At 40.9% G+C, this 144179-nt stretch overlaps 1 protein-coding gene and 1 non-coding gene across 2 annotated transcripts; both read left to right on the forward strand.

Annotated features, from left to right (window-relative positions):
- Window positions 1–15420: 15420 nt before the first annotated feature.
- Window positions 15421–64033, forward strand: LOC126485026 (uncharacterized). Its single transcript, XM_050108631.1, has 5 exons — window positions 15421–15822; window positions 15911–15961; window positions 16142–16246; window positions 42269–42424; window positions 63905–64033. The coding sequence occupies exons 1-5, from the start codon at window positions 15421–15423 to the stop codon at window positions 64031–64033; spliced, it is 843 nt and encodes a 280-aa protein (XP_049964588.1).
- A 13941-nt stretch (window positions 64034–77974) lies between these two features.
- Trnat-ugu (transfer RNA threonine (anticodon UGU)) lies at window positions 77975–78049 on the forward strand. Its single transcript has one exon. It is a non-coding gene; the product is annotated as a tRNA-Thr (tRNA).
- Window positions 78050–144179: the final 66130 nt, after the last annotated feature.

Genomic DNA, 144179 nt, shown 5'->3' on the forward strand with positions numbered 1-144179 from the left:
GTTCGGATAATCCAAAGCATCTGTAACACGTCTAGTGTCACGCCTCGATTGTCAGCGGCAATAGATTCCTAACCAGAGAGGAGGTCCTTATGATGTATCATGCAGCGTAACTTGCTGTGACAGTGCGAGAGAGAGAGACAAAGATATTGTTTATTACTCTGTGGCGGACAGCGCTCACATAATTATTCTTAGGAGATAGTTTTTGTTTGTTCTAGTTAAGAGTAATTTTTAGTAGAGGAGAGCCATTCTTGTGATGTAAAAAAATCGACGCCATTGCGAGTTTTTGATTCACATTGTAAAATATAAGTGCATATGGAAGGAAATCAGTTAATAGAACAATAAAATATTGTTCATTTCAAGAAGGTACGTCTTATTATACACCCAGCGATGTACTGCTATTGTGATTTACTAATAAACACCAGTTGAGAACAGTTCCGACGGGAGCGTTCAGTTCTAGTGAAATAGTTCGATGTTTTCTTCGGAAAAGAAGTCATTTCATGGATCGTTCAAATCCACAATAGTAACTGGACATTTCTCAGAACTGAAAGCAATCTGATTGCTATGCAACAGAGCCCCGAAGAATATTTCTCCGTATTTTGGTTACCACTTTCAGCTCAACACGGTATCTGCAGAATCTGGAGCAGATTTCTACAACAGCGGAAGCGTGTAATCGCCATCAGTTTCACACACCGCCCTGTGTACGCTGTATGTATTTACCCACAACAGTGAACATACAGTTACTCACACAAATAGAAAGACAATACTAGGTGGTGTGGGGAAACATTTCAGTATAATGGCCCTGTAGAGCTAAACAGTAATTAGCCTAGTAAGAAATGGAGTCGTTATAAATGTCTACCGTTAGACAGGACACGATCCTGATACAACACTCATAGTGAACCTGCAATATAAATATGTTAGTAATTTAGTAAGTAATGTTTCATTGTGTGTATATATGTCTAGTCTTATAGAGTAACTACATTATGGTCCTTTTGTATGTTTCATGCTAACGCCAACGTGCGGGAGTATCTTGTGAAGAGAACGAGTGCGCCTTCCCAGCAGCCGAGCAGAAACTTCAAAAAGGCCAGAACATTTAAATTACTAGCTTTCTTGAGCATTTATGCACTGTAGTGACCCCTCATGTAGAAATTTTCTAAGTATAAATAGAGTTGCTATATTACTTTTACTAGAATTCCAGTATTTCAGTAGATATAGTAAGACAACATTTTATGCGTTATCTATGCACTGTTTTTGTGTCACATTGTAAAGTGTACATTAACAGCATTAGGACATTAACGTTTTTGCGTGTGTAAAAGTTTAATAGTCACTTTTGTAGGACTTACTTAGAGGAGAAACGGTCAATTGCTCATTTACATGGTGATAACGAGATCTATGTTCAAAGCCAATAAGCAAGCACGCATCACAATGCCACAAAATGAATTAAATAGTGTGAATGCATCGTCAACTAGTGCCACAGAATTTAATACCGCCGTAGTTAGCGATATGTCGATTACGGCTGAGCAACCAGAAATAATTAATGCGCTCATGCCGTCGACACAAACGGTTGCTAGTTCCGACATTCATATGTCGAAAGAAGTCCAGAGAAATATGCAGCAACCAATAAACAACATGAATTTCATCTCTGACACAGACGCGTGCGAAAACGAAATGACTGTACCGAAAATTGTGTCGGTACAATCCTCATTAAGCCCAGTGCAATCGCCAATTGCTGATAATACCGATTTGTTATCCCAGCTGATGTCAAGTTTGACTGTCATAACACAAGGGATTAAGGCATTGGAAACATCGCAATCTAATCTTGCAACGGCACAATCCACGTTTGCAAACGACATGAATCGTAGATTCCAGGCATTGGAGAGTGCGCAATTTAATTTGGCTCAGGAGCAATCTAATAAACTAAAAGAAATAAATGATAAGATTACTGAAAAATTCCAGAGTTTGGAAACAAAGCAGAGTCACTTGATTACCAGTCAGGCACAACTCATAGTTACACAAGAACAACAGTATCAGGAATTAACAAACAAATACAAAGACATCTTATGTCGTCAAGATACACTAAATCATCAAGTGCAAGAAGTTATTCATGTACAGAACACTATTGCGCAAGACGTGAATACAATTAAGCACGATAACGAGCAAGCTGTCATTGAGCTTACTCGGAGGATAGACACTCTCAGTCTCGAAGGCGAGAAACACATAGAGAAACTTTTCAGTGAACATAAGATCGCTTTTTCTAAGGACATTGAAGATTGGGCGAAAGAGCAAACCGAGACAGTGCGAAATTATGTTGACAAAACTTTGAAAGAAACGGTTTCTAACGTGCAAGTTAACAACGAAGCTGCACAAGAACAACTTAAGGCAGAAGTTAAAGAGATTAAGGAGAATATAGGAGATGAATTTCCTGCTTGGAAAGCAAAGATAGAAAATACATTAAAAGCATGCCAGCAGGGTCTAGTTAATACTAGAGGGGCACATACTACTTGCAGTTTATCAAAAGCAGACATTATTCCTGATGAAACCAGTGAAACCGAATCCATGCAACAATATCCATGTATTGGTGCATATTTACGTAATCAACCAGAAACAAATTATCGAGATTATCATTCAACGCGTAGTAGCCACCAGAATACACCTGTGACTATGAATGAAGAAAAAATGCTTAAATATCGTCAATTCCAGATATTTATTCCCGAAAGGAAGTCGATCAATCCCGTGGTATTTATCAAGCAATTTAAAGGGATATTGCCGCGAATGTGGACTGAGCAACAAAAAATTATGTACGTTGCAGGATTCATACATGGAGATGGATCGATGTGGGCGTCAGAAGCATCCGATTGGTGTCAAGATTATGACCAATTTGAACGCGCTTTCTTGCACAAATACTGGAATAAAGGTGTACAAGAAAGACTACGTAAGGAAGTTTTTGACCCACAACCTTTTTCTTTCAAAAATGGATCTTTAAGAAAGTATTTCGAGAAGTATATAAATAAAAGTAAATACTGGAATGAACCACTCCCGACGCAGGATATCATTCGAATATTAAAGGGCAAACTTCCACTTGAAGTTAAGGAAAAACTTCTACATGTGCCTGAACAACATGTAGAAGATTTTCTAGCCACATTGGATTCAATAGACATTCTGTTCGAAGAATCTCGTATGCGCTATAACCAACCAAGTTACCAACCTAACAAATACAATAGTAACAACAAACAGTATGGAAACAAACCTTTTGCACACAATTCACCAAACCCACAGGTGAATTATTTCCAGAAAAACGTGAAATTTGGTAACGAAAATCCCGACAAGTGTAATCATGACCAACAATGTGAACAAACATATAAACGGAAATGGAGGAAGAATAATAAGAAGAGGAAAGGATACTATCAAGAAGGGAATTATCAGCAAAAACGCCGATATCAGCAACCAACCCATGAATATCACAACCAACCACAAACTTCAGGTTGGGTACCAAATGATAATGCAAATGAATGGAGAAATCAACCACCAATAATAACCGACGTAACGGAGCAGACATCTACTAATAATGGACAATCGTCAAACTAAACTCGACTGTCAGAAGCCCCGACGGTGCAGTCGAGGAAGTTTTCAGTTGCGAAAATTCAAGCGTCAATTTCTTTCGGTACAATGATGGCAAATTATTAATAGAAGAACTTCAGCAGGATATGATGCCTTGTCAAGAGGAACATATCACTGTACCTGTTGCGAAAATTCAGGCGGCGATTGAAGGCATTACTGTGCAAGTTACTTTAGATACAGGAGCAGCAGTAAATGTCATTTCTGAGAAGTTATTTCAAAGAATACTTCAGAAAGCAGATCCACCGATTTTTCCTGTTCAATGTTGTAGAATTGTGGGTCCTACTGGTCATAAGTCTTCTCAGGTTAAAGTGCAGACTCAACTCCAGTTAGATATAGGAAATGTAGCTATAAATTGCACGTTCCTTGTAATAAAAAAATTGGTTGAGGACTGTATCCTGGGTATAGATGAATTTAGAGAGAGAAATTGGCATATCGATTTTTCTCTAGGCCGTGCCAGTTTTACAATAATGGATCAGAAACATCAAGTGAATCTTCTCAGGGAATATAGTACCCATGGAAAGTATTGTCAGGGACGAAAGCTGCAAATAAAGTGGATACATAGCAAACCTGTAAGGTATTACAAAATTAATTATTTGCAACCAGTTTTAAACCCTAAAGATATGGTATATGAAAAGGTACAAGAACCTGAATATTTGCAACAACATCAAAGAAAGCAATTATATGATCTTCTACAGGAATATCATGAAGTCTTTCAAGAAAGACCTGGTGTAATCAAGGGATACACATGCCATTTAGATGTGATACCACACCAAGTTTTCTGCCGTATTTTTTATCCAGTACCGTGGCACCAACGAAAGGCAGTTGATGCGGAAATCCACCAGATGCTTGAATGGGATCTGATCGAACCTTCGACGAGTCCATACTGTAGTCCGCTTCATGTTGTCTCGAAAAAGGGAGGAAAAGTTCGTCTCGTGCTAGACGCACGGCAGATAAATAAGATTATCATGCCCGTGCGAACTCACCCGGAAAACATCGATGAGCTAATTCAAAGGTTCGAGGGGATGAAATACTTAACAAATATTGATTTGAGAAGTTCATTTTGGCAGGTGGCTCTAGACGAACCATCAAAAAAGTACACCGCATTTGTACATGCAGGTAGAAGCTATCAATTTAAGGTTTTACCTTTCGGGCTAAACGTGAGCTCAGGAGTTTTTATAAATGCTCTAGATCATGCATTGGGACCTGCACTTCGAAGCAATTTAACTTTATTTGTGGACGACATGCTCATAGCTACGAGCACATGGGAGGAGCACGTTGATTTATTGAGAAGAGTGTTAGAACGTTTCAAGGAAGCAGGCATAACCGCAAATCTGCAAAAGTCCCATTTTGCTCGAGATAAAATCAAATTTTTGGGTCATCTTATAAATGAAAAAGGCATCTTACCGGACTCCGAGAAACTAAAGGCAATCAAAAACTTTGCAGTTCCAACAACAAAAAGACAGTTAAAGGGCTTCCTCGGAGTTGTCTCTTTTTTCAGGCGTTTCATTCACGACCACTCTATTAATGCAGAACCGTTGTACAGCTTGTTGCGCAAAAATACTCCGTGGGTGTGGACGCAACAATGTCAGAATGCATTTGAAGCAATAAAACATGCCTTAGTCAATTCACAAATATTATATCATCCGGATATGAGCCAAGAATTCGGTTTAATGGCAGATGCTTCGGAAATTGGAATAGGTTCATGCCTCTTCCAAGTAAAGATGATAGATAGGAAATCAACTTTCTGTCCAATAGCTTTTGCTAGCCGACTCTTAACTGCTTGTGAAAGAACATATACGACTACCGAAAGGGAAGCATTGGCCGTAGTCTGGTCATTTAAGAAATTTTACTATTACTTATATGGAGCGAAGACAACAGTATACTGTGACCACAAAGCGTTAAGTTTTTTGCAAACATGTAAATTATTACATCCAAGATTAGCAAGATGGACGCTCTCACTCCAAGAGTTTCAATTTGAAATTAAATACCTAAGCGGACAGGATAATTTCATTGCTGATGCACTGTCTAGAATGCCAGATGGAGATTTGTCAACTATCAACATCACCGGCAATCCGTCCGAATTTAATGTTCTTATAATGACTGATAGAATATATAGGAAACATTTTCTTGACATGTGTAAGAACATGGAAAAACTACAGAATGAAGATCCTCGTTGGCATTCAATAAAGGAAACTTTAGCAAAGCCTGGAAACGATGATCTGAAGAGACTGTACAAAGTTGAGGACGATGTCTTATTTTTCAAAGGGCATCTTGATTCAGATAATTGGAAGGTGTGTATTCCCGAGAAGAATGAGAATGACTTAATTTTGCACACGCACATCACTTGGGGACATTTTGGAGTATTAAAGTGTGCTCGGAAGATTCAAGCATATTGCTACTTCCCAAACATTCGCAGGAAAGTGCACAGACAGTTAAGGAAATGTAAAATTTGTCAGCTAGCTAAACCAGGAAATTTTTGTGTGAAAGATTTCCTACATCCTATTATACCCACTAAACCGCTGTCAATCATTTCGGTCGACGTCTGTGGTCCTCTACCATCATCAAGGGGAGGATGCAAATATATTGTAGCTTTTCTTGATATATTCACTAAGTATGTCAAACTTTATCCATTAAAATCAGCTACTGCTGCATCCATAGCCAAGAAGCTGGTCAAAGATTATATAGTCAAAATAGGCAAACCAGAGGCTATTCTTTCTGACAATGGGTCAATGTTCACTGGATTTCGTTGGAGGCAAACATTAGCCAGTTGTGGTATAAAACAAATTCTAACATCTGTGTACCACCCTTCGGCGAATCCCGTGGAACGAATTTTTCGTGAATTAAACCGGTTCATGAGAACATATTGCCACAACCAGCAACCCAAATGGATCGATTATCTTCACGATTTTCAGGAAATTGTAAACAATATGCCACATACTACGACAGAATACACCCCATACGAACTGATGTTTGGAAAACAGGAACAGAATGACTGGATTCGACCAATTCCTAAAGTAGCTATTAACAAAATAGACCTACAAAATAAAGTACTACAATCCTTACTCAATATAATGGACAAGGCAAGAAAAAGGAAAATATATTTTGACAATCGACTTGGAAAAATAAAAACATATAAAGTGAAAGACCAAGTTTTAGTAAAAACTCATCCTAAGGCTTCACTTTTACAGAGGAAGAACACAAAATGGCAATTATTGTATCAAGGACCATTTGTGATTACCAAAATACCCCATCCAGGAACTTATGTTTTGAAGGATGTGAAGAATGGAAAGGTGAAAGGAATGTATCCTCATCACTTGTTAAAGCAATTTCATGATGACTGAAGATTCTGAAGATTGAAAATACTATTCTTATCAAATAATATTGATTAGAGAATTTTCATTAAACCTATGAATCATACTTAGAATAGTTTCTTTTTTTTTGTAATTTAGTAGTTAGTTTTTCTTTTCAGGCATACTGTACGAGAGATATGCAGACATTATGTATAGGTTTTCCACTGTAAGGATAAGTTTTCTTTTCAGTATGCAGAGAATTTAGCTATAGTATGAATGATTTCTTTTAAAAAAAATTTTATTTAGTAGATAGTAATTTCAATCAGGTTTCACAATGCATAATGACCATGGGTTAGTGACTCAAATGAATCTGGTCTATGGCAAGATATTTTTTCTTATGTCAATTTAACAATCTCAGTGTATGTTTGTATTTGCTTTTTTACTCGCTGAGCTGAAGTCATGCTGTTCGGAAGGGGTAACACGTTCTCAGTTTTAAAAGGACGCCTATTACTTTGTTTCAATCTTTTGTGATGAACATTGTCTTTAGAATTGTACTATTGTTGTAACATACCTGTGTATGTAAATTATGTTATGTCAATTGTTGCTCGCGAAGTTACCAACTGAGCGAATGCCTTTCAGTTATAAGCCCATCAACAAGTGTTAAAGTCCATCTGAAAGATGACGAGCATAAGTTGACACGGCAGCTCCAGTTGGATTTGTGTATAGTGCATTCTAGGGTTGTTGATAAAAATGAAGAACACCTTACGACTTCCGAATATTTCGAATTCAGGACAGAGAATTAGAAAGAACTTTAGATTAGATTCTATTTCAGCTCAGCATAGATCAAACACCTTTTCCACGGAACTTACACTGACTCTTATTTTCATGTTAACCATATGCGGAAAACCATAATACCCACGAGGAGACGGTGAAATGGGAATAGAATTCAATCAGTTACCCGGAGACGACTGATAGAAGGGAATCGTAGATGGACGTAAACCAACGCGTCGACGGTTCACCTCAAGACACAGAAAATTAACAGTGTTGTGTTTCTTTTGTGAACAGTGTTTAAATTCATTCAACAAAAAAAAATCCATATTGTAAATATTTTTTTTTTATTTTCCATTGTAATTCAATTAATTTTCTTTGCAAATGAGAAATACGAGGATGGTAAATCTACCCCGAGGTTTTCCTTGGTTTTCCTTTGTGGGGCTTGGCCGAATGGCTAGATTATCCGTTTGAGACATCCCAAGGCGAGTGACAGAAGCTTTGAATGATGATAAAAAAGGTTTCTGATCACATCTCATGCCATCCTCGACAAATGAATAAAAGCAAGCATGTAAGCTATGCATATATGCTGCATCAGGAATTCAGCACAGCCTTTGTCAGCAGTATATGCACCCAAATCTATAATTTACATTTAGATAGTCATTCACTAATACCAAAATATCATAAGAAATACAGTGGACATTAATACTCTAGTGGACTTTAATACAGCGTCATAAACAATCACCGATATAGTGTTGTGTGAACGCTCGTGTTTGTTTTTGCCCAAAAACGTTCGTCCACAAGAGGGGCATATATGATGTATCATGCAGCGTAACTTGCTGTGACAGTGCGAGAGAGAGAGACAAAGATATTGTTTATTACTCTGTGGCGGACAGCGCTCACATAATTATTCTTAGGAGATAGTTTTTGTTTGTTCTAGTTAAGAGTAATTTTTAGTAGAGGAGAGCCATTCTTGTGATGTAAAAAAATCGACGCCATTGCGAGTTTTTGATTCACATTGTAAAATATAAGTGCATATGGAAGGAAATCAGTTAATAGAACAATAAAATATTGTTCATTTCAAGAAGGTACGTCTTATTATACACCCAGCGATGTACTGCTATTGTGATTTACTAATAAACACCAGTTGAGAACAGTTCCGACGGGAGCGTTCAGTTCTAGTGAAATAGTTCGATGTTTTCTTCGGAAAAGAAGTCATTTCATGGATCGTTCAAATCCACAATAGTAACTGGACATTTCTCAGAACTGAAAGCAATCTGATTGCTATGCAACAGAGCCCCGAAGAATATTTCTCCGTATTTTGGTTACCACTTTCAGCTCAACACGGTATCTGCAGAATCTGGAGCAGATTTCTACAACAGCGGAAGCGTGTAATCGCCATCAGTTTCACACACCGCCCTGTGTACGCTGTATGTATTTACCCACAACAGTGAACATACAGTTACTCACACAAATAGAAAGACAATACTAGGTGGTGTGGGGAAACATTTCAGTATAATGGCCCTGTAGAGCTAAACAGTAATTAGCCTAGTAATAAGAGGAGTCGTTATATCCTGCTGTCAGCGAATGCAAAAACATCTCAGATTTCTAGCACCACTGCATGCGGTGGACATTCGAAATCAACTCCCTTACAACACATCGCTGCTTACAACTGCACAGAAATTTGACAGTTACTTACAGGAGACGCGTATTGCGTCCCGGTCTGTTATGGTTAGGCCTGTTTTCAAATGATGCAAGGCATCCAGTTGCAACAAGGCAAAATTAGGCGTATAGCCCGTACTGTGTGTAGTGTGTGCAGGATATAGATCAGGCTGGACGTGGATTTATCCTGCTTTGTGGATGACTTTTACAACATACGAGGTTTGAATGAAAAGTAATGCTTCCAACTCCGTTAATTGAGTTTGGATGGGAATATTTTAATAAATCAAAAACAGAAATAATCCTTAGAATGTGATCTTTAATTACTAATATTAACTTTTCACACATTAACACAAGCCAACTGGATACATTTCTGCCAACGATGAACAAGTATTCTGAAGCCGTCACGGAAGAATTTGACACTCTGTTTCCGCAACCACAGTCTCACAGTTCTCTCAACGTCTTCGCCAGAAGCATAATTATGTCCCCGCAGATCGTCTTCCACTTTCGGGAACAGATGGAAGTCAGACGGTGCTAAATCTGGACTGTATGGAGGATGCCATACGGTGGTGAGATTCAATCTCTGCCATGGTGGCACTTGAAATGTGTGGTTTGGCATTGTCATGCTGCAGGAAAACATTTCCCTTTTCCATTTGGAGTCTTGTTAGCTGTCGTTTCAGAGATCGCAATGTTGTGATGTAACGCTCTGAACTTATTGTTGTTCCACGATCAAGAAAATCGACTTGGATAACACCATCTGAGTCCTGGAACACTGTGGCCTTGATTTTTCGAGCTGACGCCTGCATCTTGATTTTCTTTTTATGGGGCGAGTCTTGGTGTCGATATTCCACAGACCGATGTTTCGTCTCTGGTTCGTAATGGTGTACCAACGTTGTGTCTTCTGTCACAGTTGAATGGAGTAAGGCATCACCTTCGATATCGTAACGAGAAAGAAGTTCCTGGCAAATTTCAATTCTGAGAGCTATCATTTCAGGAGTCAGCATCCGGGGTACCCATCGTGCAGAGATCTTTCGTTAGCCAACCAAAGCAATAATGTGACCCGCACGGTCTTGAAAAATGCCTATCGTGCTTGCTGTTTCTCTCTGAGTGATACGACGATCGTCCTGTATCAGTCTGTCAACATTTTGCTTGTGAAACTCGGTGGTCACTGACATAGAAAGTCCTACTCTTTGTCACACAGGTCAGATGTTCCAGCCTCAACATCTTTAAACTTACTCGCGCAATGACGCACAGTACTCACATCAACGCAATCACCATTAACAGCTTTCATTCTCTGATGAATGACCTTTAGGGTGACATCTTCTGCCGTCAAGCATTCAATGACAGCACGCTGCTTAACTTGCACTGACCGACCATCTGCGCTGGGTTCCCTACTTTACAACAAAAACGCAAACGTCCAACACGGTAAATGATAACAGCCAAACAGTTGCAACTGTTTGGCTGTTATCATTTACCGTGAAGATTTTCAACAGTTACTGCTTCAGCCACGTTTAAAATTTTGACAAACGCTCAATGCTAAGGCTTCTCGCCAACTGCAGCTGTAGAAAGGAGGCTCCGGAAGAAGCCAGTACCTGCCGCATACCAATGCTGCCAACTGTTGAAGAGCTACGAAGGTGGAGAAATTACTTTTCAGTCAACCCTCGTAACTTGGGTCCAATTTTTCCTGTTATCCGTGTTTCGCTTTTGTAGATACTTATGTCATAAACTCTTTCAAAAAAATGTCCACAATTTTAAGCCACAAAAATTTGCCATCGGCTATAATACTTATTACATTTCCCACAATCGCAATTAAGAACTTGCGTCATTTTAAGCTTTCAAAACTCTTCAATTCCATTCGTTACGTATCGATGTTATATCTAACGAATGCTGACACAAGCCTTGGAGGCACGTATCACTTACATTTATTTTATTAATTTTTACAAGTACTGCGTTTTCATTGTCTTGATTGGTTTGATGAGGCAGGCCACGAATTCCTCTCCAATGCCAACCTCTTCATCTCAAAGCAACTTACGTCGTCATTCGCTGGATATATTCCGATCTCCATTTTCCTCTATAGTCTTTAACCTCTACACGTCTCTCTAGCACCACAGAAGTTATTTCGTGATTTCTTAACGGCTGTTTTAAAACCGTGTTTTGCGTATATTCCTTTCCTCGCCGGTTATGCGGAGGAGCTCCTCGTTTCTTACCTTATTAGCACTTGAAAATAACCGAAGTTCGAAATTGCAAATCGTGGAAGTTTTAATAAATAGTACAGTCGATGGCGAATATGAGGTCACACCAAAATTCTACAAGACTGTGAGCCCATGAAAAAAATGCAGTTACTTTTCGTCAGTTCCTTTCGACTTACCATCCAAGTTCTTTTCAGTCAGCGTCAACAGAAAACCATAAACGTCTTGTTTACTTCTCCTGAACGTTAATTCTCTTTTCAAATTTCTACTTAGTTTCCTTTACTACACTGAGATGACAAAAATCATCGGATAGCGATATGCTTGTATAAATGTGGTGTCACCGCCAGACACCACACTTGCTAGGTGGTAGTTTTAAATCGGCCGCGGTCCATTAGTACATGTCGGACCCGCGTGTCGCCACTGTGTGATCGCAGACCGAGCACCACCACAAGGCAGGTCTCGAGATACGGACTAGCACTCGCCCCTGTTGTACGGACGACGTAGCTAGCGATGCACACTGACGGAGCCTCGCTCATTTGCAGAGCAGATAGTTAGAATAGCCTTCAGCGAAGTCAATGGCTACGACCTAGCAAGGCGCCAGTAGCCTTACATAGCAATTGATACTTATCGTATAAAGCATGTCTCATCAAGAACGATGTATACAACAAGGATGGATTAAAGTTAAGTATTCCAAAAGCTACGTACTTTTCTTTATAGCATTCATTACGTATCCTGTTTCAGACCTCACGCCATCCTTCGTGTGTTTATAGCGTGCATTGCGGTCCCCTCAAATCACACTGTGTCGGCACTTCTGTCGACACATCAATAAAGATGGCGGCAGCACCCGTGCGCAAGGCATAAAAGGATAGTGCATTCATGTGAGATGACTTTCGACGTGATTATCGCTGCAGGACACGATTTAACTGACTCCGAACGCAGAATGGTAGTTGGAGCTAGACGCGTGGGACATTCCATTTAGAAAGTTATTAGGGAATTCAGTATCCCAAGATCCAGAGTGTCAACATTTTGCAGAGAGTAGCACGTTTCTGGTATTACCTCTCACCACGGACAGCACAGACGTCGACAGTCTTCGCTTAAAGACCGAGAGTTGCAGTGTTTGCGAAGGCTTATCAGTGTTGACAGACAAGCAACACTGCTTGAAATACCCGCACAAATCTATGTGACAGGTATGAAGAACGTATCCGTTAAGACAATGCGCCGAAATGTACCATTACTGAGCTATGACAACAGACCACGGAAAAGAGCGCCTTTGCCAACAGAACGATATCGCCTACAGCTCCCCTCCAGGCCTAGTGACCATATTGGTTGCATCGAGGTGACTGGAAATCGGTGACCTGGTCAGAAGACCCCACATTTCAGATGGTGAGAGCTGATGGTAGGGTTGAAGTGTGGTTGACGAAGCCGTGGACCGAATTGGGCAAAAAGGCACTGTGCAAGCTGGTGGTGGGCCAGTAATGGTGTGGGCTGTGTTTACGTTGTATGGACTAGGTCTCGTGGTCCAACTTAACCTACCATTAACTAAAAGTGGATACATCCGGCAACTTGGACACCATTTGCAGCCATTCATGGAGTTCATGTTCCAAAATAGGTCACCTTGCCAGAATTGCTCGCGATTGATTTGGCAACCAACATCACCCGACATTAATCCCACCGGAAATTTATGGTATACAATTCATAAGTCAGTTCGAGCACAAAATCCTGCACCGGCAATACTTTCGCATTTATGGACGGCTTTGGAGGCAGTATGGCTCAATATTTCTGCAGGGGACTTTAAACGACATGCTGAGTCCATGATACCTCAAGATGCTGAGGTACGCCGGGTGGAAGGAGTTCCGACACGCTATTAGAAAGCTTGCCATCACTTTCGTCACCTGAGTGCATGTTCAATGTGCGGAAAGCAAGACACCCATATTGACCTCAAGCATGTATCATATGCTTCTCCATTATTGCTCTCTTGTATGTTGTTCGGTTCTTGTACTCCATTCTGGCTTCTGTACTAATTGTAGAAAACATTTTGCTTCCTAAATTTTATCCCAGCTTCCTTCAGAATTTCATAGATTCTATTCCACTCAACACTGACAAAAGTTTTGTCCAAACCTACAAACGCTATAAATGTGGACTGTCATTATTTCACTGTGCCTTCGAAGATAAGTCACAGAGTCAGTGGGGCTCATGTGTTATATATTTCTCCAGAATCCGAATTGATCTTCCCCGAGGACGGTCTGTACCAGTCAGTGTCTCCTCTCTATATACGATTCCTGTTAATATATGGCAACCATGACCTAATGAACTAACGTTTCGGTAATAATCCCACTTGTCGGCATCTAGTTCCTTGGCACTCGGTTTATGAAATTCATCTTGAAGCTTGAGGTATTTCACATGTCTCATTAACCCTGCATTCCGGTTGGAGCAGTTTTCTTAAGAATCTTTTCTCCATAAGAGGTTAATTGTTCGGATGTGGAGGTTGTTGTGACAACAGATGTCTTGATTAGACTGGCTTACATGTGTTACATGAAGCGTAAACTGCGAGAAAGCTTTGTTTCAAGTGGGTACCACTTAGGCTGACTGCTGTCGAAAAGCAGATGGCTGCTGTCGAAAAGCAGATACTACTGTGAAGGGCTTTCCAGTTTTCTGACATTTCAAATTAGTTTGTCGCCCCTTTGGTACTGCTGATGAAATGTAGGCCCTTCACATTGCACCAGCATATAAGTAGATCTTGCAGCGGTTGTTGTTGTAAGAAGATGGCTCTCAAGGTGGTTCTTAAGAAATCAGTGTAGTCAGAAGTTGTACTGACATTTTCTTCTTGACTGCAAAATATTTCTTGTTAGTTATTACCTTAAAAAGGTTATATGCCAAAACTCAGACCTCAATGATAGTGCATGATATCTAGAAAGACATCTGGTTTGCTAAATAATATATAGCGTTTCCTCTGGATGACATATTGCCTGTTGGTTTCTATCTCGGGTTCTTCAGCTGATGTTTGTTTTTCGATTTTCCTGGCATTTCGTCATTACAAATGGCTAGCTTTCTCGAAGTTTCACCCTTTTTTGCTGATTGGTTTTCTTAACCCTATCTCCGTAGAGTCGGTTTTACCTCGCTTGTTCCATCCGTACATATTTCTCGTTAGTATGTATCCACCGTAACTCCTTCTGCTAATGGATCCGTAATGTTCGCACCTATCCTCTTTGGAACTGGAACAAAAGCTTTCTAATCGATGTCTAAGGTTATTTAATCTGTCTCACATGTCTTCAATATGAGGTGGAATTGTTTTGTCACGGATGGCTCTTCCAAGAATTCTGTAAATTTTGATTTAATGATATCTTCAATTTTCCCATTGGCAGCCTCCTTCCTTTAGGCATTCATGCATTCATATGTTATGTACGTCTGCATTTAGTTTTCTTTCTCATTCATTTACCGTATTTTCATATTTCCTCAACTCGTCTCTTATATTTATTATTTGGTGGAACAAGACTTTGCACACGGCCTTGTCTTCGTGTGTTTGTGTTGGGATAACTGAAATGAGATGCAGAATCTTTCACTCAAGGCCTGTGTGGCCCGGAAGTCTGTTTATTATCATACGTTCGCAGATATGCTAAGTTGCCCTAGCGTTACAGTACGAGACCTTCTCTCAAAAGTTCAAAACGATCTTGGAATACAGGATACTCAGTTGCAACTCTCCTTTTCCCAGGCGAAAAAGAAAAAATAATCTGTTCTTGCTAGATGTTGACTGTTGAGAGATCGTTATCAGAGTAGAGTGTGAAGGATAGTGCGCTGTGACATTCATGTGGAAATGTTTCCTCCGCACGTGCCTAGCTTTTGTGGAACTTCCTAAACGTTTACACCTCGTTCACAGGCTCGCCAGATCGATAACACTCGTCATGCTGGTATTCGGCGTCGCTTCTTCTACAGGCTGGGTCTTAAATCCGTTGCTTCTTGGAGGAGACGCCACAAACAAGCAACTGCCACTAGTGGCGTGGTACGGGTTGGATACGAGCGACAGTCCTATTTACGAGATGCTGTACGTGTCGCAATGCCTCGTTATCTTCTACTGCTTCCTCGCCAGCTGGGGACTAGATCTGTTTCTTGCCTCTGTTATGATACACATTGCAGCTCTGCTGAAGATCGTTTGTATTCGTTTTTCTCTCGTGACTGCTACAACAAATTACAGCAACCCTAGCACTCAGGTGTACCAGCGAAACAAAACACCTGCAGCTCCAGAAGATAACCACGAGATGATTATGATGGACGTTGCTAGGACTGAATACATGCATCAGCACTGTGTAAATTGTATTCAGGACCACCAGCGTGTCATAGCGTACGCATTTAACTCAGGTTACTGTCATAAATCTGATTACATTTTTACTGCAGATTATTAACACTGGATGTCTTTTCAGATTTGTGACAGATCTGGAGGATATAGTGAGTCCTCTAATACTCACACAGTTCCTAGCAGGTATCGTTGTCATATGCGTGAACTTATACCATACAACCACAGTAAGTGTTTTCTTCTCAGGTTCACCTGAAGTAACGAATATTTTGAATTGGCCAGAGTACATATAATGAGTTACAGTGTTATAATGATTTACTTTTTTTCTGCAGGACACCAACGGTCTGCTATGGGCCTCAAAATTTGCCACTTACCTGCTTATGCTTGTTTTCCAAATATTTATTTACTGCTGGTGCGTGCACGATATCATGGAACAGGTAAATACTACAGTAATGGTTTTCAAATTATGTTTCGTAATTGAACACCTTTAATTATGAAGTTGTTGTTGCATAGTTATTAGAGTAGTGCTTAATTTTCTGATAAGCCCCGTGTGTCATTATATATTATGAGGGGCTATGGTATTCAAATACGATTATCAGCGGGTTATTAGAAATGAGCTGAGTGAGCGAAATATTAATGAAGGGCGCGTTAGTGTTCGCAACATTTATAGAGATCCGTGCAGATCAATAGCCCTTCGGTAATCTGTCCGTTCTTTGATATATTCTCCTGTCTGATTTCAGGAAACACGATAATTAGCAGAACCTACCATATTCATTTGTATATTAAAATATGGTGCTTCTCAAAATATATGCCAACTAAAACTCTGAACAGAATTTTTTTCACTAAATTGCTGTTATTTATACAGTCACTTTGCTTTGACTACATTCTCTTCCAATTAGATCCTCATGAGCTCGTTTTTAGTGTATTCCATCCATTTCTTGAAACGTGATGGCAGTTTCTGAATGAAATATCAACACATCAACTTTATTCTTTCTACCTCTGATATTTAGGGCTAGTGTGAACTTCAGTATATCATGATGTTTATGACTCTACGACCTCATCCATGGACCATGGAACTGGCCGTTGTGCTGTGGCTTTCACGCCTCAATGATGCAAATAGACGTGCCGTAGGTGCAACCACAATGGAGGAGTGTCTGTGAATAGACTAGATTAAACCGTGGTTCCTGAAAAGGGGTAGCACCCTTTCAGTAGCAGCAGGGTCACCATATAACACATCTGTCAGCTACAGCTATACCATAACCTCCAAGCTGGAGGCAGGATGTGAAATAAAACTATCTTATTAAAGCAATTATGGTATAACGTAAGAGAACAGTGTTACCCTCTGAGAGGAATGTTGCTAGGTTGACCATGTTGTACCTAACGGAAATGGCTTATCAGGAATGAAAGTCAGAATTACGTAAACATTCGAACAGTAGCAAACCATATTTTTGCATAGCTATACTGTTAACAGAATAAGGAAAACGGTCGCCAGGCTAATTAGGCAAGAGAAAGATTAACGTTCTCGTTTAAGAAAGCAGGTATGAGTAACTTTAACGGACAAACACAAACTATACTTGGCCACACGCGAGTGCAATGAACTCCGACACATACATATGTTTACGGTACGATTGAAGCTAACAGCTAGAGCAACACAAACTATTTGCAAAAATATAACAGACACAGAAACACACTATTACTTTCAGGGCTTGTTCAAACTGAATGGTCTTTATAACATTACTATTAACATACACTGCAGAATCATTAATTGGACATAGGTTCAGTATTATTGTTCAAACATTTTCCTAGCTGGCATGAAATTATAAATGTGGTTCACTGCAAAATTACGAACTGGTCACAGGTTAAGTATCCCTCAACTAAATACTATTCTGTTTAGAATGAAAGTTAAATAGAATTCACTAACAAGTTACTTCTCAATGTCTTTTGAATAAAGAAATTATTGTTTTCATAAATAGTGGTAAAGGATAAACTGTGGATTTTATTACACTATTAATATGCACTTTCAATACCAAAAAGAAACAAGTGCTTATCAAGCATAAGTGTATAACTTTCCATAAATGCAGTTCACGACTTTTACTACAGTGAGACACAATGTTGACAAAGTTACAAGAAACTGACTCATCTTTTAAAATTTACTACAGGCAGCACTATGATCATTAACTAAGCAACACTTTATAAGCCTCATTTTTAAGAGCTTTTAATTTTTAAAAGAAACTGCAAATTGTCTTTATTACCACAATCTTCTACTTTCAATTAAATGATTTAATTAGAGACATTGAAACTCCACAAAACTTTAAATTAGATTGTTTCCATACCTGGGAGGCTTTCAAAAGACTACATTTACTACCTCCCACAATTTCTCTAAATCCACAGTAAATTTGAACACTCCCTTCTTACCAAAGATCAAACAACATTATTTAATGTGCTGAGGCTTTTATTTCTTCCATAAACTAGGACATTTGGTAATCATAGTTTAAATGGAGAGGAACCTGAAAGGTGTTGTGATGGGGAAAAATTCAAGGTAGGTACATAAATTCAGTTATAAGTTACCTTATATTTGAGCACTCTAACACATCCAATAAGCTGATCCTTCACTGCACATCATCATAGTACTCCGTTACAGTGATTGCGCAATGTGGTGGCAACTGCATGTTGGAAGGTGGATTTGCAGGCAGAATTGCTGAACTCTGTCTCTTCTTGGTGGCGATGATGGAGACCAATTCTAGAATCTTTTCAGCTATTTATCCATCCATCCGAGGCATTTGTAAGAGGCAGGATAAGTCTGTCTCGGAACCAGCACAATATACAACTTTTACATGGCAGTGCACGGTTTGGTAGCTCGTCCCCGACTGACTCTTGTTTCCACCTTTTGTACCTAGCCAACGACAATTTGCGCGCACTACACAGTTCCGTTCCCGAGGGGAACCACACAACCTCTTATACACAGAATAACTAAGAACCCTAAGCGAGGATCAGCAGTTTACATAACAGTAACCAAATACATTAAATAAAACAGAACATTTGCACATATAGATAGTTCTAAACAAAATTATATAAACAAATTCCAAATGCGTGCAGTAAGTTTTGTCTCCCTCCAATTGAGACAAAGAATTTAAATGACAGATATACTACATTGCATAGAATCAAACCGTGACATCAAAGTTTTTACAAAGAAAGGAGTATACGGTTTTGTGTTATCGATGCAATCTAACAACATTTACAGAATCTCAACGATGTAACATTAAACCAAAGCAAAAAAGCAAAATAAATCCGTAATGCATTAGAGCTATAGTGTTACAACCAGTCTGGATGAAAAGTTAAACTAGCCTTGTAACAATAGTGAACATGGCCTCTAAATGTTGAAAGAAATGGTACGTGGCTCCACTGTATCATTCAGTGTTGCTGCCACTCTCTTAGACGAAATGTCACCTATTCGAATCTCCAGGTGGATGCTGTATCATGAGAAAGAGAAATGACGTTCTACGTGTCGCAGTGTGAAATATTTTAGCAATTAACCGGTAGGGAGTCGAGAGAAGTTAAAAAAGCGAAATTTGTAAGTTAGACACAATGAAAGACAGTGAAATATTTTGGCAAGAAGACTTTTGATCAGGAGAGGACTGGGCTATAGATACAAAATCAGATAGCAAAGCTGCTGGCATCGATAACATCAAAGTACAAGAGATCAAGAAGTTCGGCCGTACCACTCTGCAATGGCTGCTTAGAATGTTTAATGAATGTGTATCAAGGTTCCATACTCCCAGGCTCTGGAGGGTAGCTCGTGTGGTTGCACTACTTAAGCCCGGTAAGGGACCAAACGACCCTAAAAACTTTCGGCCAGTATCACTGTTATGCCACTGTTTCAAGGTCTTCGAGCTTCCTATCCTTAACCGAATGAAAGACATCCGCGAAGAAAAGCTTATCCCTCAAGAAGCTGGCTCTCGACCTGTAAAGTCGTGCTGCAGTCAGATACTGACCCTCACTCAACACATCGAAGATGGTTTACAACAGGGTAAGCTAACAGGAGTGACCTTTGTCGACCTAACAGCTGCATATGAAGTTTCTGAGGAAAATTTACCAACTCACCAAGAATTACCAACTAACATCCCTTATAGGTACTCTCCTGCAGAACAGAATATTCCAAGTCTCTCTCCATGGTAAGAAGAGCAGATGGCGCATACATAACAATATCTTACCTCAAGGCAGAGAGCTCGCCCCTGTGCTCTTCAATGTTTACACTAATGACCAGACTATGACTGAAAATTCCAGGCTGTTCATCTATGCAGACTATACTGCAGTGGCTGCTCAAGGAAAGGCGTTTGAAGAAGTGGAGGAAGAGTTGACATCTGCGCTAGATACGCTTGGCTCCTACTACGAAGCTGATCATCTAAAGCCAAAAACCCACAAGACTCAGGTGTGTGCATTTCACATGCAGAATAGAGAAGCTCGGCGGGAACTAGACGTTACATGGCAAGGCAAACCAGTGGAGCATTGTTCAAATGCAGTGTATCAGTGTGTTACCCTTGATGGAACTCTGTCCTTCAAGAAACATAGCCGTAACACCAGGCTGAAAGTTAGTTCACGGAATAATATCTTGAGGAAGCTCACAACCACCGGCTGGGGAGCAAGTCCTCCCGTCCTGACAATTTGCTGTGTGTATGGCCGCTGCAGAGTATGCTTCACCTGTGTGGAGTGCATCCTCTCACACCAAACAGGTTGATATTGCAATCAATGAGACAGTCCGAATCTTGTCGGAATGTATCAAGCCAACACCAGTCGACACACTCTACCTGATGGTTGGAATAGCTTCCACCACCCCCCCCCCCCTCCCACTATTAGGAGGGCTGCTGCTGCAGATGTAGAGAGGGCTAAGCAAACTTTTGATCCCCGACATCCACCGCATGATCATCAGGCTGTAGTCCGTTGACTGAAGTCGAGAAAGAGCTTCATCGACAGGACTCAGCCACTAATCACCAGAGTCTAACCGCAGCACCCGGTGGAAGAGCCAACTACCACCTGATATCCCTATGAAGGAACAGCTAGCTCCAGGAGATGACTTGCCCTACCGTATTTGGAGATCGCTCAGTCTTCTTAGGGTGGGCTTTCCTCTTTGCAAGTCTAACATGCGAAAATGGGGAATTCTTCCAGCTGATGGAGATACATCCTGCGAGTGCAGAACGGCACACGACCCGGCCCACGTGCTAAATTTTCCTCAACTTGAACAACCCTGCACAACACAGGACCTGACAGAGGGAAATAACAAGGCCATCGGAGTTGCTACCTTCTGAAAATGCTGACCGGACACGGATATGAATGAATGAATGAATGTAAGTGTAAGTCAAACTAAGGATAAGAAAATAGTAATGTAGAAAAGCTTCTATGGACGAAAGAGGCAACACACTATCGTAGCCATGACAGATACCTAGAGACACCCTGCACGTTAGTAAGATTGTCTGGCAGCTCGTTACGCTGATGATGAAGAAACTGAAAGAATCAATGATGAGACAAAAAAATTTAGATTGTTAAGGGAGATGAAAATGTCTTTGTGATGGGGTATCGGAATTCGGTAGTAGGAAGCGGAAGAGACGGAGAAATAGCTGCTTGATAGAATTTTCCACACAACATAATTCAATCAGTGCTAACAAAGTTTAAGAATTTTGAAAGAAATTAGTGTAAGGCAGAGAGACTTGGGGACAGTGAGGGTTTCAGATTAATTATTTATTGGGAAGAGAGAGATTTCTAAAATTATATTTTAAAATGTACGAGGGTAATCTCAAAAGTAAGGTCCCCCATTTTTTGTAAGTACATAACTCTGTCTGTGGGGCAGCTGGTCACACTAATGAAGAGTGCTTCACGCGCTGTGCGTAAACATGCGCACCCCGCGTTCAGGCGCTCAGTCTTGGCTTAGCAGCCGATGAGAATGGAGCTCCCGTTGGATGTTACTCCCAAGTGCGCATTGTGCGCAGTTATTCGGTTTTTGAACCCAAAGGGCACTGCGCCGATAGAAATCCATCACCAATCGACGGAAGTGTATGGTGAGTCGCGCAAAGAAGTCAAAAATGTTCGTAAGTGATGTAGAGAGTTTGCAGCTGGTCGGACCGAAGTTCACGACGAACAAAGTAGCAGGGGACCGTAAATTTCTGAGGAGACAGTGTTGAAGGTTGAGCAAAGCATGCATGGAGATCGGCGGATAACCCTGGATGATCTCTGCGCGTTGGTTCCTGAGGTTTCCCGAAGCACCGCTCATAGAATTTTAACGGAAACGTTGAACTACCGGAAGATGTGCGCAAAATGTGTGCCACGCATGCTGACTGAAGACCACATGCGGCCACGAGTTGATGCTTCCTGCGCATTTCTTCACCACCTTGCAACATAACAGGACAGCTTTCTGGACTAGTTAAAAGAACATTTCGCCGGAAAGCGACTCAGTTCTGACGACCAGGTTAAAGAAGAGGTTCACAACTTTCTGAAAGCATGGCGGTGAGCTAGTTTGACATGGGCTTACAAAAACTGCCACAGCGTCTACAAAAATGCATAGACTGAAACGGTGATTATGTCGAAAAATAGCTAAATGTTCAAGCTGTAAACTAATGTAAACCATTGTAGAAATAAAAAGGTCTACGTGCTTGTAAAAAAAGTAGGAGACCTTAATTTTCGGATTACCCTCGTAAAATATTTGCCGAGGCAGGTTTGACTTCTGACAGAAATTGGCGATTATGAAATACAGATGAAACTGAAGAAATTGCAAGATAGTAGGAAATAAAAGGTAAGGGAATTGGATAAACTGAAGGAATGTGAGCTTGTTGAGAGGTGCAGAGGAAACATTACGGAACGATTGAGTGAAACTGTTGGGGCGTAGTGGGGGGCGGGGGATATTCAATAGAATGCAAGTGGCTCGCTTTGAGAGAAGACATTTTGAAGACAAACATCTGATGAGATAGGAAAAACATAAGGACTAATAGGAATGCCTGCATTTTGATGTAAATGACGAATGAAGAGAATGTAAAAATTTTGGAGAGGAGGGATGGCTACGGAATACAGATGGACAGAACGCGCAAAATGGCAGAGTTCTAATGGCAGAAGGACAATTGCAAGGCTGTAATAGCACGTAGTATTGGACTGAAGATTGATGAGGCCTATCGGAAAATTAAAGACACGTTTGGTGAAAAGAAAAGAGCTGAGGGTAAGGGGATATATATGGTGTCTGTATGACGGATACAAACTCGAGGACACTATTGTACAATGAGAAGAGTAAGTAGTAGATGATGAAATGGGAGAAGAATTTGAGAGAGCTACGAGACCGAAGTGAAAATAAAATTCCTGGAATAGACGTCATTCCCCCAGACTTACTGATGTCCTTGGGAGAGCAAGTCATGATTAGATAATTCCACTTGGTGTGCAAGATATATGACGCAATCTAAATACTCTTAGACTTCGGGAAGAATATACTAATACCAATTCCAAATAAAGCATTGCTGTCAGGTTCAAATACTAGTGAAACATTTGTATAATGAATCATGTTGCCAAAATACTGACACGTATTATTTACTGAAGAATGGAAACTATGGCAGGAGCCGGCGTCAGGTAAGATATGTTTTGCTTTTGGTGAAATACAGGAACATGCGATGCTATACTTACCCCACAGGTAATAGATGAATGGCGGAACAAAAGTAGACCTACGTCTGCATAAATATGAAATTGAGAAAAAGCTTTTGAAAATATTGAGTTGAGTACATTACTTAATACTTTGAAAGAAGTGGGGATAAAATACATTGGACAAAGATAGAATTCAGTTATAACTCTCGAAGGACAACACATCCAAACAGTTGTTGAGAAGGGAATAAGACATGCTTCAAAAAATGGCTCTGAGCACAATGGGACCTAACATCTGAGGTCATCAGTCCCCTAGAACTTAGAACTACTTACACCTAACTAACCTAAGGACGACACACACATCCATACCCGAGGCAGGATTCGAACCACCGAACGTAGCGGTCGCGCCGTTCCAGCCTGAAGCGCCTAGAACCGCTCGGCCACTCCGGCCGACTAAGACATGGTTGTAGCGTGTCTGTACACTGAGCAAGCTGTGAGTGAAACAAACAAGGAATTAGGAAAGGGAATAGAGGTTCATGGAGAAGAACTAAACAGTTTAAATGTTGCAGGATACATTGTACTGCCTACATAGACAGCAAAGGACTTGGAACAGTTAAGGAATGAAATTGATACTTTCCTCAATATGGATTATAAGATGAACATCAACAAAAGTAAATTATGGGTAAGTACTAAGATTTTGCCAACTATATTTGAACTACCGACTTCCTTAAATTCGTTTACGTACTAGATCACCAGCAAGGTTGGTAAATTGCATTCGAAGCTACATGTCATTCACCACGGAATATTGGAACAAGTAGTTGGCATATTTCACTATATCTAACTACAAACTGACGTTTTCTTATAAGATATAAATTACGGATATGGAATGCGAAAATATTAAATACAGGGTGTTACGAAAAGGTACTATCAAACTTTCAGGAAACATTCCTCACAGACAAAGAAAGAAAATATGTTATGTGGACATGTGTCCGGAAACGCTTACTTTCCATATTAGAGTTCATTTTATTACTTCTCTTCAAATCACATTAATCATGGAATGGAAACATACAGCAACAGAATGTACCAGCGTGACTTCAAACACTTTGTTACAGGAAATATTCAAAATGCCCTCCTTTAGCGAGGATACATGCATCCACCCTCCGTCGCATGGGACCCTGATGCGCTGATGCAGCTCTGGAGAATGGCGTATTGTATCGCAGTCGTCCACAATACGAGCACGAAGACTGTCTACATTTGGTACCGGGGTTGCTTAGACAAGAGCTTTCAAATGCCCCCATAAATGAAAGTCAAAAGGTTGACGTCAGCAGAACGTGGAAGCCACGGAATTGGTCCGCCTCTACCAATCCATCGGTCACCGAATCTGTTGTTGAGAAGCGTACGAACACTTCGACTGAAATGTGCAGGAGCTCCATCGTGCATGAACCACATGTTGTGTCGTACTTGTAAAGGCACATGTTCTAGCAGCACTGGTAGAGTGTCCTTCATGAAATCATGATAACGTGCTCCATTGAGCGTAGGTGGAAGAACATGGGGCCCAATCAAGACATCACTAACAATGCCAGCCCAAACGTTCACTGAAAATCTGTGTTGATGACGTGATTGCACAATTGTGTGCGGATTCTTGTCTGCCCACACATGTTGATTGTGAAAATTTACAATTTGATCACGTTGGAATGAAGCCTCATCCGTATAGAGAACATTTGCACTGAAATGAGGATTGACACATTGTTGGATGAACCATTCGTAGGCGTGTACCCGTGGAGGCCAATCAGCTGCTGATAGTGCCTGCACACGCTGTACATGGTACGGAAACAACTGGTTCTCCCGTAGCACTCTCCATACAGTGACGTGGTCAACGTTACCCCGTACAGCAGCAACTTCTCTGACGCTGACATTAGGGTTATCGTCAACTGCACGAAGAATTGCCTCATCTATTGCAGGTGTCCTCGTCGTTCTAGGTCTTCCCCAGTCGCGAGTCATAGGCTGGAATTTCCCGTGCTTCTTAAGACGCCGATCAATTACTTCGAACGTCTTCCTATCGGGACACCTTCGTTCTGGAAAGCTGTCTCGATACAAACGTACCGCGCCACGGCTATTGCCCCGTGCTAATCCATACATCAAATGGGCATCTGCCAACTCCGCATTTGTAAACATTGCACTGACTGCAAAACCACGTTCGTGATGAACACTAACCTGTTGATACTACGTACTGATGTGCTTGATGCTTGTACTGTAGAGCAATGAGTCACATGTCAACACAAGCACCGAAGTCAACATTACCTTCCTTCAAGTGGGCCAACTGGCGGTGAATCGAGGAAGTACAGTACATACTGACGAAACTAAAATGAGCTCTAACATGGAAATCAATCGTTTCCGGACATAGGTCCACATAACATCTTTTCTTTATTTGTGTGTGAGGAATGTTTCCTGAAAGTTTGGCCGTACCTTTTTGTAACGTCCTGTATAAAGTTTAAGCTACATACTATCCAACAAATCCCGAAAACGGGAAATAAAATCGAGTTCTGTTTCACATAGTAGTTGCTTATTGTCACACGAAGATGGCCACACTGCTCTGATACGAGATTGGTTCAAACTTTGTACATAGTTTCTTACTGACAAGGATGCCAGCATTGTAGAAAATATCCCTTGCTCGTTTGTTGCACCATGAGATTCCTACTGTCGTTAACAGATTGCTACAGTGTAGAGAACGGTGTATCCACTGTTAAAAACGATAACTATTCACTCTATTTAGAACGCGTGGTTTAAGCCGCAATAGAGTCGTAAATCATGATTGTCAGGTATCATAATACTTTAAAATGTCAGCAAAAGTACGTCTGCAAAGTAAAGAAAGATCAAATGCTGTAATGTTAATTTCCACATATATACATAGTCACCATACTAGTGTACAAAGTTATAAAATAGGCCTAATAAGTTTCATTTTAGAAGATAGACTTGAGAAATGAATGGCGTGAAGTTAATCTGATCAGCCTAATTAATTTAGAAGATTATTACGCTACTTGCAATCGAAAGTTGCAAATGTTTGCTCCCAGAACCAAACATATCAAAAATGTTTACATCACCACGGTTCCGAGAATTCCGGAACCTGTATAAAAATCTGGAGTAGAGATCAACATAAACAACAGTCCCACTCTTTATATTGCTCATGAAAACCACACACTGCATGTTGTACCACCATACAGCGAGACCTTCAGAGGTGGTGGTCCAGAATGCTACACACCATGGTACCTCTAATACCCAGTAGCACGTCCTCTTGCATTGATGTATGCCTGTATTCATCGTGGCACACTATTCACACGTTCATCAAGACACTGTTGGTACAGATTATCCCACTGCTCAACAACGATTCGGCATTGATCGCTGAGAGTGTTTGGTGGGTGACGTAATCCATACACACCCCTTTTCAGACTATCCCACGCATGTGCGGTAGGGTTCGCTCTGGAGGACATGCTGGTCACTGTATTCGAGCGATGTCGTTATCCTGAAGGAAATCAATCACAACATGTGCACGATGGCGGGGCGAATTCTCCTCCATGAAGACGAATGCTTCGCCAGTCTGCTGCCGATATTGTGGCACTATTGGTCGGAGGATCAGATACACGTATCGTTCAGCCTTTACCGAGCCTTCTTTGACCACCAGCGGCGTTCGTCGGCCCCACATAATGCCATCCCAAAACAGCAGGGAACCTCCAAGTTGCTGCACTTGCGGATAGTGTGCCTATGGCATTCAGAATGATTGGTTGCCTCCAACCACGTCTCCGAGGATGGTCTGGTTGATGGCATATGCGACACTCATTGGTGAAGAGTACGTGATACCAATCCTGAGCGGTTGTCGGGCCCATCCGTACCGCGCTGCTTGGTGGCGTGCCAAGATGGACCTCATCATGGACGTCGGAAGTGAAGTTGGGCAGCCTATTGCGCACAATTTGAACCGTAACACGACGTTCTGGCGCTGCACGAAAAGCATTTTTCAACACGGTGGCATTGCTGTCAGGGACCTTCTGAGCCATAATCCGTAGGTAGTGGTCATCCACTGCGGTAGTAGCTCTTAGGCAGCCTGACCGAGGCATGTCGTCGACAGTTCCTATATTGTTGAGAGACCCTCCTGGCATAAAGTAACAACTAGGACGCAATCGAACCGCGATATTGACCGTCTAGGCGTGGTTGAACTGCAGGCATCACGAGCCGTGTATCTCCTTCCTGGTGGAATGACTGGAACTGACCAGCTGTCGGACCTCCCTCCGTCAAATAGAAGCAACTCAAGCAAGGCTGTTTACATCTTTGTGCGGGTTTAGTGGCATATCTGAACAGTCAAAGGAACTGTGTCTGTGATACAACTTCCACAGTCAATGTCGATGTTCAGGAGTTCAGGGAACTCTTTTTTTCATGTGCGGATGATGCCAAGGCTCTTTAAAGCTTTGTTGACTGTATTTCCTATATTTTTTCCGCGTTTATGGTGTCACAATATTTTAAATTGTGTAAAAAGTAAACAAACAATGTAAACAAAGCTAGGCTTACTTGGATTAGGTAGGGCCTAGTTGAGTTTAAGTACAAGATAAAAACGCTGTAAAAGTCAGATCAATTATGATATGACCCCTATAACGTCACTTTTTAAACTTTGTGGTCTGACGCACGGCAGGTCTTGTCATCTGGGACCCTCGTCAGAGAGTTCCACCGCATGAGCGTCTTGGGAAGTGATTCCAGTGCTGGTTTCCCGTTGCCTTCCACTGATGATAATGAAATGATAATGAGGACAACACAAGAAGCAGTCACTGTGCGGAGAAAATCTTCTACCCCGCCAGGAATCGAACCCGGGCCCCTTGGCGTGACATACCACAATGCTGTCCACTCTGTTATTGGGGCGGATTATAACTTCACAATATTCTACAATACTACTGCATCGTAAGCATTACATGTTTGAAAGTTTATTCAATCCATGCTGCTGAATTTTTGGAAACGATGTCTCGTCAAAATAATACCCATTATCACATTATCAGTTACATCAACCACCATATAGACACACTCACTCACACGTATAATCACACACACACATACGAATGTCCTATTAGGTGAGGAAGGAATAGGGCATTGTGTTTGAGGGCAGAAAAAGATGTTTTATTAGGATTTTATATCACTTGTAACTTCAAAAGTACATGACCAGTTTCAAGACATACACCCACGAGACAGATGACCAAACGCGATAACAGTGAGCGATGTGACCTATCCAAAGGAAATGGCAGAGTTGATATAGCGAAAATTAAAGAAATTACATTCCATTTATTGTGAAACATCTCACACCGTACAAGCACAAAGAAGGCCCAAAAATAAAGCATTGGCGCATCTATACTGCGTGTATTACTTATTAAAATGCGTGGTTATTGTAATATAAAAGACGTCCACGATAATAAGGGAAAAAATGAGGATCCATTGTATGTGAGACTTCGCACACATTCTAAGCACAATGATGCATTAAGTACACATAATGAAGAACACCTAACGACTAACGCAAGGCATTTTCTGCTAGTATATCATTGTATGACCAAAATCCATTGCTATAAATGCTAAACCAAAGCCACAACACGTATTGAAGTGATGATATTCTCTGCAATGTCCACATACGTACATGTCGATGAAGAAGTAGTTGTGTTCCAAATTTAGTGTTTCTCAGCTGGAAAAGACGCCACAGATTCCACCAACCATTGATGCTAGTATACCTTAACTACACGGATAAAATTACTTCTTTAACCACATCTTTCATGTTTGGATGCCCAGTAGCCAAAACTTTAGCAAACTGGCTATATGTTTTACAAGTTATGGTACTTCAACACTGCTGTGTGAGAGTTTGTGTGTGTGTGTGTGTGTGTGTGTGTGTGTGTGTGTGTGTGTGTGTGTGTGTGCGTGTGTGTGTGTGTGTGTGAGAGAGAGAGTGTGTGTGTGTGTGTGTATGTGTGTGTGTGTGTGTGTGTGTGTTTGTGTTTGTGTGTGTCTTTGCGAGAGTGCAGCGAAATGACGTTGCCGATTTGCAGAGACGATGGTATCGACGTTGTAAAACATAAAACACAATCGAATTAACGTTATGACAGTAGTGATAGTGGTGGGTGGTCAACAAAATGTGTCAAAGTAATGTATTAATATTCCTTACCAGATTAATTGAAAACAAAATTGCAAGTCATCGTGTACATACCCAAAAAAGTCTTCCATTGTGTTCAAACAAAAGACCCATTCTCTAGCCGTATATTGTGGTCTGCAGCCTGATAATGCCATGTTCTTCAGCCAAGGAAGACGTAAAAATTTCCCATAGTAGCATGCCTGGCCTTTTTCCGAAATGTGTAAGGTGATTACCAATAACATACCTCACTTCTGGGCTAGTGATTTGAAGTAAAAATATATTTATTAGGTTTCCTCCACATTTGGAGTTCATTCACTGTGCACAATAAACCCACACTCTTTTATCGTATAGTACGTCCCTAGGTGTCGTTTTACATGTGAAGTTTCATCCCTAACCGAACATATTTCCCCACCTAGGAAACGTTATAGAACTGTATGACAACGCAGAAGTATAGAGATCATCCGATATCCATTAATGTAGATTTCTATTGTAGTTTAGTGAGTCAAAAAAGTATCTGAATTTCATGTGCAGTGTTCATATGTTATTGATTTCGTAGCTTATTTTGAAAAAAAAAATTGCAGCACATAATAACGTAAGGGAATGATTTATTGGTAATGTTTCTGGTTTGTATGTGAGACTGGGGCAAATCAGAATGGACACACTGTGCTGCTGGCAGTGTTGTGGAGATCTATGTTTCCCTGTTCTAACAGATCAGTAAGCAACTGTCAGTGAAACAAACTTTATTCTGCATGGGGACTATGGGACTTAACTGCTGAGGTCATCAGTCCCCTAGAATTTAGAACTACTCAAACCTAACTAAGCTAAAGACATCACCTACGTACATGCCATAAGGAGGATTCGAACCTGCGACCATAGCGGTCATTATTAGTGTTTGTGGGATGGTACTAAAATAAAGTTCGTCAGCAGCAAGTACTTATTCTCAATGCCTTATTTATATTTTACAAACAAACAAAGGTTTTCAATTATTTATAGAGAAATATGCTATCTACTTGTTAAATAATTCCATACCAAATAATATATAGATTCAGGTGTATTTACCAATGTGACTGGTGAGGCACTCCTTAAGTGAATTTCTGGAAGTCAGTAATGTAAACATAACTGAGAAAATTTAGTCGATTTTAGTCAGTTCAGGTACTTTATTGTATTTGATGATTATTTTCGCCCTATATATTAAACTATTCCCGTGGTGTCATCATATCTAGCTTGTGTACAGCGTCTTGTTTCCTGGTGTATGTAGCTAGATGCGATTCCCGAAATGACCTTGGTACTAATGAAGTGCTGATGCTGACATCAGGATTCCACAATGACCTTCGAGATAAGGATGTGCTCATGCTGATTTCAGCAAAATATTACATCTACTATTTTATGAGCAAGATAGGGATCCCAGTTTGATATAAAAGTGCTGGTGCTGCCATCAGCAAAACAGATACAACACCGACATTAGTGAGATGAGACTTTAGACTCGAAGTGCCTTTCTGGCTCAGATTTCAAGTTTGCAATCAGAGAATTCATTTTCTTGTTTATCCAAACAAAAAATATCGTTCCCCCACCCCCAAATTTAAAAAAAATTCTTTTGGCCCTCTTGAATAAATAAAAACCGAATTCCACATAAATACCAAATAGAAAAGAATATTGTGGACAAAGTTGAGCTGTTTAACAGCTTAGAAATTCATAGTAAAGAAAATTTTAATTTTTAATTAGAAGAGAAAAAGTAAAAAACTTCATTCAAAATTGATAACATGAACTGTCTAATTTACGTTTTGTTTTTACATCGATAGGTAAATTTCAGTATATCAGTATACTCTAATTTATCTTCATCTTAAAAAATTATTTTAGTCTAAAGATCAGGAAGAGTACTTTTAAGTTTTTCATCAAAGAGTAATAAAAATTTTTCCTCAAAATTTTTATCAAAATTATGGCTTTTTAAATAACATAAGGTTTATATTTTCTAATGTCCTAAAATTTTGTAAGAACTTCCAAGCGACCATGACTAATTTGTTAAGTTCATATAACAGGTTTTCAGTGCTACCATTCATCGATATTTTTATTTATGTAGAAAAGAATTCAAAAATTTAGGAAATGGTAAAATGAAGAAGGAAGACCCTTAAAAAACCAAGAACGAAAAAAAATTGAATTGATCCCCTAATCCTTGTGTTTGAAGAGCGTTTTCATTTTTTAAAAAATCAAGTTTTCAGTTTACAAATTTTCAGTAAGTATTCCATGATGTGAATCATAAGTAAAATTCCTTTTACCACAAATTTTAACATAACCTATTTCATAATTTGGAATATTTTCATTAAAGAATGAACATCATTTCACTGTTATCTTTTAAGTAGTTACAAAATTCAATCTCATAGTCATATTAATCACTTAAATCGGATAATTCTGAATAAATTTAATGGACTCAGATTAATATAATTATTTAATTGAGCCATTCTTTTAAAATCTCTAAAAGAATCACAAGCTTAAAGAAGTTACTTGGTGGATGAAGATTCCACATTTCTTTTGGAAAACCTCCATTTCTTCAATTTTGATATAGATATTTTTACATGATCGAACAAAGAAGGATCAACCAATTGATTATTTTTTCGATTAGTTTGGAGAACCATAAAAATAAAATAAGGCATGTCAAGTTCAGTGGAATTTCGTTTTCCCTGTAAGCCAGCAAATTCGACTGTTTCGAGTTCGATTAAAGAATAAGAATTTCTGGATTTTTAGTCTTTCTTGTTCTAATTCCAGTCAATATTGTGCTTCATAACTAACAAAAGAACACGAATTTCTATCGATTTTACATGAATTTATCCTTCTTTTGGATGTGTTGTCATATCTTCAACTCCAGTATCATTTTTATCATCCTATGGAAAAAGTGAATCTTCAGAACTTGAACTCCAACTAAAAATTATAGTTAAATGACCTTCAAACATAGTTCCTTTATAAACTTTTAAAAATCCACCAAATCATTATACAGGATAAAGAACTTCTATTTTCTAACTTTTTACCTATCCATTGATAAGATTACACCTTTAATAACCAATTCATTTGAAAGACAAGAAGTTAAGTGAAATCAGGACTGAAGAAAAATATAAGGATATTTAATTGGAATTGAATATTATTTCCTTTCTTAGAATAATAATATTGAACAGTTTTGCTACATATTTATTGATTAACTATTATTGGATTTTCCATTACAAGTTGGATAATCTGTTCCATCATATCAAATAATACTGAAGTTCAAATATAACTGAGCATGATTACGATGAACCCAGCCATCGCCAATATCAATTGTAAATTCTATATTGGAAGATTTGAAATATTTTTTGTTTTCTCATTAACAGGAATCAAGTAAAATTGGTAACTCTTGTTTTGATCCAAGATACATTAAGACAAAAATTCATTAATTCATTTTTATTATTATTCTTAGAAAATCACTATTGAAGTAAGTCAAATTATCATTTTCATCAGTTATAGTTATTTCAAAATTTTGGATAGTATCTAAAATTGGATTTTTTATTGAATTATAGGACCTTCATATTCAGAATTTGGTTTCAATGAAGCTATAATGTTAGTTTCTCAATGCAAATAAGCATTATGTTTAACAAGCATTCCATCAGCCAAATTAAAATGTTTGCTTATTAATTCTAATTCATGGTTTTAGGAATACTATTAGCAAAAGTTTTTTGATTTGGCTCAATAACCTTATTATTAAAACCCAAAACTTGATAATGAAATCTTCATTATCCGTATTTATTTTTTATCACTTTTGATAACAATTCTATTTAATATTTCATCTGCTTCAGTGAAAATACTTGGATTTTTTATTGTCAGATTTTAATATTCTTTTCAAACTGAATTGGCCAGTATAAATTTTTATAATTTCTCCATTGCAATATAATTTATTATTTTCTATATTATTTTTAGTTTTAAAACAGTTGAATAAAAGCCAACCCATGAAACAGTTTTAAAATATCTTACTGGAACAGTTAATCGTTGCTTCAGAACATAAGATTCATCCCTCAATTGAAATAATCTACTCATCTACACTCCTGGAAATGGAAAAAAGAACACATTGACACCGGTGTGTCAGACCCACCATACTTGCTCCGGACACTGCCAGAGGGCTGTACAAGCAATGATCACACGCACGGCACAGCTGACACACCAGGAACCGCGGTGTTGGCCGTCGAATGGCGCTAGCTGCGCAGCATTTGTGCACCGCCGCCGTCAGTGTCAGCCAGTTTGCCGTGGCATACGGAGCTCCATCGCAGTCTTTAACACTGGTAGCATGCCGCGACAGCGTGGACGTGAACCGTATGTGCAGTTGACGGACTTTGAGCGAGGGTGTATAGTGGGCATGCGGGAGGCCGGGTGGACGTACCGCCGAATTGCTCAACACGTGGGGCGTGAGGTCTCCACAGTACATCGATGTTGTCGCCAGTGGTCGGCGGAAGGTGCACGTGCCCGTCGACCTGGGGCCGGACCGCAGCGACGCACGGATGCATGCCAAGACCGTAGGATCCTACGCAGTGCCGTAGGGGACCGCACCGCCACTTCCCAGCAAATTAGGGACACTGTTGCTCCTGGGGTATCGGCGAGGACCATTCGCAACCGTCTCCATGAAGCTGGGCTACAGTCCCGCACACCGTTAGGCCGTCTTCCGCTCACGCCCCAACATCGTGCAGCCCGCCTCCAGTGGTGTCGCGACAGGCGTGAATGGAGGGACGAATGGAGACGTGCCGTCTTCAGCGATGAGAGTCGCTTCTGCCTTGGTGCCAATGATGGTCGTATGCGTGTTTGGCGCCGTGCAGGTGAGCGCCACAATCAGGACTGCATACGACCGAGGCACACAGGGCCAACACCCGGCATCATGGTGTGGGGAGCGATCTCCTACACTGGCCGTACACCACTGGTGATCGTCGAGGGGAGACTGAGTAGTGCAAGGTACATCCAAACCGTCATCGAACCCATCGTTCTACCATTCCTAGACCGGCAAGGGAACTTGCTGTTTCAACAGGACAATGCACGTCCGCATGTATCCCGTGCCACCCAACGTGCTCTGGAAGATGTAAGTCAACTACCCTTGCCAGCAAGCTCTCCGGATCTGTCCCCCATTGAGCATGTTTGGGACTGGATGAAGCGTCGTCTCACGCGGTCTGCACGTCCAGCACGAACGCTGGGCCAACTGAGGCGCCAGGTGGAAATGGCATGGCAAGCCATTCCACGGGACTACATCCAGCATCTCTACGATCTTCTCCATGGGAGAATAGCAGCCTGCATTGCAGCGAAAGGTGGATATACACTGTACTAGTGCCGACGTTGTGCATGCTCTGTTGCCTGTGTCTATGTGCCTGTGGTTCTGTCAGTGTGATCATGTGATGTATCTGACCCCAGGAATGTGTCAATAAAGTTTCCCCTTCCTGGGACAATGAATTCACGGTGTTCTTATTTCAATTTCCAGGAGTGTATATTCATAAAAATTCTGTAAATAAATGACAGACTGGGGTCAATGGTAAGAATTCCTGAAAAGAATTAAAAATCAAACATGGTAAACTTCATCTAAATTCTGTTCAACATGCAATAATTGGACAGAGTGGATGTGGAAAAACTACATTAATGACTGATAATTATATTCTAACTCTTGGATAGTTGAACTTGAATACAATTAATCATTTGTATGTTTTTCTAAAAGTTAAAGTCAACCAAAATATCAATAATTTATCAAAAGATGCTACAAATTGTGGATACAATTATGAAAAAAATTGTTAATTTTATTGAAAATAAGAATGAAATTGTTCTATTGGATGAGTGTGAAGGTAATTCAGTAATTTTTATGACTTCTCTCTCAAAAATGAAGAAATCATTAGAGAATATTTTACAAGGGGTGACATTAAGGAATCGAATGATTTATGTAAGTAAAACATATTCAGAATTACCAAAACAATTAGTTAGAGATAATCTAAATTTTCTAAATATTTCAGACAAGATGACACAAATTTTAATCATATTTATCATGAGTTAACTGCAAGAGATTTAAAATTTGATGATTTAAAGTATTATGTAATAAATGTTGGAATTAACATTAATTTGGTTTTGGAACAATCGATGTGCTAAGAAAAATTGATGAAGGTAAATATAGAGAAAAAATTAAGAATTTTTAATGTGAATCATAAATGTTGAATGTTAACATGTATGTTGAACTTAAATGTTGTTTATGGCTTCAAGTAATGTTAATGACAATGTGTGGCTGGCTGCCCTTTATGACTCCATACATACCACTGGACGAAATTCATGTACTCCATGTTTCTGTGTATTGAGTGAAACACATATGAATATGAGAGTACCTTTGTGAAGGAGGCGGTTCGTTGGTATCAGTCTGGTATTTACCTAGCTGACTGTGTGATACCGTGTAATAAGTACATCCAAGTTTGTAGGTAAGCAGGAATCTATATGGGGCCTACAAGACTCCCCAAATACTGGAATCGCGTGTTAACGCTTTACGTTATCCTTTTTGGTAAAACTTTTACTATCAGCAAACGTCTGCGACTGTTCGACACAGAAACCTTTGCTACAGAGTGTTTGCATCTGTCCGACCAGGTCCATGCCTGCCAGTTATTCATTGGCCAGTATCGTCCTATTAATAACCTCGTACCATTAGCTGCGGATTTCCGATGATAAAAAAGGAAAAAAAAAATGAGACGCAGGGACATTTTGCTGTACGATGTTCCTCCAGTATTGCGTAAATGTTGACTCAGTTGTACTCCTGAGTGAACTGTGAGTGACTTCGTCATACATTTTATATGCAGCATTCTCTTTTTGACAGAGGGCACCTCCTGTCATATAGTTCTTCTGCATAAAGTACTGTCACAGGTAGCTTTGTGTAATTGGAATCTATGGGGGTTTCATTGATGCAGTTTCGGCCTCCTAGTCTACATTCGTCGAAAAAGACAGCAGTCGGAGAAGTCTGATTGTCTTCTATTTTGAATCTCCTTCACATCAGCAGAGCGAACATTTCGATAGAAAATCGATTAGGCTGAGGCATCCTTGTTCTGGCTTTAGCGGGTGTGTTGTGTGTACCAACTTGAATGAGATTAAATTGCTAGGTTGGTCTCAAGCTTCCATCCAGTCACTCATGTACCAGTCTGGCGTGATAGTTGAAAAGAGCAAAACGAAAGCCAAAATTTAATTGTAACGTTTAAGAAATCGTTCATGCAGGAAAATCGATCAACATTCCGTCGTATGAACAACGAACAGAAATCCATATGGGTGAGTAGTAATATGTATTCCAGCGTAGGAAAGCAACTGAGAGGTTGAGAACAAATAAGTCTCCAGGTCCGGATGGAATTCCAATTTGGTTTCACAAAGAGCAGTTTATGACATCGACCACTTACTCAGCTCGTATTTATCGCGGATCTCTCACCGTGCGAAAAGTGCATAGTGACCGGAAGAAAATGCATGTGACTCTCGGATATTAGAAGGGTAAAAGAACGGATTCGCTGAATTACAGACCAATATCCTTAACATCGGTTTGCTGCGAAAGTAGTATTGAACATATCCTGGGTTTCAATATAATAAATTTCATTGAAATCGAAAACGTTTTGTCTCCGAGTTTGCACTGATAGAGAAAACATCGCTTGCATAAAACTCAGCTTGCCTCTTCTCACTTAATACACTGCGAAACATGGATGAAAAGCAACAGACAGTTTCCATAATTTCGGGTCAACGGAAGCGTCCGTTTCTACCAGTCCGCTTTGACCCATGCCGTAAGGTTGTTGTGGTGTGTAACGTAATTACGGCACGTAGATTATGAGTTGGTTGTCAGAATGAGATTTTCACTCTGCAGCGGAGTGTGCGCTGATATGAAACTTCCTGGCAGATTAAAACTGTGTGCCCGACCGGGAGTCGAACTCGGGACCTATTGCCTTTCGCGGGCAAGTGCTCTACCAACTGAGCTACCGAAGCACGACTCACGCCCGGTACTCACAGCTTTACTTCTGCCAGTACCTCGTCTCCTACCTTCCAAACTTTACAGAAGCTCTCCTGCGAACCTTGCAGAACTAGCACTCCTGAAAGAAAGGATATTGCGGAAGCATTGCTTAGCCACAGCCTGGGGGAAGTTTCCAGAATGAGATTTTCACTCTGCAGCGGAGTGTGCGCTGATATGAAACTTCCTGGCAGATTAAAACTGTGTGCCCGACCGAGACTCGAACTCGGGAACTTTGCCTTTCGCGGGCAAGTGCTCTACCAACTGAGCTACCCAAGCACGACTCACATACCGTCCTCACAGCTTTACTTCTGCCAGTACCTCGTCTCCTACCTTCCAAACTTTACAGAAGCTCTTCTGCGAAGAGTCGTGCTTGGGTAACTCAGTTGGTAGAGCACTTTCCCGCGAAAGGCAAAGGTCCCGAGTTCGAGTCTCGGTCGGGCACACAGTTTAAATCTGCCAGGAAGTTTCATATCAGCGCACACTCCGCTGCAGAGTGAAATTCTCATTCTGGAAACATCCCCCAGGCTGTGGCTAAGCCGTGTCTCCGCTATATCCTTTCTTTCAGGAGTGCTAGTTCTGCAAGTTTCGCAGGAGAACTTCTGTAAAGTTTGGAAGGTAGGAGACGAGGTACTGGCAGAAGTAAAGCTGTGAGTACCGGGCGTGAGTCATGCTTCGGTAGCTCAGTTGGTAGAGCACTTGCCCGCGAAAGGCATAGGTCCCGAGTTCGAGTCTCGGTCGGGCACACAGTTTTAATCTGCCAGGAAGTTTCATGAGTTGGTTGTGTTTGCAGATGTTGTGTTTGATTACACCTTGAGTATAAGGAAGTGTGTGATTCCTGTAGATTTTGTAATTTTTTTTTTCTTCGACATTTTGTGTGTTTTAGGATCGTGGGTGTCTTTTTTTAATGTTATATTTATTTCTTCCCTTCATAAAATCCCCAATTTCCCGCGGCTGAACCGATAGTCTGATTGTATTGTTGAAGGGTGATGTTATTGTCTTGTTGATATGTATTTTCGTGTTTGATCCTGAGTGTCTGTAATGACATCATAGGCGACATATTGGAGACTGTTAGAATGGCCATTTCCGCCATATTGATAAGTCCTGGATCAAAGCGGAGGGGTGGAATCGGACACTTCCGTAATCCCCGTATTTCTAGATTTCCGGAAAGCATTTGACTCGCTGACCCACAGCAGAATGTTAATGAATGTGTTATCATATGGAATAGGTTCCCAGATATGTGAGTGGGTTGAAGACTTCTTAATTAATAGAATCAAGTACGTTATCCCTAACGGCGAGTGTTCGTCAGAGACAAGGCTACCATCTGAAGTGCCGGAGGGAAGCGTGACAGGATCCCTATTAATTTCTAAATAAGTAAATGATTTGGTAGACAGGGCAGGCATCAATCTGGAGTTGTTTGCAGATGATGCTGTGGTGTAAGGGAAGTTGTCGAAGTTGAGTGAAAGAGGATACAAAATCTAGACAGATTTCCGGTTGGTATGATTAATGACAGCTGGCTCCAAACATAGAAAATGTAAGTTATTGCGGCTGAATATGACGTAATGTTCCATTACAGCGTTAGTGGTGTCCTGCTTGACACAGATATGTCTTTTAAATACTTGGGCGTCGCGTTGCAAAACGATGTCAAATGAAAAGAATATGTAAAGATTGTGGTACGGAAGGCTAATGCCCGACTTTAATTTATTGGGAAAATTTACGGAAAGTGCAATTGATCTGTAAAGTAGACAGCGAATATGATGTGACATATCCATGAGAACTGCTAGAGTGTTTGGCATCTGCTCCAGGTCAGATTAAGGGTACATATCGAAGCAGTTCGGAGGCGGGCTGCTACATTTGTTACCGGTAGGTTCATAAAACTTGCAAGTCTTGCAGAGATGCTTTGGAATGTCACAGTGGAATCCCTGGAGGAAAGGCGACGTTCTGTTCGAGGAATACTATTGAGAAATATTATGTAAACTGAAGTTGGACGGGGGGAGAAAGGAAAGGAAAGGAAATAATGACATGAGCTGCATTGAGAATTATTGCGGAATCAGTGGCGACAAGCGAAAATTTGTGCCAGAACGTGCCTGTTGTTTACTAAGCATTTTAGTTAACCACTGCACCACCCACACACAGAGTTTACCACAAATGCGCGTACTGTCTCTACACGCTCCCAGGCTGACACCCTCCCACCCAGCGTCACCTATTCGCTGTCCACATATCCACAGTCCACATATCGGCAGTCCCTGTCTTTGTCCTCCATGCTCGCTAATTTGAAATTCCACTGGGGGTAGAAAGTAAATGCGCATCAAAATCGGAGGCTGTTGGGTCACTGATCATCGACGTTAATCGATTACATGAATGTGTGGTGTCTTTTCTTCTGGACATGTCCACAAGGGCAGACATCTTGCACAATCCGCAGCTGTGGCACATATTACGTAAACTGAATGTGGGTGGGGGAGCGGGGGAGAAGGAAAAAGGTAGGAAAGAACTAATGACATCACTTGCATTCATTTCCGAAACAACAGACATGACGCGTTCATATTATTCTGAAAATTTAGAGACTCGGAATTTGAAACTGACTGCAGAATGATTCCACTGCTGCCAACATACATTTCACGTAAGGACCACGAACATAAGTTAAGAGAAATTAGTGAAAGTACGAAAGTATACAGACAATCGGTTTTCCCCCGCTCTATATGCAAGTGGAGCACCCTCTACCACTCACCGTACAGCGGCTTGCGTAGTATGTACACTGAAACACCAAAGAGACTACTATAGGCATCCATATTCAAATACAGCCAGAATTCGCTGCTGCGGTTGACAAGTTCTTGGATCAGTTATTGCTGCTACAATGACAGGTTATCAAGATTTATGTGAGTCTGAACGTAGTGTTGTAGTCCGCACTCCGAGGTAGCGATGAAGTCGGGATTCTCCCGTACGACCATTCCCTCAGTGTACGCTGAACATCAGGAATCGGGTAAAATGACAAATCTACGACCTCGCTGCGGCCGGAGGAAGATCCTACAAGAACGAAACCAAATACGAATGAAAAGAATCGTTCGCCGTGACAGAAGTGCTACCCTTCCACAAATTGCTGCAGATTTCAATACTGAGTCATGAACAAGTTTCAGCGTACGAACCATTCAACGAAACATCATCGATATGGGCTTTCGGAGCAGGAGGCCCACTCGTGTATCCTTGATTACTACACGATATAAAACTTCACGCCTCACCTGGGCCCGTCAACACCGACATTGGGCTGTTGATGATTGGAAACATGTTGCGTGGTAGGAAGAGCTTTGATTCAGATTATGTGGAGCGGATTGATTTGTACGCCTGTGGAGACAACCTCATGAACCAATGGACCCTGCATGTCAGCAGGGGACTATTCAAGCTGGCGAAGGCTCTATAATGGTGTGGGGTGTGTTGAGGTGGAGTGATACGGGACCCCTGATCCGTCTAGGAACGATTCTGATGGGTGACACGTACGTAAGCAACCTGTATGATCACCTACATCCATTCATGTCCATTGTGCATTCCGACGGACTTTGTCAATTCCAGCAAGACAAAGCGACACCCACACGTCCAAAATTGCTACAGGGTGGCTCCAGGAACACTCTTATAAGTTTAAACACTTTCGCTAACCACCAAACTCCCTAGACACGAACACTATTGCGCATACATGGGATGCCTTGCAACGTGGTGTTCAGAAGAGGTCCACCACGTCGAACTCTTAGGCATTTACGGCCAGCCCTGCAGAATTGATAGTGTCAGTTCCCTCCAGCACTACTTCAGACATTAGTCGAGTCCAGGCCACGTTGTGTTGTGGCACTTCTACGTGATCGCGGTGGCCCTACACGCTATTAGGCAGGTGTATCAGTTTCCTTGTCTCTTCAGTGTATATCGGCCCACTTTTTTGGGCAGATTTATAATTCGGACCATAAACAACGATTTTTATTGTAAATATATGTGTTTATTAATTTCACCTTCTCTGTAAATGTCAGGTTTCTTGTTGCGTGGCTGTAGCTGGTTCTCAAGTAGAATAAAATATTGTTCGGCTATGTCTGTACTATGCTTTTGTCTTTGGAATGTGAGAACTGACTGCTTCATTTTTGTCCATACCATTTCTCCAGGATCTCTGCGTAGGTGAATTCGGGGTATATTTTGAAACTAACTGGTCCCTGTCATTCATTGTCCTTATTGACAAGCCGGCCGAAGTGGCCGTGCGGTTAAAGGCGCTGCAGTCTGGAACCGCAAGACCGCTACGGTCGCAGGTTCGAATCCTGCCTCGGGCATGGATGTTTGTGTTGTCCTTAGGTTAGTTAGGTTTAACTAGTTCTAAGTTCTAGGGGACTAATGACCTCAGCAGTTGAGTCCCATAGTGCTCAGAGCCATTTGAACCATTTGAACCTTATTGACAGTTCCCATGCCGTTTAAATAGGTTGAAAACAAAACTGATAATGACCAGATTTTGGGTTTGCGATGAGCGGCGTCTACCTAGTGGCACAGAAGCCGCAGTGTTTGAACAGTTTGTTTGTCCTTCAATTTGCCGATCCGCTGGCCAGTCCTCGCAGCGCCAACAGCCAATTTCGCGCGTGGCGGGTTGCCGGCCCGCGCCACGCTGCTGCTACTGTGCTGTGGCACGGACGGTGCAGTGCGTTGTGAGTGACGAGTGTGTGTGAGTGTGCGCACGCATTGCAGGGCCAGCTGGTGGCGGACGCGGCGCTGTCTGCGGGCTGGCCGGACGCTCCGCCCACCGTGCAGAGGGCGCTGCTGTTCGTGGCGGTGCGCGCCCAGAGGCGGCTGGCCATCACCGCCGGCCGGCTGCAGCCCGTCACCAGGGACTCCTTCCTGGCGGTGAGCGCCTTCTCCCACTGCTTACTACACGGTACTATTCACCATCTGCCCCATGGTCGTCGCGCCGAATATAGAATAAATTTCCTTTACTTTACATATATATTAAAAAACTTGTTTGTTATCAGACTACCGGTTTCGGTCTATAAAGACCATCTTCGGATCTCTTTTATAATAACATGTCCTAATATACTGGAGCCATAGTAGCACTTTTTATAAAAAAAGATCTGAAGATGGTCATTATAAACCGAAACGGGTAGTCTGATGACAAAAAAATTTGTGACAACAGACGTGAGGTAAAGGAAATCTGCACTTATCATACGGCTGCACGCCATCGTCAAAACTGCAGCAACAATTACGAAAGAGATAATAAAATATTGTAATTACCACCCTGAATAACCCTTCTATGGTACACTGGGATTTAGCACACCCATGGCCAAGTTTTCGTTGATTTTAGGTATGTCAACATAAGAAAATTGGGTTTTTAGAGACATCTGTTATGAATTCTTTAGTATTACTACCACTAAAGCCAGTGGTATCGCACTAAAAGCGTCGATAAGTCTACGGTAGCCATCCAGGGTCGTCAAGTAAAGTCGAGTATGTGAAATTGAAGCACAGTTTATATCAAGTACATTTTGGCGTCAGAGTCAAAAATAAAGTGAGTTTATGATACTTATCACGTCTAATGTTTTTTGTACGATATATATTACTTTATTCAAATAATTGGTTGGCATGTAATGTAAGAACTCAACGTATATATCAGGAGTTCCTTGAAGACAACGATATTCATGACTCATTTGTTAAACAAAGTGACGAGGAGAATATTCCTAGTAGAAAGGCGATCGAACGAACACTACACGAGAGGAAGAATGCACTGATAACGATGTTGTAACAAAGGGTACTAGTTGCAATGAACGCCTCGAAACTTTTCGTGTTCGGGGACATCTGTTATGTTTAATTAAAGAAAAACCTTCTTGATTTTGATTGTAACGGACCTTTTAGTTTAGCACTTTCTCCATATTCACCAACTGTAGCATTACGTAATGAAATAACTAGCAGTCACTTGAATGTACGAAATTTAATTTCTTGGCCTGTTTCAGATAGTTAGGCCTATCGAATTATTTGCGAGTATCAATAGTAAAGTACATAAAGCACAACGCCATGATCCTATACATATATACAGGAGTAATAAGCAATACTTATTACTGATACTCGAAAATAATGCGACAGGCATAACCTTTTGCAGAAGGGCACTATGTGTCGAAATCGACCAAGAAGGTAAATTTATTGTATGCAGCTGATTGCTTATCAATTCATTATAGATTTTCTAGTCTTACACTATATTCCTACCTTTAATTTTCCATAGTAAATATCAGTTTATGTACATAAGTAATCTTAGTCTTTCGTTCATGTAATGCTATATCTTGAGCAAACTCCGTACAGCATTTGCTCTTCCTATAACAACATAAAAATTATGATATTTCTACAAACTTCCATGAGCACCAGCGGTGTACGTCGGCCTCACATAAAGCCATCCCAAAACAGCAGAGAAACTCCACCTTTCTGCACTAAATGGACAGTGGGTCTAAGGCGTTCAGCCTGACCGGGTTGCTTCAAAACACGTCTTCGACGATTGTCTGGTTTATGGCATATGCGACACTCATCGGTAAATAGAACGCGATACCGATCCTGAGCGTATATCAACTGTCCCGCAGTGAATAGATTTATCTTGCCGTGGACGTCGGGAGTGAAGTTGCTCGTCATGTAGCGTCTTGTACACAGTTGGATTCGTAACGTGACGTCCTGTGGCTTCACGAAAAGCATTATTCAACAGGGCGTTGCTGTCAGGGCTCCTCTGAGCCATAATCCATAGGTAGCGGTCATCCACCGCAGTAGTAGCCTCTGGGTGGCCTGAGCGAGTCACATAATCGACAGTTCCTGTGTCTCTGTATCTCCTCCATGTCCGAACAACGTCACTTTGGTTAATTCCGAGACGCCTGGACACTTCTCTTGTTGAGAGCCCTTCCTGCCGCAAAGTAACAATGTGGACGCGATCTAATGGCGGTATTGGCCGCCTAGGCATGGTTGAACTACAGACAACACGAGCCGTTTACCTCCTTCATGGTGGAACGACTGGAACTGATCAGCTGCCGGACTCCCTCCGTCTAATAGGCGCTGCTCATATATGGTTGTTTACATCTATGGGCGGGTTTAGTTACATCTCTGAAAAGTCAAAGGAACTGTGTCTGTGATAAAATATCCATCTGTCTTCAGGAGTTCTGGGAACCGGGGAGATGGAAAACTTTTTTTAATGTGTGTATTTAAGCCGTTTGGGGTTGTAAGAACGATCCTTTTCTGTAGGCTTGGGAGACCAAAACCTAATAACCGTACTGGATTTTGAGATTTTAGGGGAAGGAATACAAAGAAAGTTCATGGAAGAATATGATCCTGACAATAGGAATGAAAGAGGACGAGGTGAATTGAGATCTGAAATTAATTTCATATGGTAACAGCAAACTCTCTGATCAAGAATCCACTCTGTTCAAGAATCACAAGACGAGGAGCCATACTCGCAGAGGACCCAGAAATACGGGAAGATTCCAGCTGGATTAAATCTTGGTCTGAATGAGATTCCGAAATCAGATGTTGAACTGTGAGGCGTACCGAGGTGTACATATAGACTCCAGTCACAATTCAGTAATAATGAAGACTACACTCAGGTTTAAGTGAATCTTCCGGAAGTATGAGTGTGGAAGGACGTGGACAATTAAAGTGCTGAGGAATAATAAAATGTAATTTAAGTTTGCTAATGATGTGGCTACTGAAAAAATACCTGAGTAGGCCGTACAGTTGAAAAGATGAGGACCATTCTAAATATGACACCCACAGACGTTGGACAGTGTAATATAGGTAAAAGGAAAGTAACTCCGAAGAAACCTTGCGTATAAGAAGACACATTTCAAGTGATCGATGGAAGAAGGAAGTGAAAAAATGTTCAGGGAAAGAGCAACATAACAATATATATCTCTTAGCACTCTTGCACATTTCAGTCTGTACATCGAAGAAGCACCCAGGGGAAAAGTGACAGGTTGAAGAGGTGGACCAAAATTAGATGTGGAAGGATTTAAATGGTAAGAACGCTAATTACATATCTATTCTTAGTAGATGTGAAGAAAATTTACGGTCTCTATTAAACGGAATGAAGCTTCTAATGAGAGCACAATATAGACTGTGAGTAAACTCGAAGAAGGCAAAGGTACTGAGAAGAAGCAGAAACGAAAATTATCAGAAAGTTCACATCAAAGTTTATGGTCACGATGTAGACGGAGTTAGGAAATTCTATTACCTTGTAAGCAAACTGATGGACGAAGCAAGGATTACATAAAAAGCAGACAACAACAGTCAAGAGGGCAATTCTGCCAAGAGAAGAAATTTCTGAGAATGTTCGTTTAGAGCATGGCAATGTGTAGAACAGTATCATGGAACATAAGAGAATCGAAGCGTTTGAGTTGTGGTGCTACACAAGAATGATGAAAATCGGGTGGACTGATACGGAATGAGGAAAGGAACCCATCAAAATCTGACAAAAAGTGATTGGAGCATTACAGTAATTTGTGATATGCCTCATCAAACCAGTAAAAAAAAAAACAGGAAGTAACACTAAAGGGACATACAAATTACATCCAATACTTAAAACATGAGTCTGGAAGAACCTGCATTACAAAATATACATGATTACCTTTTACAGTACATATATTCGAAGGCCATGTATGTAATTTTGCATTAACGGCATACAAAATATTTAAATATCATAAGTGGTGGCAACCTTAATGAAAATAGTGCAAATTCACATTTGCAGCTGGAAGATAATCCCTTGGCTTTTACTAAAACAAATGCAGTAAACGATACTGTTCTAATAACACATTGTTTTATTCTAGAAGGAAACCGTATACCAGACAACCCAATGACTGAACCGTGGGAGCCACAAGGGCAACGCATTGAAAAAACTACATGTCTGTCTAATAACGTAGTCCGAATTTCGATCGGTCACACTTTAACCTACAAGCCACACTACACTGCTGACTCACAGCAGTAACGGGAGAACCACGCTTAGTAGCAATAACTGTTGTGCACTACGGAGTGACAAACTCGCCTTCGTCGATACCCTGCAGGCTATCATCCACAAGCTGACAATAACGCTAGGACGTTACAGCCACTTCCACATCGAGCCCTATCGCAATATCAGAAGCATAGTTTGTAACAGTATGCAGTCATATGTTGACTGTCTACGGGTCTTCGCCCGCAGTGCTAACAGGTCGTACCTCCGTCACTGTCATGCACTGACTGACCGCTCGCGCAGTGCACACTCTGGAATCTGCATCCATATCCTCCTTGGTCAAACAGAATCATCATACCACTTTGCAGCGACAGTATATGGAGTCCAGAGCCATAGTCGTTGCTAGAAAGGTTCAAAAGATGACGTCGGCTCTCGGGAAGTTTCGAGGGTATCAACAGAAGTGAACGATCAAAGCACACACACTTTCCTTCTAGTTTACGCCACCGTAGGGTCTTTGCAAGTAACGCGAAATCCACGCCGCCAATGGTACGGACGCGCAACCAAAGCGAGTGTGTTCATATCGATCCCTATGGCCGAGTCCAGCATGGATACTAGGGCAAGAATCCCCTTGTCGTCATTCTGAAGAGCAATCCACACTACAGTTTCTTGAAGGGGAAACGAACACTGCCTGCCACATCAGGAGGGTCAGCATGTGTGACAAACGTTTTTATGTTTTTTGCCTAATGTCAGGCTTTCTGCGTGGTAACAACGCAGCAAACTCTAGCAATAAAAACGGATTGTCTTAAGAAAATCCCAGTCTGATTCGAAATGAAAACTATGATTTTTAAAAGTGTATCAGCCCGCAGTACGCCATACCTGTATCATACTGGTAAATCAGGCAATGCTTCGTTCCTGAATACTTGTGGGAACTGTATATACGTTCTGACATAGGGTATGCCTCAGAATTGTGCCTGGACGAGAAATGCAGATCCTGTTTGCGAACATCGTCCACCTAGAAGGTACAGATCTTGAAATGACAAGAAGCGGATATAACGTGAATGAAAATGGTGTCGAAAAGTTCTCGGCCGATTTTATTAGATAGGCTACTCTTATGAAAATTCGGATGCTTTTTTCAGAAAAAACAACAACGTACAAATTTTCTGTTAAAACAGATTGCGAGAAAGAAAAAGCTTTGGCTTGCTGTACTGTGAAAATGTGTGCTTTATTTTCTTTCTCGAAGTTGGTTTTACCTTAGGTTTCTGGGCATGTAAAACAGTAGACAGATTGTCCCTCCGACATGTAACGGATTGAATAAAATGCAACACTCACATGGACAAGGTCATATTTTTTTTTTTACAAGTGAACTGACAGGTAGTTTCAGGCGAAACATATCAATAGTCTGAAACGATCATAGAGATCGCGAATGCCAGTCTGCGACAGACTGCCCCAACCATCTTGCGCACTTCGTTGCATTTCGGTAATGGTTCTTGCAGACCCTAGACGATGAGCAGGTTCCAGCTTCATCACGTCTATACGTGTTCAGTTGGCGACAGAACTAGCAAACTTGCCGCCCAGGGTATTAGTAGTACACCACGAAGAGCACATAGCGGCGCAGCAGCCCTGCGTGGTCCTGCGTTGTCCTGCTGAAAAAATACATCAGGCTCTCATCAAAGAATTGACAGAAGCAGGCTGGTAGCGACCAGCGAAATGTAGTGAGCTCCGGTTACTCTATCCTGCAAAAATGTCTAATTTGACCGATATTTATAATGGCCACCCATTCTATGGAATTTTGGTTATGACTTCAGCGTTCTGGGTCAAATTACTTCGGAACACGCACCTCACCAGTTCTATCCCATACATGTGTACATCCATCAGTTTTATGCAGACGAAACCTACTCTCATCACTGAAGTCAACAGGGGGCCTATCCGCTCTCCAGCAATTCCTTCGCGACACCACAGTAGCGATGCATGGTGAAATCCAAGTGTTAGTGGTATCCTGGCCAGAGGCACGTGTGATCTCAATCCTACTACAAGCAGACTGTTCCCGATTGTCCTTAGTGACATACCAGCTGTTATGTGCGCAGATTTCGTCCGTGGATGATGTTTGGTCGGCCATCGCTGCCCGCATAACGCATCGGTTTTGGCGTGCGCCAGTATCACACGGACATCCAGAATGTTGGAAATATTCCACAGACCACAATTGAAAGCAGCGACACATCTTAGATATATTGTGCACGACATGAGCATAGATCCATATTTACATCTATTCAGCTTCCTGCTATCCCACAATGCAACGATCTTATTCATGTAGCTCAGTATGTTCGACAGTAACTATCTGCAGACTCAAAACGTGTACAGACTGGCCTGCTGAACACCATCCGTTCACGATGACCGTGACGAATGAATCACCAACACTAAAATCCCCCGGAATGCACATACGAGGGTTGTCCAGAAAGTAAGTTCCGATAGGTTGCGAAATGGAAACCACAGTGAAAACCAGAAACGATTTATTTGCAACAGTTAGGTACACCTTCCACCTACTTCTCTACATACACGCCGCTCCAACGTCGAGTGTTGTCGTAGTGTCGTATCAACTTTCCAATATCCTCGTCATAGAAAGCAGCCGCCTGTGCTTTCGGCCATTTATCTGCACTGGTCTGCAGCTCGTTGTCTGTGGAAAAATTTTGTGTTCATAGCCAGCGGTTCTTGTGAGCAGAGATGAGACTCAGGGGAGCCAATTACAGACTGTCTTGTGGGTCAAACACTTGTCGTCGGAAACGCTGCAGGAGCGTCTTCATTGCCCCTGCAGTGTGCGGCCGAGAATTAGCGTGAAGAAGGAAATCCTCGACAGTGGTGTTATGTGGGCTGCATGACACAGGCGAAATTTCTAACCAGACCCTCATATTTGGCGGGAGACGCTATTCCCTACGCATTTTTACGTGCTCACTGTTCACTCAAAACTGAAAAGAGCGACTCGACATGATCGATATTAGAGACACTGCAAAACACACCTGTGCAAAGCTTTACCAGGTTTTCTCAGTGGTTTCCATTTCGCGACCGATCGGAACTTACTTTCTGGACAACCCTCGTATTATATCCTGGTGTCACTGAAAACAGTTCTTTATGGGTTTGCAACTTTTTCTGGTATTGTTAATTTTAAATAAAAATTATATACATGATAATTTGATGTTATGTTATCTTCTTCGAATCCGGTTTTAACAGAAAATGTTTATATTAGGAAATTTGTATTTATACTACATTGTTTTATGAGTATGATACAGCTACGTAATCTCAATCTTCCGTAACTTTGCCCTTTCACAAATTACAACTACAAAGTAATGTGACTGAAGCTGATATCTTCATATATCTAGCTGCTGTGGTGGTCTCTTGCATACGTTACCAATTAATTTACCAAATGAATGGAAGCTGCCGTAGTTAAAATCATCTCCGAGAAAGACGCTGAAACTCCATATTTTCACATCACGACGTAGTACAGCATTTCTTTTCTCTCAGTCTATTTTAAAAGAAGACCTGTACATTGTTGTTTACGAGTATCGTGCAAAAATCTGAAGACTATTTGGGATATCGGTAACAAGGTTTCTGTTTTATATTGTGTTATATTTATTTATATTCATTCGCCCAGGGGACTTCAGGTAGAAGTAGGTAGAAGTACGAGGGTGGAGTCCGCGGGTTGAGTCTGACGTTGCTTCAGGCTCCTTCTTTCTGCTTCCCTGTCGGCCTCCCCTGGCCAACTCTTGCTTTCTACCCCAACGTTATAAGGTTTCGAGGCCCGAGAGTATCTTTGCAGTGTCGAAAGTTCCATGCGGCTTTTCACGGATGATGCTGTAGTATATAGAGAAGTTGCAGCATTAGAAAATTGTAGCGAAACGCAGGAAGATCTGCAGCGGATAGGCACTTGGTGCAGAGAGTGGCAACTGTCCCTTAACATAGACAAATGTAATGTATTGCGAATACGTAGAAAGAAGGATCCTTTATTGTATGATTATATGATAGCGGAACAAACACTGGTAGCAGTTACTTCTGTAAAATATCTGGGAGTATGCGTGCGGAACGATTTGAAGTGGAATGATCATATAAAATTAATTGTTGGTAAGGCGGGTACCAGGTTGAGATTCATTGAGAGAGTGCTTAGAAAATGTAGTCCATCAACAAAGGAGGTGGCCTACAAAACACTCGTTCGACCTATACTTGAGTATTGCTCATCAGTGTGGGATCCGTACCAGATCGGTTTGACGGAGGAGATAGAGAAGATCCAAAGAAGAGCGGCGCGTTTCGTCACAGGGTTATTTGGTAACCGTGATAGCGTTACGGAGATGTTTAATAAACTCAAATGGCAGACTCTGCAAGAGAGGCGCTCTGCATCGCGGTGTAGATTGCTCGCCAGGTTTCGAGAGGGTGCGTTTCTGGATGAGGTATCGAATATATTGCTTCCCCCTACTTATACCCCCCGAGGTGATCACGAATGTAAAATTAGAGAGATTAGAGCGCGCACGGAGGCTTTCAGACAGTCGTTCTTCCCGCGAACCATACGCGACTGGAACAGGAAAGGGAGGTAATGACAGTGGCACGTAAAGTGCCCTCCGCCACACACCGTTGGGTGGCTTGCGGAGTATAAATGTAGATGTAGATGTAGAATTTACTTATTCCTATCTACAACCCAACTCTTGAGGGGAGTCCACTCCTTAAGAAAAGCAGCAATCCTGTAAGCTGTGAGGGTAGCACCGCAGATTGGACGAGAGTCCAGCACCCTCTGTTCGTAATAAAGTTAAACATGCTTTCAAGACTAAAAGTAAGCCTCCGAACATTACTGATAAAACTAGACGACGTCAGTGGTAAAGAAAGGGTATACGATTTGGAATGTGGAATGTAAGGAGTCACTACAAGACAGGACCTGCAATCAGTGTTGTCAAAGAAATTCAGAGGTACGAACTAGACCTAGTTGCAGTGCAAGAAATCCGGTGGGAGGATGCTGGCAGCGTAGATGTTGAAAAAATGTACTATTTTTTATGGAGCCTGTGAACAAGGTCATCAGCAAGGCACTGGTTTTTCCGTCAGTAAGACTTTGGCCACTAATGTTTCAGAGTTCCCGTCAGTCAATTCAAGAATATCTGTTCTAACAGTGGACGTAAAGCATATTAACGTGGCTTTTTGAACTGTCATGCTCCCACAAAAGAGAGCCAAAGTGAAGTGAAAGACGAGTTCTATGCACAGCTCGAGGCAGTGATGGACGCTATACCAAATGGACATCTGAGGATCCTCCTTGGTGATATGCATGCCAAGGTTGGGAAAGAACAAATAATCGAAGACACAACAGGAAGGCTCAGTCTACAGGATGTAATGGACTGAGGTTCATCAGCTTCGCTAAATCATCAGGGTTGTCCATCTGCAGCACAAACTTCCAGCGGAAAAACATACGTAAGTTAACCTGGGTGTCACCAAATGCGAGAACTATAGATCAAATTGACCATGTTGTCATTGGTCTAACAGCCAAGAGATCACATGTTAAGAAAGCACGGGGTGCCGAAGGTGAGAGTGATCATTTCCTGCTCAGAAGCAAAAAAAAAAAAAAAGGGTGTGAAACCTTATAGGGCTTAACTGCTAAAATCATCAGTCCCTAAGCTTACACACTACTTACCCTAAACTATCCTAAGGACAAACGCACACACCCATGCCCGAGGGAGGACTCGAACATCCACCGGGACTAGCCGCACAGTCCATGACTGCAGTGCCCGAGACCGCTCGGCTAATGCCGCGCGGCTGGTCAGAAGCCTTTTTAACGTACAATGTAGATGAAGAACGGGGCCTTAGTTAAAAACAGTTGGAAGGTACCATGTGGAGAATCTAAAATATGAAGCAGAGAAGACCGAATACCATGTGCAACTTAGTAGCCACTTTGAAGCAGTCAGTGAAATGGAGGCGAATCATGACCTTGAACTAATGTCGGGAGATATACAGAGCTCAGTTAGGGATACGGTAAAGGAAACATAGTGGGCAAGAAGATCTGGTTTTGAAAGGAATGTGCAGATGCCCGGAAAGGAGGAAGGAAGCCAGGAGTAAGTGGCTGAAGGGGTAAAATCTGGCACAGGGGAAAGCACCATTTTAGAAGCTCCCAAAGACTATACAGGCAACTTTGAGAAGAAGAAAGAGGAAATATATAAGGGATCTCATCAATGGAACGGAAAGAGACTTCAGAGGAGAAAAGACCAGGGAGATGTTTCTGAAGGTGAAGTACATCTGCAAAAGTCACCAGGCCAAGTAGAAATTTGTCAAAGACTTCCATGATAAGATCCTGACAAACCATAGCGATATACATGAGAGATGTAAAGAGTACTTTCGACAGCTGCTAAATCCGAACTGCAATATGATTTCCAGTACCCAACTACAGCCGATGCAGATTATCCCCCACCTACCCTGGATGAGACAAAGAAACCAGAATCGGAGTCCCGGCGAAGATGGAATACAGGCTGAAATGATTCTGGCAGGAGTTGAGAAACTTGCAGAAAGAATACATCGACTCATACGTTTAATATGGACCAAAGAAGAACTATCGGCAGCATGGAAAACAGCTCCGATTTGTATAATACATTAGAAGGGCGGCAAACAGAATCCAATTGCCTCATACAAAGAATTCAGCCAGTTGCAGAATCAGTGAGATTTCCGCCCATGGCGGTCAACAGTAAATAACATCTTCAATCTCGCGCAGCTCAGTTAGAAACTGGGTGAAAATGGTAAACATTTGCATATTTTATTCGTTGATTTTAAGAAGGCCTATATTGTATACATCACAAGAGCCTGCTCAGTTGTTTAAGGGAGTCTCGCATGGCAGAGAAACTCATGAATCTGATAAAGACTTGTCTCAGTAAAACACCTGCCAAGGTGAAGATGGGAAATCGCGTAACTAATGAATTTGAAGTAGTGACAGGACTCCTATTCAACTTTGCCCTCAAGAAGATCGTATGTGAGGCCTTCCAAGAGAACGAAGGAATTGAAATCGAAGAAGAGAGACTGGCATACTTAGCCTATGCAGACGACATCTGTTTATTCTCTAGGTTTGAAGAGGAGTTGGAGCAACTGACCAGAGCACTAAAGGAGGCTGCCAGCAAATTTGGGCTAAGCATAAACGAAGCCAAGACAGAGTACCTTGTTATGACACGTGGTCAAAGTCAGACTGCTGGTTATCTACAATCGTTGCAGGGGGGGGGGGGGGGGGGGGATTCCAGTCCTACAACAGAGTGCATGAATTTAAATACCTAGGGGCACTTTTCACTGAGATCAATGCACGAATAGAAGCAAAAAAAAAAAAAAAAGGATCTTACCACAGCCTACCACAACTGCTTCGGTTCAGATATCTCTCCACACATTCAAGATTCGACTATACAAAACCCTAATCTAGCCAGTTGTAAGACATGAGAGTATCCAAAAACAAGACTTCCATAAGCTCTTCGTTCTTGAGAGAAAAATGCTTCGGAAGATCTTCAGTCCTGTCCTGGATGCAGACACAGGGGAAAGGAGGATCCGAAACAACCAAGAGCTTGGGCAACTATACCAGCAGCCCCACATAGCAGAAAATGTCAAAGACAAACGAATGCAAGGGGTCGGCCATGTGGCCCGAATGGATCACAGATGGCCTCGGAAGCTCCTGGATTTCACATCTACAGGAAAGAAGCCCCCAGGGAGGCCCTAAAAGGTTTGGAGGGATAGTCTCCATGATGATTTAAACCAAGGGTCAACAGATGTGGACGGATGGCGGACAGCAGCAATTGACAGAATAAAATACTGTAGAAAACTTATAGCAGCGTGTGGTCCACTGGGCCTGATCACGTTGTAGAAGAAGAAGATTTTATATTCATACACTTTACCTGTGTATTTCATGCAATTTCATATATAGCTTACATCCGTCCAATTATTTACTAGAATGTTGTGTGAAAAATTGAGGTAAATGGGTCACGATCTATTCCAGAATGTTTCTTATATATTAGTACAGATATCTCAAATTTCATGAATATAATTGTTTTGGTGATCAAAGTCATCCATGGCAGTTATAGTGCTAAAGATGCTACCTGCATTGCCGTATACGCATCTGCGTTACTCAGGAGCTATCACAGTTTGTCGGTTTCCTTGAATGTACGTGACGGAGGAAGTTAAACAAGAATTTAATGAAGGAATATTATTTCTTTCATTTCATAATCTGGATTTTATGACTACCCCTTTACATACGTACCGCGCACAACGATTTCTGGGGGAAGGGGAGAGTTGTGTGTGTATTTTGCTACCTAGAAACTAATTTCTTAACCTAAGATGCTGAGAAATGTTTTCTGCTGTATTTAGATATGTGTGGACGTTAATGTCAATGAAACTTGTGTTTCAACTTATGGAAGTTCCAGGTAAATAAAAAAATATGATTTCGCTGGATACTTATGTATTTCCTTGAAGATTAGTCAGTGGTTGTAATCATAGTGATACAACATGTCGTATATACGACGCACATACTACCACTCATAATTGTAGATGTAAACGTATTCACATTAAATGGCGATGTCTAAACCGGCGTGATTAATAGTGATTGTTAGATCTTATTCTTGGTCCATTTCGTGAATACTTCCATCATTGAGTTAGAAAGTGGGTTCTTAGTCATTAATTACTTCCATGTTATATTGGACAAGTAAAAGCCAGAGATAAAATCTATAGGCGTTACTGACGTGTCCTTTAATAATGGCATAATTTTACATAATTGGTATAGACGCGTACTGGTCTCTGTTCTCACTTAAGCAAGAACTCTAAACTTTAAAAATTAATGGTTAGATTAACGCACAGATGGGGTTACCAACTGTTCAAGAAATGAACACTCACAATAAGTTTGCTATACCAATCACGATTAATGTAATAATAAAATGTATGTTTGAATTAACAATTAACTGAAGACTATCTCTTTATTTCTATCGACATTCAACAAAATAGTCTCTTTTGGCTGTTATAAAGAAGGACAGGAACAAGTTAAACTTAAAACTACATTGGCCAATAATAATAAAAAGTAAAGGAGACGAAAAATTATGAGCTTCTGCATTAACTCGCGGCAATTAGGCGATTAGACTGCTCATCCGATCTTGGAATTCTTAAAATTCCTAACAAGTATCTACAAATTGAGAAATTTCTCTGAATGAATCCCAACTTCAACAACTGCGGCAAGATAAATAAACTCGCATATGTGAACGAGGTATAGTTATCTGAGTCTGTAAATATCAGCCTTTTGTAGCTGACAGAATTTCTTTAAACATCTTCAGTGCTTTTTAGATACATCAATACAATGTCGCATATTAGGATGACAGTAATAATTATAATAATTCTTAGAAAAGCGAATAATAAGTTCTGATAGACCATAAATGATGGACCAACTGCCACCGTAAGTTTATGTACTTCATCCTTTAAATAAAAAAACCCGTTGCATATGTGTATATATATATATATATATATATATATATATATATATATATATATATATATATATATATGCCAACTACTGTTGTTTTCAACATATAAAAGTGATCAACAGCGTGCAGTGTTCAGAATGGACGACTGTTGTCACTGACACTGTCATAAAATCTTTGCCGCGCGGGATTAGCCGAGCGGTCTGGGGCGCTGCAGTCATGGACTGGGTGCCTGATTCCGGCGGCGGTTCTAGTCCTCCCTCGGGCATGGGTGTGTGTGTGTGTTATACTTAGGATAATTTAGTTTCAGTAGTGTGTAAGCTTAGGAGCTGATGACCTTAGCAGTTAAGTCCCATAAGACTCAATTAACTTTTTCTCTTTTGTTATTTAATTTCATAATTTCCATCTATCGGTAGATTAAACCTTGCGTAACGTGTTATTATTATTTGTTTTGTTAATACAATTCCACTGTCTTGCTGTCATTGTATATGAGATGCAATTCTTGAAGTTTAACAGTACTGGTGAGGAACTGAGGAAGAAGATTGTAGGCAGTTTAGGGAGATACACACGGCGTGATGGTGGTGACACGATGTCATAGTCGATTACTGGCTGCCTCAGTAGCGAGAGCCGACGTGGTGGCTGAAGGGAAACCGATGGCTTGGTCGTTAACTGTCATGGAAATTTAACTGCGAAACCGTAACTGGATATTCTGGCCATTAGGTTCATTTAAGAGCTTCCTGTCTAGCTAACATCAGCGTGATAGCGACCTGTTGACAAATCTCGAAACAACGGAACGTTTTATAAATCCTGCAATACATTTCGTCGGAGCGACTCTCTATCAATATTTCCAGCAAGATATATATGTAAAGTGATCGGAAGCGTACGACGTTCAAAACGGACATTGAAATTACTTACCAATCTGCATGTTTCAACTGGCTTTACTGCCGTACCCCGGTCAGAATAAAATGAAAACTAAATGCTTCTTCCCACCGATTAAATCAAAGAATATCCTTTCATCCAGTATGTTAGTTTAAATGAGTAATAAATCAATAATGGGATGTTTGTGTATCTAGTAAGCTACTTGTTTAATCAGCCTGATAGAAATCTTACTGATCCATGGTAAGCCATGCCATAATTTGGTAAGATTTTCCCACATAGTAGTACCAAATTTTCGAATATAGGATTCATAGAATCTATTCATAGCAGCAACTGATCTTTCACACTCTCTGTTGGTACCATGTTGCTCTACTAGAATGCCTTTAGTGATACGAGTTAAAGTTTCCCGATTTCCGATTTGCTTAGTACTCTTTATAGGCTTGTGTAAAGATCGAGAGAAAATAATTTGCGTAAGCCTAGAGGTGTCGTATCGTTTTCAAATGAAATCTGGACAACTAGTGTTCCTTACTTAGTTTGATTTATATAATACCCTTATCCTTCCATTATCGAGTACTATACCGTACCGTAATGCAAGGCTAAAATTTTTCCAATAAAAATTGAACTTTTGATATTTATCTTTTCCACTGTCACCACACGAATTAAGATAACAAAGATCTACTAACTCGCTGTTCAGAGGTGCTATGACCAGCAGAATGGTCAGCGATGAAGATACGTACATACAATAAGAGGATATGCCTCCACAGACTTGCGTTCTACGTTGCTTTGACGCCGCGTCACTATGTTAGATGCTGTTTACGATTGCTACTTCTGTTTCGTGCACAGTAGTTTCAAACAGAAAATGTTACAGTGCTATCGTGTGCAAAACAGTAGCATGAAGGTATTTTCAGAAGTATTTTCCTTGACGTAAATGCATGTTTGATAAAGTAATACGACGAATTCCGCCTCGTTAACCTAAATTCCTTTTTGCTACACGTTTAGAATAACCGTGAAGAGAAGTACGTGACATGAAAATGCTGCCTTAGTAATCTAGTATTTTTTTCATACTGATGTTCGCTCTCCGTCCTCTTCCCGAAAATGCTGAGAACATATTTTCCTATGTTTGTTCGACTTCATATCTCTCCTATTCATGAGGTTCACCCAGCAATCCTTTTGAGTTTTACTAACAGGAAATGTAAAGTCAAACTCCACTAAAATTCAAGTAAACAGCAAAAGTTAATATTCATGCATATGAAAGAGAATATCGATTGATCGAGTCTACTTACGAATGAAATAGGATTACTTTAACACTTAAACAATAATCAAACTGCTTCGTAAAACCGCAAAAGACTCAATTCGGCACTTTTTTTTATCATAACATTGCCCTCACTGCATGCTATTGCCATATGCGTGTTAAAATATTCTCGTGCACAGTTTCCGCGCTAAGACACTCAACTTCTCCGTCTAAGTATCCACATACCAACTTCAGAATCTTCTAGACACTGTTGTGTGGAGTAGCGATTTCTTTGCTGTGACAGGGGCAGAAGGAGTACCACTACTATATTTAATACAGGCCGCATCGAGTTCATCAGCCCTCTTCCGTAGTTGTTTCAATTCACCGCCAGGCTAATGCAGAGAATGCGACAAAAACTCTTTTTCGTTTTGGCTGATATTACGTAAAATGCGTGTGTTAGGAAAAAGCAGTTACTGCACAACTTTTAGCATTTTCACCTTTGGAGACGTTTGTGGTGCAAGCCTGTGGCATAGAAGCGGACAGAAACCAAGGTCAATGACCACCGTAGTTACTCATAAAACTGCTGTAGCCGGACTTTGTGGCCGAGCGGTTCTAGGCGCTTCAGTCTGCTTTGTGCATAAATTGCACTCTCGTAAAAAGTTTCTAGCTAATGCTATAAAATGGAACACCTAGAGGGGTCCTTATCATGTTATTTATTATATGGCTACCTGTTTCGGTGCTTTAGTGCACCATCTTCAGGCCTCAGCTGACGCTAAGGTGGTCAACAGCATCCGTATACACGATTCATCAGGCGTCAACTATAACCTCCACACAATAATCGTTTCTGTAGTGTTGGCTAAAGAGGCAACACCGTGTTACAAGAGGAGGCCGAAATGCACGCGTTAAGCTCACGCAGACTGGCGTGAGGAGGGAAGGACTATAGTGACGTGAAGTCCGGAACATGACAAGGGATTAGAATTCAGAAAGCGGACGTAGCTAGTTGATACTTAACTTTAATCCATTTGTGATTAACGTCGCTCTCGACGGTGCATGATTCACAATATTATCTGTTCAGAATATGGCGCCTTGCTAGGACATAGCAAATGACGTAGCTGAAGGCAAATGAGAGCGTATGTAGACAGTGAACCAGCGCTAGCAAAGTCGGCTGTACAACTGGGGCGAGTGCTAGGAGTCTCTCTAGACTAGACCTGCCGTGTGGCGGCGCCCGGTCTGCAATCACTGATAGTGGCGACACGCGGGTCCGACGTATACTAACGGACCGCGGCCGATTTAAACGCTACCATCTAGCAAGTGTGGTGTCTGGCGGTGACACCACAGTTTTTGTATGAAATTTAGCCCGACTTTACCTCCCTCTGTATAAAAGACTTACGTGTTACCAAATCTATGTCCCTGGCAAGTGTTACCCAACTTAAGCTTTTATGCTGACCGCAGATTAAGCAGAACCTAATTTGAACTGAACTTTAACTGCCTCAACACACCTTCCCTTTATACAAAACGCGCAACTGAAGTAAAGCAATTATCAGGCCCCAGTCAAAATTTACACTTCCCTTGCATCTTGACAACAGTGTTGCAGATTTCTCGAAAGCACGACAGCAAACAGCATACAGCAAGCAGGCAGCGGCTTAAGTAAACCTCTATTTATAAGCAATATTTCCAAAATATTGCATATCGCATGGTGCATTGGGATAACGCGTAACGATAGACCGTGGGATGGGAATTCCTGTGGAATGATATTCGAGGATATTGATTTTAGAATGAAATATATCTTCAAAAAGGTACAGTAACATTTTACGTGATGTTTACACATAACATTCTCTTGAACAATACTATGCTTAACAAAGTGAACAATGGTTTAAAAAAAGTCCAATATTAACAGAGAACTTGTATTAATCAGTTAATATCTTAATGCATGATTCAGGGAAGTGGGGCCGTCTTTCCCTCAGCTCTGAGCAAATGAACGAAGTGAACTAGTAGCCAACAATCATTTCTACAAATTATGTGCGCAGTGCTGCAAGTCTTACCTCGAACTTCTTCTCTTCAGCAAAAAAAGAAAATTATACTCCTATCGCTTTTCAGAATATACAAAATATTCAGCCTTTCTGTTCTTTAAGATACATCTTTCTTCTTCTGACAGATACAATAAGTCAACACAGCACTACTAAATGTGTCCATCACCTACAGCACTTCCTGAGAATGTATTAGACTGCGCAGAGGCAAAGACTGTGCCATGACGAAGCCAAAGGTTGTTTGCCCTCTCTCTGATGTTATGGTTTTAGGGCGCAATGCCCTCTCTGACTTGTACATCTATAACGTACAAGAACCAAAATGACATGACCACCTTGCAGAACATGTAAAACTGGTTTTCGCAGACTACCAATAACAGCGATGATTTCTCTCCAACTATCATACTTCATCGTTGAAGAGATAACATCACTGTTACCGGTATTCTGCAAAAACCAGTTAAAGACGTTGGCCACTGATAAATCGTGTTATACGGAGGGTGATAACTCCCTCACCCGTCAGATAAGGCACCGAAAGTGGTAGCCATATAATAAATAACATCGTAAGGACGGCTATAGGTGTTCCATTTTATTACATAAATGAACGATCGAAGTCACTCAGACCTCCAATCACAAGGATAGACATAGAAGTATTCGTAGATGGTCGCGGTGAGATACATACCGTCCAGTTTGTTACGCTTTATCCCTTGCCCATATGGCGCTTATTGGCTAAAATAATATTCTTTTCCATGTGATTGTTTGAGAGGTGTCTTATGCTGCAATCGTCTTGAATAATAAAAAAAAGATATGGCATTATCTGATGGCTGTGAGCACTATTCGACTTAACTTCTGAGGTCATCAGTCGCCTAGAACTTAGAACCACTTAAACCTAACTAACCTAAGGACATCACACACATCCATGCCCGAGGCAGGATTCGAACCTGCGACCGTAGCGGTCGCTCGGTTCCAGACTGTAGGGCCTAGAACCGCACGGCCACTCCGGCTGGTTGACATTATCTGTTACATACTTTAGAGAGACATGGAGACTTTCATTCTAACCGAAAAATCGTCCACAACATTCCGTCACCTGCACTAATCAGCACACGAGTTAAACAGATGATTAAAATATTACTCGTAGTGAGGCGCAGCTCCAGAGTTCCTACTTTCTATCTGAAGTACCGCCAGACCTAGCAACACACAAGATAAAAGTACTATCATAGGAGACATATAATATGTGCTAGGGGAAGCCCGAGCGCTAACAGACTTCCTAATGCGGTAAACTGCATTATTAGATTTTCATGAGGCCTGCTGAAGGTGACATCTTCGTTTCTTATGGGTGAACAACACGCTGACAACTGATTTACAATAATAATCTTTTATGGTAAGTAAAAGTACAAGGCGCACAGGAAATAAACATGGTGGTCCATTGATCGTGACCGGGCCATATATCTCACGAAATGAGCGTCAAACGAAAAAAACTACCAAGTACGAAACTTGTCTAGCTTGAAGGGGGAAACGAGATGGCGCTACGGTTGGCCCGCTGGGTGGCGCTGCCATAGGTCAAACGGATATCAACAGCTTTTTTTAAAATAATAGGAACCCCCATATTTTATTACATATTCGTATAGTACGTAAAGAAATATGAATGTTGTAGATGGACCACTTTTTTGGCTTTGTGATAAATGGCGCTGTAATAGTCACAAACATATGGCTCACAATTTTAGACAAACAGTTTGTAACAGGTAGGTTTTTTAAATTAAAATACAGAACGTAAGTACGTTTGAACATTTTATTTCGATTGTTCCAATGTGATACATGTAACTTTGTAAACTTATCATTTCTGAGAACGCATGCTGTTACAGCGTAATTATCTGTATATACCACATTAATGCAATAAATGCTCACTGGACTCGCATTCGGGAGGACGACGGTTCAATCCCGTCTCCGGCCATCCTGATTTAGGTTTTCCGTGATTTCCCTAAATCGTTTCAGGCTAATGCCGGGATGGTTCCTTTGAAAGGGCACGGCCGATTTCCATCCCAATCCTTCCCGAACCCGAGCTTGCGCTCCGTCTCTAATGACCTCGATGTCGACGGGACGTTAAACACTAACCACCACCACCACCAATAAATGCTCAAAATGATGTCCGTCAACCTCAATGCACTTGACAATACGTGTAAAAACATTCCTCTCAACAGAGAGTAGTTCGCCTACCGTAATGTTCACACATGCATTGACAATGCGCTGACGCATGTTGTCAGGCGTTGTCGGTGGATCACGATAGCAACTATCCTTCAACTTTCCCCACGGAAAGAAATCCGGGAACGTCAGATCCGGCGAACGTGCGGGCCATGGTATGGTGCTTCGACGACCTATCCACCTGTCATGAAATATGGTATTCAATACTGCTTCAACCGCATGCGAGCTATGTGCCGGATATCCATCATGTTGGAAGTACATTGCCATTCTGCCATGCAGTGAAACATCTTATAGTAGCATCGGTAGAACATTACGTAGGAAATCAGCATACATTGCACCATTTAGATTGCCATCGATACAATGGGGGCCAATTATCCTTCCTCCCATAATGCCGCATCATACATTAACCCGACATGGTCGCTGATGTTCCACTTGTCGCAGCCATCGTGGATTTTCCGTTGCCCATTTGTGCATATTATGCCGGTTTACGTTACCGCTGTTGGTAAATGACGCTTCGTCGCTAAATAGAATGCGTGCAAAAAATCTGTCATCGTCCCGTAATTTCTCTTGTGCCCAGTGGCAGAACTGTACACGACGTTCAAAGTCGTCGCCATGCAATTCCTGGTGCATAGAAATATGGTAGCATTCTCAACACCGACGTTTTTGAGATTCCCGACTCTCGCGCAGTTTGTCTGCTACTCATATGCGGAGTAACCGCGACAGTAGCTAAAACACCTACTTGGGCATCATCACTTGTTGTAGGTCGTGGTTGACGTTTCCTTAAATAACATAACTATACGGCGAACGGCCCGGACACTTGAATGATATCGTCCAGGATACCGAGCAGCATACATAGCGCAGGCCTGTTGGTCATTTTGATCACAATAGCCATACATCAACACGATATCGACCTTTTCCGCAATTGGTAACGTTCCATTTTAACACGGGTAATGGCCTCGTGTGTAAACAACAGTGAGAAAATCATGGCTTTCTTTATTTTGCTGTGGGTACGAATTTTGAAAACCCATTTCAGCGTGGTATGTCTGTCGGCTGCAAAGACTGCAGCTGCTGCTGGTAATTTAAATGCTATTGTCCACATAGTATTCTCAAAACAGACATGTGATCAGAGGTCATGCTACACGTCGATTGCTACCCGCACTATTGTCGCCAATCGTGTGTAACATGAGATCTGTGTCGGACTGGGTGATGGCATTTCACGCACGTTACTTCGGTTCTCACACTGAAATATCTGGTTATCTGTAGGTTTTAACGTACACTTGCAAATAGAATGTGATGTGACTGTCATCGCTACGATAACAGCACTATATTGCGTCGGTGGTCCGCTGCTCCAATGAAGCAGTGATCCGCAGCACGAGATTCTAATAGGCTAACACTTCGTCACTAAACCTGTCAATACCACTGCGGCAGTTGGTTTTACTTTCGGTTTCTGGCCATGTAAAACATTAGATTGTCCCTTCGACATGTAATGCAGGGAGTAAAACACTTTCGAGGACAAGGCGTTTTCTCTTTCAAGCAAAAAATTTGTAATTTTGTTCAAATAAATGTATCTGTGCCATTTCTCTGGCGCGTTGCTGTTCCGGCACTATCGATAGCGACTTGTATTTCTGTTTCCGTCTGGTTCGGCCTGCGCAGGCGCTGAGGCGGCTGCTGCCCTCTGGAGCGTTTATCGCGGGGGGCCGCAAGCGCTCGGCTCGGCAATTGGATTTCCGCACCGAGCTGGTGGTATTTTGCCTTCCGCCCCGGCACGGAGGTGTGGTCTAGTAGTTGGCGGGCCTCGTTGATTTAGCCGTTGGGCGGTGCGGCGTGTTGGTGATGTGCTGTAGTGTACAACTGATGGATCCCCGCACGCGATCGCTCGAGGTTCTCCGCCTCTGAAAAGGGTGCCACGATATCGCTTGGGTTTCTGCACCCAGGAGTTGTAAGGACTGCAGGGCAGGCTCTCTGTGAGTTTGCTCCGTCCTGTCTGCGTGGCGGGGTACGTTTCACATTACTTCAGCTGTTGTTAATATTTTCTGCGTGGTTTCGTTTTAGCCGGAGTCTGGGTGTCGAGTTTTCTGCTGCGGTGTGCCCGGTCGTCACCCCTGTTTTCCCGACCGGGGGCAGCCATATCTGTTGGTGGGAATTATTTGGTAGTGTGTGTTTTGCGTGGACCCGGTGTGCTCACGCGCCCTGATTCTGAGTTGAAATTACTGTGGTCAGGTAGGATCGGTTGCTAACGTGTGTGTTATTGCAGAATGAGATTTTCACTCTGCAGCGGAGTGTGCGCTGATATGAAACTTCCTGGCAGATTAAAACTGTGTGCCCGACCGAGACTCGAACTCTGGACCTTTGCCTTTCGCGGGCAAGTGCTCTACCAACTGAGCCACCCAAGCACGACTCACGCCCGGTCCCACAGCCTTACTTCTGCCAGTATCTCGTCTCCTACCTTCCAAACTTTACAGAAGCTCTCCTGCGAACCTTGCACAACTAGCACTCCTGAAAGAAAGGATACTGCGGAGACATGGCTTAGCCACAGCCTGGGGGATGTTTCCAGAATGAGATTTTCACTCTGCAGCGGAGCGTGCGCTGATATGAAACTTCCTGGCTGATTAAAACTGTGTGCCCGACCGTGCCCGCGTTCGAGTCTCCGTCGGGCACACAGTTTTAATGTGTGTTATTGGTTTTCTGGCTTGCTGGGGACTGCGCGCGCCCCTGTTCCTTTTTGTGATGTGGCAGCAGTCTGATATTTTTATGTGTGCTTGTTAAGTTGCTAGCAATTGCTTTTAGCCGTGTGCTTACTTATTTTTTTTTAAAATTGCTCGGCATTGTCATTTGTCGGTTCTTTTACCTTTATTTATTTGTAGTGTCAATTAAGCCTAAGACGATGTCCAAGGTGCTAGCAATTGATTTTAGCCGTGTGTACTTAATCCCATTTAAATTCTTGGGCATTGCCATTTGCTTATTCTGTTACTCTTATTTATCTGTTGTGCCAGTTAGCTCTAAGATGATGTCAGAATTTGGATCTGTCAACCTTATTTGGGCTACTAGCGCTCAGGTGCAATATTGCCGGGCCTATCCCAGATTTTGTCATTAATTGAGATGCTTTTATACTGTATTTTTAGTAGTAGGTTTGGCAAGTGCACTTGCGTATGGTATTTAATAAGTCCCCCCCCCCCCTTCTTCCTCCTTCGTGTAAACTGATTTTGGAAAGATTGTTAGGTGGCCTGTGTTCTTTTATTACCTATGCAAGTTTGCCCGCTGCCGCAGTCGTAACATGTTTTGACCGGCAAGCAGCCCATGTTGGCTAGAGTTTCAATGTGGTCTGCGCTGTTGATGTTGGGCTTATCCGTACATATATTTATTATTTGAGCTATTCATGTACGTGTTGTTGTGTTAAGAGTTTTAGGGCATTTTTAATTGAGATATTTTTGGGAAATTTTATCACTCTTTTAAAGAAGGTATAGGAAGGAGTAACTTCGACTGAAAATTTAATTTTAAATTATACATTTGCGCTTCACATTATAAAATTTAACAGTATTAGGTGAAAGTATGTAGTTTAATGCACTATGATTATTTGTTAATGTATCAATTTGTAAACAGTTTTGAAGTTTCTCTGTTCACCTGTAACATATAACATTTTTATTACCTCATATTGTAAGCAGCTTGATTTATTTGTGTCACTCTAATTTCTAAGCCACAGTGTAATTTATTACACTTAATTAATTGTTTTGCGGAATTAAACCTTGAATTACATGTCCCCTTTTCATTAACTGAATCCCATCCAAATCTTCCGCTCAGTATCAAGTGTTCATTCAATGTAAAGCTGACTGTAAAATAATGTATCTTTGTCCCAGATATTTTAATAAGTAACGATGATACTGCTGTGTCGTCCGAACAAGACACAGCCAGGGCAAAAGCATGACAGGCGCTAAGATGGGAACTGGTACCAGTGCCACAAAGACTCGCCACTTGCTCCAGTTCCACTAGCCCCACGGGTGGCGCTGAGGATGAAGATATCGACTTCGCCTCGGCCAATTGCCAGTCGAGTACAATCGCCAATAATCGGACGACTACGGGCAAAAGCCAACTCAGAAGAACAGCTCCCGTACTAGGTTATAGAACATCGTCCAGGGATGACTTAGATAGGGAATGTAGTTTAGTGAACTCTTAGAATTGAACAGACAGTTGTTGTAAACTCCATTTGCTATGTACTCTGAAGTTTACCTACGGTTTTTTGCATTTAGCCATCGACGGCCTTTTTTGTGCTGCAGACGTCGTTATTCGAGTAGCCACAGATATTAGTAAACTTTTTATTTCATTTGCGTGACTTTGTTACTAGTTTTTGGGCGTATTGTAGAACCTTCGTTCTCCTATCCTTTTGTATGACCCTGGGGCATATCTGTTTGATTTTGGCGGGGGAGAAATCGTCTTTTCGGTGTACTGCACCTCAAGCCGTTTCACGAACTCGCAAATTCGACCTACCTTAAGAACCGTGGCAACTAAGCTTCCACAGCAGTAGCGACGGGGTCTTCACAAAACTGGCGATGAGGGTCTACAGAGCCAACGGCCTTGCCGCAGTGGTAACACCGGTTCCCGTCAGATCACCGAAGTAGAGCACTGTCGGGCTCGGCTAGCACTTGGATGGGTGACCAACATGTCTGCCGAGCGCTATTGGCAAGCGGGATGCACTCAGCCCTTCTGAGGTAAACTGAGGAGCTACATAATTGAGAAGTAGCGGCTCGAGTCTCGTAAACTGACATACGGCTGGGAGATTTGTGTGCTGACCACATGCCCCTCTGTACCCACACCCAGTGACTCGTATGGGTGAAGGTGACAAGGCTGCCGGTCGGTACCGTTGGGCACTCATAGCCTGTTCGGGAGGAGCTTAGTTTTTTAGCTTTGCTGTCTAGAAAAGATTTTAACCGTGGAACGTAAAAATGTTAAAGTTTTTCTTACAGGAAAAGATTGTTTTACATGTATTTCCGCCTTGGACAGCTATAAAGCAATTATGTGTGTGTTTTGAAAATTATTTTAAAGGATATATGTATGTTTCCCAGTTAAGGGAACAAAATTTGTAAAAGAGCTAGCATAAAAGGTCGTAGTCGCTGAGAACAGCGCCTGCAAATTTTTTTCCCTGTAGAGGGGGGATATGTAGCTAACACTACCAGAAAACAAACCAAGGATAGATCCGAGCAGTACTGCATGCAAGCTTGAAGGGGATACTGTGTCAATAGGAAGCACCATGAGTGTTCGGAAAAAAGTTTCTTACCAAGAAAAACACACAGCACACCCCGTCAGCATTTTCACTGCTGTGCAGATACTTTCAAAGCAATACAGATTCAGATATAAATGGGCTAAGTAATCATATGAAACCCAATCACTCTGTAACGCGCCCCTTATACAAAAATACTCAGAAAGCATCCGTTAGCAACTTCCGAAATTGTGTCGCTGAAGTTTCGGTTCACCCTGTATATTGTAGTGTATCCGTTAAAACTAAGCACGGTTTCGCAAATCAAATGCAAAAGTAGCATTTAGAATACCAGAAACCTTACATTTAACAGTACACCACCATATAGGCGATATAAAGACAAATCTCTGTTCCGGTTTAGGTGCATACAAACTAAAAAGTGGACATTGACAGTTTTTATATAGGGCAGACAGGACAATCCTTTTCAACAGGATGTTGCTTCCAGTAAGCTGTCCAGACTTTCAAGTACGTTGGAGACTGGAGAAGGTCCTCCCAGTAACGTGGAGGTCGTTAACGGAAAGTCTGAAAGATTTATGGAACTCGCTCGCGAAAATAATCGAACAATGACAAGTCTTTAATTGAACGTCTGAGCAAGAATTCGATAATGAACTGAATGACTCAACACTATCCCTGATTGCAAAGCGCCATGAAGGGAGATACACGGCCAAGTATGAGTGCAAGTAAAGTCAGAGCAATTACTCCAAGTCAACGCCCCGGCCTGTCCTACACAGACGTACCGTGCCCGCTGTCTTTACTGACCTCCCTTGCGCTCTTTGCCGCTCCTGCCTCTTATCTGTGCAGCCGACTGCGTCGCCGACTCCACGTTGGCGCTTCCGGTGACCAAACTTTGGGGCCTCATGTGTGATCATATATGGTCCCCTCCAACACCTTGTCGCGCCTCGTGGTATCTGCGCGTGAGCTCACGTGGTAACTAGTGAGTCCACGTAACATTGCCTGCAAAATGCCAAGCCGCGGTCTTTTCCGTGACGTCGCCTTTGTACTCTGCGTATTTTCTACAAGCATTTATTCTTTGTGGTTTCTGTCCATTCCGTTTTGTAAATATGCGGCAACTCCCACCCTCTACGGAAAAAATTTGTGGGTGCTGTCCTCAGAGACAAAAACTTTTATACAAGGCTTTTCCCAAATTTTATTCCCTTAGTGGGGAAACCAACATTTGCTTTACAATAATATTCAAAAGACACCCATAATTGCCTTACAGCTGTCCACGACAGAAATACAGACAAATCAATCTTTTCCTGTAAGAGAAACTTTATCATTTTTACATTTCACAAATATCATTGTTCCATATTCTAAAACGTGGGTAAAGATACGTTTACTGTAAGATCAGCTTTGCAATGAATTACACACGATACGCTGATATACACTTCATAATTCCAGTTTTTTTACTTGAAAGAGAAAACACTTTACACTAGTTTTTCACACATTCTAACAGTGTTATCATTATTCAGTGATTGTCCGTTTTTGCCTCAACACTTTGATAAACACCTCTTCTAATTTCACTTCTAACAAGTCTAGCAGTGACTAGAGATCATTCACAAATCATGTCATCATTGTCTCCAGATGTGCTTCCCGTAGAACAGTACTTGACTATATAACTCTCGGTGTACAGATTTACCATAGAGATTTTAGCCCATATTTTTCTACGTCAATCATTACTCATTGTTATGCACACAAATTTAAAACAGTCTCTACTATATATACAATATCTCCATGGACAACAAAACATTACTGTAATTAGTATATCACAGTTCATAAAACTCCGAAAAGAGGAATTATTTACCGAAAACCTATTGAAGGCACTTCCCTCTTGGTACTGAGTTTCAGTTTGTAGGTCTTCCAACTTATGATCAGGAGCTCACGGTCATTTATCTGCCTAACTGCATGTTGTATTGGTGGTTCTAGCTTAAGTTCACTTATATTCTTCCTCTCATCATTAACTATGAAGCATACATTTCCATGCTCAAGTTTGGCAAGTGTCACTACTGGGGACATTTATTCGTATTATATGTTCAGACTGTTTCATCATCTGAGCCGTATAACGGCGACATTTACCTAAAAATTTTATCTTCTCTGTGCCTCGGAGCATGATATCAATGCGACTTCTGTCATGATCGATAACTGTAATTCATTCGTCTACCGAGGAAACAAATAGCCTTGTATTATTACTAAATGGTGTCCACATACTTTCATTTAACACTATTAGCGTCTGAAAGCAATCCTTCGGAATTTCTCGCAACGATTTCTGTATGTTAGACACACATCTCATGATCATACGTCAACAAAATTATAATTACTTGCTTGCATGTTCTGAGGCTCTGATCTAATGGTGTAACCGTTCGTTATTTATCTTGGCGCACATCAGCTAGCAGTAGTTGTTTCTCTGTGGTTTATACATGTCGTTCTCTACTAGTGGGACCTTTAACACATAATTAAAGGTGTTTCCAGCATTGAAAACATCGATATCAACTATTCTTATTGATTGTTGTCCACTGTCTACCGTGAGGTCAACAGGCAATCGCTTGTTGTTGATGTCCTCCTTTATTAATTCTATAGATGCTTTACCATCCGAATTGGATCGATCACATACGGCTTCAGAATACCTTTCTGAGTGTTGACAGTCGCTGATACTGACATATCCTATTCCCGTTCTAGGTAACAGAAAATACTGATCAACCGTATCAGTTATCCGTTAACGGTAATCAGAATTACGGCTCTATAACCGTTTGTCAGCACTGCTATCAAATTCTACTATGTACCGACTTAATTCTTTCACTGCGTGATTATTTCTTCATTTTTCGCTGTGCAGCTTATCTTTTGATGAGAACTAATCATGGTTGGATATTGTCACTTGCTCCTTCAAACGTCGGAGTAGCTGTTTCTGGTCCTCTTGTAAGACACTTATCTCCGCATTGTACGTGGCGTCATCTTGGGTTCCGAACAAAATTTTACTGACCTCGCCCACGAAGTTTGAGATTCCCCGTATCTTTGTAGGGGATTCAAGCCGAGTGAGACCCAGTGCCTTCTATCATTTTTCTACGTAACAATTTAACGCTGGTCACGCACTGTTACACTGTATTGTACTCATATTCGATATTTGCAACCTGTCTTTATAACATCCGATTGCTTGCCTCACGAGAACCTCAGTGAGATCAAATTTCTCTCTCAGTTCCATTCAATTAATCACTCTCAATTTTCCGCGTTACACCGCAAATTTTCATTCTACCCATATTGCTATAATACAGTCCAGGAGACAACTGGAACTTTTACTTGCGTGTATGTTTCCCGTCTGGTGTTCTCAACCAGTAGCGAGCCGGATCTTTCTGTAGTATTCCTCCAATGTTACATGGTCTTCGAGAGAATAGGACGGTGACATCGACAAAGCAGTATGACTCCGACATCATGAATTGGAAAAATTCCTTCAATCTGTTTGCATGAACTGTGACATCTTTATTTAGTTTCAGACAGATTACAGCATAAGGTCACTTTTTTCGTACCACTGTGTATGGACCTCGCCATCATGTATCTAACTTAATGTGATCTACCTCGTCGCACGCTTTCTTCAAACAACGGAACCTTATCAACATATAGGAATTCCTCTGGATTCTGTTTCCTGTCATAGTTCGTTATTTTTCTCAGAACAATTGATGTGGCGAATAACATGTCGCACTATGTAGTATTGTACTACACAAACGCTAAACGGGTGTAGAACCCAGCCATCACAGTTTGCCTGTGTTCTATTTACATAGTCCCGCAACATTTCCGAAAGTGACTGTAACGGTTTTTTTGTTTGAGGGTAGTAATTTGTTGACGGTATATATGCCGTAGCTTACCTACTCGTTTCACAGTCTCACTCATAGAAATACTTCCCATGTCACTTACTATACTGTCAGTATTCCACACCTCGGTATAGTGTTCTCAACTAGCACCCTCGCTACTGTAGCGGCACCTTGCTTTTCAACGATTTCGGGTACAATAAACTTCGTCACCGCATCGTGAAACATAAGGATACCCATGTTCTCTCTGACTGTCTGGTTTGGTGGACGTACTACGACAAAGTCACAAGAAAATGTGCTCAGACATTTCCATGATCTCTTGAGGCATCTTTATGAGTTTCCCAGTGAGCTTGTAGCTTTGACAACTTCCGCAATTTCGGATATATTCTTCATACCTTTCTTCACACCATTCCATATTGAGTACTTCTTTATTGGCTCATAGGTTATTCCTATATCCTGGTGTCATCCTGTGGTAGAATCGTGAAACGTGTTTAATATTGCGGCTATTTCAGTGGCATTGATTTCTGCCATGTTTCACGACTCAGCTGTCTCTGATTTCCGGATATTCTTTTCTGTATCTTTGACGCAGTTTTCTCATTACTGAATAACATCGTTCACTGTTCTCGGATAGCTGCCTTGTGTCCTTGCTTACTGGTGTGCGCCAACAGTCCCACTGTCGTCTGCCAGTGGGTCCCTGACACGATTCACCACCTTTGTTTGCACCGTGTCTTAACCTCGGATATTGTCACCTTCTGGTCGTGTTCCAGTCCCCTGATCTCTCTCACTTGCGAGAGTGCGTTAGTGGCTTAATTTTCTGTGCCACTCTTGTACAGGATCTGATAATCACATACCTCCCACTGTAACCCGAATTTCATTAGTCTAGATGACAGATCTGATAGACTACCAATCCATATTAGTCGTTTATAATCAGTGCATATCAGGGAACTTTCTTGCAAATACAGATGGTCTAAAATATGTCACTGCCCAACAAATGGCCAATATTTAATTCTGAGTCGTACTGTACACTCTTTCTGCCTTGTTCAGCGTCCACGAGGCATACACGAAGGATACGTTGCTTATAATTTTTCCAGAGTTAAAACCACTCCAATACTTGACTGGCTAGCTTGCATCCGTGATGCCAATTTCTATTTACAGTCGAGGTACTGTGGTATAGAGGGACTGATCAGCTTCTCCTTGCTCGACACCCCAGGTGTAAGGCACTTCTTTCTTTATTAGTTCACGAAGCAGCTTCGTGATTTTGCTGAAGTTGTTTACAAAACACTGGTGGTACCCCACGAGGAGTAAATATGCCTTTAATTGCTTCTTTGTTTTGGCCTGCGAATACCCCTTTCTGACCACGACCTTCAGTGGATGTGGCCTCACACCCTGGGCCGATAAAATATATCCCAAATAGCACGCTTCCTTTCGGAAAAACTCACATTTGCCCACTTGTAGCTGTAAGTGTCATGATGATCTCTCCATTGGCAAAAGATTTCGGAATAGTCCCTCATTCGGATTTCCGGGAGGGGACTGCCAAGGGGGAGGTTACCATGAGAAACAGATTGAACAGTCAACGAAAGAATAACGTTCTACGAGTCGGGGCGTGGAATGTCAAAAGCTTGAAAGTAGTAGGGAAACTAGGAAATCTGAAAAGGGAAATGCAAAGGCTCGATCTAGATATAGTAGGGGTCAGTAAAGTGAAGTGGAAGGAAGACAAGGATTTCTGGTCAGATGAGTAGCGGGAAATATCAACAGCAGCAGAAAATGGTATAACAGGTGTAGGATTCGTTATGAATAGGAAGGTAGGGCAGAGGGTGTGTTACTGTGAACAGTTCAGTGACCGGGTTGTTCTAATCAGAATCGACAGCAGACCAACACCGACAACAATAGTTCAGGTATACTTGCCGACGTCGCAAGCTGAAGATGAACAGATATTGAAAGTGTATGAGGATATTGAAAGGGTAATGCAGTATGTAAAGCGGGACGAAAATCTAATATGCAGTTGTAGGTGAAGGAGTAGAAGAAAAGGTTACAGGAGAATATGGGCTTGGGACAAGGAATGAAAGAGAAGAAAGACTAATTGAGTTCTCTAACAAGTTTCAGCTAGTAATAGCGAGTACCCTGTTCAAGAATCACAAGAGGAGGAGGTATACTTGGAAAAGGCCGGGAGATACGGGAAGATTTCAATTAGATTACATCATGGTCAGACAGAGATTACGAAATCAGATACTGGATTGTAAAGCGTACCCAGGAGCAGATATAGACTCAGATCACAATTTAGTAGTGATGAAGAGTAGGCTGAAGTTCAAGACATCAGTCAGGAAGAATCAATACGCAAAGAAGTGGGATACGGAAGTACTAAGGAATGACGAGATAAGTTTGAAGTTCTCTAACGCTATAGATACAGCAATAAGGAATAGCGCAGTAGGCAGTACAGTTGAAGAGGAATGGACATCTCTAAAAAGGGCCATCACAGAAGTTGGGAAGGAAAACATAGGTACAAAGAAGGTAGCTGCGAAGAAACCATGGGTAACAGAAGAAATATTTCAGTCGATTGATGAAAGGAGGAAGTACAAACATGTTCCGGGAAAATCAGGAATACAGAAATACAAGTCGCTGAGGAATGAAATAAATAGGAAGTGCAGGAAACATGTGAAGACATCGAAAAAGATATGATTGTCGGAAGGACAGACTCAGCATACAGGAAAGTCAAAACAACCTTTGGTGACATTAAAAGCAACGGTGGTAACATTAAGAGTGCAACGGGAATTCCACTGTTAAATGCAGAGGAGAGAGCAGATAGGTGGAAAGAATACACTGAAAGCCTCTATGAGGGTGAAGATTTGTCTGATGTGATAGAAGAAGAAACAGGAGTCGATTTAGAAGAGATAGGGGATCCAGTATTAGAATCGGAATTTAAAAGAGCTTTGGAGGACTTTCGGTCAAATAAGGCAGAAGGGATAGATAACATTCCATCAGAATTTCTAAAATCATTGGGGGAAACGGCAACAAAACGACTATTCACTTTCGTGTGTAGAATATATGAGTCTGGCGATATACCATCTGACTTTCGGAAAAGCATCATCCACACAGTTCCGAAGACGGCAACAGCTGACAAGTGCGAGAATTATCGTACAATCAGCTTAACAGCTTATGCATCGAAGCTGCTTAGAAGAATAATATACAGAAGAATGGAAAAGAAAATTGAGAATTCGCTAGGTGACGATCATTTTGGCTTAAGGAAAAGTAAAGGGACGAGAGAGGCAATTCTGACGTTACGACTAATAATGGAAGCAAGGCTAAAGAAAAATCAAGACACTTTCATAGGATTTGTCGACCTGGAAAAAGCGTTCGACAATATAAAATGGTGCAAGCTGTTCAAGATTCTGAAAAAAGTAGGGGTAAGCTATAGGGAGAGACAGGTCATGTACAATATGTACAACAACCAAGAGGGAATAATAAGAGTGGACGATCAAGAACGAAGTGTTCGTATTAAGAAGGGTGTAAGACAAGGCTGTAGCCTTTCGCCCCTACTCTTCAATCTGTACATCGAGGAAGCAATGATGGTAATAAAAGAAATGTGCAGGAGTGGAATTAAAATACAAGGTGAAAGGCTATCAATGATACGATTCGCTGATGACATTACTATCCTGAGTGAAAGTGAAGAAGAAATAAATGATCAGCTGAACGGAATGAACAGTCTAATGAGTACACAGTATGGTTTGAGCGTAAATCGGAGAAGGACGAAGGTAATGAGAAGTAGTAGAAATGAGAACAGCGGGTAACTTAACATCACGATTGATGGTCACGAAGTCAATGAAGTTAAGGAATTCTGCTTCCTAGGCAGTAAAATAACCAATGACGGACGGAGCAAGGAGGGCATCAAAAGCAGACTCGCTATGGCAAAAAAGGCATTTCTGGCCAAGAGGATTCTACTAATATCAAATACCGGCCTTAATTTGAGGAAGAAATTTCTGAGGATGTACGTCTGGAGTACAGCATTATATGGTAGTGAAACATGGACTGTGGGAAAACCGGAACAGAAGAGAATCGAAGCATTTGAGATGTGGTGCTATAGACGAATGTTGAGAATTAGGTGGACTGATAAGGTAAGGAATGAGGAGGTTCTACGCAGAATTGGAGAGGAAAGGAATATGTGGAAAACACTGATAAGGAGAAGGGACAGGATGATAGGACATCTGATAAGACATGAGGGAATGACCTCCATGGTACTAGAGGGAGCTGTAGAGGGCAAAAACCGTAGAGGAAGACAGAGATTGGAATACGTCAAGAAAATAATTGAGGACGTAGGTTGCCGCTGCTACTCTGAGATGAAGAGGTTAGCACAGGAAAGGAATTCGTGGCGGGCTGCATCAAACCAGTCAGTAGACTGATGACAAAAAATAAAAAAAAAAATAAAAAAAAGCTGTAAATTGTGGATTCTAAGCCTTTCGAATACGTCAGTAAGCCACACATTATATTCCTCTAAGGAGGAGCCAAATGTTACCCCGTCATCCAAACAGATGATGTGTTTGCCACTTTGTAGCTCTGTCAGAACAGAGTTCATTAAATTCTGAAATGTACTAGTAGGAGCTGTTTTAAGATCAATGGCCACCTGTTTGTAATTGTAATGCCTGTGCGGCGTACTGAAAGCCGTCATTTCACTATCCTGTTCCTCTATTAAGACTTGATAACAAGCCTTCGCTAAGTCGAGCGTCAAGAAGTACTTCATATTTCCTAGAACGTCTAGAATTTTCTGTATTATTGGCGACGGATACACGGAATTTAGGTAGATCTCATTAAGTCGCTTAAAGGCTGTAGCTATTCGACACATATGCTTTCCACTAGCATCCATATTTTTCGGCATTAAAATCAAGGGAGAATTCTAAACACTTTTATTTGGTACTACGATGTTATCCTCTAATACCTTTACAGTTTCCTGATTGAGAATCTCCTTTTTTGCTTGGGGTGTTACTGACGTGCATGATACTATCTGTGTAAGATAATATCTCTCCAGTCAAATGGAAAATGTCGCTGTAAATTGTGCATAACTCTATGGCTGCTGCCTTCTATGCTGCTGCCTTCTATTCTGCATTCAGATGATCCCTGCAGATGTCCTCCTTTATTACACTTATTCTGGTTTTCGTCTGTGACTTATGTTTACTGAGCTTATGTGTACTGACACACGTCGTCCTGAACGATTGCTGGAACAATTTTTGGTCCTGAACTACTTTATCTACCACCAGTGGACAGTCCACTTAAGCACTCTCACCTGTAGTGTTCAGCACACCCGTTAGGTATTCTCCTGATTCCACTTTTACCAGTGCCTGAGGTAAATACATGCCCTTGGAGATTTACTGTATCAGAATGACAGCCTCTCTCATTCCATTCGCTGCTATTTTAATTCTACACAACTGTTCCTCCCGGGATCCTATTGTTAATGCTGAAACAATTTTCTTGCGCTCTTTTTTGCTTCTATCAGACATTATCTGTTGCGTGCCTCTGTTGCATCCTGACAGTTAATGAGATTCTGTCACTATTTGTTGTGGCCTTTCCGCATGTTTCTTGCTTTACGCTTTAGCGTCTCTCAAAAGCCTAATCTTTTCTTTGAATGTGCTGTGTGGACAGCACCCTGTGACTCCAACTTCATTTCCTGACGTGCACTTCACTCTGCGTCTGAGGTTCCTCCGAAAGAGCCTTCTCTTTCTTGTACCTGCACAAACGTATTAGCTAGTTTTCAAGGTCTAATACCAATCTGCGGAGCTCACACCTCTGCTTCATCTTCAGGCTCATCCATTCCTCTCGGCTCCTCAGACTTCCGGTGCATACCGATTATGACCCCATGTGCTTTTACAAGGTCTCGGCCTATCTCCCCGCCAAATGGAAGATCCTCGCTCCACATCGTCCCCTATCTCGTTGAAACGATGCCTCACTTGCACTCAGTTTCTTGTTCGTAATTCGAGGGTTACAGTTTCCTCTCTCCTTCCAACCGTATTAGCATTTTCCCAGATCCTAATATGTTCGATTCGTTTACACTTTCCGCTATTTCTCCAGCTACTTCTACTAACTAGATTTATCTGCGCACAGCTATTCATGAGAAACCTCAGACAATTAGTAATGGCGTCATGATACTCCAATTCTATGGATATAAACTCATTTCGATTTTCCCAGTCGATTGTTAATGTCTTTCCAGGTAAGGCATAAGGGAACATCCTTATTACGCCGTTTGTTAGCTGTCCTTGCTTTTACGTCTCCTGTGTGCATTCTGTGCAAGGCAAATGAATTCTGGGCCCTCTCTCGATCCAAGTATCGGCCTCTATAACTTGGCGAATTACATTGTGAGTACATCGTGTGGGTCTCCTGCTTACATGGCAGACGCTCTATCCATCTGAGCCACCGTGGGCACAGAGGATTGCGCGTCTGCAGGGACTTATCCCTTTCACGCTCCCCGTGAGATCCACATCCCCAACATGTCCACACCACTACATTCGTAGTGCGCCTAATAGATGTTTGCCCATCATACTCATTACTCGTGGCAGATTAATATACCAAGTCCCGTACGAGTTCGGGCATAGCGTGTGCGTTCGCACAAGAGTGTCAATGGCCGGGAAGCCATATTTTAACTATATATGACGGAAGAGCGTGCAAGGGATAAGTCCCTGCAGACGCGCTACCCTCTGTGCCCACGGTGGTTCAGATGGATAGAGCGTCTGCCATGTAAGCAGGAGATCCCGGGTTCGAGTCCCGGTCGGGGCACACATTTTCAACATGTCCCCAATGAAGTACATCAACGCCTGTTTGCAGCTAGGGTGTCCATTTCATTATCATTTCACTCTGTAGTTTTCATACTAGTCTACAAGAAGTTCCTGTTATTATTCGTTCTTTACTTCCAGCAAATTTCCGAACCACCCCAGCTGAATCATGAAACTCTGAACCACGTCGTTCTTACACTACCTCCGTATATATGTAGTGAAGTGGAGGATGACAGCGTACGAACAGTTGAACGCATAAATTTGTCCAAAGTCTCCCCTACGTCTTGAAAGCTGCCATTTGCGTTCTAGTCTTCTGTGGCCTATACATCACCTTATAGGAAGATAAAATGTAGCTAGATTCCTGCCGCATTTCTACATCTACGTCTAGACTCCGAAAGCCACCTTGAGGGGTGGCGGAAGGTATTTTTGGTACCATTCCCTGATCCCCACCCGCTTCCATGTTCCATTCAAAATACCGCATCAGATTCAAATGGCTCTGAGCACTATGGGACTTACCATCTGAGGTCATGAGTCCCCTAGAACGTAGAACTACTTAAACTTAACTAACCTAAGGACATCACACACATCCATGCCCGAGGCAGGATTCGAACCTGCGACCGTAGCGCTCGCGCGGTTCCGGACTGTAGCGCCCAGAACCGCTCGGCCACTCTGGCCGGCAGCCGCATAAGAGTAACGACTACCGGTGAAGCTCAGTATGACATCGAACTTCTCCGATTGTCATGTCGAGTTCATTTCGTGGGAATTACATGACAGGAAGTAGTGTGTGGCAGTTTTCTTTATTTGAACGTAGTCTCTCAAAATTTGAACAGTAAACCTCTCTCCATAATGAACACCTCCTCTTTTATAGTCTCTGCTAATGGAGTTTGTTGAGCATCTCTGCAATGCTTTTCTCCCGAGTAAAGGAACCCGTGACGAAACGTTTTGTTCTTCGCTGTATACTAATTTTTCCATCGTTGATGGTCTACGTAGCTCATTTAGTGATTTGAAAGACATTGAGTGTTGCACTGAAGAAATTATTGTTTCTGTATTCAGTGGGGTGATTTCATTACAGTATTAATGACAGTCCATAAAAAAAGCTTCCGTCTATATGTGTACGCCACGTAGAGCTTTGGAGACCGCGTGGTGGGTAAACAAATTTGATCTACTTGTTACATTTTGGAAGTAAATTACGAAAATAACAATCATAAGTGATAATGTCACAGTCTTTGCATAGCAAAGGCTGACAAGAAATCAAATCGTCTTCACTGCTCCTGGAAAACACTTTCTCGAAGCCTGATGCCATTAAGTTTCACTGAAATTTATTGATTACGTATCCTTCCAGCACTGTCTGTAATTTCACTCCCAAGTAATCAGGGTAAGAAACCGATGAACATCAGCGAATAATAGATCAACAGTTCTTGTACGATTACCCCGCTGTAGCGGAACAACAGTTCCTTCTGATTCTTCCAACGATTTTCAGACTAGTAACACCAGCCCCTGCTACTCCAGAGTCATTCGCCCACATGGGTACCGACGGAAGAAGCATTTATATTTTCGTTTTCCACTTTCAATCGCCCCAAATTGATAACTGCCGATTTTTTTACGAATTTGTATCATTTCAGCAGGACTGATCAGCGGTGACGTCAGCAACGTTGAATTTCTAAATATTTATTTATTCCGTTTTACAATGAAGTTAATGTCTACGAATAGCCGAGCACATGCTCGTAGATGGGTAGCAGCAGTGCGTGAATCAGACAGCTGTCAGACTCCACACGCAACACGTCTACCGAGAGATTTTAGCCAACATGCGTGTTTCCAGCCACACGTCAGTCAAACTGATCATCGTTTTTCAACTGCTCTGCGCTGGCTCGGTTTAGTCCTGTTTTGCTGCCGTTCGCGAGGTTCCTACGTCAGTACCATCAGGATCGAAGTCACAAAATCAGCAGCTTCCAATCCTGCCTGTTTATGCCTCGATCATAAAGCAGTAGTAATAATTTAGCTTCCCTTTCCTTGCGGAGTGAAAATTAGTTACAGATGGCGCTAAGGCGAAACACGGCATTGTACAGCATTTGTTATAAAGAAAGACGTAATAAATTTATTTGGAGTACCTTACCTATAAAACTGCTGTAGAAGTTCTGATCGCCCATGGCTGTCAAGCTTTACTTCACTTAATTTTAATACTGAAGTCATTTATTCTGCCGTAATTAGTTCCTGGAACTGTACAATTTCTAGAAAATAACAATTAACTCTTTATAAATTACTTCAACGGAGTTCACATTTTTAACAGAAACTGGCCAATGTCACAAATTTTACTTGTGTTCCATTGCGCAATGTGGTTCACATATTGGTCTTTGCATAGAGACTATTGTCACCGTGTTTTGTCTTTAAAGCAAGTGCAGTCGCAGATATGAAAGAACTGGTGTTACATTGTCTTATACCGATGATGGAAAACAGTGCATACCAACGGATTTTCCTAGTCATGCACTAGTGTGGATTCAGTACTATGCAAAGCAGATGTTTCAAGATGATTCTGTCGTCTTCCTCGATTACCAATAAGCTCTTACAGAAACTCTTTCTCGCGCCTAATGGTTGGTACAGCTACAACAGATGTCGATCACTTGCGAGAATGCTGGAGGAACCATATAAATCATCAGAAATTTCCTAACATTAACGAATATTAGCGATGGATGAGGTAACTGAACTTGCTGAAATGTTGGAAGTGGTATTGTACTTCAATTACTTCACATTTAAAGGACATATTTGCCGAAACAAGAATCGACTGGTGATAGGGAAAGCGAGTACAGTACGCTGTTTAAATCTGTTAGGAAGTTTCATATCAGTGCACACTTCGCTGGAGAGTGAAAATCTCGTTCTGGAATTGTGAAAATGGGTGGAAAATATACGGGGCTTTTGAAATCAAAAAAGGAGTTTGGATAAAAGATAAAATATTACCACTCTTGTTGCACAAGACAATGGACGAAACACTGGACGCAACAACCGACGCAGAAGAGGAAATTTACAGGGGAGTGAAAACGAATGTACTGGCCTTTACATCACTGAAACTCTAGATGACCTCAAAATACAGGCGAGAAAGCTACTTCATAAACCAAAGGAAACCTTAACAGAGGTGAATGACGAAAAACCAAACATCATGGCAGTCTATCTTCAGTAGTGCTGCGATGTAGATACGTGACTGCGAACAGCAATGAGGCGCAGTTACTAATGTTTGTGTTTACTGTTGCTTTAACAACGTTGCGTCTTTCTTAATTGCACGTCAGGGAGTACAGCTATCGTAAAGTAAGAGTGAGATTCACTTGTTGTCCAAATTTCGCCTCTCCCAAGGCGGTCGGTGTCGAAAGGTTCCTGCACAACGAAGCGAAGATACCACCGACCGACAACATAGGAATCCATGTTTCCATAATGAGTACAGCTATTTAAAACTGGTTGACGACGAGGAATGTGACAAACTTATACGATATGCCCACCGTAGACTACGATTTTGTAACTCTCATGGCAACGTAGGTTCAAATGGCTCTGAACACTATGGGGCTTAACTTCTGAAGTCATCAGTCCCCTAGAACTTAGAACTGCTTAAACCTAACTAACCTAAGGACATCACACACATCCATTTGTATGCCCGAGGCAGGATTCGAACGTGCGACCGTAGCGATCGCGCGGTTCCACACTGTAGCGCCTAGAACCGCTCAGCCACCCCGGCCGGCGGCAACGTAGGACCCGTTACAGTGGACCATTCTAGTCTTGGTGTCGGAACTAGCAGAGTTTTCGAACTAATGTTGGTACTCCTTGCGGACGCTGCTTTCGAGGTCCTGTGACCCCTTTACACAGTCATCGAACTCTTTGCCGTAAAGTGGGCACAGTTCTTGAAATATCCACGGTGCTGGGCAAGTACGCATCGAGCTTCGAAGCCACATACCCTCCTATTGGCAGATCGGAGTTGTTGGACCATCATTTTGCACAATTTTCAGAAAGGAACTTACACTTGTTGGAATAAAGAAAGTCATCTATGGTCAGAATGCAATCGACGACGTGTGGCGCAACTTCCTCTTACCAACGTGCCACCCTTCACCGCTACGACTGTCCTGCCCGTGACGTAAGCAGCGACACTCATCATGATTAATCGACTAATCTACTGACATTATTTGTATGAAGCTATTTTACTGCCAGCATTTACTTCGCTGAACCAAGACTGAATATTTTGTATGCCTACTGTGGAAAGAACAGAATACCAAAGTTACACCCATTGCGACTCAAGAGCTAAGAAAATTGTATGTCATTGTTTATTTGCACAGGGAATTTTACCAGTTTATTTCACAAGGCCATAGAACTCGGTGCTCAAGAGACTGAGTAAATTTCAGAGGGACTGATTTCAGTATAGGCATTACATACTGGTTTTCCAGATTAAGTTGTTTAATTTTTCATTGGATTACAGTACAACGAATTAAGCATACCAGTTCTTCAAGAACACAACACACAGTAGATTTGAATAACACAAAGACATATTTTTTAAAGAAAGTTACACTTGGCGACAGCTCTGCGATTCGTTCGCTTTGTGAATTCTTTGATATTGAAGTAGTCAGATAAATATTTTCTGTTGTCTCAATCACTCTGCATCCATAATAGTAGTTAGATTCTTTGGCGCAACGCAGTTTACTAACTTGTTTAAAGTTTTTTCACAGTTCATCGGCATCTTATGCTCCGCCTTGTTTTTCTTCATTGAGTATTGAAATCTTTTCTTTGGATTTGCACTCTGTACGTAATTTACGACGCTGCGTAAAGCTATTAAGGTTTCGAAGGGTAATCTCACAAATAAAGATACCAAAATTGACGATTTTCCTATTATTGACAACTATGTTTGGAATGACAGTGACCACTCTGCGGCGCAGCAGTAGCAAAGCATCGCAGAAGACCTGAGTTCCGTGTCTCCAAATAATGAACAAATTCCTGACACTAAAATTTCACCCACTAAGTTGACTAGTAATCAGACGGTAAATTCCAGTATTCTGCGGACGCCGCTGATCTGCACGTGGCTGATGCGCACAATGCAAAACTTAATTGTTTAACGAATGAGGTCACTGATTTACCTACTTTTCACAAAATAAGTCACGTTGCCAATAGTATGTCAGAGGAAGCAATAGTGCACAGTATACAGTGCTTAAAAATCCATCAGATTTTATTAACGGTAATGGTGAGGATAGTGCAACAAACGAGACGTCCATGGTTGTAGACGATGTCTCTACACAACAAAATACAACACAAGTGACACCCGACGCATCAGTTGAAAAGAATGCGGAAGCAACGCTTCAAAATCTCATGCAAATGATGGTTCACCTGTATACTCGGTTCAATGAACGGTTTAATAAAAATGATGAACAATTTTCCATCATACGAGAAATACAAGTTGACACCACCACGCAGTTCAATGAACGATTTAATAAAAACGATGGACAATTTTCCACCATACGTGACGAGCTTAAGTAGTACACAGAAACGACAGTAACACTTTCAAGCAGGTAGACACGGACATTAAGGCCAGTGAAACACATCTTTCCCATAAATTTGAAGCGATAGCCAGGCAGTGTGCAGATAGTACCAACCCTTTGAGAGATGACGTTAATGCTTTAAGATGGCAGAGTAGTGAAACCCATAAAAAGCTTACGGATGAAATCCAATCAGTTAACGAAAGAATAGATCAACAAGACACTCAATTACATACACGTTTTAAAGTTCACACTGAGACCTCAGAAAAGCGATACGAACGTCTCTCCGTAAACACACTGACAAAAACAATCAATTTTTACAGTCATTAGCAGTACAAAGACAGGAAGTAGAACAGCAGTTGCTAACTAGTCTTACAACCCATGTTGACGCTAGTATAAGTTCCGTTAAAGACGAGGTTAATAGAGTAAAACTATCACAGAATCAAATACAGGCAGACGTATCTGATTTCCAAACCAGTGTTGACACACGAATGTAGAAAGTTGAAGAAAAGTGCACAGATAACATAGAGTCGTTAAACTTCCGTGTGGAACAATTAGAGCTTGTGCAGGCCCCTGGCAGAATTAAAGCACAATTAAAAAAGATGAGAAAAAACAACACGTAAACTACAAAAGCAAGTCAAGTCGATGCTTTATATCCAAACAATTCCACAAACATTCTTGCACTCATGGAAAGATTAGAAACACTTAAAAATCGAACAGAAAATAAATCAGACGACACAGCTCCCATTCCGTTCACTGAATCTCAAGAATGTCGGTACATACAGCAAACATTAATTCAGCTTGGTGCACATAACAGTTCGCTACGTAGGAAAATTTACAGTTTACATCAGAAAGTGGACTATCAGAAACTGTTCTCCGCGTAATCAGTTTCAAATTAATGTGCAACAGCCCCAGTCACCTACTTTTCAGCCTCACAGCAGACTACAAAGAGTACCTGACTTTGATACAAGTCAGTCATCTCACAATCAGTAATTTTCCACCGCCGAACCCTCTCAAAATCTACAACGCGAAGGATTCGACTATGAACATCTCCTGTCTCTAAAGAAATTTAAGGTATTTAGAAATAACCGTACAGATCTGCACCCATTAGATTGGGTGCTGCAATTTTCATTTTCGCTGCCACCAAACTGGCCAGTGACACACAAGCTATAATTTATCTATAGCTTTTCAGAGGGAGAACCTCGGATGCGTATAAGACTCTCTGAGTCGAAGAGTTTCAAAAAGCCTTTCTATCTCCGTATCGGTCGGAAACCACTCAGAAAGGCAATAAAAACCAACTAATTTGTATACCCAATTTTGGACACTCCAATTTTCCATTTATCACTCAGTTTTTGGAATATATAAGTCAACAAAACCAGTACCTGATTTCACTGGCTCTTTACTATTTGCTTTGTTTTACTATTACTCGCGTAACAACTAATATATGAGATAAAATATGTTGCTACGAGAAGAGCCCCGAAATATCTTTTAGTGATGCTGTGCTATGACTTTCTTTCGAACATTAATTTTCAACAAAACAAAATATATTATGTTCTTATTATACTGGATCCGGCTTTCTATTAAAGGAACATTTTTTCGTTACTGTAACTCGCCATACAGTTCAACATATCTTCCTTACTTTATAGTTATTGAAAAGTTTTATGAAAATTACATCGTTATCAATACTGATGTTACAGTACGCAATAATTGTTCAATATCAAAATTTTGCAGTGGATTTTTGTTAACAGTAAAACACCAATAAGTACCACGACTAACACGAGAACATGAGACTATTATCGGAGAAAAAGATGTTTTTACTATAAGGTTTGCCAGACCAGAACTACGCACAGCAAGATTTCTTTTATGTTATGAATGTAAATTATCTTTTTGCACTGTTAGTAATATATTATCAGCAGCCCGCGTCAACATGTAAAACACATCATAAAATCTGCTGCTCTGCTCTGCAATTCCGACAGCTGAAAGAAATAATTTTAGTTCACTGTTACCTGCCCGCTTCTTTGCGGTATGATTGATTTCATTTAATGCAGTTTGAATGCGCCGCGGCAGCGGCTCGTTCGTTCGTAGCGCAGCTCTGCACCACGAATAATATTTAAATAACTGAAAATGTCTTAAAGGCATGGGATAAAATACCAGGCAAGCTTATAACAAATCATAGTGCAAGGTCTCACTAAGTAACTCTATTCAAAACATTTAAACGAATCAAGTTAATACAGACCTTTCCCAAGCTATGTCTTATGGCGTCCCTCTCACAGACTTGACAAAAGAATGCTACGCAAGCGTACAATATAACATCTCATGCTCTTCGTACTCACGTAACTCCAAGAAGGCGACAGAGAAATTAATGTTCGGTCTGTACTATTTATAGTAGTCACATATTCTCATCTTTGTTTGATATTTAATAAGTATCGTCTGTGGCGGTTTCAGTACTCGGCGACACAGATATTATCTAAAATAAAAAAAAAAAAAAAAAAAACAGTACATAATTCTATACATGAACAAAACATGACACGTAATACTTTCTCTTTATTACATAATATGTCTTTTGCTAACAGACGTTACACTGACCGAACCTTATAGCCAATTTGTGCTCATACCATTATCCGTCTCAAAACTTCCACGTTCATTACGAGTCTCCCTTCACACCGGACAGCAAAAGGAAAGCATTTCAGCTTTCAGGGACTTATTACAATTATTAGAGATTCAGCAATCGGACTACTCATTTGTCAACGAGAACAATCAAGGTAACACCTTATTCGGTTACAACGAGAAATCCCGCCCGTTCCATAGCAAAAGAAATAAAAGATTTGATTCCGATAGCGGTTTAATGGACATGCTAACAAGAGTCAACATTTTGGTAACCAGTGTATTAAGCAGCAACAACTATATCACAATTTCGACGCCCACAATCACACTTTCCAGTCGCAATTCACGCCGCAGCAGCCAGAAAATACCTAACAACTATACGGTCGACAAGCCCAAACGAAGGTCAATCTGCCACAAACTAGCTTTGCCAGCACGGCCAAGTACAGTAATTTTTCGCAACCGCGAGGGAACGATTTCTCCCACAAAAACCAATGGTCACAGTCACATCGAAACGATAAACAGCAAAGAAATTTAAACCACAAGCAAGAAGGGAATAATCAACAATATTACTGGTAATAGATAATCCTTCATAACGACCTACAGTGGCATATATACCTATCATAATACATATAGCAGTGGTTAGACGTATTAAAAAAATAGTGAGATGGCTACAAGCTCGTTTAATGTAGTAAACAGCCCGACAAAATATTTAAGAAGGTAATAAAAAGTATGAAACTTCCTGGCAGATTAAAACTGTGTGCCCGACCGAGACTCCGCTGCAGAGTGAAAATCTCATTCTGTAATAAAAAATACTCAGGCTAAGGCTGCATGTGACTATTATAGAAAGGAAACATATTAATGGAAGGTCGTAGGCTGGCTAAAAGTGGCCGGTATAGAGTATGCGTGAGTACACGCATGCCTAAAATTGTAGAGTAAATTTAAAATTCCTGGCTCTCGATGTCCATTTGACATACATGCTTCCACAAACTCCTCATAAAATGTCATGAAAATTGGAATGCTGGCTCTCAGTGGCCTTGTTTGCGCAATACCGTGACATAGTTACTTAAGTAAACCTAACAGTAAAATCAAGAATGAAGTGGCTCCAGGTAGCCTTCTACTTGCAATACATGCATGTCTTAATAACTACAACAACTGTAGAGAAAATATCAGTCAGAGGCTCCAAGTAGCTTTCCTACACACATAAATGCTGGTCTTAATAGCTATAAAATGATTGGGGCTCCAAGTGGCCTAGTACATGAAAGACATGCATATCTTAATATATAAGACAGTCAAATAGAAAATAACACCAAGTGGCGCCAGGTTAATTTCGTACTTACATAAATGCTGATCTTAGTAGCTATAAAATGTTGCAGACATCATAATTGTGGCTAGAAGTGGGATAGAAATACTTGCTGACCTCAATAACTAAAGAGTGAGAAAAATGTTCTCAGAGGCTCAAAGTGGCCAGGTTTTACATGAAATAAATGCTAATCTTAATTGCCAAAGTGACAGAAAACATCTTTCTGGCTGAAGGTGTCCTAGTTTTATGTAGCAAAAACATCAAATATCTATGACCTACAACTTTATATGGCACTCTGAGGCAGATACATGATTCATAATAAAAATGTGTAACTTGGTATAGATTTCTACAACAACAAAGTTCATAAGTAGCAGTATTATATAAAAGTATGGCTCCTTATGGCCTGTACGAGTAGATAGTAGGCACATAGAATCATATCGTAAAGACCCAATAGTTGTAGGCTGTGTAGCACCCTGTGGGCTTCATAAAACAATTGAATGATCTTGTAACACGCCCGGGAGTACAAATGGATGGGGTACCTTTAAACTGGTTGTTGTTTCGACCGTGCGTCCTGTCTACACCACGTACCTGATAATCCCTCGGCGGTCGTACTATTGCGCTCCACACAGCTGCTCGCTTGCCTGAAATTATCTATCGAAATATACAGGAGGTTTTATGGGAGCCACTCAACGTTAAAATACAACACTGTTCTACGTCTGGTATGAACAACAGTATTATGGGACGATAAAAGAAAATCACAGGTTGCACTGTTTACATTCCAATTCATAAGTGTTTATCCCAATTAATGGATGATTATCTGTCCAAAAAAATCACTAGGACGAGCGTACGCGTAACCGAACACGGGCGGATGATTGTTGATGATGCGAAAGCCGAATGAGCGCACGAAAGTTCTTACGCTCGTCACCCATACACAGATATTTGGTATCAGTCCTCCTTGACACTAGTAACGATATAGCACTGTTCGTAAAGTTAATTTTTCAGTTCTCATTTCTCACTTGTACGAGCGTGCGCCTAACCGTCGCGCCGCGGCGGCTTGTTGATAATGCGGAAACGTGATGATCGAACGCACGTCCTCACGCTCGCTACAAGACACTGGCACTTGTCTGCACTCTTTTATGGTAATTAATTTCTACTGATTCACATCAGTTCATCCTGGGAGACCGAACACGGCGCGAATGATTGATACAGTACGGTAGGACACACAATGAGAGGATACACAAATACGTTAACAGCCGCACTGCTCATTTTTAAATTACTTCTTGACGCACTTTCCTCTGAATCATTTACTTATTTTATCATTTTACTGTAATAGCACTTGTAGCAACACTTCAATTTCCATACTAACAATGCTTCTCACATACAGAGCTACACACTACACAACGTAACAGTTCCGTGTCCCGCGCTCGACTCTCTAGACGCAGCTGCCCGCAAAGATACTCCACAACTAAACCAGCGATATGACAGTACACTTATAACCTATATCTCTAACAATGCACATATCTACAGGGAAGGATATGGGAATGATTGATAAGAGCAGTGCACTTTTTCTGTAAAGAAAAGGATTAATAGTAAATCGTCATTTGTCTGAAGTCAAGAACTGGTATGGACAAAGCAAAGAAAAATTGTGATTAAAGTATAAGCAAGCATAAAGAAAAGAATACTGAGTGCAATATAGCTTAGTGACTAGATAAATGTAACACATTACAGTACATAAAGAGATAAAAAAAAATGCAAGGATGAGGGTGAATTGTAGCAATAGTGGAACCTGCAAGTATCATTATGAATCTGGAAAAAAAGGCAGTCATGCATGCTAATGTAACAAGGCAGTATGATAACCAATCTCAAAAGTAATGGTTAAAGAGAAAATGTATTTAGTTGTAAAGCTGTGTGACTGTCTCCCACAAACGCCTCCAATTATGTGTCAAAAGATGAGACGAATTTTCCTAGGAAGGACACAACGTACACAAAATATATATTAACATCATAGAATATCATTAAGAAAAAGCAACAGTATGCCAATTTAATCCTCATTATTTGAGGGCAGCTCATGGCATGAACACTTATTAAACATCACTATTCCATCACTATTCCATAAAATTGGTGCAGCTTAGGGAATGAACACTCATTAACTATTCCATTTATACTCTTATATCTATCGTAAAATGTTTCATATCAGGTTTTGTGAAGGAAAAACTTTATTCTGAATACAATTTTCGAACTGAAGCTTTCGGTCTTAGCATATTTCCTTAACAGTACCTCGTCCACTTCCATGTCGTGTTTGTGTAAATCCAATGAGTAGTTTTGAAAGAAATAATTTTTCAATCAGAGTGAGAAAAATATTAATGTGTCAGAATCAGAAAAGTATTAATGTTTGTAAAAGCTTTAATGAGGGCAGCATTGCACAGCGCTGAGCCAATATCCAAAATTATCACTGAACATTGGCAGGGTTATTCATATATAAACTAATCTACTGACATTACATTTATGAAGCTATTGCACGGCCGGCATTGCACTTCTCTGAGCCAAGATTTAGTATTTAGTATGCCTACTGTGGAGAGAACAGAATATCAAGGTTACATCCGTTGCGCCTCAAGAGCTAAGAAAAAATGTATTTCACTGTTTATTTGCACCCGGAATATTATCAGTTTCTTGCACAGGGCCATAGAACTCAGTGATCACAAGAGTGAGTAAATTTCAGAGGAATTTATTTCAATATAGGCATTACACAATGATTTTCCAAATTAGGTTGTATAATTTTCATTGGATTACAGTAAAACTGATTAAGCATACCATTTGCTCAACAAAACAACAAACAGTAAATTTCAATAATACAAACATACATTTCTTAAGGAACGTTACTTTTGTGGCGGTGTTCGTAGCGACAAACAATTCGCTGTAGAAACGGCTTACAAAGTCACCGCCACACTTTTAATAGCGGGCCGACCGGTCCGCTGGAACAGTGAACAGAAGGATGAAAACCCGAACACTCTGTTTAAATAAAAGTCGGTACTTATCTTTATTAACGAAGATACAGCAACACAATAGTGAACTCGGTGTCTACAGAAATCTGTCTAGTTCGAGTCGGAGCGGCTAGGTCAGCGTCGGCTGACGACAAACAACAACTCTGCTGCGATGAACACACGACTGACTAGCAAGTACACAATTCGGTGGCGAGTACACAACTGAGCGTCGAATACAGAACTGTCCTAGCGCTCGCGACTCCAGCGCTTAAGAAGCCAGAAGCCAGCGGTGGCGCGCGCAGACTTGCGGCGATTTCCTGTATCGCTGGCGCTGCTTATGCGGACGGCGTCCGGACTTTGATGCTGCCAACCTTTTGGCAGCGGGCTCGGTTGGCATTACTGGCTAGGATATAACAATTACACTTCACAATATCGTATCTCTGCTCCAAGTGAAAGGACGATTGGCTTTATCAACCCTCGTCCAGCGTTCGATGAGGCAGGAATGTCCCTTGACCACAATTTTGTACGCAGTCGCCTACGAGCCTCCCATTCTACAGTTCTTACACTGTGCGGCCACATGTCCCGCTGCCAGGCCTATACTGACGACCTCCCACTTCTCGCATAGTTGCCCACTGAAGCTGATGAAGCCAAAGCATGGATCCAGCATTACGGAAAGTCGTCAGGTACTCATTTCAGTGCTGCCAAATCGATGGTCATGAACACTGACCATGGAATTCCAAGACGAGAGAGCATTACCATTGCCCTATGCAACGCTCTGTTACCTGGATACCGACCTAATGGTTTCCAACCAGCTTACTATGGCGAAAACATACCGCCAGGCCGGCCGGAGTAGCCGAGCGGTTCTACGCGCTACAGTCTGGAACCATGCGACCGCTACGGTCGCAGGTTCGAATCCTGCCTCGGGAATGGATGTGCGAGATGTCCTTAGGTTAGTTAGGTTTAAATCGTTATAAGTTCTAGGGGAGTGATGACCTCAGAAGTTAAGTCCCACAGTGCTCAGAGCCATACCGCCAGTTGCTGAAACTTGGAGTGAGTTACGTGAACACATACATGACGCCTAAATGGTCTCTTATGCATTCCACCTTATAAATTCTCATTCCACACTCACCTTCCACAAAGATCGAAGTGGCGCACATTGCTCCGGTGCATTCCATCTGTTTTGTGGAGCATAAACACACACACGATGCTCTTCCGATGACGTGCCCACCGCGAGCTGAAAGATTTTTATAAGATGCCCTTGATGCAAACCACCCCGGAATGTGTTCGAGGCACAAGGCCCAGACGTCCAGCGCTTTACTGTGCGGAAAAGTGCCCATGCACGTTTTACTTACGTCTGAAATCAGGTCACTACGTTACAGCATTGTCAACAACAAATTTGTCAGCAAGCAACGACTACACCCTATAGGCTGTGTCACCTTTTTGCACAAATTGGCTCTGCGAGGAAACCGACCAGCACCGTCTTACATGCACTACCAAACGCGAGGTCTGGTTCCTAATATAATGTACATTCGCCCGCTACCTTCGCGCCCCACAGCAACAGCCTACCGCTAATTCCCACTAGTTTCTCAAATATCTAATTTTACCCTTGCTAAGCATCACGCTGCCAGGTGGCTTCGAGATCAGGCGATCGCCTATCCTTTCTGCGACCCCACAGTCCGCACTTGATGTTTGTTGCGTGTACTGGAAGCATAAAATACGCTCGAACGTTCACCTACGTACTGTAGGACCTTTGGTAACTATTTTCACAGAGTGAACAACAAGGCGGACAACCATGTATAGAAACAAGGACGGTAGCTGCGAATAATCGTTGTGAATACTCCAGCTGATCGGTGAAACGAGGAAGAATAAACATGTTCAGCAAAAGACAGAACTATAGCAACAACTACAACTCAGAAAAGAAACCAACAAGACGTGAAGAAAAGCTAAAAAGAAACGACAACAGCAAAAAAATAGAAGAAATGGAAAGGCAAATGGTCTTCAGGACAGATTCGGCATGTTTTAAAGAGTTGTAACTATGTTGAAATTATAAGGAGCGACATTGATACTAAAATTTCAAAACAGGATTCCACTGATCGAAGCAAAAGAGAGGACTGAATATTAATTTTTACTTGCGAATTTTCACATTAAATGATGAATGTGTCACCTCTGCTGTTGAAGACACAATTCAATTCGTCTAATCATGTTTCCAAACACAAGCTGAAATACTTCTTCTGTAACAGAAGCAGTGAAAGTTTTCATTTCATCGATGGATCATGGACGGCTTTTATAGACAGTTGCTTTCACTGCAACCCAGAAGAAAAAGTGAGGTGGTGTTAGGTCAGCAATCGTGGGGGCATAAGTCCCTGTGAAACTATGCGATCGCCAAAAACATCAGGAAGCAGTGACACTGAAACGCGAGCTGTATGCGCGATTGCACCATCTTGTTGAAAATACCCGTTCAGTATTTCACTTAACACAAGTTCTCCTGTGAATGTGTACAGAATATCAAAGCAGTAACGTAGTCCGTCTATTCTTTCGTTGGAAAGTGTGGGACCCATAATCCGATATCTGGGACTGGCAATCCCAACTCCTATTTTCACAAAATGAAGTGGTTCCTCATGAACACACAGTGGATTTGCCGTACTCCACATACGAGAATTTTGAGAGTTCATGTACCCAGACAAATGAAACCACGAATCATCAGAGAGAAACGTTTCATATAGATTAACCCTTCCACTTTGCTGAACGAAATTTTTGAACCATTGACAATAATGCAGTCTCTTGCCATGATCAGTATTTTTCAGTTCTTGCACGACTTTCACTTCGTATGGGAAAACTAATTTTTCCTTACAGCTGTGTGGGCCGTTCCGATACTAACATGCATTTCCTGGGCGAGTTTTATTAGTGACTTGTTAGGACTCTTGGACATTTTATCGGAAATATCGAGTAGTTTATCCCCCAAAAAAATGCTAGGACTATCACTTCTCGGTGCATCTGTCACTGAAAGTGTAATTCGAATTTTGTTTCTCAAATCTCGCACAGTATCGCGACGTGCGAGTGTTGTCTCCGGGAAAACTGAATTAAATGTTTGACGAACTGAAACTGTGTATTTACCGCCAGCTTTGAACACTTGTTCTTCCAAAAACACACGTTTTTCGATGGTTAACATTTTAACAGTGACAAAAACGAAACAAACGGACAAAAGAAATAAACTTAAACGTTCCCGTCAACACTTAACGACACTACTGACGCTGGCTGAGGTAAACGAAACTGTGGAATGTTGGGAGAGTCCACTTGAAGGGAAGTAACCCAGGCAGGTGAACAATCATACGGCACGCGTGGCTAACAATCGTACGGCACTGCGGAGAGACTTTTTCAACACCCCATATCTTTGGGTGAAGTGTCAACCAAACGACTATTCTAGTTGGAGTGTGGCATTTGTGAGACCGGAGAAAGAGCGTCACACTTTCGAGAAAATATGATCCACATATTCTCGAAAGTATCTAATGCAGATAAGCGCGAGATTATGCATCGAAGTTACTGAAAAGAGCAATACACAGAAGGGTGGAAGAGATAACTGGGGATTTGTTTAGCTGCGGCAGTAGCGAAAGCAAGGCTTTAAATTATTCTAGAAACGTTCATAAGATTTCTCGATTTAGATAAAACGTACACCAACAAAGATATTGGAAATTCTCAGAAAAAGTGGTATAAGTTGTTTAGAGAAGCGGGTATTATACAATAAACACATAAAACAAGAATGAGCAATAACAATTGAAGACCTAGAATGAAGTGCTCGTATTAAAAAGGAGGAAGGCAGCGATGCAGTCTGTACGAAAGGAAATCAAAGGAATGATCGCTGGTTCAGGCGAAGGATTCAAATTCGTGGTGAAAGTATTCCAACTGTAAAATGCACCGTAGAAACTGAGGAGGAACTACTATATCTATTCAACTTCATGCAAATTCTAATGAGTTGAAAAGAAAGAAGAAAGCCTTGGTATTAACATAAATTATGTTAGCGACATACTGCAGATCGAAGTTAAAAACCACAAAGTATATGAAGTAAGAGTATTCTCATGCTCGGAAGCAAGTTTACGCCTGACGGACGAAGCAAGGAAGAAATAAGAAGCAGATTATCACAGACAAATAAATAATTTTTCGCCAAAGAAATTTATGGGTTTCAAACATAGTTGTTAGGATGAGGGAGATATTTCTGAGAAGAAACATCTGTAGCACAGCATTATATGGAGATGGATCAACTACTATGGGCAAACAGTAAAAAGGAGAACAGAAGCGTGTGACGTGTGTTCCTGAGACGGATTTTGGAAGTTTAGTGGACTGTTAAAATAAGTAATGAGTAAGTTTCTTGCAGAATCGGCGAGGAAAGAAATATTTGGAATACCCTGACAAGAAGGAGGGACAGTTGATAGGAAATTTATTAGTACATCAGGGAATATCTATCGTGGTTCTATGGGTAGCCGTAAAGGATACAAGTTATAGGGGAGGGCACAGATTAGAACACATCCAACAAATGAGGATGAAAAAGTTTCCACAAGCAAGTAATGCGTGGAAAGTTGCATGAAACTGGTCTAGCCATTCAAGAAACGTCTAGTAATTGAAAAAAAGTGTTGATATAATTCTTCATCTGGAATCATTACCCTAATAAGCTATATAATAACTACAGCTTCAGCTATACTGTATTATCTTGGCTCTTTCGAATGTACTAGAGTGGAGGAAGATATTCCTTTGCTACGATATTATCTCAATATGGTTGTTGTCCGTTTTACGTGACTCTTTTCGGACTGTATTCTACTACCTTCTTGTTGTAAAGACGTCAATAGCGCCTTGGGAACGATTAATGACTGGCTGGATTCTTCAAAGAAAAGGATCAGAGAAATTTATCAACCCCTGTTCGTTTATTGTCGGCGAGAAATATAAGACATATTGCCGTCACGAGAGCTGGCAGTTTCAACCACGACCTGTGCCTCTACCTAGTTTTAGCACCACTTTATTCGTCCGCACTTCAAGCAAAGATTAAATTTTTAATTACATTCACGAGCAGAGTAGTTATGTTTCTCTCTTCAGCGTAGTTCCTAACTACAATTATAAAATAACTGTGTCCATAAATTATCCTATTATCATGCCTTTTCAGCTTACTGCCTCTAATATTCTTTCTCGCTTTTTGTGTCCCACTTAACGAAAGGGATTTACTTCCAGGGACACATACAGATTACGAGCTTAATATTTATGAGGCGTTTTATAGAGTTGTACAAGCTTCTTAATTGCTCTGATCCTCAGGGTATATTCTTGACATGCCAAAGATATTAGTTTGAATTAACACTAGCACAGCTCACAATCAGTATAAATGCTAATTTCTGTTATTATTTTGTGAAGGAAAGTTAAACAGATTATTAGAAGCTTTTTAAAGAATGTGCGTAGAAAACAACGGTATTTTTACCTGATTTCTGCCATTTTGATAATCATGACGTAACTAATTTATATGAGGGTCTGTGGATCCTAATATATGATGCAGTCCTCCAGGTGATGCGAAAACGAATGTTCGTGGTCGTTGAAGTGCTCAAGGGAGGAGGGTGGGGAGGTTCTGCTAGCATCACTATTCCGTGAGAATACTTTTAACGTACAAAATAAACAGAAATTTTGAGTTAAATTGTAAGCGGAGAAGATTACTAATTCTGTAAAGACATGCTGGCTTAAGAGGAAGGCATCTTAGACGCAAATACTACATACTTTTTTATTTAAAGCGTAGGGTACGTTATCCATGAACGGCAAGTGTACACAATTCCTGAAGTAAAATACACAGGTGTAACGACTACAGCATTTCTATTAAATAGGGGCCCATGGCAAGGCGGTACTTTATCACCTTAATTACGAATCTTTTACAAAGAAAGAAAATACAATTCTTGACAGCAATGTTACTAAAGTAAACCAAAAACTCAAGCATGAAATAATCTTTCAGCGAATTCATCAGATGTTATCACGGAGACTGACCTTTTAAGAGGGATTTATAACAGCGCAGGTTCTTCGCTCTCATGAGACATAAAGTCCGGATACATCTGTAAAAATAATTCTTAGTTTTATAGGCATGTAAATTAGTAAAGTAGATATGTTCAAAATGCCAATCTACGTTGTTGAAATAACATCCGAAAATGGATAAATAATCCACGGACCAGGTGAACGAATCAGACGAATGGAGGGAGCATTTGACTTAACTTAGACCATTTACAATAAACAGTACTTACCTGGGAGTATGACACTTTGTCATCACAGCGCAGTGGTTAAAAAGTAACGTTGATCTATAAGTGAATATATTACCATGATTTCCAAACTAGAAAGATTCGATAAACTATAAACAAAAGACGACGAAAAATCAGAAATAATGAAAATAGGAATTTGTATGTGATGTTTCGAGTAAAGTGGACAAAAGGAAGAAAACGAAAACAATTAGATAACATTACCTGGTATAGGATGAACCAGTAACACCAGAGAAAGAAGACGAACTTCGAAATTCAGAGAATATAAAATATTAAAACATGCATTATGTCAGTGCTTTACCGGGTTTATAATTCTATTATGGTAATGTAGGAGTTCATTTAAGAGTACCGAATGAAGACTACAACTGTCGAATCCCAACAAAGTTGTGAAGCGATCCATCGAGTGATCAAACTTTGGTTGGCTAGTGTATCGGTCTCGTGTCTCAAGTATGCCGTTGTGTATTAATCATTCACCTTCATTGTTCTGATCTTTACTTCCGTTATGTACTTTGGAGACACGTTGTCACCGTGCCATAAATGGTTATTTATCCGATCCACGACTTGTCTGTAGAATCCACAGCTGTTTTCCAATATTTGTCAAACATGACATGCTACTATGAGAAATCTTCAATAACGCCCACTATTGGTTTAAAGGTAAATCACGTTCGTGACCTGCAAGAACGACCTTGAAAATATTTAATTTTAGAAGTGAAATGTGGACCATCGACCACTATCCAGAACTCGTCAAAGCAATAGCTACTGAATCTGTTATGCAATAGTGTCTTCGTGGCGTATCTTGTTTTCTGCAAAAAACAAATTACGGTTACATTGAGGATTACTAGACACATGTCTGATACAGAACGAGCATGTAAGGAAGGGTGTATGGCAGGCGAACTATCTACATCTCTTTACTGCGAAAAGTTTAGGAAAATGTAGCTCATACACAAAGGAGACTGCTTGTAGAATACGCGTGTGACCCATTCTTGAGAACTACTCGAGTATTTGGGATGCTAACCAGGTCGAATTAAACGAGGACTTCGAAACAGTTCAGAGGCCGGCTGATAGATGTGTTAACGATAGGGCAGATCAACACTCGAGTATTACGAAGATGCTTCGTAAACCCAAATAGGAATCGCTGCCGGGAAGAAACCAGATGGCAGTCATAAGAGTCGAGGAGCATAAAGTGAAGCAGTGGTTGGGAAGGGAGTGAGACAGGGTTGTAGCCTATCCCCGATGTTATTCAATCTGTATATTGAGCAAGCAGTGAAGGAAACAAAAGAAAAATGCGGAGAAGGTATTAAAATGCAAGGAGAAGAAATAAGAACTTTGATGTACGCCGATGACATTGTAATTCTGTCAGAGGCAGCAAAAGACTTAGAAGAGCAGCTGAACGGAATGGATAGTGTCTTGAAAGGAGGATATAAGATGAACATCAACAAAAGTAAAACAAGGATAATGGAATGTAGTCGACTTAAGTCGGGTGATGCTGAGGTAATTAGATTAGGAAATGAGACAATTAAAGCAGTAAAGGAGTTCTGCTGTTTGAGGAGCCAAATAACTGATGATGGCCGAAGTAGAGAGGATATAAAATGTAGACTGGCAATGGCAAGGAAAGCGTTTCTGAAGATGAGGAATTTGTTAACGTCGAGTACAGATTTAAGTGTCAGGATGTCGTTTCTGAAAGTATTTGTATGGAGTGTAGCCATGTATGGAAGTGAAACATGGACGATAACTAGTTTGGACAAGAGGAGAATAGAAGCTTTCGAAATGTGGTGCTACAGAAGAATGCTGCACATTAGATGGGTAGATCACGTAACTAATGAGGAGGTATTGAATAGGACTGGGCAGAAGTTTGCGGCACAACTTGACTAACAGAAGGAATTGGTTGGTAGGACATATTCTGAGGCATGAAGGGATCACCAATTTAGTATTGGAGTGCAGCGTAGAAGGTAAAAATCGTAGGTGGAGACCAATAGATGAATACACTAATCAGATTCAGAAGGATATAGGTTGCAGTAGGTACTGGGAGATGAAGAAGCTTGCACAGGACATAGTAGCATAGAGAGCTGCATCAAACCAGTCTCAGGACTGAAGACCACAACAACAATAGCCGGGGAGATAATATTCTTTACATGAAATATTCTTGATTAAATGCAGATAAGCGGCATTTGAAGCTGAAAGAAGAACTATTCTACTGCCGCCATCGAATATTTCGCGTAAGGAACACGAAGGTAATGTAAGAGAAATTAAGGTTCGTACAAGACACATTGACAGTTGTATTCCCGTCGACCTATTTGAGAATGGGGCATTAAGTAAATAACTGGTAATGGCACAAGGTAGCCTCTGCCATGCACCATGTGGTGGCTTACCCAGTATATATGTAGATGTAATTGTAGTGGGTGCATTACAATCCACCTACAAGCAACGGAGTTAGGAAACATTCGTACCTCGTAGTAGGGTAGTAGTAAGCAGTACGAGGTTATCAGGAACTAGCCAGAGATATCTTAAAACACTGCACCTGCAAGGACGTCACACGTGGGCACGTAGTCCAAGAGCTACGAAATGAGTACCTACTGATGGAAATAAGCAGCTGGTACCGTTGGAAGGAGATGAGACGCCCAATAACAGAACGTCATCACAAGTCAAACAGTTAACGTTTTGACAAATAAAGCATGTTATAAAATGTGGTTTGGAAGTACAAGGCCAATACTGATAGAATATGGTTCGAGGTGTATAAATATGGAATAAAGTATTTTATAGCTGAGAATGATGAATCATTGATGAATCGAGATTGCTTCAGAGTCCCGCCCAGTTGATTATGATCAAATATCATCTTCCCCCCATGAACCATGGACTTTGCCTTTGGTGTGGAGTCTTGTATGCCTCAGCAATACAGATAGCCGTACCGTAGGTGTAACCACAATTGAGCAGTATCCGTTGAGAAGTCAGACAAACATGTGGTTTCTGAAGGGGGCCAGCACCCTTTTCCACCGTTGCAGGGAGCACAGTCTGGATGATTAATTGAACTGGCCCTGTAACATCAAGCGAACCAGAATCGCTGCGCTGGTACTGCGAACAGCTGAAAGCAAGGGGAAGTTGCTGCCATAATTTTTCCCGGGGGTGTGCACCTTTACTATATGGTGAAATGATGACGGCGTCCTCTTGGGTAAAATACTCCGGAATTAAAATAGTCCCCCATTTAGATATCCGCACGTGGGAAGGGGGGGGGGGAGGTGACTACTCAGAAGGACGTCTTAACAGGAGAATAAAACTAGCGTTCTACAGATCGGAGCGTAGAATATCAGATCCCCTACTCGTACGGGAAAGTTAGAAAATTTAAAAAGGGAAATCGATAGGTTAAAGTTAGATATTGTGGGAATCAGTGAAGTTCGGTGGCAGGAGGACCAGGACATCTGGTCAGATGAATGCTAGGTTATAAAAACAAAATGAAGTAGGTGTAATGCAGGAGTATGTTTAACAATGAATAAAAAAATTGGAAAGCGGATAAGGTACGACGAACAGGATAGTGAACGGATTATTTTAGGCAAGATAGAGACGAAGCCTACGCCTACCACAGTAGTTTAAGTTTATATCCCATCTAGCTCAACACATGATTAAAACATTGAAAGAATGTTTGATAAAATAAAATAAATTGTTCTGATAGTTAAATACGACGAAAATTTAATAGTCATTGGGGAACTGAAATTCGTTAATAGCGAAAGGAAGAGGACTAAAAGAAGTAGTTGAATATGGACTGGGAGAAAGGAGTGAAACAGGAAGCCGCCTGATAGAATTTTGCACAGAGCATAACTTAATCATCACTAACACTTAGTTCAAGAATCGAGAAAGAAATCGCTATACCTTGAAGAGACCTGGAGATATCGGAAGGTTCCAGATTGGTTATATATTGGTAACAAAGATATTTCGCAACCAGGTTTCAAAATGTCAGACGTTTCCCGGGGCAGATGTGGACTCTAAAAACAATTCATTGGTTGTGAAAGGTAGATTAAAACTGCAGAACCTGCTGAAAGGTAGGAAATTAAGGAGATCGGACCTGGAAAACTGAAAGAACCAGAGGTTGTAGAAAGTCTCAGGGGAAGCATTAGGGAACGATCGACAGGAATAGCGGAAAGGAATACAGTAGATGAAGAATGGGTGGCTTCGAAAGACAAAATAGCGAAGGCAGCAAACAATAAAATAGGTAAAAATACAACGCCCAGTAGAAATCTTTGAGTAACACAAGAGATATGCTATTTAACTGATGAAAGGTAAAATGAGATCGATAAGAAGTACAAAGCGGTTAAGTGGAAACGGCTAGAGGACAAAAGTAGGGATGTAGAAGGATATATCACTAGGCACAAAATAGATGCTGTCTACAGGAAAATGAAAGACACCTTTGGAGAAAAGAGAGCCACCTGTATGAATATCAAAAGCTCAGATGGAAAACCAGCCCTAAGTAAATAAGGAAAAGCAGAAAGCTGGGAGGAGTATATAGAGGGTCCATGCAAGGGCGACGTACTTGAGGGCAATATTATGGAAATGGAAAAGGACGTAGATCACGATGAGATGGAAGATATGATACTGCGTGAAGAATTTGACAGAGCACTGAAAGACCTAAGTCACAAAAAGGCCCCAGGAGTAGACAACATTCCTTTAGAACTACTCATAGCCTTGGGAGAGCCTGCCGTGGAAAAGCTATGTCATCTGGTGAGAAAGATATTTGAGACAGGCGAAATACCCTCAGACTTCAAGAAGAATGTAGTAATTCCAGTTCTAAAGACGGCAGGTGTTGAGGAGGTGTGAAAATTACCGAACTATCAGCTTAATAAGTCACAGCTGCAAACTACTAACAACAATTCTCTACAGACCATGGGAAAACAGGTAGAAGCTGACCTCGGGGAAGATGAGTTTAGATTCTGTAAAACCTGCTAGGCAGTACTTACCCTATGACTTATCTTAGAAGACTGGTTAAGGACAGGCAGATCTACGTTTCTAGAATTTGTAGACGTATGGGAAGGTTTCGACTATATTGATTGGAACACTCTCTTTCAAATTCTGAAGTTGGCAGGGGTAAAATACGTGGAACGAAAGACTATTTACGGTTTGTACAAAAACCAGATGGCAGTTATAAGAATCGAGGGTCACGCAAAGGAAGCAGCGATTGCGAAGGAAGTGAGACGGGGTTTTAGCCTATTCCCGACGTTATTCAATACCTATGATGAGCAAGTAGTAAAGGAAACAAAAGATAAATTTTGAATACGAAATAAAAGCCAAGAAGAAGAAATAAAAACCTTGAGGTTTACCGATGGCATTGTAATTCTGCCAGAGGCAGCAAAGGACTTGGAAAAACAGTTGAACGGAATGGACAGTGTCTTGATAGGATGTTGTAATATGAACATCAACAAAAGCGAAACGACCATAATGGAATGTAGTCGAATTAAATCAGGTGATGCTGAGGGAATTAGATTAGGAAATGAGACATTTAAAGTAGTAAATGAGTTTTGCTATTTGGGAAGAAAAATAGCTCGTGATCGTCGTAGTTGGATATTAAAGAGAGACCGGCAATGGCAAGGAAAGCGTTTGTGAAGCAGAGAAATTTGTTAACATCGAGTATACATTTAAGGGTCAGGAAGCATTTTCTGAACGTATTTGTATGGAGTGAAACGACGTTTCTAATGAAACGTGGACGATAACCAGTGTAGACAAGAAGAGAATAAAAGCTTTTGAAAAGTGGTGCTACAGAAGAAAGCTGAAGGTTACATGGGTAGATCACATAAATTACGAGCAAATAGTAAATAGAATTGGGGAGGAGAGGATTTTGTACCTCAACTTGACTTGACGAAGGGATCAGTTTGCAGGACATTTTCTGAGGCATCAAGGGATCACCAATTAGTATTGGAGGGCAGCATGGAGGGAAAAAATTGTAGAGGGAGACCAACAGAGGAATTCACTAAGCATATCGGAAGCATATATGTTGCGGTAGTTACTCTGGGATAAGAGGCATTCACAGAATGGAGTAGCATGCAGAGCAGCATCAAACGAGTCTTTGCACTAAAACCACAACGTCATCTTCTTTCTATATAATAGCTCTGAATTCTTGTACAGAGTAGAAACAGTGTGCCACAAGGAAACATTTCAACTGGGACTTAAATACTTGGGGGCATATGACTCAGTTTTTTTCTTCTGCTGGAAACCTGTTCAAAATTCTTAGTATCATATTACTGCTTTCACAGTCCCATGTTCGTTTTCAGTATCATTATCTGTAAATAAGGACAATGAATGTGGTAAACAGCTGTCAAAGGCAACAACTAGCACAGTCGTATTCTACAAACTCACTTCATTCTGAGATGACGTCGAGGAAACAAAGAAACTGTTGCAGTACAAGCATTACCCCAGTATTTAGCGCTGGTTATGGCAGTCATAAAATCATCATCATCGTTGGTAAAGTTCTGCTTATCGAAATCGTTCATTCTTGATGGCTGAAGATTCAAGTTTTGTATACTTTTGAAGAAAGTATATACTGATGCTATAAGAAGGACGTCATGTTGATATTGTGAAATATTTGGGAGCAGCAAAGGCTGTTTTTGTGAGAAAAGGATGTTAGCTATCTTAATGCGAGGTTTGAGCCTAACAGTTGCCCTAAGTAGTGATTAACACACAAATAAGGATCCTCATTTGTATTTATTGATTCTATAAGAATCTTAATTCACGTGGCTCATGACAACAGCTTATAAAACATGCCACAAGCATTTAACCATGGGACCATATATTTCCTTATTTGTATTTATTAACTGGATATGAATGTAATTCTATGTTCACGTGGCTCAAGAGAACAGCTTATAACATATGCAACTCCAGGTTTAACCAAAGGACCTACCACCACCATCTTCAGCTCCTTCATTGGAGCACTAATACTAACAAACTGCAGTAATGGTTTTCCATTAATGTGCACCGCGTCGGCGCGATATTACATGCCTAAGTTATGCAACTGACTTGCAGTCTCTCCTTAGTGGCTTAGAGTTTGCGTGCACTAATGACATTAATAAATACAATGTGGCTAGAAAAAGCCTGAAAAACTTGAGAGTGTGTTGCAGTTGAGATGGTGCTGAGATACAGTTATTAAGAAAAAAAAAATCGATATGATGCGCTGTTTCCGACTTATTTAGCGTCGACGTTATCCAATCATGCCATTTGCACGAAGGCAAAACTGGTATCTGCTCAAACGTCTGTGTGTCTCAGTGTTTTGAAGTGCTCATTATCAGTTAAATGTGTCTTTTTAGCAAGTAATAAATTTACGCTATGTGAGCAACAACTACGTTTGTCCAGTTTGAAGAAACCCAACTAAGAACAGATTTGGTGCCAGTGGCTCTCGTTATTTGCGTGCGTGACACTTGACTAGCTAACTTCAGTGTTAAATAACTTGGAAACGGTGCAACGTATCGAATGTTTCTCGTAATCGTTGTTTCTCACCACAATTTCCAATGCAGCACCTGTACAACTTTCTCAGATTGTTTATGACCGCCTTCTGTAGGTTGTTATACACTGTTTCAAAATTAAATGTATACAATGGTAACAGAAGCTTCTTTCGTCACAGGAATGGATTTTAGAGACGTCTTATTGATTTATTAATTGCCTGTTGAGATATAATAACACAATATACGAACGTAGAGGACTTGTATGGAAACAACAAAAACACATTACGTTACCATGCCCACTATTGTGTAGGAAACTGTTGGCATCAAAACAGCTTCCAGTCGTCTCGGATTGGATAAACAAAGTTTCTGGGTGGTTTTCATTGGAATCGTATACCAGTGAAAACCATACAAGAACTTTATGCCATTCTTCATGCAAACTAGTGGGAAACTCAGTAAAGATAATGGAGGACGATAGCGATAGAAGATGACCATAAAGAAACAACAGTACTGATAGTTCAGACTCTTGGCCAAAAAACCAGTCCTGGACAATGCGAGCTGTGTGGACAGTAGCCCTGTCTTCCTGAAACACAGCACCACCATAGGTGAACAATCACTGTACCATAGGATGGATCTAATAAGCCCCTAATCCTTGGCAGTAATGCGATCTTCACAGTAACGAAGTGGCCCGTAGCACACCACGTCATGGGTGCCCAAATCATCGTCGAAACGCCGTTGTTTTTAACTCTTGCTTCATAAACTCGACCAGAAGTTGCTGTGGAGAAATGACTTTCTGCCACTGCTTCTTAGTCCTGGTTTTATGGCTTCGGCGTCATGCTTTCCTGTTATGGGCATTTCCATCACTGACGAGTATTTTTCGATTTCGAGCTCGCGCTGGAATTCCCTGCTATTGGAGCTCTCCGTGTTCTTTTGGTGTTTGGTGTTGAATTTGACATTGCAGCGATTTTGCAGCAGTTGGCATTTTTTTCCGTTGCAGTCCTCTTCAGTCATGGCCCGCCACGAATACTCAGTACACAATTTCGTCTGCCTTATGACTAAGCAGGTGATGTTCCTCTGCGTTCCGTGTGTGCGGCATAAATCTTGGATGTGGCACGTCTTGAAACACGAAACAGTTCGGCTACCTTTCCTACGATAGCACCCACCATGCTTGCATCGACAATACGCCCACATTCGCATTCACTTAGCTCCGACAGAATGCGCTGACAACAACAAAACACACGTTCTGACCACGACTGGTACTTGCAACATGTTGGGTGCAGTGGACAGGTAGCGTCGCTGTCAAAGTCAAGAGTTTACCTTGCAGTCTTGGTTAGCACCTGCATTTATGTTGAAGCACGCGTTCCTCGGGGTAGTAGTAGTAGTAGTTGCTTTATTCATCAGTAGATCTCATTTTACAGGGTGACATGTCCATGTATCTAAGATTTGGATCAATTTAAAATAAGCTAATTCGTATACACATATATTTACAGACTTCTAGTTAGAGACAATCATTAGATTTACTCGTGGTATAAAATATTTAGTTTTCGAAAAACTTATTAAATAATGTAATGCCCCACTGTTCACTCATATCTAAATGTCAGTCACTGCACACACTACACACAGACACACACACACACACACACACACACACACACACACACACACACACACACACACACACACACACAAACTGGTGATCTGTGGATCATATTCTGTACATCAACTTCCCATTTGCTGTCCTGAAAACCTGAGTCAGCATCCCTCCATAACGAGTGAGAGGCAGAGCTCAGAAAGAGGAGGAGGTGTTAGGTTTTTGGGTTTGTGCTACCCATAGCTCGGGGGTAAGTATTTCTAGAATGGAGAAAAGAAGGAAAAAACATAAAGTGTCGGTGCTTTGTGGAATGTTAGATATTTTATAATCATGACTATAATTATTTGTTGGAACAACATTTTCTTATCAAACCCCTACTCTGTTTTAGCTAAGTAACCTTCAATGTATAAAATGCATTGCATAACTGATACTTTTTAGCTGCCTTTTTAAATAAGTGTATTTTTGCAATTTCTTTAATCTCTTCCGGTAATTTATTGTACAGTTTTATTCCTTGCTAGAAAATGCTGTTTTGAGATTACTGTTTATTTTTTCTTGGTAAATGTAAGTTAAGTCTGTCTTTTGTGGCATGGTCATGGACAGACCTGTTTGTGCATTAATTACCAATGTTATTTTTGATGTGTACAACTGACTGGTAAATGTATTCACATGGAGCAAGAACAGATCTTTACAATGAGCTAGTCTAGTATTTTTGATTATTATTCTTATGGCTCTTTTCTGGAGTTCGAAAACTATGTTCATATTTTGTGCGTTTGTTTCCCAAAAATGAATGCCGTAGCTAGGAATTGAGTGTACAAATGAATAATATGTAACTAAAAGCCACTGCATGTTACACAGTGATGATAGGATTCTAAAGGCACAACATGCTGATGACATTCTGTTTGCAAGTACCTTTGTGTGTTCACGCCACTTCAACTGAGAATTAACACTAGCATTACCAACGGGGGGGGCCTCGTAGGTCCACTGACTCAGTTTTTCTATGTTGTATCCACACCCTTTGATATATGAACTTGAAAGCAAAGGTAATTGTTCGTTATTGAATGTACTATTGAGTCATTACAGAAATTCGGAATAAAAATGTAATAAAATTCATTTACTTGATTTAATTCTCTGTGGGCCTTAGAAGCCCACCCGTTGGTAATAGCAAGGAAAGATTTACGAGGTTGAGTCTCTCGTTTCAAATTCTTACCACGAAACGAATTTTGGCATTGTTGCCTTCAGACATATTATTATGAAGCGGACCATTGTTATTTTCAGTGTTTCTGCTGCTGTTGAACCAGCAACATGAATAGACATCGTTTACGTGATAGTTCCATTGAAAGAGTGCTAGAAGAAGTTTTGAACGAATCAGATTTAGAGGAAAGTGAAGTGGATGATGATGTGGAAGAAATTAGAACTGATTCATCGTCTGAGAATGAAGATGAGGTTGAAGCCAATCCACCAGATGATAATGATACGGAATGTGATAAATTCATTGCAAAAAGTGGACGAGAGTATATTACGAAGCCATCTCGACAATATCGGCGTTCTGTACAAAATATAGTGCGAGAAAGAATGGGGCTAGGACAACAAGGAAGAATTGCGTCTCCGAAAGAGGCTATAGAGCTCTTTTTTACACCTCAAATTATGAATCTAATAAAACTACACTCAAATGAAGAGGCTTCTCGACTAGGTATTCAGCACACAGATGAAGATGAGTTATTTTGTTATATAGGACTCTTGCTAATCATGGGTTCAAATCATGACAATAAGATACCTGTCCAAGATTTATGGTCTTTGCTTCAGGGCCGACAAGTGTACTATGGATCAATGAGTCGGACCCGATTTTTCGAACTGACTAAAATATTGAGGTTTGATGATAAGAACACAAGAGAAATTCGTCGCCAGACTGACATGTTTGCTCCAATGAGGGAAATTTTTGAAAGCTTCAATTCTTCACTTCCATTGTATTTCATTCCTGGTCTACATACAACAGTGGATGAGATGTTGTCTTTGTTCCGTGGTCGCTGTCCATTCAAGGTGTTTCTAAAAGAAAAACCTGGAAAATACGGCATTCTAATTCGAATGCTGTCTGATTCTGAGACTAGATATGTGATCAGCATAGACATCTATACAGGCAAGTCAGGAAATACACAGCATTCAAATGGACCGATGGAAATTGTAAAGAGACTAATAAAACCTATTGAAAAATCAGGCCGTAATGTTACCACAGATCGGTACTATACTTCAGTGGAGCTTGCTGAGACTCTATGGAATGATTTTCACCTCACTCTTGTTGGCACCCTACAGTCTAACAGACGACACATACCTGAAGAGCTGAAGACTACAACTGGCCGCAGTTTACACACTTCCATCTTTGCTTATACTGACCCTCAGACACAGAGGCCACCAGTTACTCTTGCATCAACGCTAGTCCGCGAGAAGCCAAAACGACTGCTGTTGATGCTTTCAACTTATCACTCAGAAGGGGTGTTGAATGAAGACTCAAAAAAACTAACATAAATCTTTTTTATAATTCTACAAAGGGATGCGTGGACACCATAGACCAGATGGCAAGACACTACAGCACAAAGAGAGGAACAAGAAGATGGCCTTTGTCCCTCTTCTACACACTCATTGACATAGCAGCAATAAATGCATATTCACTCTTCCTCCTCAACTTTCCGAATTGGAAAAAGAATTTGCTAAACCGCAGAAGAGTTTTTATCACTAACTTAGGTCTCGAACTAATAAGATCTCAAGTAGATAAACGGGCACAAAATTTGTATGGACTTCAGAAGCCAGTAATAATGGTAATGGAAAGCATCACACAACGGAAGCTCAGCTGCTCTGTAGAACCATCATCCTCAACAGCAGAACCAGGAACACGTGGACGGTGCCACCTATGCTGCCAAGAAGCTGCATCTAAAAAGATCAAATACAACAAGCTGGGAAAGTCAACTGTTACCTGCTCTCAGTGCCACAAACACGTCTGTGGGAAACACAGCAGGAAGACAGTGTTGTGTGAAAAATGCGTTGCAGAATGAGACAGTAAATTTTGTTTGCTTCATGTAGTGTATCGAATTAAAAAAGTCGTTTTTATAAGAAAACACTATTTTGAAACATTATTCCAAAAAATATATAAACTGAATCTCGTGATTTGTTCATTTTATTCCTATTATAATAACATCTTTTATTATCCAGTATACAAAAACAATGTCTAAGCATTTTGAATTGTTATTAGAGGTATCAGAAGTAAATAAACTTGATTTATGATAAAATAAATTGTGGTATTCTTTATGGGCCTTTGAGGCCCCCCCGTTGGTATTACATGTAACAAAAAATACGTTGGTAATGCTAGGGTTAATATTCATTTCTAGAAATTTTGCGTTTTTTACACGGTCTATACAGATGTCTTCTACATTTAATTTAACATTGTCATTCTTCCTCTTCAGACGGAATTTCATGCCATTAGTTTTCTTTATGTTCAATATCACTTTATTGCTTATTCACCAATCATAAACTTCCTCGAGAGTTTCATTCCCTTTCTTGGCAAGGAGTTCTCTTGTTTTCTCAGCGACTATTATATTGCTGTCATCAGCGAAGAGTATTTTTTCACCATGAATAACACTAGTGGGAAACTCATTGATATATATGGGGAATAGTATTGGTCATAATATGCTACCTTGCAGAACCCATATATTCATGTATTTTGGATCTGATAAGTGTTTTACTAAATGTTTTGATCTATTCGAAGTATGTGTTATTTCTACTCTTTGTACCCTATCTGTTGGGTATGATCGAAACCAGTCATTAGCTACCGGTCTTATTCTTAATGCTTCTAATTTATTTGATAGAATCATGTGGTCGACTGTATCAAACGCCTTTGAAAGATCCAAAAATATGCCTGTGAAACATTCAAATTTATCAAGAGCATCAAGTACAATTTTTGTGAAATCTACCATGGCTGACTCCATATTTTTGCCACTTCAGAAACCAAACTGTGTGTCCATATTTTTGTTCAACCCTGTATGACTGCATATGTGTGATGTCTTTCACTAGATTATACACCCAAAGTTCAAATTCCAACTATACGAACTACTTTAGGAAGTTCAGACCTATGTTGATCCTTTCAATAGCAGTTCCGTTGTACATCATGTGTCGCCTTAGAGATACCATACAACAACTATTTATGAAATTATTCATACATACCAGACGCAGGGATCTACAAATCACGTGATGTGAATTACACCTCTATCACTATACTTCAAGTTAATATATTCCTTCTGAGGAGTCCCTTCGGTAGTACTGAGCCAGGTGTCGTAGCGCTTAGCACATTATATTCGCATTCGAGAGGACGGCAGTTCAAATATGCATCCGGCCATCCAGATTTAGGTATGTTGTAATTTCTCTAATTCGCTCTAGGAAGACGACGCGATTTTCCCATGTCAGATCGCACGGCCTGTCTCCTTCCTCATTTTTCAGTAATCCGAGCTTTTGCTCAATCTTCTATGACAGAGCTATCGACGGGGTCTATAAACTTTAATCTTCCTTGCCTCCTTCCTTCCATAGTGTAATATTTGTGCACATACATTACTCCATGTCAGATGACATTTACACAGTTACTATACGAGTCATGTACCATTATGATGGACTCACGATGTCAAAGCTTCTGCTAATATGTCTCAGAAATACTGTTGATGCTCTTCAGCACTATATACCCTAATTGTAGTCGTTTCCAATTTATTCCTTTAAGAAGAACTGTATTGCAGTATGTTCTAATTACTATACGTTTTTCAACTTGATTGTAACTTAACCACTTATAAAACGAAGTACAATGAAATAATATCTTATGTTGCAGCTCATAAATACCTCATACTCGTTTTATGCAGTGCTGCGACAGCTCAACTCTCGCTGATGTGACTCAATTTCTTGGGAGAAGTCGTGCAACGTCTCCTTCTACTGTGTACTTTTGCTGCTCTGTTGGAACCTCTCCAGAAGTCACCGTGTTGTGTGTTCACATACGTTGAAATATAAAACCAGGAAACTAGTACTAACAGTTGCTGAAATATACGTAAAAAGTTCACATGTAAACCAAATGTGAGACTATGTGTTACACTTTCTATATGAAAGTAGTGCAGTACGTCAAGAGTTAAGTGAACAATTTTTATGCTTCTTAATATCTTTTTAGTATTTATCTGTCAAATCCGGAAATGTTCTCGATATTATATCAATAACTTTACTATGCTTTATGAAATTATAATAATGTTCTTAAGTAACTGATGTGTGGTATTTAGTGCTTACACACTGGACTTCAAGTATGTCTAGACAAAATACAGTAAGCGATAAATATTTATGCATAGTTAGTAGCAACATAAGACGTAGTGTTTCCTGACCAGTGGTGCCATGCTTTATGTAAATTAGATAACAAATATTTATCTGTAAGATAACCCACAATTGATTGTAATAGTTCTAACATATCAAGAAACGCTGTCAGCCTGGACAAGAAACAACTTTGAACTTCATATCATTGGCATTAAAACCACTTACTATTACTTATAACTAATAAAATTAACAGACCACTGCTTCATACACACCACTATTAACATGAAATGGAAACAACAGCAGTACTGAGTAACTAATGTATGGAAATGGATTTGTAATAGCAACCTGCCACGTACACTTGCTTAAGAATATTCACTAATCAGCAATATAAATGAATTAAATCTGCTTGCATACATTTATGTGTCTGGGAAATAAAGTATCAACTATTATAACAGCCTTCAATAGCAGAAAACTCTCATGGGGCAAAAAGAAAAAAAACTATAGATGTCAAAGATGTGCACATCACGATCAAACCATTCACTGTTGTCCTAGCGTAATTTTTCTGGCATCCTTCGTTGGAACAGAGAAACTCTTCGAAAGCTGAAACACTTCTGAGTTGCACAAGAGACGAGACACCTCGTACCAAGTGAAAAGATAGGATTTCATGTGCCACCGGTTCTGTTGGAGGAAAGACACTTCTCTGCAATCGGTGAGACGGAGCAGCCACAGTCAACATCGAGTTGAGTTGACAGCTTGCCATAGCCACTTTGCCAGCTGTGTAACCACGGATTATAAATGTAACCATTATTACAAGTGATAATAGTAGATGGCCCACCCCCCCATGAACCATGGACCTTGCCGTTGGTGGGGAGGCTTGCGTGCCTCAGCGATACAGATGGCCGTACCTTAGGTGCAACCACAACGAGGAGTATCTGTTGAGAGGCCAGACAAACATGTGGTTCCTGAAGAGGGGCAGCAGCCTTTTCAATAGTTGCAGGGGCAACAGTCTGGATGATTGACTGATCTGGCCTTGTAACATTAACCAAAACGGCCATGCTGTGCTGGTACTGCGAACGGCTGAAAGCAAGGGGAAACTACAGCCATAATTTTTCCCGAGGACATGCAGCTTTACTGTATGATTAAATGATGATGGCGTCCTCTTGGGTAAAATATTCCGGAGGTAAAATAGTCCCTGATTCGGATCTCTGGGCGGGGACTACTCAAGAGGACGTCGTTATCAGGAGAAAGAAAACTGGCATTCTACGGATCGGAGCGTGGAATGTCAGATCCCTTAATCGGGCAGGTAGGTTAGAAAATTTAAAAAGGGAAATGGATAGGTTAAAGTTAGATATAGTGGGAATTAGTGAAGTTCGGTGGCAGGAGGAACAAGACTTTTGGTCAGGTGATTACAGGGTTATAAATACAAAATCAAATAGGGGTAATGCAGGAGTAGGTTTAATCATGAATAAACAAATAGGAGTGCGTGTTAGCTACTACAAACAGCACAGTGAACGCATTATTGCGGCCAAGATAGACACGAAGCCCATGCCTACTACAGTAGTACAAGTTTATATGCCAACTAGCTCTGCAGATAATGAAGAAATTGATGAAATGTATGACGAGATAAAAGAAATTATTCAGGTAGTGAAGGGAGACGAAATTTTAATAGTCATGGGTGACTGGAATTCGTCAGTAGGAAAAGGGAGAGAAGGGAACATAGTAGGTGAATATGGATTGGGGGTAAGAAATGAAAGAGGAAGCCGCCTTGTAGAAATTTGCACAGAGCATAACTTAATCATAGCAGACACTTGGTTCAAGAATCATAAAAGAAGGTTGTATACCTGGAAGAATGCTGGAGATACTAAAAGGTATCACATAGATTATATAATGGTAACACAGAAATTTAGGAACCAGATTTTAAATTGTAAGACATTTCCTGGTGCAGACGTGGATTCTGACCACAATCTATTGGTTATGAACTGCAGATTGAAACTGAAGAAACTGCAAAAAGGTGGGAATTTAAGGAGATGGGACCTGGATAAACTGAAAGAACCAGAGGTTGTAGAGAGTTTCAGGGAGAGCAGAAGGGAACAATTGACAGGAATGGGGGAAGGAAATACAGTAGAAGAAGAATGGGTAGCTCTGAGGGATAAAGTAGTGAAGGCAGCAGAGGATCAAGGAGGTAAAAACGAGGGCTAATAGAATTCCTTGGGTAACAGAAGAAATATTGAATTTAATTGATGAAAGGAGAAAATATAAAAATGCAGTGAATGAAGCAGGCAAAAAGGAATACAAACGTCTCAAAAATGAGATCGACAGGAAGTGCAAAATGGCTAAGCAGGCATGGCTAGAGGACAAATGTAAGGATGTAGAGGCTTGTCTCACTAGGGGTAAGATAGATACTGCCTACGGGAAAATTAAAAAGACCTTTGGAGAGAAGAGAACCACTTGTATGAATATCAAGAGCTCAGATGGCAACCCAGTTCTAAGCAAAGAAGGGAAGGCAGAAAGGTAGAAGGAGTATATAGAGGGTTTATACAAGGGCGATGTACTTGAGGACAATATTATGGAAATGGAAGAGGATGTAAATGAAGATGAAATGGGAGATAAGATACTGCTTGAAGAGTTTGACGGAGCACTGAAAGTCCTGAGTCGAAACAAGGCCCCGGGAGTAGACAACATTCCATTAGAACTACTGATGGCCTTGGGAGAGCCAGTCATGACAAAACTCTACCATCTGGCGAGCAAGATGTATGAGGTAGGCGAAATACCCACAGACTTCAAGTAGAATATAATAATTCCAATCCCAAAGAAAGCAGGTGTTGACAGATGAGAAAATTACCGAACTATCAGTTTAAGAAGTCACAGCTGCAAAATACTAACGCGAATTCTTTACAGACGAATGGTAAAACTGGTAGAAACGGACCTCGGGGAAGATCAGTTTGGATTCCGTAGAAATGTTAGAACACGTGAGGCAGTACTAACCTTACGACTTATCTTAGAAGAAAGATTAAGAAAAGGCAAAGCAACGTTTCTAGTATTTGTAGACTTAGAGAAAGGTTTTGACAAAGTTAACTGGAATACTCTCTTTCAAATTCTGAAGGTGGTAGGGGTAAAATACAGGGAGCGACAGGCTATTTACAATTTTGTACAGAAACCAGATGGCAGTTATAAGAGTCGAGGGGCATGAAAGGGAAGCAGTGGTTGGGAAAGGAGTGAGACAGGGTTGTAGGCTCTCCCCGATGTTATTCAATCTGTATATTGAGCAAGTAGTAAAGGAAACAAAAGAAAAATTCGGAGTAGGTATTAAAATTCATGGAGAAGAAGTAAAAACTTTGAGGTTCGCCGATGACATTGTAATTCTGTCAGAGACAGCAAAAGACTTGGAAGAGCAGTTGAACGGAATGGACAGTGTCTTGAAAGGAGTATATAAGATGAACATCAACAAAAGCAAAACGAGGATAATGTAATGTAGTCAAAGTAAATCGGGTGATGCTGAGGGGATTAGATTAGGAAATGAGACACTTAAAGTAGTAAAGGAGTTTTGCTATTTAGGGAGCAAAATAACTGATGATGGTCGAAGTAGAGAGGATATAAAATGTAGAATGGCAATGGCAAGGAAATGGTTTCTGAAGAAGAGAAATTTGTTAACATCGAGTATAGATTTAAGTGTCAGGATGTCTTTTCCGAAAGTATTTGTATGGAGTGTAGCCATGTATGGATGTGAAACATGGACGATAACCAGTTTGGACAAGAAGAGAATAGAAGCTTTCGCAATGTGGTGCTACAGAAGAATGCTGAAGAAAAGGTGGGTAGATCACGTAACTAATGAGGAGGTATTGAATAGGATTGGGGAGAAGAGAAGTTTGTGGCACAACTTGACTAGAAGAAGGGATCGGTTGGTAGGACATGTTTTGAGGCATCAAGGGATCACAAATTTAGCATTGGAGGGCAGCGTGGAGGGTAAAAATCGTAGAGGGAGACCAAGAGATCAATACCCTAAGCAGATCCAGAGGGATGTAGGTAGCAGTAGGTACTGGGAGATGAAGAAGCTTGCACAGGATAGAGTAGCATGGAGAGCTGCATCAAACCAGTATCAGGACTGAAGAACACAACAACAACAACAACAATAGTAGATGGGCTTGCTGCAATTTGTATAGAGTGTAACGTGTATAATTGCAGAAATTTTTATATGTATCACCTTAATATGCACACACTTAAGTGTGTGTATTCCCACAGACACCTCCCAAACTTTACAGGCTCATGTTTTTTGCAAATCCTGAAGTCACCACCAAGTGAACTATAGCCACCTGTATAGAGTACGGTTTTGCTTGCACGCATCCTGTGTATACCTTGTTTCAAGTGTATGTGTAGGCGTTATGAATTGCAGATGGATAGAGAAGGGAATGGGGCGCCAGCAAAGAAAGGTCCTCGGTGAAAGTTTAGATCATATTTCCTTCCCGAATTTATAGCCCATCATTAGTATTTAGTGTCCTCTGCTTGACTCGTTTGGGGAAGAAATGTGTGTGTGCCTTCATTTTTATCTGTTGTCATAGTAGTACTTCAAATGCTATAATCCAGTGTTGACAGACGTTCACTGTCGTGCCGTTTTTTATGGTCTTGTGAATTCAGCACTGTTATCAGTGATTCTTAAATACATGCACATCAGGAAAGATTACGTTTCTCAACTCTAATTTTCATTGTAGTCGCATTCTTCCACCTTTCTCGAGTCCAGCAGTATTTCGTTCCTTCATCGCGTAGCATTCCTTTCTTAAATATTTATATTCATGTAAAAATTAGATGAATTTTATTCTTTTATTTAAGTCCTTAGATTAGTTACATGCTGTATTGGTGATATGGCAGCTGGAGATTGCACCAGCTGATAAATAAAAATTACTTCACACTCACGATATCTAGTGCAGTATCATGAAAAGATCTTAAGCTAAAATGAGGTATACTTCATTTAGTCAGAGCTGGGCATGAGTTTACAGTGAAATTTGGAGTTAAATGATCTGCTGGTCTCCGTTGGCAAATGTATTCAAGTAATAACCAAGACGTCAGTTCATTATTATTGTTTACTGGCATTAAACGTAAAAGGCTATTGCCCTGTAGCTTACAATAAGTAGTAAACAACTTGTTACATAACCAAAATATTTTAGAAATTTTGAGGTTTTGCACAATAACATCAGGTAGCATTGCTAAATAAACTTACCTCATTTCTTACTTACTCATTACATGGGAGCTTAAAAAAACCCACGGTTGAGGTGAGGTCATCCAGCGTGTTCGCCTGTAACACTCAGAGGAGGTAGGTTTGTAAAATGTAGATTAACAGATAGAAGATAGTGAAAATTAACAGCAGTCAACATACATTATACATTGATACCTTTACCTATGAGGACTGAATTACAGAAATCAGACGATACTTCTGTCTACACACACTCAGTTTGTGGGGGTTTCTTCTGTTCACGTAACTCCAGTAGTGAAATATTGGAAAAGGTGTTTGTCTGAAGTGTAGTCTTGTGTGGAAGTGAAACATCGGCGATAAACAGCTCAGCCAAGAAGAGTACCGAAGGTTTTGAAAGGTGGTGGTACAGAATAATTTTGAAAACTGAATGAGTAAATCGAATAACTTACGAGCAGACACAGAATCTAGTTGAGGAAGAAAGTAATTTGTGGCACAGCTTGACAAAGCGAAGATACTGGTCGAGAGGACACCTTCTGAGGGAATCAGGAATTTGTTTCCAGAAGGAAGTGTGCGGTTGCGGGTGGGCGTTGTGTAAAAACTGTTCATTGACATCAGGGCCTCAAACAGCAAGCTGCCCCAAGCTATGACGTTACACGTATGTAGGCGAGTTATTCGGCCCATATACTTGGTGTGACGTAAAATTAATTTGTTTGTGCAGCTGAGCACTAGCCAGCAGGCTCAGGGCGTGGCGTGGCCGACCTCACCAAAGCTACCAGTGAGGATCAGCCCAGCTGAAAAGGTGAGCAGCATGTTGCCACAAATTGGTAATCCTAGAGCTGGAAGCATATGGACGTGTGACGCATCTTATGCTGCCCACTGGCACTTCCACCATCAGCGAAAGTGTAATGTCCTATTTCTATGCCCAGCCAGTATTTTTCACCTCGTAGAGGTACGTGAAAGCGATTCTACACAACACGGTCTGTCACTGACGTCAAGACTTGTTAATCAATAAGTTTAGATTCCAGTTATTACTATCCAATAGCTGCGTTGTTGTTGCCGCCAAAGATGCTCCTTAACAGTTACTAGGGGGCTGATTCGTGTTTAAAAGTGAACTGATTTCTTTGATTTTAAGTAGTACATGTATACCGAATTTAATTCTTCAGAAGGCTAGGGTTCATTTAACATAGCGCGAAGTTTCTCCCATTGAAAATTTATTTCATTAATATTAGTATGGATAAGGTGGGTACCGGGAAATAAAATACCCGGGGTGGACCAAAACTAGCAACTGCTGCCTTGTAGTATGATATTGGCTTATCAAAGGCTAAAGGAAGAAAACCTTGAGTAAAAATTACCTGGTCCTCCGGGTTGGGGGTTGTGCAGTGGGCCAGCTCCTCACTCACATAAAAACAAAAAAATGCTAAAAAAACCCAGTAATATGCCTCGGAAAAATTGGAACTTTGGACGACGAACTGGCAATGAGAAACGGAAAATTATGTTTGGATGCTGGAATGTGCAAGGTATTTCCACTAAAATAAATTTACTCCCCGCAGAACTTGACATGTTCAACATGGATGTTGTCGTACTCTCTGAAACAAAGAAGAAAGGCCAAGGAGAAGAAGAACTGGATATTTATGAACATATCTGGAGTGGGGTATCAAAAGCAGTAAGAGCCAAAGCAGGAGTCTCCATTATGATAAAAAAATCATTGAAAGAAAGAATCACAAATTGGACATTCATCAATCAACGTATAATAACTGTTGAAATGACATTATTTGGTACGGAAGTTGTGATTATTGGCGTATATGCACCCACGAACGACACAAAAGATAAGGAGAAAGATACATTTTGGGACATCCTCAGGGAGACTATTGAAAAAATCCCAAGAAGAAAGGAACTGATTATCATGGGAGATCTGAATGGAAGGGTAGGAATTAGAGAATCTTGTAGAATAGTAGGAAAACACGGAGAGGACGAATGTAATGACAATGGAGAACGATTGATTGCAATTTGCGAACAATTTGATCTGAAAATTACCAACACATTTTTCAAACATAAGGACATTCATAAATATACTTGGCAACAGAACACCAAAGAACTTCGTTCTATAATAGATTATATTATCACTAGGCAAACAAGTAGTTTCAAGGCAGTAGACGTCAGATCTTATAGAGGAGCCCAGTGAGGATCAGACCACTATCTAGTTAAAATGAAGTCTTTCTGGCCATGGAAGAATGCAAGGAGTGATACAAGTAACATAAATAAAACGAACCAGACTGAGAAAGATGAAAATTTACCTTTTAATATTGACAGCCTACAAGACGAAAGTATCAGAACACTCTTTGCGGCCAGGATGGAAAGGAAACTGGTTGAATCATTTGAAGGAAGTACAGAGGAAATATATGACTATATAAAAGCTAATGTGAAAATCATAGCAACAGAGGTGTTGGGTAAAAAAGATAGCAACCACAAACGTGCAGCAGAGTGGTGGTCAGAGGAACTAGAGGTCCTCGTTAGAGAAAAACGAAATGCGTTCCTTCAGTGGTTGAATGATAAATCAGAAGAAACAGGGTCAATATACAAGGAAAAGAAGAATGAAGTGATGAAAAAAATAAGGATGGCAAAAAATGAAGCATGGGAAAGAACATGTGCCAAGGTGAATAGCAAATTAGGATCTGGGAGAGCAAAAGAAGCATGGTCAGTATTGAAAGGGCTTCGACAGGATACAAAAAGCAAAGCTAATCTCCAACTGATAACACAAAAGGAATGGGAAGAGTATTTCCAAAAATTATTAAATGAGGACAGAGAAGAATATCTAGAAGGAACAGGGGAAGATAAAGGACATGAAGATGATGAGATCCATATTTTAGAAAGTGAAGTACTTCAAGCGTTGAGACAGGAAAGAATGGTAAATCACCAGGACCAGGCAATATCAATCTGGAGTGTCTGAAATATGGTGGTGACAAAATTGTGAAACTGATAACACACCTATTCAACAAAATGATACATGGAGATTCAATACCCAATGAAATGAAGCTAGGTTACATTAATACAATATTTAAGAAATGGGATCGCTAAATTTGTTCAAACTATCGAGGAATTTGTGTTACAAACACATTAATGAGAATTATTGCGAAAGTAATTAAAAACAAACTGGAAAAAAATTTTAGAACCCAAGAAGAACAATGTGGATTCATGGCTGGGAGATCATGTGTAGACCATATTTTCACATTACGACAGATTTGGGAGAAACATAGGGAAAAATCAAAACGTGTAGGATTAATTTTCATAGATCTAGAAAAAGCGTATGATAGTGTTCCAAGAAAATTACTTTGGAGAGCACTACATATGGCAAACATAAACCCTTCCTTGATTAAAATAATACAACAGATGTATAAAGATAACATTTGCCAAGTGAAAGTTGGTAATAAACTTTCACAGAAATTTAGAACAACCAAAGGCCTTTTACAGGGCTGTCCCATGTCACCATCATTATTTAAAATCTATATAGATATTAGCCTTAGAACATGGTCTCGTAAATATAATAGTATGGGATTAGAAATAAGAGATGGAGTTTACCTACATCATTTATTATTTGCTGATGATCAAGTAGTCGTAGCACAAGATGGGGAGGATGCTAACTATATGTGCAATCAACTAGCAGTAGCATACAAAACTTGGGGTTTGAAGATTAATTACCAAAAAACAGAATACTTGACTAATGATTCAGATGAGCTATACATTGAAGGAAAGAAAATCAAAAAGATAAACACTTTCTGTTATTTGGGATCCATTTTAGAAATCGAGGGAAAATCAGTCAGAAATCAATAAAAGAATTAGTAGCGGACGGAGGGTCATTGGGATGCTTAACTCAGTCTTATGGAGCAGGAATGTAATGAGCAGAACTAAAAAATTAATATACAAATCCATATTAGAGAGTGTGGTTCTGTATGGAACAGAGACCTGGACAATTAACATGAAGCACATTAAAAAATTACAAGCTCTAGAGATGGACTTTTGGAGAAGATCGGCAAGAATCTCCAGGAAAGAAAAGATAAGGAACACCGAAGTAATAAGGAGAATGGAAATAAAAGAAAGAATATATGACGTAATGGATAGGAAGAAATTACAGTGGTACGGGCATGTACGACGAATGGAGGAAGCCAGAATACCAAAATTGATACTGGAGTGGGAACCAGAGGGGAGAAGAAGAAGAGGACGACCTGTGACCACCTGGTTCCAAAATGTACAGCACACAATGAGGAGAATGGGCGCAGAGGAAGAGGACACGCAAGATCGAAACACCTGGAGAAATATTTTGAGAGTATAGTTTAAGAACATTTATTGTTTGTATTGTAATTTCCAAGTAAATTATTATGTTGGAGATAAGCCTCTGTGATGAGGAAAAGCTCAAAATAATAATAAAAAAATTTGTATGGAATAAACTATTATTCTCCAGAGATATTTCAAAACACGGTTTACTTCTCGTGATACTCTGTTCGAAATCGTAGGACACCATATTCTTTTCTCAACTCCGTTTTTATTAACACAGTTTCTATGATACGATTCACTAATACGATTGGTCATACTTAAGCCGGATAATCCATATAGAAATGTGATCTATAATCTAAAGTCAAGTTGCGACGCGATGTTTTAATAGTAACTTCAGCAGAACTAAAATTATGGAACTGGAATTAATGATCTCAATCTTTTATCGACTGAGATGTTCGCCGGCTGCTAGTATTATCCGACTTCTGTCAGTTTTCTTCTTTTTCACAATAAATTAAACAGACTGAAATTTATTTTTAATTAGCACCGCTTCCAATGAAGTTACCTATCTCAGCCAATTGCTCATGAACTTAAGATACGCGAATACTCAGGACTCAAACACTAACAGCTGGGAAAATAAAATCACGAAAACAAAGACTCCGAGATATTAGAGACTCGCAGACACTAAAGACGTTAACAATACGTGCATTGGGTTTATATAGTAGCTGTGAAACAAAAGGGACATTCGTTAGTAACTCTGAATAACGCCACGTGCAAATCTCAATACATCTAAGGTCTAAGTAAAATTAGGTACGTCAAATGAGACAATAATATTTCTGTACCTCAGAAAAGAGTAATATTTCCTATATCTTAACAACTATGAAAGTTAAACATGTACAGTTACTGAATATTTTCACAGTGAACTTTAGCATTAACGACGTTTAAAAAAAGCTTACATGATAGCTACAATTCTTGGAAGATACATATCTGTATCTGTCTTATGAACTGATTTATTAAGTTTCTCATCATTTTCATTATGCGAATGTTTGTCGAAACACTGTATGATCCACTATAACACAGCAACCGAATGCAGCATGAATATCACAGATCTTGCAGTACTGGTTTAGCTGTTTCATTAATATTACACGAGGTGGACAGTAACTTTATGTAAATATGATTACATTCGATAGTAGTAATCCAATGTGGTTCAAAAGTGGTCAGTCACGTATTTTAACTGACACCACTATTGGAAGGAATGCCAAAAGACACTTTTATCAAGCAGATATCAGTCAATGTTTGAACTATATTTAAAAAATGATATTGTTATTTAACATGAGCACACATATACTCATACAAGAATGCTGGCTTATTGGTTTATGAACAAGCCACTATTATTGTAAATGGCCTAAGAGTAACAAAATGTTTATTACATTTATTTAGCTAATTATTGTTATAATAGATTACTTTGCAGTGCAAATATGTTAAGTTGAGTCAGATATTGTCTTTAGTACGCAAGAACGATGTATTTTGGGTGGGGATGGCCTTCAGCCTTTGGAGAAGTAATTAGTGGTGGAGTAAAGTGGAGACCGAATTTTTGTGTCGTTCGTTCAAGTGAACAATTCAAGACACTTGATGTTGTGTGCTGAAAGAACGCAGATCTTCCTGAGGCAAAGTGCTATAGTCGGTCCTGGGGTTGATTGATTCTAAGCGGTGAACGGCTGCCACAATAATTTAACTTTTAAAGAGATTTTAACCAAAGCCAAGTCTGAATGTAATCCGGTATGGAACTTTAATTTGTCCTCTAGCATTGCAGAATTGAGACTTGGTATAGTATGGTTCCCTACTCGTCGTCTCTCGTAAGTTAATGTATAAGTTATCATCCTGAACCCTGGATTATTTGGAGGTGGGGATTATTTCATTTATTGTGAACAAAAAATAGATTTCCAAATGTAAATGGTTCAAATGGCACTGATCACTATGGGACTTAACTTCTGAGGTCTTCAGTCCCCTACAACTTTGAACTACTTAAACCTAACTAACCTAAGGACTTATCACTCATCCATCCCCAAGGCAGGATTCGAACCGGCGGCCGTAGAGGTCACGCGGTTCCAGCTGTAGCACCTAGGACCGCTCTGCCACTCCGGCCGGCAGAATGGATTTCCTTTTTTCGTGTATCTGGGAATAAGATTTAGCCTGGGGATTTTGCTACTACTTTTGTTGCACACTTAACGCAAGTTCACTGGACTTTTAGTAAGATTAACTCTCTGCCTGTAATATAACTAGTAATCATAACACCACTTTCCATTTTTCTGCGATGGATTACCTGAAGAAACATAATTCTAGTGTTTTCCGCATCAATTTCAGTTATAGTAATAGATTGCTCTTCATTCATTATTCACCATCTTTTATTTTAAGCTTTTTTATTCATTAATTCGCAATTCCAGCCAATGTCTACACTGTTTGAACGCAGGATCAGAGCTGCCGGTTTTTTTTGGAGTGAGGTAGTCGCTCCGTGTGAGGGCAGACATGTATAACATTACCCTACTACTTCATTGAGGCATGCTTTCTGAACAGAGCTCCTCAGAGATCAATCAATCGCCTAAGGTTCAAGTAACGGCAATTAAAGCCGTAAAATGGATGTAGTTTGCCGTAGTAACGCAGTGATGTAGAGGGTCCTTGCCGCATCAAACCAGTCTTCATGATCGATGGAACAAGTACTAATCTAATCTCTTCGAACTGAAGATCACAACACCAACAGCAGAGGCATCTTGTGGCTCTCATCCTTCTCAGTTGGGATTAAGGCACTATTGATGGCACAGACTTTGTAGATTTATCCTGGAAAGTAGCATGATAAATTCCCCTATTTTTGCAGAGGACCAGTTGGAGATACCGTTGCAGAACTACTCGTAAGTCCTTCACTATTTTCTGAACACCAACAAAATCACTCTTGATCCATTGTTATATCGCTTTTGTGAGGTGTGCTGGGACTGGTATTGTTCCTCTAGATTATCTCTACTTTAAAGAAATATTGGTGTTTGACAACAATATTTTACATCACGTAATAAATTTCGGTCTGTGATGACAATCCTCAACAGCTCAGTGAATACAACTTTTCATCTACTCAATGGTTGAACATTGCCGTCATAGACCAAAATTAAAAGCGTGATCCAAGCAATTGTCGACGGTGAATTTTGCTGTGACTATATCGCAACTCGTGAAGTCAGTTTTTGAGTTTTCAATTGGATAACGAGGATTTGACTGATTTTACGATTCTCCGTTTACTCGTGACATCGATGTCACCTCCCGGTACGGTTGACGATTTGGTTTAGTGTTGCGACTTGGCAAGAGAGCCAAGCCACTATGAGATAGCCGAAAGCACGCGTTTAAGCTCACGCAGGCTGGCGTGAGGTCTGGAACAGTTAGAGTTGAGTCCAGTAAAAAAAGTACGTAGCTTCTGGAATACTTAACTTTAATCCATAATTGGTGAACATCGGTCTGATGGTACATGCATCACAAGATAAATAGCAATTGGTAATGGCGCCTGGCTAGGTCGTAGCAAATGACGTAGCTGAAGACTATGCTAACTATCGTCTCGGCAAATGAGAGCGTAATTTGTCAGTGAACCATCGCTAGCAAAGTCGGCTGTACAACTGGGGAGAGTGCTAGGAAGTCTCTCTAGACCTGCCGTGTGGCGGCACTCGGTCTGCAATCACTGACAGTGGCGACACGCGGGTCCGACGTATACTAACGGACCGCGGCCGATTTAAAGGCTACCACCTAGCAAGTGTGGTGTCTGGCGGTGACACCACATTTAGATTTAGCCGAAAGTTGCAATACTGTTTATTAAGGCATCTCCTTTTTTCCCTGTTGCTGTAAATGTCGGTGAAATGGTATTCAAGTCATCAATATTGTCCACTTTATAATTTAATCCATCGTCAAGTGAATGTGTACTTCAGTACTGATGGTACCCGATGTTTCTGCTCAAACATCACAGAGTAGTCACGAACGGAGCACAACATATTGTAGATGCCTGAAAATATAAATTATCGTTCAAGTGACATACAATTCAGACACCTGTGCCTGAGAAAGATTTATTTGTCACACTGAACGTGTTTGGGAATAAAGTACCTTGTCAAGAGTCTTATTCGAAGACGAATGGTAAAAAAAAGGGTAACCTCGTATCACGAATACGATCTTCGACAGTCACGCAGCATGACGAGAAGTTCCTTATTATACTACACCTATGGAGAAAAGATAGTAGTCAAGATAATCCATACTATCCAACTGTTCAGTGCACGTGTTTCGAGATACCACAGAACTAATGAAGTATGCCAGTCCCACTTATTTTATCACACAGCGTACTACTAAATTTGACTTTTTTGTGAAACATGTTGTGTGGGAGATAAACCTTTATAGAGCGATAGAGCGACCAGAAGGATGTTTTCACCGCAAAGAGAAATACGGCGTTCCACGCATCGGAGCGGGTAACGGAAAATGGAAATGATCGTTTGGGGTCAGTGGCCGGGAATTCCCAGGCGGGGATTTAGGCCGCTGAGTGCAAGTCTTATTGAGTGCGACGCCACATTGGGCAGCATGCTCGTCGACAAAGGGAATGGAATGATGATGAGGACAGCACAACACCCAGTCCCTACGGGGAGAAAATCTCCAACCCCAGCCGGGAATCGAACCCGGGCCCCCTTGCGTGGCATTCCAACGAGCTGACCGTTCAGCTATTGGGACGGACAGCACACAATGATGGATCCCATCACTGGATAAGCGGACTAGACAATTTAAAAGAGGTGTTAATGGACTGAAGTTAGATCTAGTTTAAATGAGAGAGGCGGGTGGCGGGAAGAAAAGGATGTCTGGTTAGGAAATTGTGGGGTAATATGAAAAAATTCGATGGGGGTAGTTGCTGCGCAGGCGTTTTCTCAGATATTTTACAGCAACAGAATCGACTCCAAGTTAACATACCACTTTTTTTACTGACTCATTACTTGGGAGCTTAAAACAACGCAGTCTGAGTGGAGGTCATTTGTTGTACATTCCCTTATCTCCCTTGGGATTATAACTTATAAAGAGCAAGAAACCAGAAACACATCTAAGTTACTGTGAACAACACTGTAAAAGCTAGATAACACAAATTCAGCACCCCCCCCCCCCCCAATATGTGAAAATTTATTTACCTACTAGCTCCTCCAAGGAAGCAACTCAAATAAACGTATGATGAGATGACCGAATTGTTCAGATTTTTACGGAAGGCAAAAATTTAGTTGTTTTGTAGGTATTGAACTTGATAGTAGAAAAAAGAGGACAAAGGAAAACTGTAAGGTAATATTATTTGCAGAGAAGTAACGCCAACTGGTAGAATTTTACACAGATCATAACATAACAATTGCAAACCCTTGGTTTAAGAGTCAAGAAAGTAGGTTGTGTACGATGAAGGCACCTGGAGACATCTAGATGTGTGACATAGAGTGTGTAACGGTAACACAGCGGTTTCGGAACTCGACGTTAATCCGCAACACATTTCCCCGGGTTGATCTGATTCGAACCATAATTTATAGCGTACGATCTGCAAATAAAAGGGAAACACAGAAAGGTAAGGAAATTAGGACCTGGCTCTATATAAGTCGAGAAAACTAGAGATTGAGCAAAGTCTGAAATGATGTGTTGAGCAACGATTGACTGAAAAAGGAGAAAAGGAATATGGTACGATTCGGTTGCTGTGAGGAATGGAACAGAGAAAGCAATAGGGCAACAACTAAACAAAAAGGCAAGGCCTTGAAAGACTACTCAGATAAGAACCTTGGCGGACGGAAGTAATACAAGAAAACTGCAGGCAACGTTACACACGCAGGGAGTGCTTAACGGAAAAGTATGAGAGACACAAAGCTGTTTTAGCATGTATAACTTCGGGAAAAATATTGCCTATAGGACAATTAAAGAAACCTATCTAGAAAAGAGAAGTTGCCCTATAAATATCTAGAGCTGTGATGATAACCCAGATTTTAAAGTAAGGAAGTTGAAAAGGAGAAGAAATATGCAGAAGCGTTATGCAGAAGAAACAAACTTCGAGACATTAATATGGAAGAGTAAGTAGATGAAGATAAGACAGGAAATGTGATACTACTAGAAAATCTGAGACAGTAGTCAAATACTCAAGTCACCACCTTCAGAAGATGAAATTCTATCAGAAACTTCCTGGCAGATTAAGCCTGTGTGGCCGACCGGGACTCGAACTCGAGACCTTTGCCTTTCGCGGGCAAGTGCTGCCAGTATCTCGTCTCCTACCTTCCTAACTTTACAGAAGCTCACCTGCGAACCTTGCAGAACTAGCATTCCTGAAAGAAAGGATATAGCGGAGACATGGCTTAGCCGCAGCCTGGGGGATGTTTCCAGAATGAGATTTTCAGTCTGCAGCGAAATGTGCGCTGATATGAAACTTCCTGGCAGATTAAAACTGTGTGCCCGACCGGGATTCGAGCTCGGGACCCTTGCCTTTCGCGGGCAAGTGCTCTACCAACTGAGCTACCGAAGCACGACTCAGGCCCGGTACCCACAGCTTTACTTCTGCCAGTATCTCGTCTCCTACCTTCCAAACTTTACAGAAGCTCTCCTGCGAACCTTCGCAGAAGTAAAGCGGAAGTAAAGCTGTGGGTACCGGCCGTGAGTCGTTCTTCGGTAGCTCTGTTGGTAGAGCACTTGCCCGCGAAAGGCAAAGGTCCCAAGTTCGAGTCCCGGTCGGGCACACAGTTTTAATCTGCCAGGAAATTTCATATCAGCGCACACTCCGCTGCAGAGTGAAAATCTCATTCTGGAAATTCTATCAGAATTGTTGACATCGTTGGTGAGACTAAGAAAGACAAAACTATTGCACTTGGTACGAGAAAGGCGAAACACCCACACTTCAGGGAGTATGCAGCAATAACAATTCTAATGAAGTCAGCGGTTGACAGTTGTGATTATTAGGGAGAATTAGTTTAATAAGTCATTTTAGCAAAATAATCACAGTAATTATTTACATCAGAATATTAAGAAGTGTAGAAGACGAATCAATGTAAGTGCACGCGAAGCGTCACTGATCCTGCGATTTATCTTAGAATCTTATATCATTTCTGGGTTTAAAAATAGCTGTTGGCAGCGTTAACAGGTCTACAGTCTTCGAAATTCAGAAGGTAACAGATATCAAATGCCGTATCTACCACCTGTACAGAAAACAGCTTTTATAATAGTCGAAGGACATGAGAGGGAAGCATTAGTTGATTAGAGAGAGATATATGTGGATGCAGCCTATATAAGATGTTATCATTTTTGTGCATTTAGCAGCTAATGAAGCAAATTATGGAGAAGTGTGGAAAGGAAATTAATGTTCTGAGAAAAGAAAACTTTTCTATTTGGCGGTGAAATTTTAGCTCAGTGAGAGACAACAAATGCTGTCGATGATCAGCTGAACAAAATGGATAGCTTTCGGAAAATATTTGGATATTAACAGAAAAAACAAGATAATCGAATGTAGCTGATGCTGTATGACGAACTGAAAGTAGTAGGTTAGTTCTGTTATTTGGTTAGCGAAGCAACTGTCGATGTCTGAAGTGGAGGGGATAGAAAAGCAGACTCGCAGTAATAAGAAGAAGAGATTCTGAAAAAGAGGTGTTTGTGAACTTCGAATATAAATTTCATAGTATCATTATCGTTAAGGTAGTTGTCCGACGTGCAACGTTGTATGGGAGTAGAACTTGGACAATAAACGGCGCAGTCTAAAAGAGTTTATGGTGTCAACAAAGAACGCTGACGATTAGATGGGTCGGTGGGATAAGTTTTGAATATATAAAGAGTCGAACTGAAGTGAAATGAAGTTAATCGCAGATTTTGAATAAAAGAAGGGATATATTGTTATAAGACATTCCGAGACATCAAGAGGTCGTAAGTTTAATGACGGCGGGAATGTTGGAAGACCCAAATTGTAGAGTAAGCCCAACGCTTCGTTACGGTAATCAAGTTCAAGTAGATACAAGCCACAATAGTGTTATCCTATGGCGAAGAGTCTTCCGAAGGGTAGACTGGCGTTCAGACTTGCATCAAATATGGTTTTGACTGAAGGACACACTAAAAGTGCAGTCACATGTGTGTGACAACAGCCTCATACTATTTTCTGTTGGCTGCGAAGTATGGATGCCATGCAGAAAACAGTCATTAGTGACTGAAGAAAGAGAAAGTATGTATGCATAGCCCAAATAATTCCTAAAATTTTATGAGATTACGTTATTTGGAACTAAGTAGTGTTGATAGCTGCCTTGATAATGTATTACTTTCTGCAGAAAATCTGTGAATCTCAGTGATCCATTGACTGAAAAATATTTATAATTATACTTTGGAAATTAATATAAACGTCGTTGAATTCATTAATCAGCAGAGAAGACCAGAAGTGCACTGAGAGACACGTATGTTAAAAACTGCTGCGAATTTAACTTCCTTGCATTAGTTTGAAACTGTGTGGCATTGAATCACCCTAACGCTACTCCCCAAGAACTGCGTCAATTTGAGTACTAAAGGCCTTACAGTAATATCGTGCTCCTGTAGCTGTATTTCATGTTTTGTGAAAAGTTATTTACTATAAGAAGAAAGTATCTAGTACAAGTATGTTGTGAATTCCCATGATCACAGATACACACATTGTAACACAGTATTCCGGAAAGAATACTGAAATATCATGTGCACGCACTTTTACTTCACTCTTTGCTTTTCAATTAACAAGCATGTTCAATGTATTGCATTGATGGTACTGCAACACTCAATAGAACAAAGGATGACTGAACTGGGGAAAAGAGATGAAGTGATGGCACTCTTCAAGCTGCCATCAAATAAACCAAAAGAAAAATTGAAGGGGAACTGGATGAAACTACACCAGAATCAGTTGGATAAAACTGTGTCACAGTCGAGAGTCAGAATAGACTGTCAGAAAGGATTGCCGAAACGGGCAAAAACATAAGCTGACACAGGTCAGTAAAATACGGTATAATGGGTAAGTAAAAATGCGCAGGAAAATCAGGCCAATTGTAAACTGAGAGCAGTGGTCATGGGTAAAAATTCTATGACAAAACTGAAGCCATATAAACAATATTAAACAACTGGAAGACGCAGAAATCACTTGGCAGGCAGTAGCACAGTCATAAAATTGAGGAAAACGTCACGAAGATTGGGGCGAAACAAATGAATTGTCACCAACAACACGAGAAAGTGATCATGAAATGAAAGCATCGAAGAAAAATTGAAATTTTACTTGAGTCTCTCATAGATTAGACATACAAAAAAATTTTGCTGTTTTCTGCTTGTAGCGTGATTTAACGCAAGGCAGAGAGAGCAGATGGACGGAATGAGTAACCTGAAAGCCTATCTGAAGGGGAGGACTTTACCGGTGATGTGACCGTAGAAGAGATGGTCGATGATATGGAAGACATAGGATATCTCGTATTGGCCAAAGTTTAGCATAAGTTTTGGAGGACTTGTGATCAATAACGAATACATATAACTTTTTCATTTAAGATCGTTGGTGGCCACCAAATGACTATTTATGTTGGTGTGAGAATAGAGAGACACGAACAATCTCGAAGGTAATAAGGGTAGATAAATTTTATAACTATCGTACAATCATCTCAAGATTTCCAGCACTGAAATTGCTGACAAGGATAATATTCTTAATTACGCAAAAGAAAACCGGAGATTTGTAAGACGACTACAAAATTGACATGAGTAATGGCAAAAGTACCAGCGACGTGGTTTTGAGGTTGCGCTTGACTTAAAAAAATCCAGACGCCTTTTAGGATACGTCGACCTAGAGAAATCGTTCGACAAAGTAAAACGATGCAAGATGTTTACAATTTTCATGAAAATATTAACCTGTGTGGAAAGACGGGTACCGCAACGATTGCTCAAGAACTAGGCAGAAAAACTAAGTGTTGAAGAGCGAGAATGAAAGGCTCAAATTATAAAGAGTCAAGTGGTGCTGGCTTTCGAGGATTTTAAAATCGCGCCGCTTTCTGCGCGCTGCGCTGTATGGAAGTGGCGCCTTTGAATTGCAAGACCCCAGAACAAGTTTTCCCCCTCGTCACGTGCAATAGAGCAAAACTTGCCTGCAGTCTGTGTCTCCTCTAGTGGCTCCGCTAATAGCTGTTTTCCTCCTTGAATCACTCAAGCCCGAAGTGATGCATGTAGATGCTGAAGTGTCAGGTTCCCATCTTACCGCGGTGTGTGGGAGTGTGAAGCTACGAACTTATCAGTTTTCTCCTGGAAGCGGGAGTTATTTTCTTAGATATCTCACGGTGTGGTTACTCATTTGCGAATAGGTGATAGCGTCGGACACAGTCGCTTTGGAGTTTGTTTCCAGCTGGCTGGAGCAATAAGCTGACTTACATTTGAGAATGCGGTGAATCACTGCGAATATGTGTGTTCCTAGTCAATTTCGAAACTAGTTTTGGGATATAAGTTATGGTTCGCTTGCGAGGTTTTCGGACATTTACGTTATTTTGTTGCATGCTAAATGCGTGAAGGATCAGTTATCAGTAGTTTATTAGTGTGAATTTTGTGTAATCAGTTATCTACTGAGATCTTTGTGGAACCTGTTCGAAATAATGCACTTACGTCCTATTTCGATAGCTACATAATTCGCTCAGTGAGTGTACTGAACTATGCACGCCACTTGAAAGGAAATGATAACCACTTATCGCTTGTTGAACTGTCGAGAACGTTACGCAACTGTAATAGAATGTGGCTCCCGTAATTAATACCGTTTGTATCACTGTTGTTTAAATTGTCACTGGGGCTGTGTCCATGGTTGTATTTCTCTAGGTTCTGTGGTTCTCGATAGCCGCGTCCCAACGAACACTAAGTTTTGGTTGGTCCTATTCTACCATATTTTCAATCTTGTTGAAGGTATTTCTTACATAAGTTTTGATTGAAATTTCGTGTACTTGTCTAGTTCAAGCAGCTGATTTGTGTCGATCTTGATCAGTGTCTAGCTTGAGTATTACCCTATTGTGTTTTGACGTTGCTTGTTGAATACTTTCAGGAATGTTTGTTATGGGCAGCTTATGCCCATTATCGGGTTCAAATGGCCCTAAGCACTATGGGAGGTCATCAGTTCCCTAGACTCAGAACTACTTAAATCTAACTAACCTAAGGACATCCATGCCCAAGGCACGATTCGAACCTGCGATCGTAGCAGCAGCGCGGTTCCGGACTGAATCTCCTAGAACCGCTCGGAGACAGATGCCGGCCCCGTTATCGGGGTTTATCTGTATTGCTCAGTAGGTATCTTGAGCTGTTAATACCTGGAGTTGTTCTGATTACACCAGCGATAAACTATTAGTGCACTGATATCTAGCAAGGCCATCGCTATAGCTTGTATTCTATTGTCAGTACTGACCAGGCTAATTTCTGTGTGGGATGATTTCCCCAGTGCATGCTGAAAACGTAGGTAAGTTATAGCTAGTGTCCTCTTAGGATAAAAAGGTTACTAACCAATATTTGGAAATATTACCGTGCAAAATACGACTATGGCTTAAATTGTAGGTGACGCCATCACCATTAAGAGTGGGTTAATATATAACTGGCACTGAATGTTCCTATTATATCATCCCTGTTTTCTGTTTACGTGTGTTGGCTGACTGTGGTCTGTGTTTTTGTTGCTGGCTGTCTTACTGTTACCAGATTATGAGCGCCAGTTTCCTCATAGACGGGATTTAGTTTCCCACACGCAACCTGTTATTTTCATTTTATACAGCATTAGATAGGGTAGCATTTTGTCTCCGTCTTGTCTTAAGTGTACAGTATTTACATTTCTGCTTTCGTCTTAAAAACTATTGCGAAATCGTGGTGACTGTCTACCCCCTGTCCCTCTACTCAGGCCCTGATTATGATAATTAGACCTTGTCCTCCGAACCTCCACACTTCTAAATTTCTCGTTCCCACTGTCATTATTTCTGTTGTTCGTGTGATTGTTAGGATAACTGTTTATTATTTTGTATCTGCTCCTCAGCAGCAACTACTATTTCAACTCGCTCTAAATATTGAACGAACCTATCCACGTAAGCTCTAGTTGCTGAAATGATTCTTTTCTGCCAATATCAAGGCAGCTTACCTTTTAGACCCATAATAATCATTTCCGGTTTTATAATTTCTGTGAGAAGCCACTTTCTAGAGAACCCACTCTCTAGAGAACTCTTTTACTGGTTCACGTCCAGGAGCAAACTGATTACCATTCCAAAACTCTCTTAAGACATCGTCTTGTTTGTTGTGTAAACAGTACTCGTTGCGAAATGCAGATTTATATTTAGAAAGAGTTTTACATCTTACAATTACGTCAGATATCCACCTCAAAGCATCTCCTGACAAATGACTTTTTACGAAAGAAATTTTCTCCCGCTCTGACCATGCACTAGGCAAAACATCCCCAAACTCATTCCAGAACTCTAATGGATGAATTTTTTGTCTGAATAACAAGGTAAAAATTGACGGCATCCGATGAAAGCGGCATCAACTGAAGCCACCTGCTGTACAGTAGTATTACAAGAACTACCAGAGGTTACTCTATTTTCTAGGATAGTAATGTTAGTATTTAGTTCTTCGACTTGTAATTCTGCTGCTTCCACTCTGTCAGAACATCTTTTGTCCTCATCTTCACCAATTTTTAAACAATCCTATTTTATTTTCTTAATGTTTTTCTGACAGGCATTCACATTAATGTTTGCTTCCTCTAGTTTACTAGAGAAAAGTCTGGATTCGTTGCCTATTCTTTCTGACAACCTCCCTTCCAAATGTTCATCTGCATCTTTAAAGTTATTGTGAAGTTTGTCAATTTCGCACTTGAAAGTATTATGTATTTTACTTAACTGTTGCCCAACTTTGACCTATAGATCATGGAGGATACCGTCAATCTTATAACTTTAACTAGTTTTGAGGTTATTCCATCCTTTGCTTCCTTACTAATGGACTTTATCTTACTTTCCAGTTCTTTATTATTAGACTCAGTCTTACTCGTTTGCTGTTTTCCCTCAGTTCTTTACTATCAGATTCAGTCTTATTGTTTAGTCTGTTTATTATTATCGTTTTACTCTTTCCTACTGGATTCATTCTTCCTAACAGCAAATGCAAGCAATTTAGAGCCTCTACATTGCCACTTGGAACTTCCACTGACTTTAGAGGAGTTCCTCTCATTTCCTGACCTGGCTGAGTTCTATTTTCTCGTTTTTTATCTTTATTTCAATTAATTCGTCTTCAGATAATGGGTCTAACTTCGCAGTATCGTTGATATTCCGATCAGATTGTACTTTTGACTAATCACACTCCGATTTTCTATTTATTGGTTCAACGAAAGAATCCTCATTAAATTCAGATTCTGATTCTGAGTATTTCTGATCAGAGACTGGAAGACTGAATTCTTCTTTACTTTCACATAGGTATCCATTTTTAGTAATTTGTTAGCAGCAACCAGAAAATACGCGCGCTGGAACTTAAATAAGGCAACTATTTATTCACAACCGATACAAAAGAGTTACATGTTTGCACATCTTACTGTTCTTCATAAAAGTCGCCAGCTTTGTGTAGAACCCGTTGCCAGCAATGTGGAAGGTACAGTATACCGTCAGCAGAGCCCGTTTTGTTGATGGTGCGAATGGAGCGGTCTAAAGTAATGGTGACTCTCGTGTACGACTGTGATGGTGTTAACTTAACGCATAACGTTCCTCCACGGCAGATCATCAGTGGGCAGTATTACTGTTCGTTTTTGGAGCATCACCTGCGACCAGCTTTGCGGAAGAAGTGGCGACACTTTCTGCGCAGCCCAGCCGTCATTTTGCGCGACAATGCGCAAATTTTCGTTTTGATCTGTTAGGTAGTCTGAAATCTGCCTTCTATTACTTTCGCTAAACAGATAAACCTTCCTCCCTTTTTTTATATTCCTATTAACTTCCATATTCAGGGATGCTGCAACGGCCTTATGATCACTGATTCCCTGTTCTGTACATACAGAGTCGAAAAGTTCGGGTCTGTTTGTTATCAGTAGGTCCAAGATGTTATCTCCACGAGTCGGTTCTCTGTTTAATTGCTCGAGGTAATTTTCGGATAGTGCACTCAGTATAATGTCACTCGATGTTCTGTCCCTACCACCCGTCCTAAACATCTGAGTGTCCCAGTCTATATCTGGTAAATTGAAATCCCCACCTAAGACTATAACATGCTGAGAAAATTTATGTGAAATGTATTCCAAATTTTCTCTCAGTTGTTCTGCCACTAATGCTGCTGAGTCGGGAGGTCGGTAAAAGGAGCCAGTTATTAACCTAGTTCGGTTGTTTAGTGTAACCTCCACCCATAATAATTCACAGGAACTATCCACTTCACTACAGTATAAACTACTACTAACAGCGACGAACACTCCACCACCCGTTGCATGCAATCTATCCTTTCTAAACACCGTCTGTACCTTTGTAAAAATTTCGGCAGAATTTATCTCTGGCTTAAGCCAGCTTTCTGTACCTATAACGATTTCAGCTTCGGTGCTTTCTATCAGCGCTTGAAGTTCCGGTACTTTACCAACGCAGCTTCGACAGTTGACAATTACAATACCGATTGCTGCTTGGTCCCAGCATGTCCTGACTTTGCCCCGCACCCGTTGAGGCTGTTGCCCTTTCTGTACTTGCCCAAGGCCATCTAACCTAAAAAACCGCCCAGCCCACGCCACACAACCCCTGCTACCCGTGTAGCCGCTTGTTGCGTGTAGTGGACTCCTGACCTATCCAGCGGAACCCGAAACCCCACCACTCTATGGCGCAAGTCGAGGAATCTGCAGCCCACACGGTCGCAGAACCGTCTCAGCCTCTGATTCAGACCCTCCACTCGGCTCTGTACCAAAGGTCCGCAGTCAGTCCTGTCGACGATGCTGCAGAAGGTGAGCTCTGCTTTCATCCCGCTAGCGAGACTGGCAGTCTTCACCAAATCAGATAGCCGCCGGAAGCCAGAGAGGATTTCCTCCGATCCATAGCGACACACATCATTGGTGCCGACATGAGCGACCACCTGCAGATGGGTGCACCCTGTACCCTTCATGGCATCCGGAAGGACCCTTTCCACATCTGGAATGACTCCCCCCGGTATGCACAAAGAGTGCACATTGGTTTTCTTCCCCTCTCTTGCTGCCATTTCCCTAAGGGGCCCCATTACGCGCCTGACGTTGGAGCTCCCAACTACCAGTAAGCCCACCCTCTGCAACTGCCCGGATCTTGCAGACTGAGGGTGAGTTCCGGCATACTCGCTCGCCTCTGTGTCACAAACGATACAGCGCTTGTTTCGCTACAACTTTCAGAAGAAATGAAGCTCTAGACACCGAAAATAGCAATTACAGTGCTGTATTTCTAAAATGATGACTAGTAGGAATAGTGGAATCTTTCAGATGTTTGCCACAGAGAGGAAGCTCTGTGGCCTTCAAATAATGAATTGCATAGTGATCTGTAAATAAATTTCCATTTTATTGTAAATATTTCAATGAACTGCTTTAAATCTGTAATCTATATGTGCAAACCAAAAAGATCGTTTAGTATTTCAGGACTCACGGAAGAAGTTTTGTAACTTAGGCAAAATGCATCTGGAAGCATGAGGGAACTGAAAGAACGTAGTGTGCAGAATGCAAAAGACGATTCTCTCTTGAAATGCAAGTATTTAAATGATCAATGTCTGTATACGTACCGATGTTTTTTACTTTTTACTAACTGCCGCCATGGTCAGAGCTGTGAACCGTTTTAACGTTTTCCTTTCTTTGCGTTTCTTCACTCATGTCTGTATGTCAGTATTTTTCTGACCCTGAAACCGCCCATTCTGCTTGCCTTTCTTCATTATCCATTCGAATTTAAAGTGGACTGTATACTAAACAAGCAAAAGCTGCATGAAGTTGTCATTTGGGTGACATTGCCCTTCATGTACTACGTTCAAGAGGCAAACTGCCACGTTTCTTCATGTGTAACATTTGAACCGAAGATGTTGCAGCACGAAGTTGATTTAATGAACATTGTTAAATATCTAGTTACCAAACTTAAGAAACCTGCTTTGTTTACCACGAATACGACATTACACGATGATTAAACTATGTGCCAGATTTAATGTCGAATTGTTGGTCGAACTGCACGATCAGATATTTTCAGTAGGTAAAGAGGTCTAGACATTGTCCTGCCCAGGGCTACAGTTGAACGCTCTCAGTATCGACTTAGGTAAATACAGATAGGGAATATGGTTGTGTGTTATCGTGGTAAAAGATGCCGTGACAGAGACCTCGAAACCACCAAGCTCAACTCGCCGGAAGTGTCCAATTAGCGGCTAAGTTACACAATACGATAGTTTTCTGTACCTAACGGCCACTTATAACTTCACGACACGTGGCGAATTCACTCGGATACCGGTCTGCATCCTCTGAGCCAGCCCACGCAAGTACGTTTGTCATGATACTGGGCGCGGAACTAGAATTCGCCTGAAATGATGACGTGGTGCCACTGCAGTGTCCAGTGCTGTGTGTGGGCGATCTGGTGCCAGAGCGTCTCCCACTGCCGTCCTGTCAAGGGAAGGCGACAGTGATCGTTATACTGACAATCATTGCGGCTACAAGTAAGCATATTTTGCTAACGAGCTACTTGCCACAAGTGCACACACATTCACGTCAAGTACCTTGACGTCAGAGATTTGCTTGTCCGTAACAAACACGTGTCCATAAAGACGTCTATTTAAATTAAATAAATAAACCTAAAGGTAATACACTTGTCGATAGAGAAATTATCAGCAATCGTAGTTTGTAGAACCAGCATTCATTTTCCTTTTGTCAATCGAAGAATTTGTCGTCTCAATTCAGTCAGTTTCAGATAGTGTCGCCCTTATTCTGGTCATGTCCCTCAGTTACAGAATAACCAGTCTTAACAGAAAACTGTCTGGTTCAGTGTCGTATACTGTAGTATACCGGTTAAACTCTTGGTGCTACTTTCTACCTGCGATAAATGTTCTGAAGATGGGCAACACTGCCATCAAATGGAAAGTTTGGGACAATATAATTCAGCAATGGACAAAAGGGAGTCAGATGTGTTTTCCAGAAGTAATTTAATATTTTTGTTTTTTTTCTGGAAACGAGCATTTTTGCTGACTTAAGGTACCTGACCCATATCTATGACTCTGTACGAGCAAATAGTTTGTCTATGCTCTCGGGCGCTAGGCGCATGGGAACAGGGAGACCTATCGATTCTATATTCGCAAGACAGTCGCGGGATATCTGCCAGCGCGGCCAGCAATGTAGCGGAAAGATAAATAGCAGTGCTCTGACGACTTCCAGTACATGCCGGTGGACATTTCTGAATATTACACTAGGCACAACATGATTTCACGAACAATTAACATTCAGATCCGATTTCTGAATGAAAAGATACAACGTAATCTTTTCCTAATACAAGATATAGACGTTTTTACTCCTACTTATTTTACGTGGATGCACTGAAATAACGATCATTTGCATATTCAAGGAAATCGTTAACTTGTTAACAATTTCACCTTAGCTGTATTCCCTTTTCATAGTGCTGCAATTTACGGCTTGCAGTGTGGATTTAAAGATCAAGGAATATTATGGAGCGTATGTTTTGAAGGTGTTTAGGAAATCTACGACCTGGTGAACTAAATGTAAAATAGTAATAGAGACTACGCTGTTAGGAGATAACCAGACTCCGTAAGTATGGTACTGAGTAGTTCGCCGGAGAAGCTTCAAAATTTTGATGTTAATCGTGTGTTTCAGTCAGTTTCGGATAGTGTCGCCCTTATTCTGGTCATGTCCCTCAGTTACAGAATAACCAGTCTTAACAGAAAACTGTCAGGTTCAGTGTCGTATACTGTAGTATACCGGTTAAACTCTTGGTGCTGCTTTCTACCTGCGATAAATGTTCTGAATATGGGCAACACTGCCATCAAATGGAATGTTTGGGACAATATAATTCAGCGATGGACAAAAGGGAGACAGGTGTGTTTTCCAGAAGTAATTTAATATTTTTGGTTTTTTTCTGGAAACAAGCATTTTTGCTGACTCAAGGTACCTGACACATATCTATGACTCTGTACGACCAAATAGTTTGTCTATGCTCTCGGGCGCTAGGCGCATGGGAACAGGGAGACCTATCGATTCCATATTCGCAAGACAGTCGCGGGATATCTGCCAGCGCGGCCAGCAATGTAGCGGAAAGATAAATAGCTGTCCTCTGACGACTTCCAGTACATTCCGGTGGACATTTCTGAATATTACACTAGGCACAACATGATTTCACGAACAATTAACATTCAGATCCGATTTCTGAATGAAAAGCAACAACGTAATCTTTTCCTAATACAAGATATAGACGTCTTTACTCCTACTTATTTTACGTGGATGCACTGAAATAACGATCATTTGCATATTCAAGGAAATCGTTAACTTGTTAACAATTTCACCTTTGCTGTATTCCCTCTTCATAGTGCTGCAATTTATGGCTTGCAGTGTGGATTTAAAGATCAAGGAATATTATGGGGCGTATGTTTTGAACGTGTATAGGAAATCTACGACCTGGTGAACTAAATGTAAAATAGTAATCGAGACTACGCTGTTAGGAGATAACCAGACTCCGTAAGTATGCTACTGAGTACTTCGCTGGAGAAGCTTCAAAATTTTGATGTTAATCGTGTATTTCGGTAAATAAATTGCAAGCTAATGTTACATTTTTTACTCTGATGCATACAAATAAGAAAAAAAATAAACGTTCCATACTTGCGTTTTTCCAGAACTTTGGGGGTTGCAACAGAGAGGAAAATACTGTGGGCGGTAGCAGCGTGAGGATGGCACCAGTGTATTTTATGTATACGTTTCGATCACTATGGCAACAAAAAGTTTCAGGCTATTATATAAAATCCTCCAAGAGACATAGATTTCTCCATAAAAACGCATTATTTGTTTATTTATTTATTTTTTGACGAAAGGTAGACAATGACGCTGAACTGATATTCTGCTGTGTAATGTTCCAGCGTGGGAACTGTTCATTTCGAATAAATCAGTACAAACGACTTGATAATATCATTTTTATTTCATCGTTTTTCTGTCTGAAGGTACAACTGCAGTGACCGAGGAATGCTCAACACAGTAACAGCTGCCTTATGGTGATTATTTAAATATTAACGTCCGTCTGTTGACACAAAACGTCGACTTCTCTGAGTGATGAAAGTGATTTGAAACTCTCGCAACAAGTAGCGTGTGCACGACGGAATAAGTGAATAATTCAAGTGGAGTCATTCTTTATGCCAAGCTACATGGAGTTATATTGCTGATACCTCAGTTAAATATAATTTCTTGGAGCTCCTTGAATATCAGTCTCATTTAATAAAACTGACGTTGACGAGTGGGACTATACTTTAAATCGCCTGTAACAGCACGCACACCGATTCCAGCATATTTCTGCAGACGAGAAAAGAAAAAAATATATTCATTACAAGGGAATTTAGGAACACCGTTTCACTGTAATCACAACGATGTCACTGTGACCCTCACGTGAAATGTTCCCGTAGAAGATTTCTGTACTTGATATTAATCATAGAAAATTGTTACTTGAAACACGCAGTCTTAAGAACCGTAAGCAACAGACACGTCCGAGGTTTCTGCTAGTACTGCTCAGAAAGGCTACGAATACTGAGTGAATAGCAAAGCCATTTTTCGAATCATACATTTCACCGACCGGGTAATGGAAATCAACTTTTTTAAAACGATGCTTTTACAGGTTACTCAGAGACTGCCTTTAAAGAGAAGCATTTTCAAAGCCCAATGTTTACTGTATTATGTGCCATCGACTCATTTCACGTCACAACCTGTGCTCCAAAACAGTATAACGAAGCAATGTCATTAATAACTCTCCATTTAAAAATCGTAATATGTTTCTTACTAACCCAGCTTCATTTCAGTTTTTAATTATTAGTTGATAAACGTGTTCCACGGTGCCATCGCTCTACAAAATCAGTTATAGACACCCATGCTTTAATACCGTCATTCATAGGCTCCACAATCTCCGGTATGCATCAGAGTGTGCTTTATCATCCTGAATGCCTCCCATTTTTGTCTTCCTCAGGTGTGTCAGTCACAGTTCTTGGTTGCATTTTGCATTCCTGGTTAACAGTGGATAGGATAACCGCTAATTTTAAGTGGTCCTACATCTAAGGGTGTTCAAGTGGAGCAAGTGCTAAAATGTAATTCTTTGTGTTGTGTGGCTACGAAGAGCGAAGTGGTGCTATTTATTAGGAAATGATGAGAGCGAAGAATTAGTGAACTTGCTGAAACAATGTGAGGCATTTTGGCATGGAAGATGTAGAAGAAACACTGTTTTAAGAATAACATTATTGACCTACAATGACGAGATGAAAATCATGGGATAGCGATATGTGTATATGCAAATGGTGATATTGTACGTAAGGTATAAAAGGGCAGTGCACTGGCGGACTGTCACGTGTACGCAGGTGATCCATGTGAGACGCTTTCCGACTTGACTAGGGCTGCAGGACGGGAATTAACAGACTTCGAACGCCTATTGGTTTTTGGAACTAGAAACATGGGACATTCCATTAAGGAAAAATTTGGGGAATTCAATGTTCTGGGATCGACAGTGTCAAGTGCGTGCCGAAGATACGAGGGTTATTCGGAAGTTAAGGAACGATCGGTCGCCAAATGGAAACCACAGTGAAAATCCGATGACCTTTTGCACAGGTGTGTTGGACAGTATCTCTAGTAAGCTCGTCGGTCGAGTTACGTCGTTCTTTTTAGATGTGGGCACACAGGGAGCACATAAAGATACCTACAACATTAATGTCTCCCGCCAAGTACGAGGGCCAGGTGAGAAATGTCGCCTTAAACTATGCAGCAAACATTACATAACTGTCGTGCGTTTTCTTCTTCAAGACAACAATTGGAAATGTTTGATTATCCACAATACAGCCCGTAATTGTCTCCTTCTGAGTTTCATCTCTGCTCACATGAACCGCTGGCTATGAAAAGAACATTATGGCACAGAAAACGAGCTGTAGGGCAGCGTAGAGAATTGCCGGAAAGCACTGGTGGCTGCCTTCTATAACGAGGGTATTGGAAAGTTGGTACAACGCTATGAGAAACGTCTAAGTCGAATCGGCGACTAAGGAGATAAGTAGCAGGAAGTTGTAGCTAACTGCTTCAAATAAAACAGTTCTCATTTTCACTGTGGCTTCCATTTCCCGACCTATCGTTCCTTATTTTCCAAATAGTCCTCGTAGATACCAAGTGTCAAGCCATACCTCTCATTAGGGACACTGAAGTACCCGACAGCCATCACTTAACGACCGAGAGCAAGAGCGTTTGTGTAAGATTGTCAGTGCTAACTGACAAGCAACACAGCATGAAAGAACCGCAGAAAACCATGTAAATTTAGGCTTAATAGGCTATAGTAACAGACGACCGAAGCCAGTGTCCTTGCGAATAATGCGAGTCACCTGTAGTGCCTCTCCTGTTCTCGTGAACATATGGATTGGAACTTAGACGCACTGAAAATCGTCGCCTGGTCAGGTGAGTTGGACGTTAGTTGGTACGAGTTCCATGGCAGGGTTAGAGTGTGGCGCAGGCCCCACGAAGCCATGGACACAAGTTGTCGGGAAGGCACTGTGCAGGCTGCTGACGGCTCCATAATGATGTAGGCTGTGTTCACATGGATAGGACTGGAACCCTCTGGTCCAGATGAACCGATAATATACTGGAAATGATTATGTGCGGTTACTTGGAGACCATTTGCAGCCATTCATGGACTTCATGCAGCCACAGAAAGATGGAATTATTATTGATGACTATGCGCCAAGTTTGGGCCACAGGAGAACATTCTGGAAAATTCGAACGGATAGTTTGGTCGCCCATATCGCCAGACATGATTCCCAATTTAACATCCGTAGGACTGAGTCACGAGGTCAGTTTATGAACAAAATCCTGAATAGGGAACGCTTTCGCAATTATGAACGGCTATAGAGACCGCATGGCTCAATGTTTCTTCAGTGGACATCTTACAACCTGTTGAGTCCATGCCAGGTCAAATTGCTGCACTACACCGGCGCTATAGGAGGTCCGACACGACATTAGGAGGTATTTCACGACTTTCGTCACCTCAGTGCATTGTAGTACACTACAAGAAATTGCCGGGCGCTAATGACCATAGCAGTTTTGCGCCCTAAAACAAAAAAAAAAAAATTCAAGAAATTGGGAGTAACATTTGTGGTGTTTACCTTGCTGTAAGCTGTTTGAACTCTGGGTCATAACTGGGGAGTGCAGTTCACACAACTTCACTTAAATGGTCATCAGACAGGGCAGATGGATATTTAAATTTGATAAAGTTGAATGTGGTGTGCAGTGATTCACGCATATAAGTGGTTCCAAAAGTAGAGATAAATTTTTTTTGCACTCCTCTTAGTGGATTTGTTCTTCTGGAAACTTTCAAATATCTTAAAACATTTGTTAACGATTCTGCCAACTATTTCAGTATTTATGTTCTTCCTGTTATTTCAACAATTAGTCAACCTCTACGTTTCGGACCCTGTAGTCCTTCATCCTCACGAAGTGCCATTAGCTCCAAATGTACGGCTGCAGAGTTCTTATTAACTGACGGTGAAATCGGGCAGCCATCGTCCCCAACATCAACAAGATTTCCCAAGTGTGAAAATGATCGTGTAACTGCCCTCAAATCACTAAACCTGACAATTATTTCTTCAGCAATGGCAGACATTCTACTTAAATAATCTTGTATTTGCTCCCAAAATAACGGAGGACAGTCAGTAATTTTCTTCAAGCATATGAAATGCGCAAATGTTTTAGACACAAGGTGCTTCCGACAGGCTTTCCATTTGTTAGCAAAGGTGAACACAGACTGCACTAAATCAGAAGCAAGTTTAACTCTTCATTGTAATGATGTGTTGCGTGTTTGTAAATGCTAGAAGAAAACAGGAAAAACCGTTATATATGGCAGACACTGTGGCTCATCGAGCAGAGGAATAGATTTGCATTTTTCTTGGAGAAATTGCTTATATGGATTGAGTAATCGGAAAAATGTCTGCCTAGGACATTAGCTGCTGACAGACATCTCACTAAGCAATACCAAGACCCATCGTTGCTGATTTCTTCTATGAAGGATTTGTAGAGTTGACGTGTTTTGGCATTTGGGCGGATGTTGCTCGAGGCATTTAGCAACACCTTCATAACATGTCGATACTGCCAAGATTTAGATGCTAAACGTTCTGTATTAATAATACAGTGGACAATTGAAAATTAAGCATTTGAAAGCCGCACAAGCTCTTGGTTTTATCTGTCATAGGCGGTGGGCCATCGGGTATTGAGTACTTCACTAAAACACCATCCAGGGCCTGTTTAATGTCACAACTACGAGTAGTATGCTTCAATGTAGCGACATCTAATAGCTCTTGCACTACCTCCTCGTCACGTGTTACGTATCTTACAAATATGGCAGGATCTTGTATATATGAGTGCTAATCCATTGCCGAGCAGTCACTTCTTTGTAAGTCACACACAATATGGTCGCTAACAGAAGAAATTCGTCTCTCTATTGTATGTCTAGAAGGAAGCAGGTGTTCAAACAAATTTTGGTGTTTCTTACTTTA

Source organism: Schistocerca serialis, chromosome 6 (genome assembly GCF_023864345.2).
Source record: "Schistocerca serialis cubense isolate TAMUIC-IGC-003099 chromosome 6, iqSchSeri2.2, whole genome shotgun sequence".
NCBI lineage: Eukaryota > Metazoa > Arthropoda > Insecta > Orthoptera > Acrididae > Schistocerca > Schistocerca serialis.

Bases quoted from the DNA above. Each gene is read 5' to 3' on its own strand.
- LOC126485026 (XM_050108631.1), top strand. From the start codon at position 15,421: ATGCTGGTATTCGGCGTCGCTTCTTCTACAGGCTGGGTCTTAAATCCG. The intron at 15,962-16,141 runs GTGAGTCCTCTA...TTTTTTCTGCAG, and splicing joins TGACAGATCTGGAGGATATA to GACACCAACGGTCTGCTATG. The intron at 16,247-42,268 runs GTAAATACTACA...CACGCATTGCAG, and splicing joins TGCACGATATCATGGAACAG to GGCCAGCTGGTGGCGGACGC.